This window comes from Parasteatoda tepidariorum, chromosome 9, assembly GCF_982258835.1.
Source record: "Parasteatoda tepidariorum strain Cologne lab strain chromosome 9, Ptep-v5.0, whole genome shotgun sequence".
Taxonomy (NCBI): domain Eukaryota; kingdom Metazoa; phylum Arthropoda; class Arachnida; order Araneae; family Theridiidae; genus Parasteatoda; species Parasteatoda tepidariorum.
Window position 1 is genome coordinate 93280038 of NC_141763.1, and position 144179 is coordinate 93424216.

A 144179-nucleotide genomic window follows, 5' to 3' on the forward strand; every position below is an offset into this window, starting at 1 on the left:
TAATAACTGTGTATCGGCTTAGTGATAGAAAATTTGCATAATGGTAAGACATTCGAGTCAGAGAATATTCATCGGAGAAGAAGGCTAGCTTCCATAAACATATTGTAAACCAGTCCTCCGGACGTATCCGTTTGGGTCCCCGTCCCGTCCGGAGGGTGCCTGAAGCTCCTAAACTCGTACCCCTCGAACATGGGCTGGGAGCTGAAGGTAGCAGAAAACGGAGTGCTCTTTGAAGAGTCACAGTGACGTTTCCAAGTGCTTCGAGTCATAGTGTGGTTCGGAACGCAGATATGGAACGGTCTCTTGTCGTCGAGCGAGACATCCATGCAGTGACTTCGCTCAAGGGCTAAGACAGTCGTTGGTTCTACAGATATTCTGAGCCAATGATTGCCGAAAAGGAAAGACTCTTCGTAGAAGCGTTCATAAGAACACTCTCGAAGGGGCGAGAAATTTCCCGGCCAACTGCTTGTTGGTCAAAGGATGGAGTCGCCTAGCACAGCGTTGGCGCGTTAAAGTCGTCCCCGACGTCAGTCCGTTGAGCATAGAAGTCAGACGTTAAAAAACTTTGCACTGCTCATCAGAACGGTGGGGCCAATTTTGGACTCGAAAAACCACCCTTTAGGGAGTTCCCTAGAAAACGAAGGTAGGGACCAGCTCAGGCAAGCCGTGTAGTGACACGCAAGGTCGAGTTAGCGTCCCCCCGACACAAGTGAGGCGGGCGGGCCCGTGGTCGTTAAAAGCGGGGCTGGTTTACGTCCGGGCTCGTTCCTCTGGTCGTGGTTTCGTCAGAGGAGTAACCAGAACGAAACCACTAAATGGGTTAGGGGTCTTATCGACCTAAGGTACCAAGGTTAGGTACTTGGAGGACTGTAAACCAGTCCCCAAGGTTTGGTGTGATCCCTGTGCATAAAGGTAAAAACAACATTTAGGGGTTAAGCCCGTCAAGAAATAATTCCCTTAAATGACACATTCTAGATTCTTTCACAAAGATTTCTTATTTAACACAAAGACAGGCACGAAGTCATGTGGAACATAAACAAACTAATTAAGCATCGAAGTTACACGAAACAAAAATAGATATCGGTAACAGTAAAATACGTAAAAAAAATAAGTTAAGATAAAGACGTCGGAAGAAAGAATTCCATTTCAACAAATTTAATGTGAGATACGGTGCTGTATTTATTCAACTTCACATTAGTTAACATTCTAACTTGTGCTGAAAAACTTAGTCCGACTTTAACACGCCATTTTGTTTATTAATGATATTTATAACGATTTGGCTCTGATGTCACAGATCAGATGTGTGGGTATCAGTGATTATCTTCTTCTTGAAGTGCAAGTACCCAATTAAAGTTAAAAAAAATATAGTTATGTATTTAGAGGCAAAATTAATGGAAAAAAGTACTGATTCGCTTAAGAGAAACGGAAAAAATCCCCATACTGGTATAGACGCCAATGATTCTTAATCAATTTAGATAATATATGCCTATTGAAATAAGCTACGCACTAAAAAGCAAAATTATTAGAATAAAATTACTTTGCCATTTAGAGGAACCTAAAAAAAATTGTTATACTATTATTGACAGCAATGGTGCTTAATTAATGACGTTGAATTGAAATAAAAAAATAACCTATCTACAAAAAAGCAAAGCTAATGGGAAAAAGATACTTATTCATTTTGAGGATATTATTATTCTCCATATTATCGATACCAATGCTTAATTATTACAGGTACTATGCATTAATTCAAATAAAAAATGAGCTATGTGCTAAAAAGTGAAGTTTATGGGTAAAAAGTTAATAATAAATTCCTTTAGGGAAACCATGAATACGTAGATGATGCTTAATTAATTTCGGTAATACGATCTTCTGATATTATAGTAATTGGTTCAGTTATGATAAGAATTCTAAAACGGGTTTACCGTTGTTTCAGAACATATTTTTTTCCGTGATAGCAAAGATAGTGTATTAATATTTTAATGAATTAAAATATTAATTAAAAGAACTTTTTCCACCACTACTTATAAATATTTCAAACAGTAAATGAAAGGTCGATAGAGAAATGCTACAAAATCCTTATTAAGGTTTTATAAGAATTCTATTTATTTTTAAATTTTCGGCATTAATTTGCTGCCACTGATAAGTGAATTTCGAACGAAATTCAAATGCTGAGGGTTTATACAATAAGTACTAAACATACTAATGTAGGCATAAAGTATTATATTGATTTATTTGGTAATTCACCAGTACTGAGCAATTTTAAATCCGATGCAATAGGAATATGTGTCTTCGTCCCCAGAGAAAATTTCTTGAGAGTGGTAAAGTTTGACTATCATGAGGTGGCCGCGAGCAATATCACCACTCTAAGTGACGCTAAATACAGTTAATCTCTATTCTGATGGGATGAATTACAATAGAAGCCACTGAAGCCATGAAAACCACTGGGAAGAGCAACATATAATACTAGAGCTTAGTGGAAAAACCAGGTAAGTAGCAGTTTCAGATAGGCTATGATTAAGGCGAGAATAAAAAAGGTGGTCTCTACTATTTTATTACTTATTTATTAGAAGGCAGGACTAATAATTCTTTATCTTATTTTATTTACCACTGCCTAATTTGAAAGTAAGATTATGCAAGCATACTAAAAATTAACGTTTATTGGTTATGTTAAGATTAAAGAGAAAACAAAAACAATTCTGTTACCTTTAATATACCCATATTGGAAGCAACAGCTTTGTTATTTTCACTTATTCATAAATATCCCTAAAATGTCACTTACCTGGTTCTTCCACTAAGCACTTTAATTGCGTTGGAATATGCCTTTCAGTTTTGTACAGGATTTTGCAGTGTTGTTCAGTAGGGGAGAGTGGTGTCAATTGTAACATTTTTTACTTAACTATTTTTAACTAACAAAAAATCCAATATATTATTAGTATTAATTGACAGACGAGTAAAGTAGACTATCCTCTACTAGAAGAAAAATTAAATACCTGATTTTAAATATTATTATATTAGTTATTAACAATTTTTGACAGTCGTGCACTTGTTACAATTGTCCCCACTTACGGGGTCAATTGTAACAGTTCATAAATTCAACTAAAACATAGTTAATTATACATATTATCATAGTTGTGATATATTTTTTTATTGATCAAAATAGTAGTGATATTTTAGGAGTAAAAATAATAATGAGCAGCGACCTAAAGGGTTAAACTTTTAACTTTAAGGGGTTAAAAATTTTAATTTATGCTGTGTAAGGTGACAAATAAAATGATGCACATGCAACATAATATAAATGCTATAGGAAACTATTGGTGGTTCTTAAAGAGTTAAGTAATGGTTTGTAAACATAAGATTATTTATTTTCAGCTGTTACAATCGTCCCTTTACTTATTGTTACAATTGTCCCCAAGACGCCATTTCAGCTTCATTTGTTAAAAACAATGCTAGTTAATTAGCAAAACTAATCTTTTTTTTATTGAAATGTTAATTAAGGTGTCCACTTACATATTCGGTTACTAATTTTTATTTGTTTAAACAAAATTACTTTGTTACAATAAAATATTCTAATACCAAAAAAAGTACTTGCGTGACGTGAAAATATCTTTTGTGATGTAACTCTTTCAAAAGTACATAAAAATGATTGCCATCAGGGGTGTACATGTAGATTTGTTAAATACACCTTGTGCACCACCTAGGAACCAAATCTAGAACCCGACACTCGAAATTTTTGCTCTGTTACAATCGTACCCTGTTACAATTGACCCCACTCTCTCCTACTGATTAATTATTTTTTTAATTCCTTCCACACAAAGAACTAGTTGCAAAATAACCAGCTGTAAACTAGTTATTCAACTAGTTGTAAATATTCAACTAGTTGTAAAATCAACTAGTTGTAAAAAGATTCAACTAGCTGTAATATAAATCGTTTTCGAGGGAGGCAATGGTAATAGCTTTCTCAGTAATGGCAACCTATTTTTTTCTCTTAAATTTTATACCTTATACAAGATGTATTCCCAGCAGTTATTTACATCGAAATTAAAAAAAGAAAAATGCAAAATCGTTAAAACGGGATAAATCCTGAAATAGGATTAGAGGGCTGCACACTCTGAGTGAGCGGGAACTTTTTTCGTTAAAGGATCCAATATAAGTGATACTCTAAAAATTATTTATTGCGTAGAATATAAAAAAAAATTCAAAAAATCTATTCTAGATATCTTCTGTTGCTGCTGTTGCAGAACTTTAAGTCAAGGGGATGCGATTGTTATTGTTTTCCAGTGGCGCCATCTATAACCAAGAATTTAATTTCTGCCACACCCATACGTCACACCCGTTTATAGTGCCGACCCATTCATATATCCTTTCATTCCTCCACAGATCGTAATTTTGACCTGAGCCAGAGAACAATATATCTCCAATCCAGTATCCGCAGAGGTATAATTAATTATGGGAAAATGGAGGATTTGTGACCCGACAGATTTAACGTGCACCAGTCACCATTTACTACTCGGGCAGTCTTTGGCCGGGTTGATTCGATTTCCCGTGCTCACGAACGTGGGACCAGCGTCCCTCCAACCAGGCAATCCCGGTCCTGGATATCTTCCAGATTAAAAAAATGGAAATTAGAAGCTTTATTTAGAAATATTTAAAATTTAAGGTTTTAGGGAGAAAGGGGCATATCATCCTCTGGCAAAAGATATTTTTTTATATAAGTGCTTTCTAAAAGTGGACTTATTCAACTTTCAAAGTAACGCTTTTCATTCATTACTCACCTTGGTGTAGTGCTGGTAAGAAAAGTCCAGTCTGGTGTAATGGCTGGTGTTGAATGCTTAGCACAAAAGTAAGGTACAGGCTTTGTTACATGTTGAATCAGAATCAGTGATTCATTTTTCACGAGCATGATTGCATTCCTTTCATCCCAGGCAAAAATCAAATTATATTTCCTCAAATAAGCTCGTTCTGTAAATCCCGCAATTCCTTCGTATACTTCTACCGGATACTTAGTAGCATAAAACAAACGATTCTCGTTTGTTATAAAACTCTCAAAATATACTTTGGTTTTTCCGGCTAAAAAATAAATAAAAGAATAGAGTCAGTTTACGTTATTACAAACGTACAGAGGTATCAAAAAAGAAAAATAGATCAATCATTAAAATTTAAAAATAATGCATACTTCCCATTTAGCACCAAATGTAGCAGTTATGCTACAAAAAACATTACTAGCATTACAAGCTACAAATTAAAGAATAGAGTCAGTTTACGTTATTGCAACGTATAGAGGTACCAAAAAAGAAAAATAGATCAATCATTAAAATTTACAAATAATGCATACTTCCCATTTAGCACCAAATATAGCAGTTATGCTACAAAAAAACATTAAAGCTACAAATAAAAGAATAGAGTCAGTTTACGTTATTGCAAACGTATAGAGGTAGCAAAGAAGAAAAATAGATCAATCATTAAAATTTACAAATAATGCATACTTCCCATTTAGCACCAAATGTAGCAGTTATGCTACAAAAAAAGCGTTACAAGCTACAAATAAAAGAATAGAGTCAGTTTACGTTATTGCAAACGTATAGAGGTAGCAAAGAAGAAAAATAGATCAATCATTAAAAATTACAAATAATGCATACTTCCCATTTAGCACCAAATGTAGCAGTTATGCTACAAAAAAATATTAAAGCTACAAATAAAAGAATAGAGTCAGTTTACGTTATTGCAACGTATAGAGGTAGCAAAAAAGAAAAATAGATCAATCATTAAAATTTAAATAATGCATACTTCCCATTTAGCACCAAATGTAGCAGTTATGCTACAAAAAAACATGAGATAATACTGTTTCCGTGGTTGTAAAAACGTAATTGAACGTTGGGAGTAACTTATCTGCTGATTACAAAAACGTCAAGAAAGATGTTTGCGTCAGAACCAAAATGAGGAACATAACAGAAACGTTTTAGACGTAATTTGAAATATAGTAAAAAGATAAAATGATAAATTTTCAAATGTTCGCTTACTGAAAGTTTTTTAAAATCAGACTGATATTACAGTTTGATTCTAGAACACTTACAATTAGGTAACAGCAAATATGTAACAGATGCTGCTGCGGCGAAGTAGAATGGTAATTTGCTTTTGTAATTAACTTATCCTATAAAATTTCTATCTGGTCATTTGAAAGGGACATAATATAAATTAATAACAATTGATACATGCGCATAAGTTATACTTTAGATTTAAGTTTATATCACGTCCGGGTCACCAATGTGGACGAGGAGCTTTCGACAATGTCAACTTTGACCTATCAATAGGTAACCTAGATTATTTGAGTTAGAATGTTTTATATACTAGTGAAATGATGTTTAATGATTGTAGTGGTAGTTACGCCACATAATGATAATTCTTAATACCTTTAAATTAGGGATACAAAAAAATTTTATAGGAAAGCAAAACCTTTATGACTTTCACTAAGTTTATGCTGATGACAACCAAAATGATATGGAAATCAATGTTGAAAAACTAGATCCCACCATGTGATTTTCCGGCCAATAAAAATACACCAACAACAATGGAAAATTGTGTTAGACCATTAGGTTTTTATGTTATATGGAGATTTTATTTTTTAATTCAATTTCCTTGAATAAAAAAGCGTTTTTTTTCTTGAAAGAGTCGAAGTCTTGGCACATGCGGTTTGGTGATTTCTTTTCCCTCCAATTGTCCCTCCATACGCACGTTTCTGTTACCTTATTGTAAGCTTTCTGGAATAATAGTGTCATATCAGTTTGATTTCAAAAACCATCTGAAGCAAAAATTTTAATAGTTATTTAATTATTATCATTTTGTGACGAATAAAACGTTTCGGTTATGTGTCTGTTTTTTTGTTGTGATACGGACATTTGCTTAGCACAAGAGAATTACTCATTATCTAAGTCATGTGCAGATTAACTAAGATGACCTGTTTAAAGAAACTAAAATTATTCATTTCTTAAATTACTTCAGCAATTTGCACATTAGACCCCTTCAGGTATCTGACTAGTGGCAAAAACATGATTACGGGCAAAATTTTTGAAATTGAGTTTATTACAAATTCAGAACTCCTGTAATTTTAGCTTTCTAAAAATTCTTTACTTTTGTTTTTACTCCGTTTATTTACAAAGTTTTTTTTTTCTTTTCCAATGAGCTGCACAATCGGTCTTGCCGAAGAGCAGACCTAGTGCGTTCTCCAGAGGTGGTATCGACTCTTTCAGGACCACCACAGTGGGTGAGATACCGTTGGTCATGTTAAATTGGTCGTCCAGTTTCTGCAACACTAGATGGCAGCACCGAGACTCTATTTGGATGCTAAAGTGCACTAGGAATTTAATTTTGCCGGTAATGCCAAGAGCCAATAAGGCACTCCAAGGATCTTTTACATGCCGCATAATCATGGCCTCTGAGGATTTTCAGCATTCCGAAAATCCGGTGTCTGGGCCAGGGATCGAACCCGCAGACTTGGGCTCAGAACGCCGACGACAAACCAACTGCGCCACCCAGCCACTAATTTACATAGTTATAGTAGTTTTTGTGCAAGGTAGTAACACAGGATAGACTAGTGATTTTAAGTCCTTAAATGCGTTTATCTCAAAATCATATTTTGTTCGCATTTTACACCACGTTAAATAGGATATCTCATGTTGTTTAAAAATAATTGTCTTCTATTTTTCAAGAGTGTTTTTGATTATAGCACACATGTTTTGAACTACAGACTAAGAGAAAAAAATAGAATATCCTTTTTTTTCAGATTTATTTTTTTTGCAAAGACAAATGCGATAAGTTTTAAAACTTTGCTCTTTTAACTACATTGATCCCTAACTCGGTAATATATATGCACTTGATTTTAAGATAATTGTTCAAAAAATAGTTGATAGCCTTCTAGATAAAATTGCCAAAGGATTTTTTGTTTTGGGCAATAGAATTATTTTACACTGTTTAGCTTATGGGAAAAAATGCCTTATTTTTACTTAAAGATGCCCATTTAAAATAATAATAACAATATTAATAATTTTTTACATATAATAAAACAAATAAACAAGTTTTTTAAAGTTTGAAATTAATATTTAAATAATAATTAATGACTAGCCTTTCATGGTAATTAGTAGCTTTCATACAGCTTAAGGGAAGAGTCAGTTTTAATTTAAAATCATATCTGAAAGCTTCCCATACCATTAAAGAGCCACCTCCAGCTGCTATTGGTTGGGGAAGAAAACATCTTTTTTTTCTAATGTGATTATAACTAAGAATTAAGGAAAAAAATGGAAAAAAATCAAAAATTTTATCAAATCACAAACATAATATGAAATATACATGTTGCTTACTTTTTTGCGCTTTACAAATTTCTTTCATTTGCTTTCCTTGTAATGTATTAGTGTCTTTCAAATATTTCGTGAGTTCTGAAAGAGGTTTGGCCTCGTATAAATACATATTTTTTGTCTGACAAATTTTTTGAGCCTCCTCTTTTGTCTTTACTAGGAAACGAGGATTATTATCCACGAGAGAATGAACAGGCATCCAATCTTTTTTAATGATGCAATATGATGAAATATCTGAAAAAAAAATAAGAATGAAACTGAATAGCATCTTGAATTCTTTTTAGTAAGCCAAGACAAAAAAAGAGTTTACAATTATGAGATTGTTTTCAACGGGGTCACACACACACATATATATATATATATATATATATATATATATATATATATATATATATATATATATATATATATATATATATATATATATATATATATATATATATATATATATATATATATATATATATATATATGTAATAAGCGAGATAACAGCCTCTATGTTATCCCGCCAGATGTCGCTCGCCGGAACAAGAATGTATTGGACCTTTCTCGATGCAAAGGAAGAGTTAGTCAGTTGATATTGTTTCTAAGTGAAACTGGTAACCTTAGTGGTTAAGACTCTAAGTGACTATGATATTAGTTAAGTGAAATATGTTTCTGTGTGAAACTGGAACCTGTGTGGTTCTATCTTAATTGTTTAAGAGTCTGTGTGACTCATGTTTTTATTAAAGAATAAGCATAATTATTTAATTGTGTTGCTGGACTTTATTGATGGTAACCAAGGCATTTACATATATATATATATATATATATATATATATATATATATATATATATATATATATTAATATATATAATATATAATATCAGGGCAACAACTCCGATATTTTTGGTTAATTATTAGTAAAAATTACAGGAATAATCAGCCCATGTTGTGCACAAGCTTTTATTTAGTAATCGATGGTGAAGCAGAAATCTCATCCCCGCTCTCCCAGATGGAGAGGGGGAGACAATGTTCCAGTCAGATCCGACGGAGTTTAGTTGGCAAATATGAAACACCAAAAACCATTGCTCCTCCGTTTTATACGATAATTAAAATGTGTGAAAAGGCCAGTCATATTGTCTTCCCTGTATTCTTACTCCTCATCAAAATTATTTATTACTCATAGAAAATCGTTTAATCCTTTCTTATATGGAAGTGAAAGATTTTAAAATAACTCCTCTTTTGAAATATAAATATAATTATTATTCATTGGTAAGTTTTCAACCTTGAAGTCACAAAATAGAATTTCTACCCTTATCCTTTACCAAAGATATTTTATGAAAACGAAAGAGTTTTAATGCTTTCATTAATACAAAAGTATTTATAATTTTTGTATTACATCCACACACGCACGCACACATATACATATACTCAAGTTTAGCACCGAAGATAAGAGAATCTTGTATGTAACGGTTCTTTTTTCTTTAGCAAATATGTGTCAGAATCAATGCGCGGTATGAGCGATAATTTTACGGAAATTTTAGCTACGTCAATTAATATTTATTTATTTAAGGGAAACATTTTGTTTTGAAAGCAGAGTAGTTTATAATTATTTTCGCATTGATATAAGCCCGATCGCTATATTATAATGAACGTTTCTAATGAGTGCTTAAATAAGGAATATGTCATTATAATATAAGGTTGTAAGGGGAGGTGGCATGTAAGAGTGTAGTGTGTATTTTAATTTTACAATGACCTTATAGGCTACAAAAGGATCATTTAACGGTAATGGATTAGCATTTATAGATGAAAAGTGGTATCATAACGATAAGCTGGTTTACAACTTATTTGGACAACCCTCGTATTTTACAATTTCTTCCTAATTGTATAAATTGCATACTCTGCAAAAACATTTAGTATGTTTTAACTTCAAAAATGGTGGCAACTACTTTTCATCGAAATTGGTTTTGTGAAACACCGCGGAGATTCTACATCTTATTTGGACAACCCTCGTATTTTACAATTTCTTCCTAATTATAAAAATTGCACACTCCGCAAAAAAATTTAGTATGTTCAAACTTCAAAAATGGTGGCAACTACTTTACATCGAAATTGGTTTTGTGAAATCCCTCTGAGATGATTTTAGGTTTAATCGAACTCTAAGGGTATTGTTTTTTTGTATTGAAATATCGGGATTTTTGGTATTAATCCGTTACACTAGTTTAAACGTAAACAAGTTGCCACCATTTTCGGTGTTAAGCAACACGGAAAATTTACAATAGCAGTATAATATTCAGCTCGAAAAAATTCAGAAATTTTATCCGTCCCCGAGGGCGGCTTGTCCAACAACGTATCCGTCCTCCTTTGAAACTAACCCGTAGCTTTTAAATAAATAAAAATATAATTTTCTCTTATTCATTACAAACATTTATATAAATTGCACAATGAATTAGTAGTTACTAGGATTACATTATACAGTAATAAAAGAAATGCTAGGTTACTAATAGTAATCTAGTATTTCTTTTATGAAATAATTTATTTCTTTTATGAAATAATTTAAATGACAAAGATCAAGTTTTCTAGAATGTCAATTTATCCGAGGTTACTGCGTTTTTTAAATGAATCAAATATGACGTTTGCCAGTTCCACAATCAAGCCAATAATTTGCCGAGGTTTCTGCACAGAAATCTGAAAGGGGTTTTCCATTTAGGTAAAATGTTCATAATTGCGTTTAACGCTTCTTGTTTAAGACCAGTACGTAATCTGTTTTTTTGTAAGTTCATTGCTGAAAAGCCGCTTTCAACCGCTGCAGTACTCCCAGACACAGAAAACATCAATTCCATTTCAGGGTCATTTTAGAAGTGAGGGGTTAGACTCCTGTAAGATAACAAAAATTGAAAATGTATCACGAACATTAACGGGGAAATGGCCGTACGCGCGGACGCCGGATTCGAGAAATTCGTTGTCCGCGGGGAATTTTCGACCGCCGAGGACGGGCGGACGGGCTGTTTTTCGAGCCCTGTTTTATTCATAAGAGGGGAATATATCAATGGCGTATTCTTTTTAATCCTCATGGTTCTAAGCTAGAAAAAAATCCATTATCTCTTTGAGCTATATCTTAATTTACGTATGAAGTTTTGTACTTCCCTATAACTTATAGTTTTGTCATTTTCGCAAGATTAGTAAACCGCATAGTGTATGAAAAGAAAATGCGAGTTTCGTTGTATTTCTCTTACAATATTTATGGTCTTTGGCGGAAGCAGTGAGTGATTATTTACCAAATAAATCTGTGACGCCTGTAGTATCCACAGTTGTACTGTAGTCTGTGCTGACTGTTGTATCTTGCTGAGTTTCCTTCCTGCATTTGAAAAAATTTCGAAAGTGTTAGCATTTTTCAGAAACTTTATAAATGTAATAAAACAAGCTAATTATACGTAAGTTTAATTTATATCATTATTTGTAGCTCAATGACTTTAAACTACTAATATATTTATACAAATATATCAACAATTATCCATCGTCAGAGTTAAATCTAAAGATCTTCATAAAAGATTAAATCTAATTTATTTGTTATGCTTACAACTAATTCTCAGTGTTCATTTTATGGAAAAAATCCGAATATTTATATATAATCTTTTTCATAAAAGTTTAAATCTAATTTATTATTTTAATATTTACATACCATAGAGGTACTAGAGGTGGTTTTATTTACGTCACTGTTCTATTGTCGACGGTCTTAGAAAAATCCCCGAGGATGATTCGAGTACATGCAATCTCAATTCGAGAGGCCACTTCACCTATTTCCTCCAGATCCATGTAGCCATGTTACTGCTCAACGACCGATTACAGGATTTTGAGATTCCACTGATTTCATGAGAGCGTACATCGCATGTACTCGGCGGGTCTTAGCGGAGTCGAGGATCGAACCCCGACCCCTTCGGACTGGACACGGCCTTTACATACAACAATCAGAGACACAACTTCTACGTTAAAAACTCACTGATTTCAAGCTGGCTTGCGGATTGGCAAGTGGCTTAAGTAACAACAACAATAAGAGTGTAAGAGTGCAAATTTAGTTAAATTTTTTTCCATTAAGTTATACACTCAAGTTTGAATCGATCACCAACAATGAGAAATATAGAAAAATTAAAATTAAATTTTTTTGTTTTTTCCTGTAATCAACCAGAGAATAATATCAATTACGAAATATGAAAATAATACACTGGTGGACAAAATTAAGAGATAGAAGACATTTCCCCAAATATCTCAAAAATACTGAATATAAATAAATGAAATTTGGTATGTATATAGCTTATTCCATGATAATAAAGCATGCAAAACAAAAATGAAAGTGCTATTGACTGGCAAGACCTATTGCCAATAAATCCAATGTAATCTGAACTTAAGGATAAAAGATGACAATAAAAGTGAGGCTTGCACAGTGTGTGTTGTTTCTAGTATGGAGTATGGTCACCCCTGACAGACAGACAGCGTGCACAACGAGTATGCATGCTGTTAATAAGGGAGTTAAGGAGGAATTTCAGAAGACCCTCCCATTCTTCCACCAGAGCAATTTTTAACTCCAGACTGGTTCTGGGGGAGGTTGGCGCATCGCAATAGTTCCCCCAAGAGCATCCCAAGAAAGTTCAATAGGATTCCGGTCAGGGGATTTTGCTGGCTAATCCATTCGTTGAATATCCTCGCCTTCCAGATACTCATCAACCATGAGAGCCCTATGTGGTCACGCATTGTCGTTCATAAAAATGAACTCAGGGCCAACAGCGCCCCTGAAAAGACGCCCATAGGGCTCTAGGACCTCCTGCCAGTACCTCTAGGTATTCACGGTACCATTGTGAAACATATGGAGCGGTGTGCGGGTATCTTGCATGATCCCTGCCCAAACCATGAGTCCTCCACCAGCATAATGGTCGCTATCGATAATGTTGCTGGGATGGTATCGGGTTCCAGGTTCCCTCCACATCAATAACCGTCCAGAATCAGGTTGTAGACTGAATCTGGACTCATCGGTGAAGAGAACATTAGCCCATTGAAGCCGTGTCCAATTCTGATGTTGTCTGCACCATTCTGCACGCTCTCTTTTGTGGGAGGGAATGAGTGCAATGCAAATAACGGGCTTCCTGGCATACAGCCTTCTTTCATGGAGTCTCCTGGAAACTGTCTTACACGAAATTGATGTTCCTGTAGCAGCCGCGAAGACAATAGCCTAGACAATTGAGTGGCTGCAGCCGTCCTCTGGCGCTTAGCTGAAAGGAACAAATACCGGTCTTCATTGGCCGTTGTAGCCCTCGGGTGACCTTGTCCTGGTCGTCTGCATACTGTCCTACTAGTTTTAAATTGACTCCACAAATTGGAAATGACGCTTGGTGTTATATCCAATTCCCTAGCAATCTGAGCTTGGGACTGGCCTGCCTCAAGTCTACCCACAATTCTCCACCTCATACCTTCGTCTAAACGATGATTTTCACTTAAAAACCAGAAAGAAACAACAAGGTTACTCAAAAAATGCACTAAAATCTTCAACTGTGTTGAAGAGTGGAATGAGATGAACAGCTCGATCCGGACTTTTATAACTCCTGCTGGCTTAGCAACGCCCACAAGAATACGTAAACTTATCTCAGGGTCAATAGCGCTACAGTGACCATATATGGCAATCAACTGTGCGGTATTTTTAGAGAAATGTGACGAAAATGCTTTCCATCTCTTAATTTTGTTCACCAGTGTATATCAAAGGAATGTATATCAATAACATATGTGTATAACAAATATAGGTTTTTACTATTTTTCTTGATTTTAAATTCTTATTTTTGTCTCAAATCTGTTCTGTACGCCGTGAAGTGTTAGTCATATTCGAATATACATAGACAACTTATAACTTACAAGGAGAGAGTGGGTCACTTAGTGAACTTATCGCAAAGGCACGGTTCCCAGTAGAACACTGAAGTCAAGCATCTCTGGCTGCGGTCAGTAAGTGGATGGGTGACCACTTTGATCAGCCTGTGTAGAGACCGAGGATGCGCGGTTAGGTCCTCGTTAAACTTTTCTACCGTAAGAAGCTCGACTTCGCGTGCAGTTCGTTGGGCTACCAAAGCAGGAAAGCCATCTCCTCTGCAGGGGATTAAAATTTCGATGGCATGTATTCGGATAAGCCTCAGGGATGTTTCCCGGACCGTGCGCTTAGAATAAAAAACGCACCACCCTGAATAACTTTTGATCTAATGATTCGCTGAAAAAACATGCCTTTTTTTCGACGGATTCGGATTTCTGACCTCCAAAATATAGGATAGCCGTAATCTGGGAAATATGGTCCCTCTAGTTTGGTCTGACGAGCGCTCTAAAATTTGAGCCCCTTAATGCAAATTGTTTTTTACTGTTTATTACCAAATATCTGACTTATTTGAAATTAAATTTCTCAAAAATTTTTTAACTAAAAAAAATACAATTTTGTCACATAAAATCGTATTCTTTAAAAAGATGCAAAAACTTGTATATCTTACACTTCAAAACTTTTTTGACCATCATTAAATAAAATAATAAAAATGACTAATATTTACAAAAAATTATTTTTTTTGCATGGATAAATGAATCTTTGGATAAATGAATTTTATAATTGTGTGCAAAAGTTTTTTTGATTCGATTAGAAAGTTCTCTGATATAGTAAAATACGCAAAGAGTAAAATCTGGAGAGCTTCCGTGACCAAATTATTGGGACCAATTTCTCAGATTGCGTCTACCCCCTATATTTTGGGAGTCAGAAATCCGAATCCGTTGAAGCAAAAGTTGGTTTATTCAGAGAAAGTACGTTTTTTGTGTCTGATTTCGTACGAAATGCGTTAATATTTTCGCGATTTAAAGATAGTTCGATATTAAAGTTTCGATAGTTTTGAGCGTGCTCAAGTGTTAAAGGAATTTTCCCTCTATCTGTTTATGTTATTATAAAATTCCCTACTTGCTTCGATTGTTAACAAATTGCCTTCTCTGCTAAGTAGGGAATTATATAATATCACAAACTGATCTCGGGAGAATCCCGTTTACACTTTTATCCGTTAGCATGCGTGAAGCATGCGAGAGGTCACATGTCTGGGTATCAATGATCTTTTTCTTGAAATGCAAGTACCCAATTGTTGCAGTTGAATAATATAATGTTGTGGATTAGAAAGATCAATTCAAGCAACAGAATATTCGAAAGTGAGGCATATTTGTATGATAAGTTTCATATTGCAAATATGTAGTTTTTTTTTCAAAAAAAATTAATATTAGCATTCATTGCATTAGCAATAGAAAAAAAAAGTTTCTAGCCACTTTTCTAGAACTCTATGAAGTACTTACGTTGCTGTTTCAATTGCACGGCAGTATTGAAACATAAGCCAAACAGCAGATCTTGCGAAAGAATACTAAGCGAAATCAGATAAATAATGACTTTGGAGCAAAACATAATTGGAGCAAAACATAGTAAATTAGCTAAGTGCTTGATCGAGTTGGTATTTATTGTTAGAAAGTGTTCTCTTACGAGTGAAAATTTCCATGGCATACAGTAATTTGAGAATGCAAATCGCAAGTTTTTTAAACGTCGACTCTTAGAAATGGACTTATTCTAAAAAGAATAGGGTATACTTTGCGCTGTGTAGGTGCTTTAAAAAATCATGACAAAATACAGATAAAAGTTCAGAAGTGGACACACTATAGTTCCGATTGTATAAACAAGAGCCTTTCCCAGGGTCTAAACACCAAATAATGGTAGAGAAATAAAGAGATAGACCTGCGCGAAGAGTGTTTTAACCAACAGGAAGTATTGATTTGAATTGAACATTTCGGTCAAATGATTATTTCTTCAATGAAGACATCCTTTACCTTAAAGTTATCGCTGAAGTATGCGTTATTATTCTTATATTATCAACATTAACGATAGAAAATTAAGTTTGCAATCCACCAAATTCTCTAATTCGAACTTCAGCAACTAAATTATTTTACCCTATTATACGCAAATTAATTCCCAAATTGTATAGATTTTGAATCAATTTTCATTTAAAGTCGCTTTATTATCCTGTTAATAAACTAAATATCATCGGCCTTAAAGACTCTATTACTGATATTAACAGCTGTGGTAATAATCATCGAATTCCATGCTAATGCGGTCTCGCATATTTTGGACAAACAAAACATACTCTTAACTTCGACTTGAACACGAAAGATTTGTCAAAAAGCAGTACATTCATCGATCTTCCATCACATAACAAAGTTGAAGTTCTAATCACAAGTGTGAGTTTTATACCGCTTCAATCATTAAACACTACTCTTTATCAAACAAACTTGATTTTTAGGAATCAGTTTATGATCTTTCCAGTATCCCTCTGTTATTCAACATTTGGAAGCATATTGTAATTCAATCTGTTGCAATCTAAGATTGCAGTCAAAGCCCCTCACACATGTTTTGTATCTCTCTTTTTTATTAATTTGCTCAAACTTGTTCCTCTGTCCTTATTGGTTAAACCTCTTTGCACATGCTTTTCTTTTTAGTTTTCTACCATCGTTTGGTGTTTAGACACCGAGGAAAGTTCTTGTTTACGAATTGTATAGTATTTCCATTTCTGTACTTACATCTGTGCTTTTTTTGCAGATTTGAGACTGATCACTCCTTCAAAAAAGTGTTTTTACGTTAAAATAATTAGCCAAAATTCTTTTGATCGTATGAATCGTACAACAATGCATGAATAATTAAAAATATAAAAATATAAAAATGCGATATATATACATTACTGAAAATACTGTTAACTATTTTCTAAAAGTGGACTTATTAAACTTTCAAAAATAACGCTTTTTATCGATTAAAAAACATTGAGCCGTGATGGCTAAGGGGATAGAACGTTCGCCTTTCAATGAGGTGAACCGGGTTCAAATCCCAGCGATGGCTGGTCGATACCAATTCCGCACCGACCACAGTGCCGATGTAAAATATCTTCAGTGGTTTAATGAGACTGATCATGGGTTAGAGTCCTCCAGTTATTAGGCTAACCGTGAGAGGTCTTCGAGTTTTCCTTTCCATGTAACGTAAATGCTGGTCAGTTCCATCAAAAAGGTCCTCCACGAAAGTAAATTTCTCCCAATACTTGATCCAGGAGTTCTCTTGTCTGCTGGATAGGATTCAAAATTACAGGACTACGGAGTTGAACATTGGTAGTCGTATACCCAAAATTAGATTGGTTGTAATAAAATAAATTACAATATAAAGTAGGAATTATTAGTTAAGAACGATTTTCGAATTTTTCAAAATAAAACTAGTTTATAAAACCAACAGACGAGGAGCACCCAGATAACATAAATAAAAGAAACGAAGGAATAAAAATATGACCACCGAAGCCGACGTCTTCAAGGGGTACCGGCCTCGGTAGCCATTTAAAACAAAACCATTTCTAATTGAGGGAGAAACAAATGCTTAAAATATCTCCCTCAGTACCCCGATGGTTTTGTATATAGGTCCAGGGAAAACAAGATACATTCAAAATAATTAACAAATTAAGAAAAGAAACTCAATCAAAATCATCAGAAAAATAAAAACTCACTAAGTCACATCAACTTCAAAAGCAAGTAGAAGAAAAAAAAACACTAAAAACTGAAAAAACAACGCCCCCTATTATAATGCGCAGAAGAAGTTTAAAATGAAATGGAAAAGGTCAGGAGAAAGAAATACGTAAACAAATTAATAGAATGCTTAACTGGGGCTGCTCAGTTAAGACCAGATAACATAAAGACAGACTCAAACAAGGCTTAACAGAATGAAAGCTGATAGAAATTATACATGTTACAGACTACTAATAAGATACAGGATACAGAGTTGAACATTAGTAGTCGTAAACTCAATTGAATCATCTGTTCAACGACGGTTATAAAAATGAAATAAAATTACTCACATTGGTGCAGTGTTAGTGAGAACAGTCCAGTCTGGTGTCTTGGTAGGCGCTGAATGCTTTATGCAAAAGTAAGGTACATGCTTTGCATGTTGAATTAGAAACATGGATTCATCTTTTACGAATAGGATTGCATTCCGTTCTCCCCAATCTATATCCAAATTAAATTCTTTTAAATAAAAATTTCCTAGAGGTCCCGCCATTCCTTCGTATACTTCTACCTGATAGTCAGTAGTGAAAATAAAATGTTTCTGGTCAATTCGTAAAGGCTCGAAGTATACTGTGTTTTTCCTACCTGGAATGTAAAAAAATAAATTAAATCCCCGTTATATGCAATATTTGGAAGCACGAAAAAATAAATTAATTAATTAGCATTACATATAATGCATATTCCCTATGCAGCACAAAATGTAGCCATGTATGTTTCAAATATATGAGGTAGAAATGTTTACAAAGTTGAAATTAATTTCCCAGCTCAATACAAAAACGCCAAAGCTGTGGTACCGACAATGTCAACTTTCATCTATGAAAAGGCACCTCAACATAGAATCGAGTTAACATGTCTTATATACTAGTGAATGAATTCGAATTGTATTTTTGTAGTGGTAGACGCACTACAAAGCGTTTGCATTGTAACTAAAGGCAGGAACGTAACTGAAACATTTTAATAGTAACTTGGAACATCGCAAAAAGATAACAATTATATTAATTTTCCAATGTTTTCTTACAGAAAGGTTTCAGAAATTAAATTGTATATATATAGTTATCTATAGTTCGAGGGTATGGAATTATAATTCAACGAAAACGGGTACGTTTATTTAGAGAAAGTATGTCTTTATGTAGGCCGGGGTAGCCTGGTTGGTAGCACGTTGACACTGTGTTCGTGAGGTCGCGAAATTTTGTCCCACCGGCCGAAGAATCACCATGTATTAAATGGTGACTGGTACAGGTCAATTCTTTCGAGGTCAAAAAAAATCGAAGTTTTCATAACAAATCAATACTTTTGGGGACCAGGTTTAAATCCCAGTGATGGCTGTTCGATATGAATTGCGATCCCGGTTCGCACCAACCACAAAGGTGATTTGAAATAACCTCAGTGGTAGACAGTCCTCAAACCGTCAGACTAACCGGGGGAAGTCTTCTTGGTTTTTCTTTCCATGCAACGCAAATGTTAGTCAGGTCAGAGTTATGATCAGTGGATGAATGAATGGGTCCTATCTGTAAACGGGCTGTGAAGCGTGTGTGGCAGAAGTCAAATTCTCGGTAATAGAAGAAAACAAGAGTAATCGCACCCATTACCTTAAATTCGCTTGGTTATCCATAGCAGGCTACATACGCTTCAAAAAATGTTTTTATGTCTGAACTTAAAATATCGTTCCAAATAACTAATTAGCATATTTAAAATCATTCCTTCGAACATTAGGATAGAGACCTGATGCTCGAACATCCGATGATTACGTCAAAAATTCTATGAGTTAAATAATCATGATTCTTACTTTCCGATGGTGTACACATTTTGAGCCCCTTCGCATCTACTATCAAGTGTTTCAGTAATTTAGGTTTGTACAAATCCATTTCCAACGAGTGACAGTAATCCTGAGCATCGTCAATGCTATGCGGTAAATGAGGATCGTCATAAAGATATGGATCAACGGGAATCCATTCTTTCGTGATGAAGCAGTTAGATAGGAACTCTATAAAATATAGATAATCTGTCATTTTATTTATCTAGAAATTAGAAAACAAATTATTTATAAAGTTAAGAATAGGAGAAAACGGAGAAGAACAGTGTACTTAGTTCAATATATATAAATTAAAAATAATTGAAGGTGGGTAGGTAAGTAGGTATTTTATTTACGTCGTACTAGAGATGCGCAATGAGCTATTGATATAGACTGACTATGAATATAGACTTAAAGGTGGGTGCCTTCCCATTCTGCCCAAGAGACGTGATCCAGGTTGAAGAGGTAAGTAGGTCACTCGAAAAATACCACATAAACGATTAAGTACACAAAATTAAGGATAATCAAACATAATATACTAACTGTAGTTTCAATCTCAACATGGGTTGGCAGTTTAACTTGATCAAATAATTATCAGAAGTTACAATGAAGAAGTAATAAATTGTGCAACGAAAACTGTGCACACCAGTGTAGTAGAAATCTAGTCGGATGTGATTGTTGTTCTAGTTTTATTCATTTTTGTTAAAAAATCACCTTTTCACTAAAAAAAAATCATTCCTCGTCGCGTTTTTTTATCTATATATATCCATAGATACCTGGTAGCTGAGTGGTAGCGCTTCGCGCTGTTATGCCACTGGTCCTTGGTTCGATTCTCGGGCCGGTCAAGGTTGACTCAGCTTTTCATGCTTTCAGTCTGTCAATAAAATGAGTACCAAGAATGCTTGGGAACTAGACACTAGGGTTTCCGCGTTGGGCTCAACCGGAACCCAACCGGAGCATCTGCTCTTGCAGGATATGGAGATATAATTACTCGGATACGGAGAACTAGGAAACTAGAATTAATACGATACGAGTATATTTATTATGATATGGAGATAGAATAACTCGGATACGGAGAACTAGAAAACTAGAATTACTAGGATATGGAGAAAGAATTGTTTGGATACGGAGAACTGGGAAACTAGAATACGGATATATTTATTATAGTATGGATATAGAAATACTCGGATACGGAGAACTAGGATACTAGAATTACTAGGATAATAGGAGGATAATGATATATATATATATATATATATATATATATATATATATATATATATATATATATATATATATATATATATATATATATATATATATATATATATATATATATATATATATATATATATATATATATATATATATATATATATATATATATATATATATATATATATATATATATATATATATATATATATATATTTGAAATACCGGGAAATGGCCCACACATCCCTCTCCTACTATCTTAGTCAACACTGCTATTAAGATATTTTTTTGAGTTTTTGAGGTGAAATTTGCAAAATTAAATAATTAAATGTTAAATGACTAAAGCAGGAATTACCATTGAAATCTGTGACGTTTGTCGTATCTGGCAGAGTTTTAATAAAGTCCGTGCTTTGTGTTGCATCTGGCGTGGTTTCACTGAAGTCTGTGCTGACTGTTTTATCTGGCATGGTTTCACTGAAGTCTGTGCTGACTGTTGTATTTGGCATGGTTTCACTGTAGTCTGTAGTGAGTGATGCATCTGGCATGGTTTCACTGACGTCTGTGCTGAGTGTTATGTCTGGCAACGTTTTGTCGCTATATTTTAAAGAAATGCAGTAGTGTTAGCACACTTAGAAATGTTTTGTAAGCATTGTAATAAAAAATGGAATTTATCAGTCTAATTCATTGTCGCCAATCACCCAATCTGTTAGAGTAATTAAAGAAAACTGTAAATTTAATTGTTTGTTATATTTATAACTAATTATTCATCTATTATCCCAAATACTGAGAAAATAGTAGGAGATTTAATTGAACGCAGGTAATATAAAGAAATTCAAATATTAAATCGATATATCATGAAATACCAATATATTTTATGTTATCAAAATAACAATATTAAAATAATATTCTTTTAATAAATCGTAAATATGATTAATTTTGAAAAATATCAAAGCGCAGTAATAGCAAAAAATATCAACATTTGATAAATACCAAAAATTATCGACGCTTGATAAATACCGATTATCGATAAATACTGAAAAATACCGATAGCGGATAAATACCGACTATGCCATGATCCAATGAGTCAAACCTTTTTTTCGCAAGCAAGTTTCTTTTTTCTGGTTTGAAGGACATTGGCGAGAGATGGCAACGCTGTTTGCTGCCATTTTTTTGATTGAGAGTGGCGGTATAATAAATGCATTGGAGTATTTTTTGTTTCAAAATATTTAGTCTTAAACAAAGAAATTAGTCGTTTTTGTATGCTTCTTTGAAAAAGGAGCTATCAAAAAAAAATATAACTCGTGCAGTTTAGCCGATCACTGGTCTAGTGGTTACTGTACTGGACTACAGAGTCAGTGGTTGTTGGTTTGAATCCCTCCTTAGGCGTAGATGTAAATTTTTTTTAAGAACATGTTCAATGTTTTGGAGTCTGAGATTTAAGAGTTCTCAATGAAACAAGAAAAATAGCCATTTTGTTTGCATTGCAAATATTGATAATTAAGAGACATCGTTGAAATTCTTTTTAAAATTTTAGATATTATAAATTATTTTTTTAATTACATAAAAAAGCTTGCTTCAATACATGCTTAAAATATGGTAAGGGATTTAACATCGGTAATCTTGAATGATGCCACTTATATGTACAATTTCAGACAAAATTATATCTCAGAACTAATATTTACAATGACATATAATTATTTAATTTTTCGATGCTGGGACCATAGATGTATTTTTTAAGTTGATTTGGAATAAAATAGCAAGATAATTAGATCGCAAGTTCAAAGACTATAATGTAACAATAAAAAAATTTACTCCGAGTTTCATACGGAATTCAGTTAAGAGTAATAAAGGCAGAATTAAATTCACAAGATTCATAATTTAATTCACAAGATTCATAATTTAATTCACAAAATTATTTTTAATTGTGGATTTAACATCATCTTTTCTTTTTTACTTGAATATCATTTTTCAAATAAGCATTTTTAAACTAATATATATGAAACAGTTTGAATTTATTGAATGTATTACCAGATTTAAGTTTCTTTTTTATTGTGGAAACCATATTCATACAAAATTTTGAACTATAGAAAAAATTGAAAAAAAAACAGACAAAAAGATAAACAAATTAATTAGAATAAATTCAAAATCTCACGTTTTTAAAATATTGTTATTTATTATTATGATTATTCATTCATATTGCATTCCTAATTTTCTCGATATATATTACCGAAAATATTGTTAACTATTTTCTAAAAATAGACTTATTCTACTTTCAAAAATAATGCTTTTTATTTTTATCCTTTACTCACATTTAGCCGTAGTGGCTCAGGGGATAGAGCGCTCACCTTTCAATGAGGTGGACCGGGTTCAAATCACAGAAGTGGCTGGTAGATAGGAATTCCGTACCCGGCTCGCACTGACTACAGTGTTGACGCAAAATAGTTGTGATAGACGGATCACGAGTTAGAGTTCCCTAGCCGTCTGGCTAACCGTGATAGGCTTCGAGGTTTTCCCATGTAACACAAATGCGGGTTAGTTAGATCAAAATTGCTCTCCGCAAAAGCAAATTTCTCCCAATACTTGATCAAGGAGTTTCCTTGTCTTCTGGGTAGAATTCAAAATTACAAGGCTACAGAGTTTAACATAAGTAGTCGTAAACTCAATTGGTTCAACGACGGTTGTAAAAATTAAATAAAATTACTCACACTGGTGTAGTGTTAGTAAGAAAAGTCCAGTCTGGTGTCCCGGTAGGTGTTGAATGCTTCACGCAAAAGTAAGGTACACTCTTTGCATGCTGAATTAGAAACAGGGATTCATTTTTTACGAGCATGATTGCATTCTGTTTTCCCCAAGCTAAATCCAAATTATATTCTTTCAAATAAATTTCTTCTTGTGATCCAGCAAATCCTTCGTATACTTCTACCTGATAATCAGTAGTGAAAATAAAATGTTTCAGGTCAATCCGTGTAGGCTCGAAATATACTGTGTTTTTCCTTTCTGAAATGTAAGGAAATAAATTCAGTTCACGTTATATGCAATATTTGAAAGCATGAAAAAATAAATAAATTAATTAAAATGTCATATAATGCATATAATCTACGTAGCAATATATGTTTTTAAAATATGAGATAGAAATGTTTACATGTTTGTAAAAGATGTAGCAATTAATTTCTCAGCTCATTAAAAAAACGTCAAAGCGTTTGCATCGTAACAAAAGGAAGGAACGTAACTGAAACATTTTTAATAACATTAATAATTTAGTAATTTATAATTATAATTTTGAACGATAATTAATGACATTCGATAATCAATAACATTCGGATAATTTATAACATTCCGATAAATTATAATATAGGTTATCCGCAGTTCACGTATCTTGCGTTATTAATTATCTGTATAATAAATTTCTGGATGATTAATTACGAATTTTGAATGAAGCCGGTCAAATAATTACTGAGAAATCTAATTTCAAATTTGATTTCACAGGAACTATTCAATATAATTGATGCGAAATTTTCATTTTACCACATAAAAATACTTTTTTTAAAGGATGTAAAGTGAAAAAATATGCATATCTTGCACTTTAAATATTTTTCGACTGTTATTTAATAAAGTAATAAGAAGTAATAAATGTTTACTAAAGTTATTCTTTTTTTTTTGCATGGAATTATCTTTGCTTTAACGAATTTTATAATTGTATGCAAAATTTCTTTTAATTCACTTAAAATAATGTTCTTGATATATGTAGAAGTGTGCATAAAGTATAATTAACAATAAAGGGTGCAAACGTTTGACCACTCTTGTGGGTCGATGTATCCCAGATTGCAGCTACTCTCTAAATTTCGAGGGTATGGAATCATAATTCAATTAAAAAGAATGGTACGTTTATTTAATGAAAGTATGTTTTTATGTAGGCCGGGTAGCCTGGTTGGTAGGACGTTGGCCCTGTGTTCATGAGAACGCAAAATCTTATCCCGCCGGCCGAAGAATCACCATGTAGAAAATGGTGACTGGTACAGATTAAATCTTTCAACGTTTTAATAACAAATCCATACTTCCGGGTTCAAATCCCTGCCCTGGCTGTTCGATATAAGTTCCGCACCCGGTTTGCACTAATCACAGTGCTGACTTAAAATAGTCTCAGTAGTAGACAATCCCCCATCCGTCAGACTAACCGGAAGTAGTCTTCTTGGTTTTCTTCTCCATGTAAGGCAAATGCTGATTAGTTCCCTCAAAAAGTCCTCAACAAAGGCAAATTTCTCCCAATACTTGCTCCAGGAGTTCCCCTGTTCTCTGCATTGGGTTCAAAATTACAAGGCTATGAAGTAGAACATTAGTAGTCCAAAATTGAGTTGGCTGTTCTACGATAGTTATAATATAAAATAATTATGAGGGTACATAATGGGAGTTATTTTATGGGAGTTATTAATGGGGAGAAATTTTATTCCGTCAGCAGAAGAATCACCATGTATTAAATGGTGACTGGTGCTGGTTGAATCGTTCGAGGTCAAAAAAGTCCTCGAAGCTCTCATAACAAATCAAGCTTCTGGCACCTGTTTCAAATCCCAGCTATGGCTGGTGGAAATGAATTCCACACCAGGTTCGCACCAACAACATTGCTGACGTAAAATAACCTCAATGGCAGACAGTCCCCTTACAGCCAGACTAGTCGGGGGAAGTCTTCTTGATTTTCCTCTCCAGGTAACGCAAATGCGGGTTAGTTCCATCAAAAAAAGTCCTCCACGAAGGCAAATTTCTCCCTATACTTGCACCAGGAGTTCCCATGTTCTCTGCATTGGATTCAAAACATTAGTAGTCGTAAACCAAAACTGAATTGGCTGTTCAACTGCAGTAATAAATTAAAATAAAATACTTATGAGGGTACTGAATTGAAGTTGGATCATTCTCTGGGTCAGGTCAGAATTATGATCAGAGGATGAATGAATGGGTCCTATCTATAAACGGGCTGTGACGCTTGTGTGGCAAAATCCAAATTTTGGGTCGTACATGGCACCACTGGAAAACAAGAACAATCTCACCCATTGCCTTAAATTCGCTTTGTTATCCATAGCAGGCTAGCTATTATTGTCAAGTAGTATAAACAACAAAATGTTTTTACGTCTGAACTTAAAATATTGTTCGCAATAACTAATTAGCATATTTAAAGTCATTTCCACGAACATTGAGATCTAATGCGTGAACTTCCGAAAATTACATCAAAAAATTATATAAATTAAATAATCATGATTCTTACTTTTTAATGTTGAACACATTTTGTGCCCCTTGATATCTACTATCAAGTGTTTCAGTAATTTAGGTCTGTACAAATCCTTTTCCAACGAGTGGCAGTAATCCTCAGCATCTTCAATGCTATGCGGGAAATGAGGATCGGCATAATAATATGGATTAACGGGAATCCATTCTTTCGTGATGAAGCAGTTAGATAGGAACTCTATAAAATATAGATAAACTGTCATTTTATTTATCTAGAAATTATAAAGTAAATTATTTATAAAATTAAAAATAGGAGAAGACGGAGCAGAGCAGTGTACTTAGTTCAAAATATATTTTAAAAAGTAATTAAAGATGGGTAGGTAAGTAGGTATTTTATTTACGTCGTACTAGAGATGCGCAATGAGCTATTGATATAGACTGAATATGAATATAGACTGAATGGGGTGCTTTCCCAATCCGCCCAAGAGATATGATTCAGGTTAAAGAGGTAAGGTCACTCGAAAAATACCACATAAACGATCAAATACACAAAACTAAGGACAATCAAACATACTATAAGCATACACTAACTGTAGTTGCAATGTCAGCAAGGGTTGGCACTTTAACTTGATCAAAAAATTATCAGAAGTTACAATAAAGACGTAATAAATTATGCAACGAAAACTGTGCAAACCAGTGTTATAGAATGTAATTATTGTCTGATGTGATTATTGGTATAGTTTTACTCATTTCTGTTAAAAAAATCACCTTGTCACTAAAAAACAAACAAACATCATTCCGTGTCGAGTTTTTTATCTTATATTCATAGATACCCGGTAGCTGAGTGGTAGCGCTTCGCGCAGTACTTGGTTCGATCCTCGGGCCGGGCAAGGTTGACTCAGCCTTTCAGCCTTTCATTCCTGTCTGTCGATAAAATGAGTACCAAGCATGCTTGGGAACTAAACACTAGGGTTTCGCGTTGGGCTCACCACACAATCGGAATATCTGCTCTTGCGGAATATTGCTTATGGAGATATAATTACTCGGATACGGACAACTAGGGAACTAGAATTAATACGATACGAGTATATTTATTATGATATGGAGATAGAATTATTCGGATACGGAGAACTAGAAAACTCGAATTACTAGGATATGGAGATAGAATTGTTTGGATACGGAGAACTAGGAAACTACAATTAATAGGATACAGATTTATTTACTAGGATAATAGGAGGATAATGGTATATATATATATATGAAATACCGGGAAATGGCCCACACATTCCTCTCCTACTATCTTAGTCAACACTGCCATTAAGATATTTTGTTGAGTTTTTGAGGAGATATTTGCATAATTAAAGAATTAAATGACTAAAGTAGGAATTACCATTTAAATCTGTGACGCTTGTCGTATCTGGCAGAGTTTTAATAAAGTCCGTGCTTTGTGTTGCATCTGGCATGGTTTCACTGAAGTCTGTGCTGAGTGTTGCATCTGGCATGGTTTCACTGAAGTCTGTGCTGAGTGTTATGTCTGGCAACGTTTTGTCGCTATATTTAAAACAAATGCAGTAGTGTTAGAATACTTAGAAATGTTTTGTAAGCATTATAATAAAAAATGGAATTTATCAGTCCAATTCATTGTCGCCAATCACCCACTCTGTTGGAGTAATTAAAGAAAACTGAAAAACTTAATTGTTTGTTATATTTATAACTACTAATTATTCATCCATTATCCCAATTCTGAGAAAATAGTACAAGATTTAATTGAACGAAGTCAATATAAAGAAATTCAAATATTAAATCGATATATCATGAAATACCAATATATATTATATTATCAAAATAACAATATTAAAACAATATTCTATTAATAAATCGTAAATATGATTAATTTTGAAAAATATCAAAGCGCAATAATAGCAAAAAATATCAACATTTGATAAATACCAAAAATTACCGACGCTTGATAAATACCGATTATCGATAAATGCTGAAAAATACCGATAATGGTTAAATACCGACTTTGCCATAATCCAATGAGTAAAACCTTTTTTCGCAAGCAACTTTCTTTTCTCGGATTGAAGGACATTGGCGAGAGTTGGCTACTTTGTTAGCTGCCATTTTTTTGGTTGAGAGTGGCGGTACAATAAATGCATTGGAGTATTTCTTGTTTCAAAATATTTAGTCCTAAGCAAAAAAATTAGTCGTTTTTGTATGCCTCTTTGAAAAAGGAGCTATCAAAAGAAAAATATAACTCGTGCAGTTTAGCCGATCACTGGTCTAGTGGTTACTGTACTGGACTACGGAGTTAGTGGTTGTAGGTTCGAATCCCTCCTTAGGCGTAGATGTAAATTTTTTTAAAGATCATGTTCAATGTTTTGGAGTCTGAGATTTAAATGTTCTCAATGAGAGAAGAAAAATAGCCATTTTGTTTGCATCGCAAATATTGATAATTAAGAGGCATCGTTAAAATTCTTTTTAAATTTTTAGATATTATAAATTATTTTTTATTATATAAAAAAGCTTGCTTCAATACATGCTTAAAATATTCTAAGGGATTTAACATCGTCCATCTTGAATGATGCTACTTATATGTACAATTTCAGTCAAAATTATATCTCAGAACTAATATTTACAATAACATATAATTATTTAATTTTTCGATGCTGGGACCATAGATCTATTTTCTAAATTGCTTTAGAATAAAATAGCAAGATAATTAGATCGCAAGTTCAAAGACTATAATGTAAAAATAAAAAAAATTAGTGCGTGGAGTCCCTCCGCGCGGAAGAAGTTAAACTTCGCAACCTGCGACGTTAATTGTAGAAGAATCAGCAGTCGTAGAAGGATCACTAGTTCTATTCAACGACTCTTTTTCCTGCTCAGCTCGCTTCCGTGCTCTGTAATCACGGTAATATTGTGCATTTTTCCCTCTTGAACCAGTGGAAGTGCTTGTGGTTGACTCATCGTCTCGCCCTGGAAAATGTATTTGTATTAATAATGTATGTGAATGCGTCATAATGTAATTTCAGAAGAGAAAACTTAACAATCAATTGATATTCACAAGAGACGTACCTTGACATAACCTTAAATCCGTCGCATTGTCCGTGGGATTGTTTTCACTCATTTTTTACAATTGTTATCCACTAAATTTGAAAATAAAAAATACTACCCTATTAAATTATATGTGTATCAAAACAAACTGAAAAAATATTTATAGAAAAACAATATTTTTATTATTTTTATGCTAGTGAGAACCAAAACAATATGGAAATGAATGAGGGAAAACTGGATCCTACCACGTGATTTCCCGGCCAATAAAAATGTAGCGTTAAACGTTTAACGCAACCTTGTTGGAAGTCGCATAAGAAGCATAACTTCAAAAAATTTACTCCGAGTTTCATATGGAATTCAGTTAAGAGTAATAAAGGCAGATTTAAATTCACAAGATTCATAATTTAATTCACAGAAAGATTTTTAATTGTGGATTTAACATCATCTTTTCTTTTTTATTTGAATATCATTTTTTAAATAAGCATTTTTAAAGTAATATATATGAAACGGTTTGAAATTATTGAATGTATTACCAGATTTCAGTTTCTTTTTTATTGTGGAAGCCATATTCATACAAAATTTTAAACTATAGAAAAAATTGGGGGAAAAAAAAAGACAAACAAATTAATTAGAATAAATTCAAAATCTCACGTTTTTAAAATATTGTTATTTATTATTATGATTATTCATTCCTATTGTATTCCAAATTTTCTCGATATATATTACCGAAAATATTGTTAACTATTTTCTAAAAATAGACTTATTCTACTTTCAAAAATAATGCTTTTTTTTATTTTTTTATTATCCTTTACTCACATTTAGCCGTAGTGGCTCAGGGGATAGAGTGTTCACCTTTCAATGAGGTGGACCGGGTTCAAATCACAGAAGTGGCTGGTAGATAGGAATTCCGCACCCGGCTCGCACTGACCACAGTGTTGACGTAAAATATCCTCAGTGATAGACGGATCACGAGTTAGAGTTCCCTAGCCGTCTGGCTAACAGTGAGAGGCTTCGAGGTTTTTCCATGTAACACAAATGCGGGTTAGTTAGATCAAAAAAGCTCTCCGCGAAATCAAATTTCTCCCGATACTTGATCCAGGAGTTTCCTTGTCTTCTGGGTAGATTCAAAATTACAAGGCTACAGAGTTTAACATAAATTGTCGTAAACTCAATTGGGTCGTCTGTGCAATTACGGTTATAAAAATAAAAATTACTCACAGTGGTGTAGTGTTAGTAAGAAAAGTCCAGTCTGGCGTCCTGGTAGGTGTTGAATGCTTCACGCAAAAGTAAGGTACACTCTTTGCATGTTGAATTAGAAACAGGGATTCATTTTTTATGAGCATGATCGCATTCTGTTTACCCCAAGCTATATCCAAATTAAATTCTTTCAAAAAAAGTTTTACTAATGATCCCGCATTTCCTTCATATATTTCTACCTGAGAATCAGTAGCGAAAATAAAATGTTCCTTGTTAATCCGCACAGGCTCGAAATATACTGTGTTTTTCCTATCTGAAATGTAAGGAAATAAATTCAGTTTACGTTATATGCAATATTTGAATTCATAAATTAATAAAAAATAAATAAATTAATTAATATTGCATATAATGCATATGCCCTACTCAACACAAAATGTAGTAATATATGTTTTAAAAATATGAGATAGAAATGTTTACATGTTTGTAAAAGATGTAGCAATTAATTTCCCAGCTCATTAACAAAACGTCAAAGCGTTTGCATCGTAACAAAAGGAAGAAACGTGACTGAAGCATTTTTAATTACATTAATAATTTAATAATTTATAACTATAATTTCGAACGATAATCAATGACATTCGATAATTAATAACATTCGGATAAATTATAACATTCCGATAAATTATAATATAGGTTATCCGCAGTTCACATACCTTGCGTTATTAATTATTAATTATCTGTATAAATAAATTTTGGATGATTAATTACGAATTTTGAATGAAATCGGTCAAATAATTCCTGAGAAATCTAATTTCAAATTTGACTTGCGAAATTTTCATTTTACTATATAAAATTACTTTTTTTAAAGGATGTAAAGTGAAAAAATATGTATATCTTGCATTTTAAACATTTTTCAACTGTTATTTAATAAAATAATAAGAAGTAATAAATGTTTACTAAAGTTTTTTTTGTATGGAATTATCTTTGCTTAAACTAATCTTATAATTGTATGCAATTTTTTTAAATTCACTTAAAATACTGTTCTTGATGTCGAAATGTACAAAAAGTAAAATTAACTATAAAGGGCCCGAACCTTTGACTTCACTATTGGGACGATATATCCGAGATTGCAGCTACTCTCTAAATTTCGAGGGTATGGAATCATAATTCAGCTAAAAAAAAGGTATGTTTATTTAAAGAAAGTATGTTTTTATGTTGGCCAGGGAAGCCTGGTTGGTAATACGTTGGCCCTGTGTTCGTGAGATCGCAAAATTTTATCCCGCCGGGCGAAGAATCACCATGTATTAAATGGCGACCGGTACAGATTAAGTCTTTCGAGTTTCTCATAACAAATCCATACTTCTGGGGACCGGGTTCAAATCCTAGTGATGACTGTTCGATATGAATTCCACACCCGGTTTGCACCAACCACAGTGCTGACTTAAAATAATCTCAGTGGTAGACAATCCCCCATCCGTCAGATTAACCGGAGGAAGTCGTCTTGGTTTTCCTCTCCATGTAACGCAAATGTTGATTAGTTCCATCAAAAAGTCCTCAACGAAGGCAAATTTCTCCCAATACTTGCTCCAGGAGTTTCCCAGTTCTCTGCATTGGGTTCAAAATTACAAGGCTATGAAGTAGGACATTAATAGCCCAAAATTGAGTTGGCTGTTCAACGATAGTTACAATATAAAATACTTGTGAGGGTACTTAATTGGAGTTAGATCAGTCTCTGGGTCAGGTCAGAATAATGATCAGTAGATGAATGAGTAGAATATGAATAGGTTCTACCTATAAACGGGCTGTGACGCTTGTGTGGCAAAATTCAAATTTTCGGTCACTGGAAAGCAAGAACAATCTCACCCATTGCCTTAAATTCGCTTGGTTATCCATAGCAGGCTAGCTATTATTGTCAAGTAGCATAAATAACAAAATGTTTTTATGTCTGATCTTAAAATATCGTTCACAATAACTAATTAGCATATTTAAAGTCCTTTCCACGAACATTAGGATTGAGATCTAATGCGTGAATATCCGAAGATTACATCAAAAATTCTATAAATTAAATAATCACGATTCTTACTTTCTGATGGTGTACACATTTTGCGCTCCTTGATATCTCCTATCAAGTATTTCAGCATTTTAGGTCTGTACAAATCCATTTTCAACGAGTGGCAGTAATCATCAGCATCTTCAATGCTATGCGGTAAATGAGGATCGGCATAAGGATATGGATTAACTGGAATCCATTCTTTCGTGATGAAGCAGTTAGACAGGAGCTCTATAAAATATAGATAAACTGTCATTTTACTTATCTAGTAATTATAAAATAAATTATTTATAAAGTTAAAAATAGGAGAAGACGGAGAAGAACAGTGTATTTAGTTCAATATATATTTTAAAAATAATTAAAGGTGGGTAGGTACGTAGGTATTTTATTTACGTCGTACAAGAGATGCGCAATGAGCTATTTATATATACTGAATATGAATATAGACTAAATGAGGGTGCTTTCCCACTCCGTCCTGGAGACGTGATCCAGGTTGAAGAGGTAAGTAGGTCACTCGAAAAATACGACATAAACAATTAAATACACAAAACTAAGGACAATCAAACATACTATAAGCATACACTAACTGTAGTTGCAATCTCAACAAGGGTTGGCACATTAACTTGATCAAAAAATTATCAGAAGTTACAATAAAGACGTAATAAATTATGCAACGAAAACTGTGCAAACCAGTGATATAGAATGTGATTATTGTCTGATGTAATTATTGGTATAGTTTTACTCATTTCTGTTAAAAAAATCACCTTGTCACTAAAAAACAAACAAACATCATTCCGTGTCGCGTTTTTTATCTATATATATCCATAGATACCCGGTAGCTGAGTGGTAGCGCTTCGCGCAGTACTTGGTTCGATCCTCGAGCCGGGCAAGGTTGACTCAGCCTTTCATGCCTTGAGTCTGTCGATAAAATGAGTACCAAGCATGCTTGGGCTCACCACCCAATCGGAATATCTGCTCTTGCGGAATATTGCTTATGGAGATATAATAAATCGGATACGGAGAACTAGAAAACTAGAATTACTAGGATATGGAGATAGAATTGTTTGGATACGGAGAACTAGGAAACTACAATTAATAGGATACAGATTTATTTACTAGGATAATAGGAGGATAATGGTATATATACGAAATACCGGGAAATGGCCCACACATTCCTCTCCTACTATCTTAGTCAACACTGCCATTAAGATATTTTGTTGAGTTTTTGAGGAGATATTTGCATAATTAAAGAATTAAATGACTAAAGTAGGAATTACCATTTAAATCTGTGACGCTTGTCGTATCTGGCAGACTTTTAATAAAGTCCGTGCTTTGTGTTGCATCTGGCATGGTTTCACTTAAGTCTGTGCTGAGTGTTGCATCTGGCATGGTTTCACTGAAGTCTGTGCTGAGTGTTATGTCTGGCAACGTTTTGTCGCTATATTTAAAACAAATGCAGTAGTGTTAGAATACTTAGAAATGTTTTGTAAGCATTATAATAAAAAATGGAATTTATCAGTCCAATTCATTGTCGCCAATCACCCAATCTGTTGGAGTAATTAAAGAAAGCTGAAAAACTTAATTGTTTGTTATATTTATAACTACTAATTATTCATCCATTATCCCAATTCTGAGAAAATAGTACAAGATTTAATTGAACGAAGTCAATATAAAGAAATTCAAATATTAAATCGATATATCATGAAATACCAATATATATTATATTATCAAAATAACAATATTAAAACAATATTCTATTAATAAATCGTAAATATGATTAATTTTGAAAAATATCAAAGCGTAATAATAGCAAAAAATATCAACATTTGATAAATACCAAAAATTACCGACGCTTGATAAATACCGATTATCGATAAATGCTGAAAAATACCGATAATGGTTAAATACCGACTATGCCATAATCCAATGAGTAAAACCTTTTTTCGCAAGCAACTTTCTTTTCTCGGATTGAAGGACATTGGCGAGAGTTGGCTACTTTGTTAGCTGCCATTTTTTTGGTTGAGAGTGGCGGTACAATAAATGCATTGGAGTATTTCTTGTTTCAAAATATTTAGTCCTAAGCAAAGAAATTAGTCGTTTTTGTATGCCTCTTTGAAAAAGGAGCTATCAAAAGAAAAATATAACTCGTGCAGTTTAGCCGATCACTGGTCTAGTGGTTACTGTACTGGACTACGGAGTTAGTGGTTGTAGGTTCGAATCCCTCCTTAGGAGTAGATGTAAATTTTTTTAAAGATCATGTTCAATGTTTTGGAGTCTGAGATTTAAATGTTCTCAATGAGAGAAGAAAAATAGCCATTTTGTTTGCATCGCAAATATTGATAATTAAGAGGCATCGTTAAAATTCTTTTTAAATTTTTAGATATTATAAATTATTTTTTATTATATAAAAAAGCTTGCTTCAATACATGCTTAAAATATTCTAAGGGATTTAACATCGTCCATCTTGAATGATGCTACTTATATGTACAATTTCAGTCAAAATTATATCTCAGAACTAATATTTACAATAACATATAATTATTTAATTTTTCGATGCTGGGACCATAGATCTATTTTCTAAATTGCTTTAGAATAAAATAGCAAGATAATTAGATCGCAAGTTCAAAGACTATAATGTAAAAATAAAAAAAAATAGTGCGTGGAGTCCCTCCGCGCGGAAGAAGTTAAACTTCGCAACCTGCGACGTTAATTGTAGAAGAATCAGCAGTCGTAGAAGGATCACTAGTTCTATTCAACGACTCTTTTTCCTGCTCAGCTCGCTTCCGTGCTCTGTAATCACGGTAATATTGTGCATTTTTCCCTCTTGAACCAGTGGAAGTGCTTGTGGTTGACTCATCGTCTCACCCTGGAAAATGTATTTGTATTAATAATGTATGTGAATGCGTCATAATGTAATTTCAGAAGAGAAAACTTAACAATCAATTGATATTCACAAGAGACGTACCTTGACATAACCTTAAATCCGTCGCATTGTCCGTGGGATTGTTTTCACTCATTTTTTACAATTGTTATCCACTAAATTTGAAAATAAAAAATACTACCCTATTAAATTATATGTGTATCAAAACAAACTGAAAAAATATTTATAGAAAAACAATATTTTTATTATTTTTATGCTAGTGAGAACCAAAACAATATGGAAATGAATGAGGGAAAACTGGATCCTACCACGTGATTTCCCGGCCAATAAAAATGTAGCGTTAAACGTTTAACGCAACCTTGTTGGAAGTCGCATAAGAAGCATAACTTCAAAAAATTTACTCCGAGTTTCATATGGAATTCAGTTAAGAGTAATAAAGGCAGATTTAAATTCACAAGATTCATAATTTAATTCACAGAAAGATTTTTAATTGTGGATTTAACATCATCTTTTCTTTTTTATTTGAATATCATTTTTTAAATAAGCATTTTTAAAGTAATATATATGAAACGGTTTGAAATTATTGAATGTATTACCAGATTTCAGTTTCTTTTTTATTGTGGAAGCCATATTCATACAAAATTTTAAACTATAGAAAAAATTGGGGGAAAAAAAAAGACAAACAAATTAATTAGAATAAATTCAAAATCTCACGTTTTTAAAATATTGTTATTTATTATTATGATTATTCATTCCTATTGTATTCCAAATTTTCTCGATATATATTACCGAAAATATTGTTAACTATTTTCTAAAAATAGACTTATTCTACTTTCAAAAATAATGCTTTTTTTTATTTTTTTATTATCCTTTACTCACATTTAGCCGTAGTGGCTCAGGGGATAGAGTGTTCACCTTTCAATGAGGTGGACCGGGTTCAAATCACAGAAGTGGCTGGTAGATAGGAATTCCGCACCCGGCTCGCACTGACCACAGTGTTGACGTAAAATATCCTCAGTGATAGACGGATCACGAGTTAGAGTTCCCTAGCCGTCTGGCTAACAGTGAGAGGCTTCGAGGTTTTTCCATGTAACACAAATGCGGGTTAGTTAGATCAAAAAAGCTCTCCGCGAAATCAAATTTCTCCCGATACTTGATCCAGGAGTTTCCTTGTCTTCTGGGTAGATTCAAAATTACAAGGCTACAGAGTTTAACATAAATTGTCGTAAACTCAATTGGGTCGTCTGTGCAATTACGGTTATAAAAATAAAAATTACTCACAGTGGTGTAGTGTTAGTAAGAAAAGTCCAGTCTGGCGTCCTGGTAGGTGTTGAATGCTTCACGCAAAAGTAAGGTACACTCTTTGCATGTTGAATTAGAAACAGGGATTCATTTTTTATGAGCATGATCGCATTCTGTTTACCCCAAGCTATATCCAAATTAAATTCTTTCAAAAAAAGTTTTACTAATGATCCCGCATTTCCTTCATATATTTCTACCTGAGAATCAGTAGCGAAAATAAAATGTTCCTTGTTAATCCGCACAGGCTCGAAATATACTGTGTTTTTCCTATCTGAAATGTAAGGAAATAAATTCAGTTTACGTTATATGCAATATTTGAATTCATAAATTAATAAAAAATAAATAAATTAATTAATATTGCATATAATGCATATGCCCTACTCAACACAAAATGTAGTAATATATGTTTTAAAAATATGAGATAGAAATGTTTACATGTTTGTAAAAGATGTAGCAATTAATTTCCCAGCTCATTAACAAAACGTCAAAGCGTTTGCATCGTAACAAAAGGAAGAAACGTGACTGAAGCATTTTTAATTACATTAATAATTTAATAATTTATAACTATAATTTCGAACGATAATCAATGACATTCGATAATTAATAACATTCGGATAAATTATAACATTCCGATAAATTATAATATAGGTTATCCGCAGTTCACATACCTTGCGTTATTAATTATTAATTATCTGTATAAATAAATTTTGGATGATTAATTACGAATTTTGAATGAAATCGGTCAAATAATTCCTGAGAAATCTAATTTCAAATTTGACTTGCGAAATTTTCATTTTACTATATAAAATTACTTTTTTTAAAGGATGTAAAGTGAAAAAATATGTATATCTTGCATTTTAAACATTTTTCAACTGTTATTTAATAAAATAATAAGAAGTAATAAATGTTTACTAAAGTTTTTTTTGTATGGAATTATCTTTGCTTAAACTAATCTTATAATTGTATGCAATTTTTTTAAATTCACTTAAAATACTGTTCTTGATGTCGAAATGTACAAAAAGTAAAATTAACTATAAAGGGCCCGAACCTTTGACTTCACTATTGGGACGATATATCCGAGATTGCAGCTACTCTCTAAATTTCGAGGGTATGGAATCATAATTCAGCTAAAAAAAAGGTATGTTTATTTAAAGAAAGTATGTTTTTATGTTGGCCAGGGAAGCCTGGTTGGTAATACGTTGGCCCTGTGTTCGTAAAATCGCAAAAATTTAACCCGCCGGGCGAAGAATCACCATGTATTAAATGGCGACCGGTACAGATTAAGTCTTTCGAGTTTCTCATAACAAATCCATACTTCTGGGGACCGGGTTCAAATCCTAGTGATGACTGTTCGATATGAATTCCACACCCGGTTTGCACCAACCACAGTGCTGACTTAAAATAATCTCAGTGGTAGACAATCCCCCATCCGTCAGATTAACCGGAGGAAGTCGTCTTGGTTTTCCTCTCCATGTAACGCAAATGTTGATTAGTTCCATCAAAAAGTCCTCAACGAAGGCAAATTTCTCCCAATACTTGCTCCAGGAGTTTCCCAGTTCTCTGCATTGGGTTCAAAATTACAAGGCTATGAAGTAGGACATTAATAGCCCAAAATTGAGTTGGCTGTTCAACGATAGTTACAATATAAAATACTTGTGAGGGTACTTAATTGGAGTTAGATCAGTCTCTGGGTCAGGTCAGAATAATGATCAGTAGATGAATGAGTAGAATATGAATAGGTTCTACCTATAAACGGGCTGTGACGCTTGTGTGGCAAAATTCAAATTTTCGGTCACTGGAAAGCAAGAACAATCTCACCCATTGCCTTAAATTCGCTTGGTTATCCATAGCAGGCTAGCTATTATTGTCAAGTAGCATAAATAACAAAATGTTTTTATGTCTGATCTTAAAATATCGTTCACAATAACTAATTAGCATATTTAAAGTCCTTTCCACGAACATTAGGATTGAGATCTAATGCGTGAATATCCGAAGATTACATCAAAAATTCTATAAATTAAATAATCACGATTCTTACTTTCTGATGGTGTACACATTTTGCGCTCCTTGATATCTCCTATCAAGTATTTCAGCATTTTAGGTCTGTACAAATCCATTTTCAACGAGTGGCAGTAATCATCAGCATCTTCAATGCTATGCGGTAAATGAGGATCGGCATAAGGATATGGATTAACTGGAATCCATTCTTTCGTGATGAAGCAGTTAGACAGGAGCTCTATAAAATATAGATAAACTGTCATTTTACTTATCTAGTAATTATAAAATAAATTATTTATAAAGTTAAAAATAGGAGAAGACGGAGAAGAACAGTGTATTTAGTTCAATATATATTTTAAAAATAATTAAAGGTGGGTAGGTACGTAGGTATTTTATTTACGTCGTACAAGAGATGCGCAATGAGCTATTTATATATACTGAATATGAATATAGACTAAATGAGGGTGCTTTCCCACTCCGTCCTGGAGACGTGATCCAGGTTGAAGAGGTAAGTAGGTCACTCGAAAAATACGACATAAACAATTAAATACACAAAACTAAGGACAATCAAACATACTATAAGCATACACTAACTGTAGTTGCAATCTCAACAAGGGTTGGCACATTAACTTGATCAAAAAATTATCAGAAGTTACAATAAAGACGTAATAAATTATGCAACGAAAACTGTGCAAACCAGTGATATAGAATGTGATTATTGTCTGATGTAATTATTGGTATAGTTTTACTCATTTCTGTTAAAAAAATCACCTTGTCACTAAAAAACAAACAAACATCATTCCGTGTCGCGTTTTTTATCTATATATATCCATAGATACCCGGTAGCTGAGTGGTAGCGCTTCGCGCAGTACTTGGTTCGATCCTCGAGCCGGGCAAGGTTGACTCAGCCTTTCATGCCTTGAGTCTGTCGATAAAATGAGTACCAAGCATGCTTGGGCTCACCACCCAATCGGAATATCTGCTCTTGCGGAATATTGCTTATGGAGATATAATAAATCGGATACGGAGAACTAGAAAACTAGAATTACTAGGATATGGAGATAGAATTGTTTGGATACGGAGAACTAGGAAACTACAATTAATAGGATACAGATTTATTTACTAGGATAATAGGAGGATAATGGTATATATACGAAATACCGGGAAATGGCCCACACATTCCTCTCCTACTATCTTAGTCAACACTGCCATTAAGATATTTTGTTGAGTTTTTGAGGAGATATTTGCATAATTAAAGAATTAAATGACTAAAGTAGGAATTACCATTTAAATCTGTGACGCTTGTCGTATCTGGCAGACTTTTAATAAAGTCCGTGCTTTGTGTTGCATCTGGCATGGTTTCACTTAAGTCTGTGCTGAGTGTTGCATCTGGCATGGTTTCACTGAAGTCTGTGCTGAGTGTTATGTCTGGCAACGTTTTGTCGCTATATTTAAAACAAATGCAGTAGTGTTAGAATACTTAGAAATGTTTTGTAAGCATTATAATAAAAAATGGAATTTATCAGTCCAATTCATTGTCGCCAATCACCCAATCTGTTGGAGTAATTAAAGAAAGCTGAAAAACTTAATTGTTTGTTATATTTATAACTACTAATTATTCATCCATTATCCCAATTCTGAGAAAATAGTACAAGATTTAATTGAACGAAGTCAATATAAAGAAATTCAAATATTAAATCGATATATCATGAAATACCAATATATATTATATTATCAAAATAACAATATTAAAACAATATTCTATTAATAAATCGTAAATATGATTAATTTTGAAAAATATCAAAGCGTAATAATAGCAAAAAATATCAACATTTGATAAATACCAAAAATTACCGACGCTTGATAAATACCGATTATCGATAAATGCTGAAAAATACCGATAATGGTTAAATACCGACTATGCCATAATCCAATGAGTAAAACCTTTTTTCGCAAGCAACTTTCTTTTCTCGGATTGAAGGACATTGGCGAGAGTTGGCTACTTTGTTAGCTGCCATTTTTTTGGTTGAGAGTGGCGGTACAATAAATGCATTGGAGTATTTCTTGTTTCAAAATATTTAGTCCTAAGCAAAGAAATTAGTCGTTTTTGTATGCCTCTTTGAAAAAGGAGCTATCAAAAGAAAAATATAACTCGTGCAGTTTAGCCGATCACTGGTCTAGTGGTTACTGTACTGGACTACGGAGTTAGTGGTTGTAGGTTCGAATCCCTCCTTAGGAGTAGATGTAAATTTTTTTAAAGATCATGTTCAATGTTTTGGAGTCTGAGATTTAAATGTTCTCAATGAGAGAAGAAAAATAGCCATTTTGTTTGCATCGCAAATATTGATAATTAAGAGGCATCGTTAAAATTCTTTTTAAATTTTTAGATATTATAAATTATTTTTTATTATATAAAAAAGCTTGCTTCAATACATGCTTAAAATATTCTAAGGGATTTAACATCGTCCATCTTGAATGATGCTACTTATATGTACAATTTCAGTCAAAATTATATCTCAGAACTAATATTTACAATAACATATAATTATTTAATTTTTCGATGCTGGGACCATAGATCTATTTTCTAAATTGCTTTAGAATAAAATAGCAAGATAATTAGATCGCAAGTTCAAAGACTATAATGTAAAAATAAAAAAAAATAGTGCGTGGAGTCCCTCCGCGCGGAAGAAGTTAAACTTCGCAACCTGCGACGTTAATTGTAGAAGAATCAGCAGTCGTAGAAGGATCACTAGTTCTATTCAACGACTCTTTTTCCTGCTCAGCTCGCTTCCGTGCTCTGTAATCACGGTAATATTGTGCATTTTTCCCTCTTGAACCAGTGGAAGTGCTTGTGGTTGACTCATCGTCTCACCCTGGAAAATGTATTTGTATTAATAATGTATGTGAATGCGTCATAATGTAATTTCAGAAGAGAAAACTTAACAATCAATTGATATTCACAAGAGACGTACCTTGACATAACCTTAAATCCGTCGCATTGTCCGTGGGATTGTTTTCACTCATTTTTTACAATTGTTATCCACTAAATTTGAAAATAAAAAATACTACCCTATTAAATTATATGTGTATCAAAACAAACTGAAAAAATATTTATAGAAAAACAATATTTTTATTATTTTTATGCTAGTGAGAACCAAAACAATATGGAAATGAATGAGGGAAAACTGGATCCTACCACGTGATTTCCCGGCCAATAAAAATGTAGCGTTAAACGTTTAACGCAACCTTGTTGGAAGTCGCATAAGAAGCATAACTTCAAAAAATTTACTCCGAGTTTCATATGGAATTCAGTTAAGAGTAATAAAGGCAGATTTAAATTCACAAGATTCATAATTTAATTCACAGAAAGATTTTTAATTGTGGATTTAACATCATCTTTTCTTTTTTATTTGAATATCATTTTTTAAATAAGCATTTTTAAAGTAATATATATGAAACGGTTTGAAATTATTGAATGTATTACCAGATTTCAGTTTCTTTTTTATTGTGGAAGCCATATTCATACAAAATTTTAAACTATAGAAAAAATTGGGGGAAAAAAAAAGACAAACAAATTAATTAGAATAAATTCAAAATCTCACGTTTTTAAAATATTGTTATTTATTATTATGATTATTCATTCCTATTGTATTCCAAATTTTCTCGATATATATTACCGAAAATATTGTTAACTATTTTCTAAAAATAGACTTATTCTACTTTCAAAAATAATGCTTTTTTTTATTTTTTTATTATCCTTTACTCACATTTAGCCGTAGTGGCTCAGGGGATAGAGTGTTCACCTTTCAATGAGGTGGACCGGGTTCAAATCACAGAAGTGGCTGGTAGATAGGAATTCCGCACCCGGCTCGCACTGACCACAGTGTTGACGTAAAATATCCTCAGTGATAGACGGATCACGAGTTAGAGTTCCCTAGCCGTCTGGCTAACAGTGAGAGGCTTCGAGGTTTTTCCATGTAACACAAATGCGGGTTAGTTAGATCAAAAAAGCTCTCCGCGAAATCAAATTTCTCCCGATACTTGATCCAGGAGTTTCCTTGTCTTCTGGGTAGATTCAAAATTACAAGGCTACAGAGTTTAACATAAATTGTCGTAAACTCAATTGGGTCGTCTGTGCAATTACGGTTATAAAAATAAAAATTACTCACAGTGGTGTAGTGTTAGTAAGAAAAGTCCAGTCTGGCGTCCTGGTAGGTGTTGAATGCTTCACGCAAAAGTAAGGTACACTCTTTGCATGTTGAATTAGAAACAGGGATTCATTTTTTATGAGCATGATCGCATTCTGTTTACCCCAAGCTATATCCAAATTAAATTCTTTCAAAAAAAGTTTTACTAATGATCCCGCATTTCCTTCATATATTTCTACCTGAGAATCAGTAGCGAAAATAAAATGTTCCTTGTTAATCCGCACAGGCTCGAAATATACTGTGTTTTTCCTATCTGAAATGTAAGGAAATAAATTCAGTTTACGTTATATGCAATATTTGAATTCATAAATTAATAAAAAATAAATAAATTAATTAATATTGCATATAATGCATATGCCCTACTCAACACAAAATGTAGTAATATATGTTTTAAAAATATGAGATAGAAATGTTTACATGTTTGTAAAAGATGTAGCAATTAATTTCCCAGCTCATTAACAAAACGTCAAAGCGTTTGCATCGTAACAAAAGGAAGAAACGTGACTGAAGCATTTTTAATTACATTAATAATTTAATAATTTATAACTATAATTTCGAACGATAATCAATGACATTCGATAATTAATAACATTCGGATAAATTATAACATTCCGATAAATTATAATATAGGTTATCCGCAGTTCACATACCTTGCGTTATTAATTATTAATTATCTGTATAAATAAATTTTGGATGATTAATTACGAATTTTGAATGAAATCGGTCAAATAATTCCTGAGAAATCTAATTTCAAATTTGACTTGCGAAATTTTCATTTTACTATATAAAATTACTTTTTTTAAAGGATGTAAAGTGAAAAAATATGTATATCTTGCATTTTAAACATTTTTCAACTGTTATTTAATAAAATAATAAGAAGTAATAAATGTTTACTAAAGTTTTTTTTGTATGGAATTATCTTTGCTTAAACTAATCTTATAATTGTATGCAATTTTTTTAAATTCACTTAAAATACTGTTCTTGATGTCGAAATGTACAAAAAGTAAAATTAACTATAAAGGGCCCGAACCTTTGACTTCACTATTGGGACGATATATCCGAGATTGCAGCTACTCTCTAAATTTCGAGGGTATGGAATCATAATTCAGCTAAAAAAAAGGTATGTTTATTTAAAGAAAGTATGTTTTTATGTTGGCCAGGGAAGCCTGGTTGGTAATACGTTGGCCCTGTGTTCGTAAAATCGCAAAAATTTAACCCGCCGGGCGAAGAATCACCATGTATTAAATGGCGACCGGTACAGATTAAGTCTTTCGAGTTTCTCATAACAAATCCATACTTCTGGGGACCGGGTTCAAATCCTAGTGATGACTGTTCGATATGAATTCCACACCCGGTTTGCACCAACCACAGTGCTGACTTAAAATAATCTCAGTGGTAGACAATCCCCCATCCGTCAGATTAACCGGAGGAAGTCGTCTTGGTTTTCCTCTCCATGTAACGCAAATGTTGATTAGTTCCATCAAAAAGTCCTCAACGAAGGCTAATTTCTCCCAATACTTGCTCCAGGAGTTTCCCAGTTCTCTGCATTGGGTTCAAAATTACAAGGCTATGAAGTAGGACATTAATAGCCCAAAATTGAGTTGGCTGTTCAACGATAGTTACAATATAAAATACTTGTGAGGGTACTTAATTGGAGTTAGATCAGTCTCTGGGTCAGGTCAGAATAATGATCAGTAGATGAATGAGTAGAATATGAATAGGTTCTACCTATAAACGGGCTGTGACGCTTGTGTGGCAAAATTCAAATTTTCGGTCACTGGAAAGCAAGAACAATCTCACCCATTGCCTTAAATTCGCTTGGTTATCCATAGCAGGCTAGCTATTATTGTCAAGTAGCATAAATAACAAAATGTTTTTATGTCTGATCTTAAAATATCGTTCACAATAACTAATTAGCATATTTAAAGTCCTTTCCACGAACATTAGGATTGAGATCTAATGCGTGAATATCCGAAGATTACATCAAAAATTCTATAAATTAAATAATCACGATTCTTACTTTCTGATGGTGTACACATTTTGCGCTCCTTGATATCTCCTATCAAGTATTTCAGCATTTTAGGTCTGTACAAATCCATTTTCAACGAGTGGCAGTAATCATCAGCATCTTCAATGCTATGCGGTAAATGAGGATCGGCATAAGGATATGGATTAACTGGAATCCATTCTTTCGTGATGAAGCAGTTAGACAGGAGCTCTATAAAATATAGATAAACTGTCATTTTACTTATCTAGTAATTAGAAAATAAATTATTTATAAAGTTAAAAATAGGAGAAGACGGAGAAGAACAGTGTATTTAGTTCAATATATATTTTAAAAATAATTAAAGGTGGGTAGGTACGTAGGTATTTTATTTACGTCGTACAAGAGATGCGCAATGAGCTATTTATATATACTGAATATGAATATAGACTAAATGAGGGTGCTTTCCCACTCCGTCCTGGAGACGTGATCCAGGTTGAAGAGGTAAGTAGGTCACTCGAAAAATACGACATGAACAATTAAATACACAAAACTAAGGACAATCAAACATACTATAAGCATACACTAACTGTAGTTGCAATCTCAACAAGGGTTGGCACATTAACTTGATCAAAAAATTATCAGAAGTTACAATAAAGACGTAATAAATTATGCAACGAAAACTGTGCAAACCAGTGATATAGAATGTGATTATTGTCTGATGTAATTATTGGTATAGTTTTACTCATTAATGTTAAAAAAATCCCCTTGTCACTAAAAAACAAACAAACATCATTCCGTGTCGAGTTTTTTATCTATATATATCCATAGATACCCGGTAGCTGAGTGGTAGCGCTTCGCGCAGTACTTGGTTCGATCCTCGAGCCGGGCAAGGTTGACTCAGCCTTTCATGCCTTGAGTCTGTCGATAAAATGAGTACCAAGCATGCTTGGGCTCACCACCCAATCGGAATATCTGCTCTTGCGGAATATTGCTTATGGAGATATAATAAATCGGATACGGAGAACTAGAAAACTAGAATTACTAGGATATGGAGATAGAATTGTTTGGATACGGAGAACTAGGAAACTACAATTAATAGGATACGGATGTATTTACTAGGATAATAGGAGGATAATGGTATATATATATGAAATACCGGGAAATGGCCCACACTATCCTACTATCTTAGTCAACACTGCCATTAAGATATTTTGTTGAGTTTTTGAGGAGATATTTGCATAATTAAAGAATTAAATGACTAAAGCAGGAATTACCATTGAAATCTGTGACGCTTGTCGTATCTGGCAGAGTCTTAATAAAGTCCGTGCTTTGTGTTGCATCTGGCATGGTTTCACTGAAGTCTGTGCTGAGTGTTGCATCTGGCTTGGTTTCACTGAAGTCTGTGCTGAGTGGTATGTCTGGCAACGTTTTGTCGCTATATTTTAAACAAATGCAGTAGTGTTAGCATACTTAGAAATGCTTTGTAAGCATTATAATAAACAATGGAATTTATCAGTCTAATTCATTGTCGCCAATCACCCAATCTGTTAGAGTAATTAAAGAAAACTGTAAATTTAATTATTTGTTATATTTGTAACTAATTATTCATTCATTATCCCAATTCTGAGAAAATAGTAGAAGATTTCATTGAACGCAGGCAATATAAGGAAATTCAAATATTAAATCGATATATCGTGAAATAGGGTAAACCAACCAGTGAAGGAACACTACCCAGTGAAGGAACATTTCATATATATTCATTAAAAATAAGAATTTGAAAGTTTTTCTTTAGATTGATTGGTAACAATAGCTTACTGCCAAACAATAGGAAGTCATCTAGCAATATTTTGGATTACCTGGTCAAATAGATTTCTCTGAAAAAATTTTTGAATTTGTTATTATCTCTGCAACACATTGTTTCGTTGAAAAAATTATAAGGTGAGTGTTTGTACTTATATGTTTGAAGTGGAATTAATTGCATGTAGTAGTCTTATTTTTCTCACTGTGAAAAAGAGAATTCAAAATATAGTTATTGAAGTTACGTTTTATTTTTTTTAAAGCACCATAGCATAATCAAGTACTGAGATAAGGGGGTGTTTATTCACTGGATCACCAAACGATGAAAAACCAGTGAAGGAACAAGTGTTCCTTTACTGGGTTTTTCTCCCAGTTAATGAAAATAAAAGAAATTTTTTAATTTTCTTGTACTTTTAGTCATATTATACATCAAAATTCTGTTTAAAAGACAAAAACCAGCTTCTAACCAGTGAAGAAACAGGCATATTCCTACAGTGGGAATACTTCCAGTGAATGAACAGTAATGTGTGATATATGATTTTACATGATTCTAGGATAAGTAATTCTGCTATATAGAGGACAACCGAAATTTTGTTAAAAATTGTATGAATAATTCCTGAAATAATTTCAGTTCAAAATGTTAATTTAATAGCTTAATTTATGAAAAAATTATAATTTATATTTATTAACGGGGTGTGTAGTTACATCAAATGTTAGGCAACTTAATAAACTATGTTTACAAATCGAAAACTAATTAAATATAATCATAAAAATAGAACATTTTTTCGCTGGCTTTTGCACCAAGAACTCCTAATAAGCTATCATTATAGGATAGCAACGTGATTATATAATTTATAGAAACTACTTTACAATGTTAGAATTTAGAAGTAAGTTCCTCAACAAAAAACAAAGTTAAACAGAAACGATACTCAATTTCTTCAGAAGCTTGAGAGGGAAATCCCTCAAGATATGTTGTAAATTTTTAACACAGCATTGACGGAAGAGTATAATATCGAAAATGTCCAAGAGCCTGTACTTTTTCCAATATGGAAGAAGCACGTATTAAAAGAAGACCACTTGCTAAAGTCAAACTTAGGAACTGAAGCTAGTATTGATAATGAATGCATATTAGATATCGAATTTGAAATGAGTCCTCATGCTGATTCTCTTAGTTGAAAAAAGAAATGATTCTGTAAGTAAAATCAGTACTTCTAAAGATCCTCTAGATATAAGTCAACAAGAGATGGATTTGCCTCAAACTTCAAGACACCTTTCCCCCGTCTATTTTCGAGAAAGGCATTCTAGAAATGTTGCTGAAAAATCAGAAGAAGTTTGGAAGAGCCATTTACATTGGCCAAATATTGATGATAAAAAGAAAGGTCAAATAAGAAGAAAAGCGAATAAATTACCTTTTGCACTAACTTCAGAGAAATGGCAAAAATTTCAAGAGGCTGAAAGATCTAAAAAACATTAAAACAAGAGAACATGGAAAAGAAAAAGAAAGAAAAAATACTTAAAAAAGAAAAAAAGCTTCAAGAAATAAGAGGAAAAAGAGTAAACAAAAAGGTGATAAAATAATAATGATAATAAACAGCATCGGATGACACAATGATTTAGATTTGACTGTCAAATTATAAGAAAGAACGATTTTTTAAAATTTATTTTGTATTTAACATCACTTTAATTTCTAGTTCATGATTACAGAAAAAAGTTAGCATTTTACAAGTACTTGTATCTCATAATTTCACAAATAGTCTTGTTTTTAGTCGGACCTCTATTTAACAAAATCACTTAATACCAATAATAAGCTCGTTATATGGAAAATTCGTTAAATAGAAAATCACCTCTTAAAATACTTAAACAACACAAAACAGGTTTTAAATTCTTAAACACTAGACATAATTAAAATAGCAATTGATACACTTTTATCTTGTAAACTAGTATCTACTATTTATCATATAAATCTCAACCATAAAAGAAATCTGCATGGAAGGCAAGAATAGAGCAAAACATTATCCAGTGTTACACTATCATGCTATATACATTTTCAACTAAAAAAAGTCTAAATTTATGTATAAAAATATTGTTGCATTTATTATAAAAGTAATTTTAAACATACATTACCACTTGCGTTAAGTTAAATTGCTACGGATGAAATCCGTTAATTTGAAGTGAGTTTTTCGTTTGAAGTGCAAACAAAAAGGGAAAGGGAATTTACTGATTTCTCTAAGATAATTTTTAGACAAAACAGTAATACATTTCATAAAGCAGTGGCTTCGAAAATTAATTTAATGTCATTTCCCCCATAAATTGCTTTAACAAGTTTAAAATGTTAAGAAATATTTTGGAAAATAGGGAAATTGGATCTCAATGAAAAGTTCGTTAAATAGAAAATTCACTTCGCTATATGGAAGTTATTTTACAAAAAAATTTCCAAAATGCTCTTGGTTCCTCGAAAAAATTCGTAAAATAGGGAAATTCGTAGAATGGAAGTTTGTTAAATAGATGTCCGACTGTATTTGTATGGCTAAAAAATTCATAAAGAGCATTAAAAAATAACCAAAATTAAGTGTTCCTTCACTGGGCAATTTTGTGTTCCTTCACTGGTAAGAGCTGTTCCTTCACTGGGTCTTCTTACTACTTGTTATTTGAACCTCCAAAACTTTAAAACAATATTATGTAAGTTCTCTGCAATTTTTTTTGCATAATTTGCAATTAGTAACAAATATGTTGACACTGTCATTTAACTAAAATTACGAATTTTGAAATTAATATGATTTTTTAAAAGGCAAGCGAAGCTTAAGTGTTCCTTCACTGGTTAGTTTACCCTACCAATATATTTTATATTATCAAAATAACAATATTAAAATAATATGATTAATTTTAAAAAATATCAAAGCGCAATAATAGCAAAAAATATTGACGCTTGATAAATACCGATTCTCGATAAATACTGAAAAATACAGATAGCGAATAAATACCGACTATGTCATGATTCAATGAGTAGGACTTTTTTTCGCAAGCAAGTTTCTCTTCTCGGTTTGAAGGACATTGGCGAGAGTTGGCTGCTTTGTTTCCTGCTATTTTTTTGGTTGAGAGTGGCTGTACTCTCCTTGCATTGGAGTATTTTTTGTTTCAAAATATTTTGCCCAAAGAAAAAAAATGAGCCGTTTTTGTATGCATCTTTGAAAATGGAGCTGTCGAAAAAAATGTAGCTCGTACAGTTTAGCCGATCACTGGTCTAGTGGTTACTGTACTGGACTACGGAGCCAGTGGTTGTAAGTTCGAATCCCCCGTAGGCATGGAAGTAATGTTCTCTTTTCTGCGTTCTATGTTCTTTCTTCTGTGTGATTGTGTGAATTTTTAGTTGCATGACTTGGGCGATGCTACTCCACCGCTTATATCTTAACCACTGGTGCCCACTTGGCAACGATAAGAGTAGCAATTCTGGCATTTTTGAGGCCAATGGGAACGCTTTTATTTAAATCGACACTCTATTAAAAGGATCATTTGTAGGAAAGTAATATTAAAACAATAATCTGTCTAAATAAGTTATACATAAACAGTCATTGGGTATTTTTTTTAAGATCATGTTCAATGTTTCGGAGTCTGAGATTTAAGAGTTCTCAATGTGAGAAGAAAAATAGCCATTTTGTTTGTATTGCAAATATTGATAATTAAGATACATCGTTAAAATTCTTTTTAAAATTTTAAATATTATAAATTATTTTTTTAATTATATAAAGAAGCTTGCTTCAATACATGCTTAAAATATGCTGAAGGATTTAGCATCGTACATCTTGAATGATGCTACTTATATGTAAAAATTTCAGTCAAAATTACCACAGAACTAATATTTACAATAAAATATAATTATTTAATTTTTCGATGCTGAGAAAATAGAAGTATTTATTAAGTTGCTTTAGAATAAAATAGCAAGATAATTAGATCGCAAGTTCATAGACTATACGGTAACAATAAAAAAATTAACTCCGACTTTTGGAATTCAGTTAAGAGTAATAAAGGCAGAATTAAATTCACAAAATTCATTATTTAATTCACAAAATTAGTTTAATTGAAAGTGCATTTAATATCATCTTTTCTTTTTTACTTGAATATTATTTTTCAAATAAGCACTTTTAAAGTAATATATATGAAATAGTTTGAAATTATTGAACCTATAGAGTTTGAAATTATCACATTTAGCCGTAGTGGCTCAGGGGATAGAGCTTTCACCTTTCAATGAGGTGGATCGGGTTCAAATCACAGAAATGGCTGGCAGATAGGAATTCCGCACCCGGCTCGCACTGACCACAGTGTTGACGTAAAATATCCTCAGTGATAGACGGATCATGAGTTAAAGTTCCCTAGCCGTCTGGCTAACCGTGAGAGGCTTCGAGGTTTTCCCATGTAACACAAATGCGGGTTAGTTTGATAAAAAAAAGCTCTCCGCAAAGGCAAATTTCTCCCAATACTTGATCCAGGAGTTTTCTTGTCTTCTGGGTAGAATTCAAAATTACAAGGCTACACAGTTTAACATAAGTAGTCGTAAACTCAATTGGGTCGTCTGTGTAATTAATGTTATAAAAACAAAATAAAATTACTCACACTGGTGTAGTGTTAGTAAGAAAAGTCCAGTCTGGTGTTCCGGTAGGTGTTGAATGCTTCACGCAAAAGTAAGGTACACTCTTTCCATGCTGAATAAGAATCAGGGATTCACTTTTTACGAGCATGATTGCATTATTTTCACCCCAAACTAAATCCAAATTATATCCTTCGAAATACACTTCTTCTGTCGTTCCCGCAAATCCTTCGTATACTTCGACCTGATAATCAGTAGCGAAAATAAAATGTTCCTTGTTAGTCTGTAAAGTCTTGAAATATACTGTGTTTTTCCCGTCTGAAATGTAAGGAAGTAAATTCAGTTTACATTCTATGCAATATTTGGAAGCACGAAAAGTAAATAAATAAATTATCATTTACACATAATGCGTATTCTCTACACCACAAAATGTAGCATTTCATTCATACTAACATTCGATAATTAATTACATTCTATAATTAATAATATTTGATTATTGATAACATACGATGATTAATGACATTCGATAACTAATAACATTTGGATAATTAATAATATAGGTTATCCACAGCTCACTTACGTTATTAATTATCTATGTAATAAATTTCTGGATGATTAATTGCGAATTTTAAATGAAGTCGGTCAAATAGTTAGTGAGAAATCGAATTTCAAATCTCATTCCTCAGGAACTATTCAATCGAATTTATTCAAAATTTTCATTTTACCACATAAAATTACACTTTTTTAAAGGATATAAAATGTAAAAATAAGTATATCTTGCATTTCAAACATTTTTCAATTGTTATTAAATAAAATAATAAGAAGTAATAAATATTTATTATAAAGGTTATTACTTGCATGAAATTATCTTTGCTTAAACGAATTTTATAATTGTTTGCAAATTTTTTTTCATTTGTTTAAAATGTTCTTGATATATGTCTAAATGTGCAAAAAGTACACTTTTGACCACACTCCTAATCAAACTATTAGGACGATATATCCTAGATTGCAGCTACTCTCTGTAGTTCGAGGGTATGGAATCATAATCCAACTAAAAAAAATAGTATGTTTATTTAAAGAAAGTATTTTTTTAAGTAGGCCGGGGTAGCCTGGTTGGTAGGACGTTGGACGTGAGTTCGTGAGATCGAGAAATTTTATCCCTCCAGCCGAAGAATCACCATGTATTAAATGGTGACTGGTGCAGGTTAAATCGTTTGAGGTCAAAAAAATCCTCGAATCCTCATAACAAATCAAGCTTCTGGCACCTGGTTCAAATCCCAGCTATGGCTGGTCGAAATGCGGGTTAGTTCCATCAAAAAAAGTCGTCCACGATGGCAAATTTCTCCCTATACTTGCTCCTGGAGTTCCCATGTTCTCTGCATTGGATTCAAAATTACAAGGCTATGGAGTTGAACATTAGTAGTCGTAAACCCAGGTCGTAAACCAAGTCGTCACACCAGGTTCGCTCCAACCACATTGCTGACGTAAAATAACCTCAATGGTAGACAGTCCCCTTGCAGCCAAACTAGCCGGGGGAAGTCTTCTAGGTTTTCCTCTCCATGTAACGCAAATGCGGGTTAGTTCCATCAAAAAAAAAGTCCTCCACGAAGGCAAATATCTCCCTATACTTGCTCCAGGAGTTCCCATGTTCTCTGCATTGGATTCAAAATTACAAGGCTATGTAGTTGAACATAGTAGTCGTAAACCCAAGTCGTAAACCAAGTCGTCACACCAGGTTCGCACCAACCACATTGCTGACGTAAAATAACCTCAATGGTAGACAGTCCCTTTGCAATCACACTAGCCGGGGGATGTCTTCTAGGTTTTCCTCTCCATGTAACGCAAATGCGGGTTAGTTCCATCAAAAAAAAAGTCCTCCACGAAGGCAAATATCTCCCTATACTTGCTCCAGGAGTTCCCATGTTCTCTGCATTGGATTCAAAATTACAAGGCTATGGAGTTGAACATAGTAGTCGTAAACCCAAGTCGTAAACCAAGTCGTCACACCAGGTTCGCACCAACCACATTGCTGACGTAAAATAACCTCAATGGTAGACAGTCCCTTTGCAGTCACACTAGCCGGGGGAAGTCTTCTAGGCTTTCCTCTCCATGTAACGCAAATGCGGGTTAGTTCCATCAAAAAAAGTCCTCCACGAAGGCAAATTTCTCCCTATACTTTGCTCCAGGAGTTCCCATGTTCTCTACATTGGATTCAAAACATTAGTAGTCGTAAACCAAAATTGAATCGGCTGTTCAACAGTAGTTGTAAATTAAAATAAAATACTTATGAGGATACTGAATTGAAGTTAGATCATTCTCTGAGTCAGGTCAAAATTATGATCAGTGGAATATGAATGGGTCCTATTTGTAAACGGTCTGTGACGCGCGTGTGTTGCAGAAGTCAAATTCTCGACCATGGATGGCACAACTGGAAAACAAGAACCATCTGTTTTATTATCTTAAATTCGCTTGGTTATCGGTGGCAGACTAGCTATTATTGGCAAGTAGCATAAATAACAAAATGTTTTTATGTCTGATTTTAAAATATCGTTCGCAGTAACCAATTAGCATATTTAAAGTCATTCTCACGGACATTAGGCTTGAGATCTATTGCCTGAACATCCCATGATTAGATCAAAAATTCTATGAATTAAATCATCATAATTCTTACTTTCTGATGGTGTACACATTCTGAGTCCTTCCAAATCTTCTCTCAAGTGTATCAGCATTTTAGGTCTGTACAAATCCATATCGTGGGAGTGGCAGTAATCCTGAGCTTCTAAAATGCTATGCGGTAAATGAGGATCGTCATAAGGATATGGATTAACTGGAATCCATTCTTTTGTCATGACGCAGTTAGATAGGAGATCTATAAAATATACATAAACTGTTATTTTATTTATCAAGAAATTATAAAATAAATTATTTATAAAGTTAAAAATAGGAGAAGGCGGAGCAGAACAGGGTACTTAGTTCAATATACATTTTAAAAGTAATTAAGGACTTGCAGGATATTGAAATCAGACATTTCTTATAAGTTGCCGAATAAAGAAAGGAAAAAAAGAAAAAGTTGGAAATTTAAGAAAAACAAATTTAAAATTTTTTCGCGCATAAGCAGCATAAAGGAACTACTTTAAATATTCTTATCTTGTTCAGTTTTATACGAATCTGTCCCAAGCTTAAAAGCAATAATTTTTAAATTGCTCTAAAATTTTGTTTGATTTGCAACAACAACAACAACAAAAAAAAAGATAGACAAAAAAATTAGTTTTTAATAAACATGTCCGTATCTCCAAAAATATTTAAGACAGGCTTACGATATTTTGCACAATTATTACGAATAATAATAAAAATAAATGCTATAAAGTACGAATTTGTTGCTACAATTCTCGGCATAGGGTGTTTAAAAACGTTAATTTTAGTTTGCAATTTATTGTCGGTCCCTTAAACCTCTAAACCCTTTGAACTTCATTCATAAGTATGAGAAATCGCATGATCTAAATAATTCTAAAGCTATAAAATAATTCTTTAATTATTTCTTGAGAAATAGAAAATTCCATTCTTTTGTCCACCCTTTGAAGTTTGCCAATTTTTTACGTTGTCTTTAACGAGTTATTACCTTTTCTTCATTAGTTTTGCTTTTCTGAAGATAGCTTATTATTTTACTTCAATTAGTAATTATTACCAAAATTAAATGATGGGCGGCAATAATAATATTTTTTCTGCATTTCTCCTAAGCGAATTAATGCCATTTCTCCATTAATTTTGCTTTTCAGCACTAAACTTATTATTTCTTTATTTCAATTACCGTTGATTTTAAATTATTTTGTTTGATAGTAACACGTTTTAAGGGCATAATTATAAACAAAAGAAATACGTGCTTTCAAATAACCTTAGGAATACTAATTTGGTTACGTTGTCAGCTATCACGAGATTCAGATATCTGGCATAATGAATGAAATGTATATAAGTAAATATATACATATATTTAGTCATATATTAGAAATTTATGACTAAAGCAGTAATTACCAAATAAATCTGCGATGTTAGTCGTATCTGGCTGAGTTTTGATCAAGTCCGTGGCATCTGGCATGGTTTCACTGAAGTCTGTGCTGAGCGTTGTATCTGGCAATGCTTTGTCGCTATATTTTGAACAAATGCAGTAGTGTTAGCATATTTAGAAATGCTTTGTAAGCATTAAAAAAATGGAATTTATCGGTCCAATCCATAGTCGCCAATCACAAAATCTTTTAAAGTAATTGAAGTAAACTGTAATTTTGTGGGAAAATGGTAGAAGATTTAATTGAACGCAGACAATATAAAAAATTCTAATATTATATCTAGATATCATCAAATACCAATGTTTTTTTAATTATCGAAATAACAATATTAAAATCATATTCTCGTATACTTTCAAAAATATCGAAATAGGATAATAATAAAACATATCGACATTTGATACATACCGAAAATTATCAACACTTGATAAATACCGATTCTCGATAAATACCGAAAAATGCTGATAACGGTTATATACCGACTATGTCATGATCCAATGAGTAAAACCTTTTATCGCAAGCATGTTTCCTTTCTTGGATCGAAGGACATTGGCGAGAGTTGGCTGCTTTGTTTGCTGCCATTTTTTTGGTTGAGAGTGGCGGTACAATAAATGCATTGGCGTATTTTTTTGTCTCAAAATATTTAGCCTAAAGCAAATGAATTAGTCGTTTTTGCATGAATCTTTGAAAATGGAGCTGTCGAAAAAAATATAGCTCGTACAGTTTAGCCTATCACTGGTCTAGTGGTTACGGTTCTGGACTACGGGGCCAATAGTTGTGGGTTCGAATCTCACCGTAGGCATGAATGTAACTTTTTCTCTTTCTGTGTTCTATGTCCTTTCCTCCGTGTGAATGATAAACGGGTATAACTGGTTTTTAGTTGCATGGCGTGGGCGACGCTAAGCCGCAAGTGCCCACTGGGTAACGATAAGAGAGTTACAATTCGGGCATTTCTGAGGCCAATGGGAAATAGACCCAAGTCCTCGCCTTTAAGAAGGGTTGTTTCACAGACTGTCACCAATAGCCCATTGTGCAGTTCTAGTTTGATCTAAATAAAGTACCTACCTACCTAACCAGTGTGGTGTCGTTGCCATATCAAAACCTGAATCCTTAAAACAGGAGACACGGCCTAATGATATCTGAACGACAAGCACCGAGTTCGCGAACGTAATTCTGATGTAACCGGGTGACAAAATAGCGAGCGTAGAGCACTAATCCTTTAATCTCAAGATACCTTCTTATGAAGAGTGGATCGAATTTCAGTTTGGTTAAAGATTTCAGAAAGTTGTGCTCATTGGTTTGAAATAGGAATATTTTTAACCAATGCTCTCCTTTTGTAATTAGTTTATGTATTTTACTTTTGTATTTTGTATTTCTTTTCTTACTTCCAGAACTTTTTACAAAACCTTTGGGGTACAGAGAGAGAGAGAGAGAGCAATTTTTAGACATTTGTCGTGCTCTTGCGATAGAAAAGGTTTTGTGTTTTTATGGAGCTGGTACTCTTGACAACGTGAGCTTCGGTTGTTATTTTTATATTTTTCATTATTTTCATTGTTTTCATTGTCCGCCGTAATTCTTCTTTTTGAAATTGTATCTGTTTTCATGGGTTTTGAGAAAATTCTGGTGCTTTTCATCATCACACTATGTTTGTTACCTTTTTTCAAATTTTTTTTTAAATTGATGCCTCGCCTGTTATGTTTGAACACTCAAACTCCTAAGTTCTAATTTCTGAGTAACTACTATTGTTAATTCTAATATTTCATTAAATTCTTTGAGGCCTTCTGGTGTTGCCATGGATCGCCATCAAGCCTACCTTTTTGAATCCTCTTTTTCTTTTGCTGAGAGGTCACGTACGCGCACTTAGAGCCTACAGTATTTTCCGGCTGTCCCCAGACTGGGTTAAGCTTTGATTATTTTCTTTTTTAGAATTTTCGATTGGTTTCAATTTTCTTATGGAATTTCTGCTGCATTGGGCAACTTTCCTTTGGAATTGTAGTATTTAACTGCTTTATACATGATTTTTGATTTCTCTTTTTTACTGTCTTTCTTTTGTAGGTTTAGATAGGTAGGAAATGATGTTCAGTCTTACCATTGGTTATTTTTAAAGATAAGAGCCATTGTCCGGCATACGATAGCTCTGTATTTTTAATCCTGACTTTTTTTTTGTCGTATGCCTGTTTAGGCAGAGGGGGTGCGATTGTTCTTGTTTTTCAGTGGCGCTATCTATGGTCAAGAATTCGACTTCTGCCGCACCATTCACACAACCACAAACCCGTTTATAGAGCGGGTCACATTCACACACACAAAGGAGAAAGGACATCCATGCCTTGCCCGGGATTCGAACCCAGAACCTTTCTGATGCAAGGACAGTTCCCTGCCCCCTACACAGACCGGTCGGCTTTTTAATCCTGATGCTTCAATTTTAAGGGCCATCGCCGGGTATGCTCTTGACTGCCATTGATGTTTTTTAAGGTAAAGTGCCATGGTTCGGAATAAACTTGCCCGATATTCCTCACACTAGTGTTTTTCTTTAAGTTTAAAAGCTATCCTCCGGTATTTCCTACAATGATAGTTTTTAAAAAAAAATCTAAATTGTGCAAAATTTGTTGCCACATTCGGGCAAAATAATCATTCAACCTTCTGAAGAAAAATGTACGAATGTGTAAACATAGAATAAAATACATTTGTTTTGAAAGGACATTTGCTATATTTGAAGGGAAATACTTTATTTTCAACTTCTGAATTTTGATATAAATTCTGTTTTTCTGTATTTGCTTTAGAAAAATGGCGTCGCACATCTTTCTCCATTTGCAAAAGATATGGACCACTCCAATCTTATAGGGAGGCAATTGGAATTGATGGTTTAGCATTGGAAATCTGTTGTTTTGTAATCTATCTCCTGAAACACTGTGCTTTGCTGCTTAATCAGGAATGTCTCTCAGAAATTCGTCACGCCAAATGACTTGAAAGTGTATTTCAAGTTTTGTGATTCCATGCTGAACCAGTACCGTAAACCGGGGCGAGTCTACCCATTTTTTCAATTTGTCAACTTTCAAGTGGTCAAACTTTTGTAAATATTAAAGAAAAAAGGCTTTTAATAGGTGTTTCAGAATTGCTATTTATCCCTCTTTAAAGCTGTGAAATCGATTTTAGAAAATATTAACAGTTACGCTGTTACTGTATATTTTTATAGAACTGCTGACAAATCTCTCGTATGGGGCGAGTCTACCCATTCTACTAAAATGAATGTTAACATTGTAAATAATCAAATTTTACTATTAAATTGTTATTTTAGTTACTATATAGGATATTTATGAAGTAAAAATTCATAACTTAATTATATATTCCATTTTTTTTATTCATAAAATAACACAAATTGAGTATTCCCTTAGGAAAATTTGCCATAGAGGAGCCTATGGTAATCTATGGCAACCTATGGCTACCATAGAAATTTGTATGGCAAGATACCATACGCCTATGGTTACCATAGAGATTTGTATGGCAAAACCCCATAAGCCTATGGCTACCATAGAAATTTGTATGGCAAGATACCATAGCCCAATGGTAACCATAGAGACCTGTATGGCATTTATATGGCACGTCACCATTCTCCTATGGCAACCATAGAAATTTGTATGGCAGTATACCATAGGGCAATGGTAACCATAAACATTTCTATGGCAGTATACCATACGCCAATGGAAGCCATAAGGATTTGTATGGCACATCACCATTGGCCTATGGCAACCATAGAAATTTGTATGGCAGTATACCATAGGAAAAAGCTGATCTAGATCCCCACCAACGAAACAACAACTCTTATGGAGTCCTCAAAAACATCTTCTAAAAGAAATAAATATCCATTTTTTTCATCCCGAAGTTAATTAAATTCAACTTGTAATCCCACAAGGCATTCCAGGTGAGTCTTTTCCTGCCTCCAGGTGGCTAATTTTCTCATTTTTGAGTGTTTGAAGTTCGATGTTCCATTGATTTAGGCTTAGAGTATCAGACCGCCATATTAACGTGTCATCCACTACAAGTGGAATCTTTCGCTAACTTTGGCTTCTTTAAAATTTTTTCGATCTCATTCTTGGTCAAAAACATTTTGCTGCAAACGTCTATGTGATTATCTATCTGAATTTATTAAGTTTCTAATTTCCGGTGGTCTGGTACTTTTATTATTTGTATCTTTTCAAAATATGTCGCGATTGGGTATAGGTTTTCGCTATGTTAAATTTTGCCGTTTGTTAACGCTGACTTTGTACACTTTATAAAAGGATGAAAATATAAGAAAAATAATTGGTTTGCAAAAGCATGAATAAAAGTAAAAATATTAAAAAAATAACGGGCTGGCAAAAGCATAAATAAAATAAAATAAGCATATAAAGAGATAAATTTAGAAAAATAAAAGCAGACGATAAAATTAGAACACCAGTTGATTTTTAGAATTAGTTTTGTGTGGAATTTAGGTTCTCATATATCCCGTTACAGGCACTTTATCTAGTTTGTTTTATAATATTTTATCTATCCCGCTACGGGTGAGTTTCCTTATATCCCGTTACGGGTTTTTCTTGTTGTTTATGATCTTTACCCTATTCCGTTACGGGTACTTCATATTTGTTACTGTATGTGTTGTGGTGTGAAATAAACGTTTTTTAATTAAACATAGAACTGTTTCTTAATATAGCTTGATACGTTACAACTTTAATTAATATCTTGCAGTTTATATTTTTATCTAACATTTTTATATTTCTTTTTCTCAACTGTTTCTGATTAAACGACATCTTGCTTTTTATTTTATCCCCTCCCTCTGATTTTATATAAATTTTTAAAGTCACATCACTTTTCCATTATTAATGGTGTTCTATTCCCCATAGCAATTTGTAAACAATCTCATGATGAAAAACGCAGTTAAGTGCTTATCATTAAGCCAGATCCATCATTTCTTTAATAATTAAAATTTTTTAATTCTTTTAACTTGTTCGGTGACAATTTCATTTTATTGCTGTCATATATCAATATCAAAGTCAGTGTTTACATTCTCATTAGTTTTTGATTTTAATTCCACTTGGGTTCTTGCAATGCTATTTAACATTATCTTACATATGTTAGGGCTTTATATTTCTATTTGGTGTTTAATTTTTGCTTGCCATTAAATTGTTTATTTATCATGTCTCTGTGTTTTACTATCTTACAGCTAATATTTCTTAAGTATCCACATAAATTTGTACAATGTTCTGTTGCATATTTATACATAACTTAGGGTCGTCACTTAACTAGATTTGCTGGATTACTGTTTGACAATTTTTTTGCTTCAATATCATCAACGGGACGCGTATTGACAAAACATACCGTAGATTGTAAACGTGGCGATTGCAGGTGGAGTTGGCGATGGATTACGCGTAAATGTGGTGGGAGAACGAAATTACATTAACCTAAGCAGTGTAATTCGATATTTTCTTCTTCTCCTCGACTAGCCATTATGAATAAAAATAACTCATTAATTCCCTTTTAGCAGAGAAAATAAAAAATAAAATAACACCTTTTTATTGTCAGGATCACTTTACAAATACACTGTATTCATATTTTATTAAGCGCTATCATTTATATTTTATAAAACGATCTAGTTTTTTGATAAAACAGATTCAATTTTTTAATTTTTTTTACAAGAATTGTGTTTGCGAAGAAATAAAAATAATTTATTAATGAACCAATCACAAAAAATAACGTAACATTTTAATACTATGTTTTATTGAAACGCTATTTTGAAGAATTAATTCTATTTAACTTTTATTGTAAGAAAACATAACCTGTTTTATTTTAGTGATATTTTCTATGAAATCAATATTCTCTATAAAAGAATAATGTAAGCTTTTTTATAAAGATTATTTTTTTTAGAAATTAACAAAGACATATTATTTACTAGAAAAAAAATAGAGTATTCAAAAATGTTATCACGCTTTAAAGTAATAGTTTCTTGTAAACGAAATAATCAATATTTTTAAAATAAAGTTTGAAAGAGTTTGTTTCATTACTAGAAGCATTCATTATAAAAAAAATATATATTAAATTACTTTTTTGCATAATTTTATGAAATAACTTTTTTTTGGAATGAGATGAGATTTTAAACTTTGTGAAAAATTGATTCAATTCCTTAATATATATAAAAGTCGGTAAATACTTCATTCATTATGGAGGTCATAGATAACTTGATACCTTTTCAATATAAGAATAATAAATGCAATTAATAGAAAATGCACAATTTTAAAAATATATTTTATTTACACGCATTGCGTACAGGTTATAATGCAACTATCATACGTAACATAAATTTACAGATTCCTAAATACTGTTATATGAGTTTGATAATTAAAAATATAATTAAAAAATAACATAATTAAAAAATAACATAATTAAAAAAAATTTCAACCTTCAATTAAAAACTTCCTGTTGTCATATATTAATAATAATTATAATTTTTAGCAACTTTTTTGGGCACAAATTTTTAATTCTCGAACTTAATACTATCCTTTATATGAAAATATCAGAAAATTTATAAAAGAAAAACTATATTTTAAAATTGAGACATTGGCGACAACAGAGGTTAGATGTATGTGCTGAGTTTAAATAAATTATATGTTTTTAAAACTCACATTTAAGATTTAGATCAATTTATTATCAGGTCATAAGAGTGTTTTTTAATAAATAAATGTAGTGATTGTTTGATTTACAATTGTAAGGCCCTGGGTGTTTAATGTTAAGTTATACATTTCTTTAGAAATAATATTTGAAATATGCAAAGCAGGGCGGCATTCATTTCAACTTAAAAATCATCAACTTAACTTTCAATAACTATAGATAAATAAAAAACAAAAGTTTGATAAAAACTTTAAAAGAAATACTTTTAGAAAAATTCTTTCTAAATAATATTTAAAAAAAACACAATCACTTCGTGTGAGTGATTCTGTAAGAAATTCTAAACTTTACAATTTTACAAGTTAGGTGAAAAGTAAATATCTACAATAGTGGTAGGGAATTAAGGAAATTCTAAATCTAAAGTTTGAGTCCTAGAATGTAAACATCTGATCATTAGATCAAAAGTTAGTTTTAGATTTTTCGTTTATTGCTCACTGTACACTAAAAGGTGAATTTTTTTCTTTTGAAATTTTGATTTTAATGCCTTTACTTCAACCTCCTTCGAGTTATGCTTACTTTATAAATTTAATCTCAACTTTATTTTTCTTTTCACTTTTAAACTGTAAAAGACTTTTTCTCCATTTGTAAATTATGAAAAAAGTTATTAATCTGATTGCGTAAACAGTTAATTTATTAAAATTGAACATTCTCAATTAATTCCTTTTAATAGTCATTTATATTATTAATAATAATTATTTGCACAAAATTATAATAGAGGAAAGTTTGATTAGAAATTTAAAAGTTCTTGCTAAAATAATTAGGGAATTTCTATTGACAAATTCAAGTAATTTTTTTTCCGGAACAAAATGCATTTTTATTTAAAATGGAACAGTACTGACTTAACATTTATACGATAAAACACTCTCTAATCGCTAACACCGATGACAGGAAAAAAAATTTCGTTTTTTTTCTTCTTTTCCACAAAAAGTTTAGAACTTAAAATGTTGTTCTTTCATTATAAAGCAATATCATAATATTCTTGTATCATGTAAAACTTGATAACGAAGTTACTTATCTACCGTTTTACAGTTATAAAATGAAATGATTATTGAATTCTACTTGCATTTTAAAATGTCAATGTATCCATCGTTCAATGAATTTTACGATTATTTTTATAAAACTGTGTATAATGAACATTTCAACTAAAAAAATTAGTACAAAATAGCTGCTAATAATTCTCTTAAACATTTATAAATATTATACATTTATAAATTTCAGCTTTTCGCATTATTGCTAAATAACCTCTACGTCGAAAAATATTTAAGGAATTCCATAATAACTGAAAATTAAATAAAATTTAAAAAAAATTGTAAATGGTTATCGAGCAGAACCATTAAGTTTAATTAATGAATATAGAATTAGTAGCAAAGTCACTGCTGAACAATAATTTTTTTTTAATCTTTTAAGTAAACAAACTTTATTGTAATAATCATTTCATTATTAAGGATTAGATGTTATTGTGAAATTATTAATTTTAATAAGTGGATGAGTAGGTAAAGAAGTTCACTACTCGAAATACGCGTATACATTTAATGAAGGTTATGAAAATACAGAAGGGGGCTATGGAGGTAATAATATATAATTTTTTTTATCTTAGTTTTATTACGATCTTCTAAAAAACGCTAATAAACACAATTATGTTAACAAATACAAACGATTATGTCGGAGCTATAACAAAAAAATACGCTTTATATTTCATTTAATGCAGAAGAATCTAATGAAGATCAGCTTATTTGAAACTCTGAAATGTGACACCCATATATAACTTGGTGAATGATAGATACGTGATACCGAAAATAAAACAAAAACATAAGCACACAGCTGTTTGGCGATTTGCGAGACGCTCCTTCAACGCCGATAGATATTTTCGCCAACCCCTTTACAATCTACGGTATGTTTTGTCAATACGCCAACGGGACAGTCCCTGGCCATATCATTTGTTGCTGTTACTAAAAATGCTTTTTAACAATTTAATCTTTCCTTAAGCTTACAACTTTTTCGTCATAGCGATTCCCTATACCTAATTAATTTTTATTTACTATCCCGACCAAGTGTCAATTTGTCAATAGCAATTACTAATTTTACCTATTTTAATCATGTCTTAAACAAGTTTTGTATTTACCAATGTTTCTATATTGCGTTCTCTTTTCTAACTGTGCTTAACGCAACTCAACATAAATTTTTTGAGTTTTATGCCCCTCTCTAATAGGGGATAAACTAATTTAACCTGTTTTCTATTCTTAGCTTTTCATAGCCTAATACCATCTTTTTTATAGATAAAATTTTGTTCACTTGCCACCACTGGTTGCACAGTTACATGTTACGTTTGATCTATTTTAAACTAATTTCACTTCGACTACCGGCCCCACTCTTTATCTTTTGAGTTTTCATAGTATTTTATTGTTTAAGTAGTCTGTTTAATTTTTAGCTTAGTATCACATATCAAAATTTAAAAAATTTTCATACTCGCTCCGACCATCGGACCATTATTTTACTTCGCTTTCTCTTAGGTTCCTCTAATATCTGACGCTTATCTAACTAATTATGATACCAATCAATCAAATTAGCGTTTTTTATATTCGCTCCGACCTCCGGACCCACGTTCTACTTTCTTGTTTTTTACAGCTTTAACAAATATTGGTTGTCTGTACTCAATATATTTTGTTCCTAATCAACATAACCAATATTTTCCCCACTCGCTCCGACCACCGGACCCATTTTCTAACGGTTAGTACTAACCGTTTGAAATTTATTTGAATAAGAACCTGGATATTTATTTATACTACAATTATTAAGTTTTGCATTTTTAATATCCATTGCGAAAGATTCTTGTAAGTAATTATTTTTTGACGTATGGTAAAATATCAACGAGAAATGTTGCCATAGCTGTATGGCAAAGGTGTACCTTAACCTATGGAAAAATATTTCTTCATAAACTGTAGCACATCTTCGTTTATGGCAAAAATTTGCCATATAAAAAAATGCCATAGGATATCCCTATGGGGTTTTGCCTATGGCAAAATTTTGCCATACAAAAATATGCCATAGGATATTCCTATGGGGTTTTGCTTATGGCAAAATTTTGCCATACAAATAAATGCCATAGAATATTCTTATGGGGTTTTGCCTATGGCAAAATTTTGCCATACAAAAAAATGCCATAGGATATTCCTATGGGGTTTTGCCTATGGCAAAAATTTGCCATACACTTTTGCCATACATGTATGGCAAAATTTTGCCATTCGTATATGGCAAAAGTGTATGGCAAAACTTTTGCCATAGGCAAAACCCCATAGGAATATCCTATGGCATTTTTTTATGGCAAACCTATGGCAAATTTTCCTAAGGGTTTGATCGATTATCACATTTTGATCAAAGTTTTGTTTTTATAATCATTAACATTATAAAATAAAATTTTTTCTGATTATTGTTGATAAAAATAAATTTAAATTAATATAAATTTACAATTAAATAATTAATAAATAATAATAATTGAGGATTATTAACAAAATCGAAATTCAAACATTGGGAATCATGAAAAATCCTTTTCCCATTCTTTTGGGAGGTAATAATAATTTATAAATAATAATTTATTTAACTTGCATTAAATAAAAAAAGTTAATTTTGTAATATAAAAATTGAAAAATTAGGTAAAATGAATTTATATTTACATTTATATTTAACCTATAAATTTTCTTATTAATGATAAATTTATCAATGTAGAATTAAAATAATATACTCAAATTCATTTAAAATGACTTAATTTTAATATAAACAAAGTTCTAAATTATAATATTATGCTTTATTAAAGCTAAATACGAATGGGTAGACTCGCCCCGCAAATTCTGGCTTTTTGTTTACAACAGCAAAACTTAGATTCTTTTTGTTTTTTTTTCATATAAAATTAATGTAATCTCAGTCTTAGATAAGTTTATCACTTAACCAAAGTGAAAATAGTAATAATAATAATATATTTACGGAGCACCAGCTAAAAGTTTGCTGATTTTCAATACGAATCTCTCAAAAGACGTTTGAACAGGTCGGTTAAAAAGACACCAAATAAATAAAAACGGATCAAACTACTACAGCGCCATCTTCCTTAGAGTCTGAACTAAGTCCTCAGTCGGTAAAAATTTTTTTATTTGCAATTTAAAGTAGTGAAAATTAAATAAAACTAAAATGGGTAGACTCGCCCCTGGATGGGTAGACTCGCCCCGGTTTACGGTAATATTAAAAATTTTGAAGAAAGTGAGGTAAGTAGGTACTTTAATTTAAGTCGCACTGGAGTTGCACAATAGGGCTATTGGCGACAGTCTGGGAAACATCCCTGAGGATGACCCGGTGACAACATACGTACGTCACATCCCGTTTCACAGGGAGGACACATTCATATATCATCCATCTATCACAGATCGTAATTTGGGTGGTACAAAACAGACCGGAGGTGCAAAAATTCGTTTTAAAATTAACTCTTCTTCCCTTTATTCTTCCTGCTGCATTTTTTTAAATGTCTAAACCGAGCCGTGATCGCTCAGGGAATAGAGCGTTCGCCTTCGAATGAGGTGAACCGGGTTTGAATCTCGGCGATGGCTGATCGATATGGCTTGCACCGACCTTAGTGCTGACGTACAATATCCTGACTGGTAGACGGATCATGGGTTAGAGTCCCATTTACGTCAGGCAATCTGTGGGAGGTTTTAGTGTGTTTTCCTCTGCCTGTAACACAAATTCGGGTTAGTTCCAACAAGAAGTCCCACACGAAAACGAATTTCTACTGTAAGGTCGTCGATAGCTTTGGACTGTATAAAAGGATTATAAGTAATGCTATGTGACTTAATTTAAAAACAAAAAATTTTATTAAAGAATGTGGCGATGATTGGTTCATCACGCTGCAGTTACATACAACTACTAAATCTACAAATGCACATACCCCCTCTGGCGTCACTTACCATGATTGGATTTAACATCTTGATCTAGGAGTTCCATTGTTTTCTAGATTGGGTTCAAAATTACAAGGCTACGGAGCTGAACATTAGTAGTCGTAAACTCCCAAAAAATTAAGTCGGCTGTTCAACAACGGTTATAAAATAGAAAATGAATAAATAAAATGTCTAGATCATATTTGATTTACCTTCAAATTTTTGTCACTCACCTTGGCGTAGAAAGAAACACCCAATCTGGTGTCGAGGTAGGTCTTGAATCTTTCACGCAAAAGTAGGGAATTCTCTCGAATGTATTCTTAGCTAGAAACAAGGATTCATTTTTCACGAACAAGATTATGATGTAGCTCAACCAATCTGAGTCTAAACTGTATTTCCTCAAATCGTTCTCTTCTAGGTCTGCAATAGTCCCTTCGTATACTTCAACAGGATAGCCAGTAGCGAGCATATAATACGGCGATTCTTCAACTGTTCTCCGGAACATGTATGTACTTGCTTTCGTTGTTTTGCCTGTGCATTGAAGAAAAAAAATATTTAGTTGAAGTGAAATGCAAGATTTTGAATCTGGGTAAAGTATTGATTTCACTCCATATCTGCCAACTCTTACGATTTTTACGAGGAATATTTTCAGGAGGTAACCGACTTCTTAATGGGTTTTAAAAGAACCAATTCAAAAATTGGTTCTTTAAGGAATTTTTAAAAACTCAGTCAGAACCCTGAACTTTATGTCTCATCTAAAAGCCTGACAAATTTTTAAAAATTCCTAATAACTTTAATACATGTACTCCGTTTTTCACGACCAGGATGGACTTGTTGGCAGGGTGCTGGACTCACGTTTGTGATAACGAGAGTACGCATCCAGTCAGACGAAGACTGCCCGTGTTGTAAATGGTGACTGGAGAACGTTAAATCTGTCGGGCCACAAAGTTCTCCATATTCCCATAACAAATCAATACCTCTGGGGGTATTGAATTGAAGATTGATCGTTGTCTGGTTCAGGACAAAATTATGATCTGTGGATGAATGAATTAATGCATTCTTGAAGTCGATTAATGATGAATTCTTGGTCAGAGATGGCGACACTGGAAAGCAAGAACAATCGCACCCCCTTTGCCTCAATGTTTGACGACAACAGCAACTCCGTTTTTCAACTATCAGTATGAAAAGTCTCAAGCAAAAATTGTAAAATTGGCAGCTATGTCATTCCAGCGGTTCCAAAATGATATTTCTTGGAACCATAGGGTTCCACGGAAGTGTGAAAAGGGTTCGTCGAGTTTGGAATTAATAACCAATGATAAGTTTTGAAACCTCCGATTATATTTAGATGTAATCGATAATTCATAATTTATATAATCTCTTTGTCTCCTTTATGAAATTATTTGAAGTAAATTTTAAATGAAATCGAACTGGTATTTTTTTAAAAAAAAATGTATTTCTAATAGCAATATAATAAACAAATTATGCAAAAGGCAAGTATTAATAAAATACTACATTAATATTTCCCATTGCACATTTCAAATCAAAATATAATAATTCTTTAATAAAGAAATATTTTTCCCTTATAAACCATTTTTAACAGCAGTTTTCACACCATTTCAAAAATTGAGCGACGATTTTAAACTGCTCTTTGTTGATTTGGAAAACATTGACATCCCTGATTGGATTATTGTGCCATTTTCTGCTCAAATCGAAAACGTGGACATCAACCTGCAAGATGAGCTTGCTGAATTATTATCGCATCTTGAAGCAAAGACGCTTTTTCAAAATTTAACAATAAGCAAATTTTGGGCGAATATAAATATAATGCAAAAATATGTAAAACTTTACGAAATAGCTCAACTATTTATGCTGGCATTTCCAAATTCCTATATGGTTGAAGCCGGGTTCAGTCACGTAAATTCAATCTTAACTAAGTACAGAAATGAATTAAATGTGGAGTTTCGAGGGGATTTAAGATAAAAAATTTTCAATTTTGAACCCAATGTAGCGAACCTTGCATAAAAACACTAGGTATACACCCATCTCATTGATTAAGAAGCTATAAATCTGTAGTTACTTTACTTACTATTTCTACTTATTTATAATTACTTATTATTTAATAAATATTAAGGCATTTAAATTTCAACATTAATATATTTTTCATGAAACTATTGTTACACAATGTACTATTACTTTAATAAATGTTTAAAATCATAAAATAAATGTCCGAACAGAGTATCTAATAGAGTTTAATATTAATTAACAGAAAATTACTTTTATGGGGGTCGATGCAGATTTCGAAAAATTATATAGGGGTCGACGATCAAAAAAGTTTGGCGACCCATGGGCTAGGCTAGAGTGTACACAAATGTCTTTTTTTTCTCTTCATTTTTGGAAAAAAAGATTACTAGAAAAGCATACTTTCCAATCAGTTTATGTTTATTGAAAATTATGATAACCGTTCAAGTTTTATTATAAAAATCTATTGCACTGATTTTCGGTAAAATACCTCCACCGCTATTCAGCCGACGTTTGACAACAGCGCCATTTCGCACGAACTAATCCGAACAATTAACGATCTTATTATTTTCAAGAAAACGTCATAAAAGGGCTGATTTCTTTCATTCAAGAAATTTATATAAAAAAGGTATATGAACAGTCCTAAAAAAAATGAAAAAAAAAAGATATTACCCTGAATAACTTTTGTTCTAATGATCGGATTTTCATGTACTAAGTGCCAATCTTAATGGTTTCTGGGGGTGACCTCAAATATGCTATATGTTTAGTGCTAACTATTAATTAATTTACAAAATCGGACACAAAAATGACTTTCTCTGAATAAACATATATATTTTTTTACATATTTGGGGTAGCCACAATCTGGGAATTGTGGTCCCCATGGTTTGGTCAGGAGAGCGATTCAAAGTTTGGACTCCTTAATGTTAATTTCACTTTTTGCGTTTTTAGTCATATTTTAAAAACTAATTAAGCACTTAAAAAAAATTACACCCACTCATAAAACTCATTTACCCAAAGATAATTTTATGACAAAATTTTTTTAAATTAAATTAAGGATGAAAAAATGTTGAATTATAAGGTATGAATTTTTTTATACCACATTAATCTACGTATTTTTCAATTGAAAAATCTAAAGTTTCAACTGTTTTTATTTAATAGAAACTGAGAAAAATTAAATTAATTATTTAAAAAAAAATAATTTGGCGAAAATGAAGAAATAATTAAATTGGCGATTAATATTAAAATGTGATAAACTTACGAGAAACTTGACTTCGCGCGCACAGCGTAGAATTTCACTCATATTTTCTTTTCGCTAATGAACGATTGCTAATCTTTTTATTTTTATTTCTTTTAAACTATAAAATACTTCTTTTTTTTTAGTCGTGTAATAATTTATTTGCAATTTGAATTAAACATTTGAATTAAAGTTAGAAGAAATTTGAATCAAGAAATTTGAATTAAACATTTTGAATAAAAATCTACATGAAAAAATTTTATTCAACCAATGTCGAGTTTTTTAAAAGCATGTTTGTAATAGAATATGATTATAGACCAGATTTTGCTTATTTAATGTGATTATTTTTTATTTTTTAGTTTTTTTTCTCAATAACTGATACAATTTCAATAATATATATACCTATGCCATAGATTTGGAATAATATATTTATCAATTTCTTGAATATATATTTTATAAATATTAATAATCAAATGTAGTCAACATTTTTAAGCATCTTTCACATCATCGCAAATTTCTCAACCTCTTATATATCGTCTTGATCTTAAAAGACATTTTTGAATCAAGTGTCCAGGTGTGTTTCGCAGAACTATTTTACCAACAATTTGATTAAATTTTAACATTTTTAAAAATTTTATTCTTTACCCTACTACGTATATTATTTCTTCATTAATATACTAATCAATTTTTTAGTACTTTAATTTAGGTTTTCTTTAAAGTAAAGTTCCTTTTAAAATTATTGTCAAGCTTTTTTTAAAAAGAATCATTGTCTGCTAGCTAAGAATAAAACTTGTTAAGAAATTAAAAATATTCTGCTGTTTAAAATTATTTGATGCAAATCGGCTAATTATTTACTAAACATACTATGTTTTTCGAAAAAGGAATATTGATTGTTTTTTTCGTTGTTTTTTTTCGTTTCTTGGGACTTTAACATTGATTATCTAAAATAGTGTTGATGTTTTATAAGTCACTACAAAGAGTATGAAGATACCGAACATAAAAAGCTGTCGAATATGTAGCCAAAATTTTTTAGCTTCTTAAAATATTTCAGTATCATAAATGTCGTCCTAACATCTTAGTTGCGAAATTAAATTTTTAGTTATCTGACCACGTGTGATTCACAGAACTATCCAACTAATTATTTCATTATATCTTTTACTCTTTCTTTATGATACCAGGTAGATTTTTCTCCGGATAATATGATAAACTATTTTGCCTGATTTTTGGCTTTAGCTCGATTCCCAAGATATTATTGTAGTATAATTTGTTATCAGGAAAATGCCTTATTTTCTTAAGCAGGAAATACTAAAAATTGAAATTCGTAAGAAGATTCCGAAGCCGTGCCAATTTTAGAATCATCTGATTTAAAAAAAATGAAATAAAAAATACTCAATTTCCAAACTTATTTTGATAAAGAAAAAAAAAAAGCGCCAAGAAGGCTAACATACTTTTTTCAGAAACTGTGAAAACCAATTTCTCCTATATTTCGTCAAAAGAAGATAAGAATGATATTGCCCCAAGGAACCTTCTCAATAATTTCTTTATTTCCAGAATGAAATCTATTTGATCGAAACATATTATTCCTTTAAAATAAAAACGAGAAAAAATTAACTTCTATTATTTATCTAAGCTTATTAGATTTATTTAATGATAGCGGTATCAAGGTTAAGGATATGCGATGGAAGCCCCGTTTACAATTATACTATAAATGCATTAAATCATGTAGCTTGAATAACTTATTTTAAGCCAATTATTTAATAATTTTAAGAAAATAAGGATTTTAAAGTAAACTCGATCGAAATACTTCGAAAGTAAACCCTAAAATATATGTAGAATAAACTTTGGAATCGATATATAAAAAATACTTTTTCAAACAACTTCGAGAGGCACGGAAACGCTAACTTGTTTGAAATAGCTGTCCTTGTAGCTATTTAATTTTGATTCCTGGTGCTAAGGGACATTCCATTTTCACATTCGACTTTTGAAATTTCAATTGTAAACGGTCTTTTTTATGACTTTAAAAATGTCTTTAAGGCTGCAGCAGAAAAAGAAAAATTTTTTTTTACTGCATTGATTTTTTATAACGTAGTGAATTATTATTTTTTTCAATCTAAGAACCTGTGCCTACAATTTATGTAAAACTTATTTTAATATCGAGTGAAATAATTTAATATGTTGTGTTATTGCATGGATAATCCCAAGAAACTGAATCGAAATTTTAAAAACTTCATTGATTTAAAAAATAATAGATGATAATAAAAATAGACATGTTTTGAGCGTCCAATAATTAAAGTCACTAGTTATTCAAGCCTGACAAGTCTTGAGAATGGGCGACTATGTTTGAACGCTCGAAACATTTCGACTTTTACTTCCCTCTTCATATTTTTTGAAGCCAGTTGAGTTTTCATCTTCAATTATACTGTTTTACATTTGGGTCCTGATCATTATTTTGATAAGGATTTTACACTCGTTAAAGTTTTTTTAATTTTTTTTAATGGTGGGCACTTGGGGGTTGTCCCATTGGCTACAGAAATGCCAGAACTGCTACTCTCTTCTCGTTACCCTAGGGCACCTTCGTCGAAGTCACGACTGTGGAGCAGCGTCACCCACGTCACACAACCACAAACCCGTTTATAGGGCGGGTCACATTCACACACAAAGGAAAAAGGACATAGAACACAGAGAGAACGAAACACCCATGCCCTGAGCAGGATTCGAACCCGCGACCAGCGGCTCCGCAGTCATGCACGCTAAACGCTAGGCCACCAGGTCGGCTCATCAAAAACTATAATCTACCAAATTTCTTTGCTTACAGAACTGCAGTTTTACGTAGAGCAAAGTATCTTGAATCGTATGCATAGCTTTAAAGAGATAGTCTACGCTCATACTCATCTACGTTCATATTCATTACGTTCATTTGTTTTGATTTTGCGGTCTAAGTTAGAAGGATTTTCCACTACGTTAGCGTTTTAAACTTCCCGATGTTTGCAAAATCTCTCATTTTCACTTAAGAAGGTTTGATATTTTTTCATGGACGCATGTGCAATTCGAAGTGACGCATGCGCACAAGAAGTGTTTCAGAAAATGGCGTATGTCCTTGTGCAAACCCACTTGAACAAATATAAGGGGTTTTGCAAAAAACCCGCAAGTTAAAAATGCAAATGAATTGAGCTAACAAATTGATTTTATAAAATTCGAGCAATATTAATTGATTCTAAAAAATAGCACTAATCGTTACAAAAAAGTCATAAATTATTGTAAGAATAAATTATTATTTTAATAAATATATAATTTTTCCAAATGCTGAACGATTTGTTTAATGTTCCCCCTAAGATCAAGTTCGTTCAATTACTTGGGAGAATAATAAAATATCGTTCTAATGTTATTTTCAATTATATGCATAGAAATAGCGAAATATTTATGAATTAAAAAGGTTCTTAGAATAGATGTTCGACTGAGTTACTACAAGTAGTAGAGTTATAATATGCTATATTTGTCTATATTATTAAAACTTTTATGTTACTATTTACATTTTATTAAAAATGGAACTGAATTTTTACCATAAAAATGAAAACATCAATGTAATATAATGCAAATATTTTACAGAAAAAGTGATTTTCTTTATAAAATTCGCGCAATATTAATTGATTCTAAAAAATAGCACTAATCCTTACAAAAAAGTCATAAATTGCTGTAAGAATAAATTATTATTTTAATAAATATATAATTAAATTAATATGCATATAATTATACTTTTAGTTTTATTTTAACAAGTGTCTTAAAATGAAAAAGTTAAAGTTAAAGTTAAAAAGTTAAGTGTCGTAGTCGTATACTGCGAGCTCAAAAGTATTTTGTAAAATGTTTTCTTTTTCGTAGTAATTGTCTTGCCAGTGTAAAAAGTTTATTATTATTTTTTCCTGATTTCTTTAACAGCTATATAAGCACAAGCGTGGTTGTAGTTTCATGGCTCAACTCAACTTCATCAAATGTAAGGACACACAGGATCGAAAAAACGGTGATTGGTGCACGTTAAAGTCTGTCGGGTCACAAAATCCTCCATGTTCCCATAACAAATCAGTACCTCTGGGGGTACTGAATTGGAGATTGTTGGTGCTCTGGTTCAGTTCAAAATTACCATCTGTGGATGAATGTATGGATTCATGAATGCGTCCTCTCTATGAACAAGTATGAGGGTGATAAAAGTCGAATTCTTGGCAATAGATGGTGCCACTGTAAAGGAAGATCAATCGCACGACGATCCTTAATGCCGTACGACAATAACAACAACAACATCAGCCCTTAAAAAATTATTCATAACTAAAACAAAGATCAAATTAGTTGAAACTTGCCATTTATAGCAATTAAAGTATAAAAAAAAATATGTTGCTTACTTTCGGAATGTGTGCATGTTTTAAGAGCTTGCAAATCTTCCTTAAGATCTTTAAAAGATTTTGTGCCGTACAAATACATATTATTATCAGTTTGACAAAACGGTTCAGCCTTTCTTTCATCTTTCAAGAGTTGCTTCGTCTTTGGATCAGGAGGAAACCAGTCTTTTCTGAAGACGCAGTTAGAGAGTATCTCTAAAATTGTGAACAAAATTATTTAATTAACTCATTTTTACTGACATTGTTTTTGTACAACCATATAAAAAGGATATTTTTGAGAATAATCTCTAAATTATCTCTATCAAAACTATCTCACAATTATCTCTAAAACTGTGAACAAAATTATTTAATTAACTCATTTTTTTTCTGACATTTTGTTTTGCTCAACACTTAATGCATAATAATATAAAACGGATTTTTTTGAGAAAATGGTGGGAAATAAACGCTAGGCTCAGTTCATAAATTTTAATGTAAGTACTACTTTCATTTAAAAAAATATTTTTTTCAGTTTTGAAATTGGAAGATTCTATTTTAAATTTAAAATAATAGTTTTAATACGCATACTTTAAATAAAATTGTTATTTTATTATAAACAAAAAATTAAAAAAAAAAAAAACAGTTTTCATTAGGAGTAGAACCTGCGCCATACTAGGGGTAAGAGTTAAAGGTTTTTTTTATCACAATTTCTTTTCAATAATAGTCACGAAAAATGGCGAAGTTTGGGTAAAAAATACCATTCCGAGTCTATTTTAGGTTTTCAACCAATAAGAATTAAGTTCCGAGCCAAAAAAATGAGTTTTTTTTTGTCTGAAAATTTCGAAATTTCGTACCCGTAAAGATACTAAATCGTTTTAGCATCATTTTTGGGGTCATAGATCATAATATCTATGGCAATTTTTTTATTCCATTTATCGAAACGGTAAGCTCTCTAGAGGGACAAAGTAAGGGTTAAAGAAGGTTGGAAAAGTTATATCCTATTCATGCTATACAATTTACGATTGTTTTCACATTTAAATATATATATTATGTTAAAAGTTCAATTCTATTTGTCTTGCTGTACAAAAACTATAAAATTCAAAAATTTGAGAACAGGATGGTGGGTTGTACAAAAATGTACAGGCATTACGACGGCATATATATATATATATATATATATATATATATATATATATATATATATATATATATATATATATATATATATATATATATATATATATATATATATATATATATATATATATATATAATCTTTTATGATATTTATATAAAAAAACATTTATATATAACCAACCTGTATACCACTCAGAGGAGTTGAGATTGTTTTTTAATTTGTGAGCTTAACGTGAGTTTTTTTACGAAATTCCTATTTGATCAAAATAAAAATTTAAATGTTTTTTGTGATTTTTAGATTTAGATATCGACTATTTATTTTTTGTTGTAGAAAAATTTATTTTTTCTTCTCGAGATATTTATTTTATAAGCTAGGGTTCGAGTTGATTGTCAATTAAATGCCGAAAAAAAGAGTTGCCGCACGTAAGTCTGAACATTCATATTGACATTTTTAACTATAAAGAAATTTAACGTAAGAAAGATATAAACCGTTCCCAATTTAAATCGTTAAAAATTTCGTCATCTAATAAAATTACTTTTGGCTTATTTTTTCGTATTTTGTTACACAATCTGCATTCCATAGGTAAAGATTTTTTTCTAGATCAAATGATTATTTTTCTAATTGTGATAATCGACTATTTGGTTACGATTTACATATTGACAAAATGTTCTTACATTCCTTCATTACAGGCAACAATAATTATTTGTTTTGAACACAAAATGTTTTTCTTTTGTGGAAAACATTGAACTTTAAGGAGAGCTCCCTAGTAACAGGGGGAGAGCTCCCTAGATACTTATAAAATATACTTCCAGATATAGACATAAATCATCATGCAATTTTCTCATCAGCTGCTTTAGAATTGGCTTTAAACAAAAAAATGAAGAGCGGTGCGCAAAAACTGTTAGGATTTAAGTCAATTAGCTAAAAAAAAGGATAAACTTTTGGAAAAAAAATTATAATATTTTAAAACTTTTGTCCCAGAATTAATGACGAGAGTGACAACTGATTAGTTACCATCCAAATCCATCACGATAGTCGAATCAGGATCAGTGCCACCAATGTCTGTGCTAAGTGTTTCATCTGGCAAAGTTTCAGGGGATTCTGTGCTGAGTGTTGCATCTGGCAGAGTTTCGTCCCTACATTTAAAATAAATGGAAAAATATCACTTTATTCAGAAACATTTCAGACATTCTAATAAAGCTAAGGATATGGATGTAATAGATCTACTGCATCATTTCCAATTACAGGTTAGCAATGTCTTGCAATCTAATGCTGTAGTTAAAAAAAAACATAAATCATTATATATATATATATATATATATATATATATATATATATATATATATATATATATATATATATATATATATATATATATATATATATATATATATATATATATATATATATATATATATATTATGGCTTTCCGAAATGCGCATCAAAATTGCTTATTGCCACTCGTACTCATGGTGTTCCAAAGAATGAATAATAGACGAAAGACTATTATGCTGAGAGATTCAAAACATAAGAAGAGAGAGGGGATCTGGAGCGGGTAATTTCCCAAAAATCGCACAAGAATCGAAAACTTGAATCAGCCGTATCAACAACATAGTATTAATGTTTCTGAAGAAGAAAAATAACTTTTCAAGACTCTCTAAAAAACCTTTAAACTTATTTCGGTGATTACGTTTATGAAGATCAGAATACTATACACCTGCATTATTTTATATTCTGTAAGTTGTACTGGATTACTCACTGGTTTATTAAGTGTTGAGTAAATCAGTACTCACTCTCGATTGCTAATCTTTTTAAGTGCTACTATTACGACAATGAATATCATCGAATACTATACATTTGTGCACGTCATGAGAACACAAACAAAACGCACATTAAAAGTACATATACACTATGCGATCATAGTGCAACGTAAAGCACGGTTCGCCTAGATCACTGAAGTTAAGCCTTTTTTTTCAGTATTCAGAAAGTGGAGGGGATGGAAGATTACTTTGATCAGTCTACCATAAAGTGCTCGGCAGGTCATCAGAGCCAAATAGGGGCAGATATCTCCTCTGCAGTGTCTCAAAATAATAGCACGTATTTTGATGGTTCCACGGATCGTAAAATAGTAGATCACTAAAGTCAAGCATCACTGGCAACGGTCAGTGAACGGGTGAGTGATCACTTTGATCTGTTCTTTGATCTGTTCACTTTGATCAGATTATTCTAGCCTTTTTGAATTTAGCTCATTTAACAAAAGCTTTTGAGATGTTGCACAGAATTGGAATATTAAGTAAATGGTTATAAAAACAACGCACAAAATTAAATTTAAAATGGGGGGGGGGGTGTCATTTTTTTAGCATAAGAAATGTCAGCTCCTGAATTGATGTCTGCAAAAAAGAGAATTGTTAACGCAAACATTTAACGTAAATATATTTTTATAGCAGTAATAGAGTGCAAGTCTTGCTAACGGGTAAATGGATATAAGAAATGAAATAGATTCCGTATCATTAGTTTTATTGTAATATTTAAAAAGTTTATAAACATGTTAACACTTCTGCATGTGTTTCAAATATAGATATGGAACTTTGCAAGATACAACCCACAGCACAGACTTTACTGAAAATCTGCCTGATACTACTACTGACTTTGATGGTAATTCAAAAGTTGCTAATCTGAGCACTAATTTTAAATATGTGCCAAAGGTCCTAGTCATATATATTGTGATCAAATTTATTTACGATCAAATTAAAGAAATTATACACTGGTTATCATGTTAATAAATTAGGTGCTCGCAACTCCAGAAGAAGATTACTGATACACAGACGCGTGACGTATGACTTAAGTGCCAGCTGAAGGCCGATTGTTTATAACAAGATGGCGTGTTAAAATCGACATACGTTTCTGCACATAAGTTCGAATCTCATAACTACAACGCCGTATCGCATATAGAATTTGTTAAAATGTAATTCTTTCTCGCTAACGTCTTTTACTTAACTTAGATTTATTATTTTATTATAACCGAGATATATTTCTGTTTTGGGTACCTGGAAACTTCGATGCATAATTAGTTTGTTTATGTTCTACATGCCTTCGCATCTGTCTTTGTGCTAAGTCAGAAATATGTAGCGAAAGAATTTAAATCCTTGTGAAAGAACACGCCATTTTTCTTATAAGCGATAAGCTGGAGCTGACGTCATATGTCACATGTTTGGATATCTGTGATCTTCTTCTTCTTGAAGTGCAAGTACCCAATTGAAATCTTTGGGTCAGAATCCTTGCAAAAGAATATAGTATGTGCCACTAAGGAAAATTGTTGACAGCTTTGCTTACTTAAAATAGAAAGGAAAGATCTTTGGAACAGAAATTTCCTTTTCTAATTTATGCTTTCGGATAAAAAATTTTTCCATTTGCGTGATCCTCCGAGCTAGCATTTTAACGCGTGCTGTATTTTTCCGCTGTGCACAGATCCTACAGTCCAGACCTTGCCAATCAGTTTGCTTTACTGAGCCAGAATACTCTAAAATCTCTTTAGTCATATTAATAACTTTTATTTTAAATCTATTCCACCTTTCACCAATAATGAGATCTTTATCATTTCAAAACATTTTCCAGTTTTTCAAAACTATTCTTTCTGATTTAGTCATATTTCAATTCATAGATTGCGTACCTCGAAGCTTCCTTTGATAACTTTACATTCACTTTAAGGCGCTGTTTATATTTAGTTCACACCAAATAGTGATGCAGATCGTAGTAAGTCACTCTAAAATTGGGCACATCAGCTATGTCTGAATTAAGTCGATTATTGATTATAACGGACATCGAAGATTTAAATGGTAATTTAATAGATGCTCCTTACTGTCGTCATGGGCATCAATGATTATTTGTATAATATATATTTGGAAACAAACTGAAACCAGTTTAAGCCTTACAATTTAAAAAATGCGTTATGATACGTATACCATTTAAATTCAATATTCCTCTTTGCAAACTGACTGTACTAAAATCATAACTTGCCATGCGTCTCACTCGTCTTGTTTTTTTTTTTATCCCTAACTCTAACTTTGGTGGGAGAAGGTAAATTATTGAATCGATGTGACTCTATATTCTTATTTAAAGACATATTGTGCTACGATAAAATAAATAAATAAAGTAATGAATTAAAAGAATCACTTTCATTATAAATCACGAATTTCATATCCATGGCAAAAATGATCTCATCATTTTAAAAAGATTACTATAAATAAATTTGCAAAGAGGTCTTAAGTTTCGTTGATATTTTTGACGGTGGTAAATTAGTTTCATTGATAAAATGTTGTGAAAACCAATGGGATACCCGCAAAAGATGTAATGTGGGTCCTGATTGGTGGTTGAAACGAGATATTTGCTTACATTAGCATCTGTTCGAAGGACCCTTTCATTCTATTTTGATTAAGCTAAGTCCGCCAAGATCAATTCTCTTTAGTGACACGTTCTATATTCTTTTACAAAGATTATTTCACAAAGATTTCGATTGGGTACTTTTAACTCAAGAAGACAATCAAGGTTTTACAAACATGGGACCTATGCCCTTAGAGTCAACTGATCATTTATAAACAAGATGGCGTGGTTAAGTCCAGCTGGGTTTCTTCACATAAGTTGGAATGATAATTAATGTGAAGTAACTTAGAAAAATGTCGTATCACACATCGAAATTATTAAAACATAAATTTTTCTCGTCTACGACTTTCACTTAATTTATATTTAATATTTGCTTGTGTGTGTTAAGTAAACGTGATATATTTTTGTTTCGTGCACCTAGCAACTTCGATGCATGATTATGTTTGCAATCTACAAGACTTCATGCCTGCCTTTGTGTTAAGTAAGAAATATATACAAGGAGTGATCAAATGAAAAGGTACGAAACGAATTAAAAAGGTAACAGTTAAATATTTGCATAGTTCCGCCATGGGAGAACGTAGCGAGACATCTCGGGATGCGATTGGAGTCTCTGACTGGGATCGGAGCATGTGCAGGCGCCCGCATGCGCAAGAGAGAGCAGAGACTCTTATCAAAAGGGGCGTCCAAATGATGCGGAAGCCCGTATGAGGAACAGAGACTCGAGCACAGGAAAACCATTAACTACTATGTATACTGTGAGACACTCCGACGCCTACGCAGGTTCATCAAGAACAAAAGACCGAGGCTGCTCACGGAGGGTGTGATAATGTTCCATGTTAACGCGCGTCCACACGTCTCCAGAGTCACACACATGGAACTAGCCAAGTTCGAATGGGAAACGTTGGACCATCCACCCTACAGTCCGGACATGACGCCTTGCGATTTCCATGTGTTTGGTCCACTGAAGAAACACCTAAAAGGGAAGGGCTTCAACTCGGGCGACGTGCTCAAAGACATTGTGAAAGACTGGGTCTAGTCACGGCCACAGGAATTCTGGAACAAGGAATCCTGCGGCTTGTTCATCAGTGGGATCGTTGTGAACAGGCCTATGGTGTATATTTCGAATAAAGTCTACATTTGTACCCACCGTGTCGCTCCGTACCTTTTCATTTGATCACCCCTTGTAGTAAGAGACATGAAATCTTCGTGAAAGAATATAGAATGTATCGCTTCAGAGAATTGATTCTTCACTGGCTTAGATTACTCTAAATAGAATTGAAAAAGCAGATGTTAATGTAAACAAATCCGACGTTCCAACAACCAATCAGGATCGAGATACCCACTCCACGCCACATGCAGGCATTCTTTTACATGCACACAGAATGACGTCACTCACACTATCTGTAAAATAATAATATATATGTTGCCAATGCACGACCGAATTCTATTATTAAATATGCTCATATGAGTAACATACCACTTCAACAATTTTTACCTACTAAGTGCAGAGCAGATGCAGAGCAGCAGTATCTGAGAAAAATGTTAATTAAATAATTTATTCGTATTTTTAGGCAGTCTATCTAACTGTATCTTCAAGGAACAATAGATTCCTCCTGGCGATCTTTCAAAGCAACAACTGAGAGGTGAAGGAGACGCCGAGTTGTTTTGCAAAACTTATAATATGTATTTGTACAACGTAAAGTCTTTTAAAGAGCTTAAGGAAGATTTGCAAGCTCTTAAAATGTGTACACCATCAAAAAGTAAGCAACACTCTATGATTTGTATAAAAAGCAAGATTTAGTAAATTTGATCTTTGTTTGAGTTTTAAATCCGTTATAAAATCTAACTTGGCCCTTGTTTTTTTTACCTTTTGTAAGGGGCGACTAAACAACTACAGGAAATTTTACAATTTGTGCTTAAATTCAGAAAAGAGAAATGTCATTGCCAATTAAGTTGAAATAATAGGGAATTTTAAGGGATATATATATATATATATATATATATATATATATATATATATATATATATATATATATAAGCTCAAAGCTCAGAATAACAAATCACTTCAGCAGTGCAGTAAGAACGACACTTTAAAACCCTCTTGTTACACTCAATTTGTGCTTTTGTTTTCATCTTTTGCTTTAATATTTTGTAATTTGGCAATCTTTCTGCGAAAACATTTTTAAATCATTCTTGAAAAATTTTCTGTCCATGTAAGTTGATCTGATTTTGCTACTCGCTTTATAGTCCCTTTTCAATGTTTTTTCTTTTTCTTTTATTTTATTTTCTGTTTTTACATGTTATTTTTACTTTTTATTTGTTGTTATTTTTTTAAAATTTTTGAGTGCTCTTCACACTATTGTATTAATATATTTTGCTTTGGCTTTATTGATACAATATCAGAAAGCACTCTGTTTTGCGGATATAATCGTGTGGGCTGAAGAAAAGATGATATATTTTTTTTCCGGTTTTTTAAATAAAATTTCATCCTTTTTTTTTGTTTAAATATAAACTGTTGTTTGTTATTTTTTACTTATTATCCCCCCCCTTTTTTTTTTCATATGTCTATAATTTTTCTTTGTTTTATTCTTCATTTTGAACTTATCTAATGAGTTCTGTTTACTTGCAGCTTAAGCGCAATAAATGAAACTTATTGTTTTTCTTAACTTTCTTCGTGTTTTCTTGTATTTACTTATTTATTATATATATATATATATTATCCTACAATATAATGGAAGAGACACTTTCATTTTTTAATATTTTTTTGGACTTTCTTAAGAAATATCTTGCGGGGGGAAATATTTAAAATTCTCTTGGTTTCAAGCTGGCTTGCTGGTATTAGTAAGTGGCATAAAGAACAACAACAACTCATCCTCTAGAGTATTTTTTTTTTAAAAATTTCTTGTCCATAGTTAATAAATCTTCAGATTTCCATCACTCACCTTGGCGTAGTGGTAGTAACAAAAACCCAGTTAGGCGTCAGGGCAGGCCTTGAGTCTTTTACGCAAAAGTAAGGCATTTTTGCAAATGAATTCTGAGAAAAAATCAACGATTCATTTTTCACGAACAGGATTAATATGGAATTGTAAAAATCTAAGCTCAAATTGTATTTCTGCAAATCATATCTTCGTAGATCTTTACTAGTCCCTTCGTATGCTTCAACCGGATAATCTGTAGCATATATGTAATTCCATCTTTCTTTAATAAGGTACATATATGAATTCGCTGGTTTAGTTTTGCCTGCTGAATAAAAAAATTTAGTTTAAGTGGAATGTAATATTTTGAATTTACTTAAAATATTCATTATACTGTATAGATGGGGTAAAAATGGATTCCATTAAGTGAAAGTAAGAAATCTTTGGGTTTATCAAATCAAAAATCATACCATTTGCAATAACTATTGAAGACAAATATGGATTTATTAAGTTTTAAATTTAAACAAAATAAAAAGTTTTAACGATTACTTATTTAATTTAATATTTTGTCCTCATGACGTGTCTACAGTAAAGCCCTACATTACCTTGTTTAAGTAGCGTCGTTCTTTTCCTAGCGACTTTTGTGCCGCTTTCGATTTTGATTGGCTGTCACCGATCACATGGGTAAACAGTTACCATTTTGTTGACTAGTTTGAACGGTGACTGGATCTGTTATTTCTATTATTGCTTTCCTTTGTTCTTTATTTGTTTCGAACTTTTAAAATAATGATGCATTTTGTTGAGTATTTGGAAGCTCTAATAAGTCATAGTTAAGCTTTAAATTAGACTACTTGCCTGTTGGAGATTACAATGGAAAGTATGGCTGCATAGAATTGGCAGAGATAAAAGGACTCCAAACGATGCTAAGTACGGTAAAATTTTATAATAAGAAGTTAAAATTAATAAATAACCCATTATATTTTAAATCATTCCTTATTTTGTTTGGTTTTGTTGATTTTTTTTTTTAGTTTTAAGGAAATGTATCTAGAAATGCCTAGATTGAAAATTTGAATTTCTTTATTTAATTTTATTAAATAATAATGTGTCTATTTCAATAAGCAAACCATTATGACAAGTAATTTCCGCTTTAAAGAAATGTTATTAACGATATTACTCATTAATATAATATAAAACTATTAAATAATCAAATTGAATACAATTTAAGCCTCTTTACACTGACTCAATAAATCATGTATAAATTTTTTTATTTTATATACCTGACAGGTTGATTGTTTTACTTTATCCAATTGATGAAATAAATTTTCTTTTGAAATATCACGAATTATTTATTAAAATAAAATATTTACCACACGATATTATAAATACTCAAATAGTATATCTCATTCATAGTGAATCTAGTATACCAAACAAATATCAGTATATCAGAGAAACAAATATCAAATAAAAAATAAGAGTTAAATAGCTTTAACTATTATTTTTGTGATACCGATACTATGATAATACAATTTAAGACAAATTATTGTGTTTCGAAAAAATGTGAAATTTTTTCAAAAATGTTAATTTATTTATATGAGTTTATTGGTTTAATGTTTTTAATATGTTTTATATTTTAATTGACAAACACACATTTTATTTAATTTAGTTTTTTGGAAATTATACAGCGATTCCAAAAATTTTTCAATTTTGTTATTTGCATGTAAAATTTTATTTGAGATTTCCTTTTAAATTAAATTAATTGTACTTAAATTCTTAGCAAATTTTTATTATTAAAAAAACATAGTAACAATTGTTATTGATTCAGTAAAAAAAGATTTGAACTATTGGGGAAAAAAACTTTTTCTTTGAAAATCTATTATAATGTCCGTAATGATTTATCTGAAACCCGATGAAAAACCCGATTTCAAAATATTTCAAAGCGTTTAGAAAAAAAAGGTTACGAAGCAGATTATGAAAGAAGAAATGAGAGAGATTTTATTCACAGATAAGGTTTTATCTTCACTGAATAGAATAAAAATAAAACATGTAATTTCAGAGAGAAAAAAATAATTGAAAGAATAAATCGTAAATATTTAAGTTATTTTCAAGAATATGAAAATAAGAATCAATAAAAAGTGGCCTTTAAGAATAGAAACTCCGAACATTGAAAGTTGAGGTCAGAAGCAGGGCTCGAAAAAACTCAGAAGCTTTACCCGTCCCCGAAGACGGTTTGTCCAACAATGTACCCGTCCTCCTTTGAAACTAACCCGTAACTTCTAAATAAATAAAAATATAATTTTCTCTTATTTATTACAAACATTTATATAAATTGCGATTCCTCTACCAAAATAATTGCTAATGCTTTGCTGTTGGGCCGGGATAGCCTGGTCGGTAGGACGCTGGGCCCATGTCCAAGAGGTCGGGGGTTCGATCCTCGCCAGCCGAAGACTCCCCGTGTAGTAAATGGTGACTGATGCACGTTAAATCTGTCGAGTCTCAAAGTCCTCCATGTTCACATAACAAATCAAGATCTCTGGGGGTACTGATCCAGGAGTTTCCTTGTCTTCTGGATTGACTCAAAATTACAAGGATACGGAGTTGAACATTAGTAGTCGTAAGCCCATGAAATTGGGTCGGCTGTTCAACGACGGTTAAAAAATAAAATAATGCTTTGCTGCCATTCCATCTTTTTGCCGTAAATATGCCGAGAACGGTAACGCAAGCAGAATCGGGCCGCATTCGTTTTCGCTTTTTCAGAAGTAGGGAAAGGAGACAAGAACATTCGAGTGGACGAGTGACAGTAACTCAGAGGAGTAAGGTGAGGAACAGCACCCCAGGATTTGAGGGCCCTGATTGGAGGCAGCAAGGAGAAGTCAACAGTGATGTCACGAGCTGGGCGGTACGTGATCAGAGGAATTGTTAATTCCTTCGTTAGAAGTCAAATGCACAGAGCAACTTCTCTTTTGTTTACCGATTACGTGAGCATGCGCATTTGGTCTAACAAAGGAATTAACGGGATTTCTAGATTAGAGGGTCATTTTAGAAGTGAGGCGCAAGACTCTTGTAGGATAACAAAAAATGAAAATGTATCACGAACAGAAAAATGGCCGGCCGCTCGGACGTCGGATTCGAGAAATTCGTTGCCCACGGGTAATTTTTGACCGTCGAGATGGCGGGTGGACGGTCAGTTTTTCGATCCCTGGTCACAAAAGAGTTGCAGTCACAAAAATGGCGGCGTGTTGCTATTTTATTTACGTTTTTAGTCTACAGTAGTCACGTGCCATAGCCTAGCAAGGACAGAAACATGTTTGTTTTTCTTAAAATAAAGTTTACCAAATAAGATATGTTTCTAAATTAGCTTTTTCATTCAAAATAAAGATCGCCGTTCAAATTTTTAACAAAACAAATACTAAATGTGCTCAAAATAATGATTATTGTACTTTTTTGGAAAATGTATAAAAAGTGTACTTAATAGCCCTTTCTTCCCTATATTTTATCGTATTTTATAACCGTCGTTGAACAGCCGACCCAGTTTTTGGGTTTACGACTGCTAATTTTCAACTACGTAACCTTGTAATTTCGAACCCAATCCAGATTTGTTGTTGTTCATTTACGTCGCACTAGAGCTGCACAATGGGCTATTGGCGACGGTCTGGGAAAAATTCCTGAGGATGATCCGAAGACATGCCATCACAATTTTGATCCTCTGCAGATGGGATGGCACCCCCGCTTCGGTAGCCCAACGACCTGCACGTCAAGTCGAGCGCTGAACCCAATCCAGAAGAAATGGGAACTCCTGGATCAAGTACTGGGAGAAATTTACCTTCGTGCAGGACTTTGCAAAATCTCTCTTAAAATTCTCTATTATTTCAATTCAATTGACAATGACATTTCTCTTTTCTGAATTTAAGCACAGATTGTAAAGTTTTTTTTTAGTTGTTTAATCACCCCTCCCAAAAAAGGTAAATAAACAAGGATCAAGTTAAATTTTAAAAAGTATTTAAAACTCAAAATCACTGAATCTTCCTATTTATAGAAATCAAAGTGCTTACTTTTTGATATAGTGCACATTTTAAGTGCTTGCAAATCTTCCTTAAGCTCTTTAAAAGATTTTAGGTTGTACAAATACATATTATGAGTTTTGCAAAAAGTCTCGGCATCTCCTTCACCTCTCATTTGTTGTTTTGAAAGATCGCCAGGTGGAATCCATGGTTTCTTGAAGATACAGTTAGAGAGACTCCCTAATAATAGGAATAAATTATTTAATTAACTCATTTTTCTCAGATACATAGCATTTGCTCTGAGCTTAGTATGTAAAAAGTGTTGAAGTGGTATGTTACTCATATGAGCAAATTTAATTAACAGAATTCGGTCGTGTGTTGGCAACATATATATTTTTATTTTACAGATAGTGTGAGTGACGTCATTCTGTGTGCATGTAAAAGAATGCCTGTATGTGACGTGGAGTGGGTATCTCGATCCTGATTGGTTGGTTGGAACGTCAGATTTGTTTATATTTCCATCTGCTTTTTCAATTCTATTTAGAGTAATCTAAGCCAGTGAAGAATCAATTCTCTGAAGCGACACATTCTATATTCTTTCTCGAAAATTTCCTGTCTCTTACTATATATTTCTTACTAAACACAAAGGCAGGCTTGAAGTCTTGTAGAATACAAACCTAATCATGCATCGAAGTTGCCAGGCACACAAAACAAAAATGCATCACAGTTATTGTAAAATAAACAAGCAAATAAAGTTAAATGACGTATACAAAAGGAATTACATTTCAGCAAATTTGATGCGTTGTACGGAGTTGTATTTAATTAACTTCACGTTAATTAACATTCCAACTTATGTGGAGAAACTTAGTTCGATTTAAACGCACCATCTTGTTTATAAATGATATACTGGCTCTGATGTCATAAATAGCGTGTCTGTGTATCAGTGATCGTTTTCTTCCGTAGTTGCAAGTACCCAATTAAAATCTATGTGAAACAATCTTTGTAAAAGTATATAGAATGTGTCACTAAGGAGAATTGATACTTAATGGTCTCAGCGTACTCGAAATAAAATGAAAAGGTCTTTCGAACAGTTGCTAACGTAAACAAATATCACGTTTCAACCACCAATCAGAACCCACATTACATCTTTTGCGGGTATCCCATTGGTTTTCACAACATTTTATCAATGAAAATAATTTACCACCGTCAAAAATATCAACGAAACTTAAGACCTCTTTGCCGATTTATTTATAGTAATCTTTTTAAAATGATGCGATCATTTTCGCCATGGATTTGAAATTCGTGATTTATAATGAAAGCGATTCTTTTAATTCACTACTTTATTTATTTATTTTATCGTAGCACAATGTGTCTTTAAACAAGAATATAGAGTCACATCGATTCAGTAATTTACCTTTTCCCACCAAAGTTGGAATTAATGATAAAAAAAAAACAACAAGACGAGTGAGACGCATGGCAAATTATGATTTCGGTATAGTCAGTTTGCAAAGAGGAATATTGAATTTAAATGGTATACGTATCATAACGCATTTTTTAAATTGTAAGGCTTAAACTGGTTTCAGAATGTTTCCAAACGTATATTATACAAATAATTATCGAAGCCCATGTCTACAGTAAGGAGCATTTGGTAAATTACCATTTAAAGCTTCGATGTCTGTTATAATCAATAATCGACATAATTCAGAAATAGCTGGCGCGCAGTTTTAAAAGGACTGACTACGATCTGGATCATTATTTGGTGAGAATTAAGTATAAACAGCTCATTAAAGTGAATGTAAAGTTATCAAAAGTTGAAAACGTCGAGGTATGCAATCCAAAAAATGAAATACGATCGAATAAGAAATTTTTTTTTTGAAAAATTGGAAAAAGTTTTGAAATGATAAAGATCTCAGTATCGGTGAAAGGTGGAATAGATTTGAAATAAAAGTCATTAATATGACTGAAGAGATTTTAGGGTATTCTGACTCATTAAAGCTAACTGATTGGTAAGGTCTGAACTGTAGAGTCTGTGCAAAGGGGAAAAATATAGCTACTATTCCAAAGATCTTTCCATTCCATTTCCAGTAAGCAAAGCTGTCAACAATTTTCCTTAGTGGCACATACTATATTCTTTTACAAAGATTCTTTCCCAATGATTTTAATTGGGTACTTGCATTTCAAAAAGAAGAAGATCATAGATGTCCACACATGTGATCTATGGCGTCAGCTCCAGCTTATCTCTTATGATTGAAATGGCGTGTTCTTTCACAAAGATTTAAATTCTTTCACTATACATTTTTTTACTTAACACAAAGACAGATACGAAGGCATGCAGAACGTAAACAAACTAATTATACATCGAAGTTTCCAGGTACACAAAACAAAAATATATCTCGGTTGCAATAAAATACATAAATATTAAATCTAAGTTAAATGAAAGGCGTTAGCGAGAAAGAATTACATTTTAACAAATTTGATATGCGATACGGCGTTGTATTTAATCAACTTCACGTTAATTTAGATTCGAACTTATGTGGAGAAACGTAGTTCGACTTCAAGACTCCATCTTGTTTATAAAAAATCAGATGGCGTCGCGATGGCTCAGGGGATAGAGCGTTCGCCTTCCAATGAGGTGAACCGGGGTTCGATCCCGGCGATCGCTGGATGATACGGATGCGGCATCCGGCTTGTACCGATCACAGTGCTGACGCGAAATATGCTCAGTGGTAGACGGATCATGGGTTAGAGTTCCATTGCCGTCAGGCTAACCGTGGGAGGTTCTCGTGGTCTACCTCTCCATGTAACGCAAATGCGAGTTAGTTCCATCAAAGAGTCCTCCACGATAGCAACTTTCTCCCAATACTTGATACAGGAGTGTCCTTGTCTTCTGGATTGGGTTCAAAATTACAAGGCTATGGAGTTGGACATTGGCAGTCATAAACCCAAAAATTGGGTCAGCTGTTCAACGACGGTTACATAAAAAAACCAATTAGATGGCACTAAAGTCATACGTCACGTGTCTGTGTATCAGTGATCGTCTTCTTCTGCAGTTGCGAGTACCCAATTGTGTATTGACATAATAACCAGTGTATAATTTCTTTAATTTGATCGTAAATAATTTTGATCACAAAATTTATGACTAGGACCTTTGGCACACATTCAAAATTTGTGCTGAGATATGCAACTTTTGAATTACCATCAAAGTCAGTAGCAGTATCGACAGTAGTAGTATCAGGCAGAGTTTCAGTAAAGTCTGTGCTGAGTGTTGTATCTTGCACAGTTCCATCTCTATATTTAAAACACATACAAAAGTGTTAACATATCTATAACTTTTTTTAAATACAACAATAAAACTAATGGTACGGTATCTATTTCAATTTTTTTATGTCTAATTGCCCGTTAGCAAGACTTGCACTCTGTTACTGTTATAAAAATAAATTTACGTTAAATGTTGCGTTAACAATTCTCTTTTTTACAGACATCAATTCAGGTGTTCGTATTTCTTATGCTAAAAAATGGCATCCCCTTTAAATTTAATTTCCGTGCTGTATTTATAACCAATTATTTAATATTCCAATTTTGTGCAACATCTCAAAAGCTTTTGTTAAATTCTTAAAATTTAAAAAGGCTAGACAAATCTGTGTATTCGTCTGTAAAATAACCTTAATACCGAAAACATTTTCTTTTGATGATCCTAAGACAGTTTTTAAACTCTGTAGAAGAGCTGGCTCCCCCGCTTTAGTAGCCTGATCTGGGCGCGAAGTCGAGAACCTTACGGTAGAACAGTTTAACGAGGACCGATACCGTGACCCCTCGGTCCCTCCTGATGCTGATCTTAGCGATCACTCACCCGTTCACTGACCGCTGCCAGTGATGCTTGACTTCAGTGATCTAGTACTTATTTAAGATTAGTCCTCTGTGGAACGATCCAAATACGTGGCATCATTTTGAGATTGCAGATGACCTTCGCGTGAAGTCGATCACTTTATGGTAGTGATCCACTTATGGTAGTGATCACTTTATGGTATAGATGGATGATCAAAGTAATGAATATTGAAAAAAAATGCTTAACTTCAGTGATCTAGGGGAACCGTGCCTTGTGATGTACTATGATCGCTGTATATGCACTACGATCGCATAATGTATATATACTTTTGATAATTAATATGTATTTTGGTCGCTGATGCTCATGACGTTCACAAATGTATAGTGTTCGATAATATTTATGGTTTTAACAAGTTGAATGCCACGCTAATTTTACATGGCTTTCCCGTCTGGCCAAAAGGATTTTCTCAGTATGTATTGCATTATTTTCTTCAAACCATTTTAGTAACGATAATAATATAAAAAAATCAAAAGCATTAAAAATTTACATGAATTATGTGTTTCTAATATTCTTGGTCCCCCTCCGGTGACCCCCATGGCACTACGAGCAAGCTCAGTACTGGTCACTAGTGACCCTCATGGCGCTACGAACAAATTCAGCCCCGGTCACCGGTAACCCTCATGATATTCATTTTTTTAAAAGTAACTCTTAAAAAGATTAACCGTCGAGAGTAAGTACTGGATTACTCAACGCTTTAGTAAGCAGTGAGTAATCCAGTACAACTTGCAGAATATAAGATAAAACAGGTGTATAGTATTCTGATCTTCATAAACGTAATCTCTCAAATGAGTTTAAAGGTTGTTTAGAAAGTCTTGAAAAGTTTTTTTTTCCTTCAGAAACATAAATGCCATGTTGTTGATACGGCTGATTAAAGTTTTCGATTCTTGAGCGATTTTTTGGAAATTACCCGCTCCAGATCCCCTCTCTCTTCTTATGTTTTGAATCTCTTAGCATAATAGTCTTTCGTCTATTATTCATTCTTTGGAACATCATGAGTACGAGTGGCAATAAGCAATTTTGATGCGTATTTTGGAAAGCCATCAACGAGTACAACTGACAAAAATATGACTGAACTCTTGAAATCAGACCGATATTTGAGTGCTTGTTTAAAAGCAATAATATTAACACTAGAAGCTCCATTGGGGGTCATTTTGATTGTTTTTTGCTATTAATTATGCATAGGCGGGGGGAACAGGGTGAATATTATTTTATGAAATAATCATGTTACAAGTAATTAGTTATTGTAAATTATTAGTATAATCACGGTTACAATAGTAATCAAAATTATGCGAAGTTGCAACTATGTTACAAGTAATTAGTTATTGCAAGTTATTAGCGTTATCTCTATTACAGTTGTAATCAAAATTGTTTTAAGTTGCATTCATGATTTCGAGGGCATTTATTACTGTAATCAATTAACATAAATTATTACTTAAACAACTCTGTTTTCAGGATCATAGTCCTTTAAAATCCTATTATTATATCAAAAGTACTTACGGTATCCTGTTTCTTTTTATTTTTTATACTGTTTAATAAAGATAAATTATTTTAAATTACTCAATATTTATGTTTATAAGTAATAGTAGTCTAATATTATAAAGATTTAGTATTTAAATCTTAGTTGACAATTTATTCATACTCAAACTTAAAATTTAAAAACCTCACCCACAAAATTTTGCTGTGTCCATTTTTTAAACACACATTTTGAACTTCGTCCAGTTTCGTAAACACACATTTTGGGCTATGTCCATTTTCAAAAACACATATTTCGAGCAATGTCCAGATTTAAAAGCTCACCGACGATTTATAATTGTGAATTTTAGTGACCACTCTAAATTGTTTGATTTATTATTTATAATTTCTTTACTTAACTTGATACTAATGTTCTGCCACATGGTCAAATTCATTAAATGGTAGTGTTTTATAATAGATGAATTAATCAACATCAAAATTATACAAAACAAATTAACTTCTTATTTCTAGACACACTTTATATTTCTATTCTTGCTGAATGTGTATGTGTTGCTGGGGATTTGGGAGTATTGTTAAATATTTTAAATTTAATTGCAACCAATTTTTACTTGGTACATACTGTGATGCCACAATTGGCATCACATATTTATTTGCAATCCTTTAAAATATCTCTTATTACTTAAGCTTATTTTTATTAATAGAATTACTTTTAAAATAAATCAAAGACTTAATCTTTTAAAATGAACACAAAATATTTATTTCTTCTCTTCTAGATCAATGTAACGGATACTTTTTTTATTTCATTAATAATGCACTCTTATAAATTCACTGTCGCCTCTAATCGAAAACAAAAATCTATTTATAACTTTTTATTCTAAAATTTCCAACTGCTAAATGTTTCGGTTGCATGGTTGTAATAATTCTCATAAATTTGTTGGCGACTCGTGATCGCCAAGGTATTATTTTAACTCTATATTGATAATGCTGGTTGGCTTTGTTTTGACTATGTTATATTTTAATAAATCGCCAATTTTGGATCTCCTACCCATGCTTCTGTGTCCGTTGGGAACAAATTACTTACTTTTTAATTTGGCTCTTGAATAGGTAGGTCATGGGGATTTGTCTCCCATGGCCTGTCCTTATAAATATATTATTATGCAAAACTTATTCAACTGAAATTCTTATGAATGGTATTTATATTTTGTAACTCGAGCTCTGCAAATATACTACTAGATAAAAGCTTTTTTATTAATTCTGATCCGGTTCGAGTATTCTATTCATCATCTTCTGTTTATCATCACAATCTTCAATTTATCAGTATTCTTCAACTGGCCCACTATACCCTAACACCTCCATCCACACTGGAAATAATATCCTTCACCATAAAATGGCACACTGAAAATACTTTCACCATACATACCATACTTTTGATGAATACCCAACGTATTTCTCAATTTAATATTTCACTATACCCGAATTGACTCCACAATTCGCTTTAAAATCAACCCTACCTCGCCCTTCAGATTTTTTTAAAAATATCTCGTCCACATTTGATTTACCTACAAATTTCCATGACTCACCTTGGTGTGGTGGTAGTAGCAAAAACCCAGTCTGGTGTTAAGGCAGGTCTTGAATTTTTCACGCAGAAGTAAGGTGCTCTCACAGCTGAATCATGGACCAGAAACAAAGATTCACTTTTCACGAACAGGATTAGGATGAAATTGAATCGATTTGAAGACAAATTGTATTTCTTCAAATCATATTTCTCTAAATCTTTCTGGGTCCCTTCGTATACTTCTACCGGATAGGCAGTAGAAAGCATATAATACATCCAATTATCCCTTGTAATTTGGTACATATATGAACTTGCTTTAATATTTTTGCCTGTACAATAAAAAAAAATCTAGTTTAAATGAAGGGAAACATTTTGATTTAAAGCAAAATATTGAATTAATTTTAAATCAGTCAATTTTTTTTTATAACTTTTAAGAATGATACTTTCTAGAGGTAGTCGATTTTGTGCTTTAATATATTATTTCGAGTTTTGAAGAATCTTATTTAGAATTATTTTTGCCACAAACAAAATGTGAAAAATATATATCAGAACCATGAACATCCCTTATACGTTTAACACGTTGATTGCCACGTCACCCATATTCGGGTGACAGCAAAGTTTCTGATCGGGCCTCGTCACCCTTATTCGGGTGATGCTTATTCGACTACTTGCGAAGGATATTCGCATGTATTTGAAAAGATATTTCACAGGAAATAATAAAACTATTGAATTATTATAAAAGTAATATAAAAAGTAATACTCTTTCACTCTGTTAAAAGTTTCTCCGCAAAAATGGATATATATAGCAATTAATTTAATTGTTATTTTACAATATTCAACCAAAACATTTTAATAAACATAAAAAAAAATGATATTTAAACTATTAACTGTGGGAAAAGCCGTTCATCAACTGCTTTAATTTAATACGGTTGAATAACCAAAAATCTATCCGAGCCAACCATTTGTATCCATTTTGTGCCCTGCATCTGGGTACATACAGTAGCAGAGATGGCTAATTGGTCAATATTTTGAATGAATATGGGTTCGAATCCCAACATTGATACTACAATGTTTCTTATATTCCTCTGATGTATCACGAGTTTCATGCGTATTTAAGTTTGATTTTTATGGATTAGAAACTATGCTAGTCGTAAATGGTTACAAAACCGTAAAAATTTAACATTCACAGTTTTTTTACCGTACCAAAGGTAAAAGTTTTCAAAACTGTAAAGATAAAATAATGTTCTAAGCCTTATGGTTAATCAGATGGGCAGACGAATTCCCGTAATTTCAGAATGAAAATTCTAACAGTGCTTATAATGAAATCGTTGCAAATTACTGTCAACTATAATGTTAACCTACACTGGCGCAAGCGTTTCTCAGGTGTGCATACGCAGTTACTTCAAAACTTACGTACTGAAGTGTGCGGATGCGAAATTTCTCTAAAATATTTCGTTGCTTTACTTATCATTCCAATTTGCATCTCGTATGTAAGATTTTTGAATTTCAAGTAACTGCGCATGTGCTAGTGCATGTGTTAACAAAAAAAACCTTAAGTAAAAAACGCTAAAATAATGAGCTTGAAAAAAAATCACAGAATGAATGGTAGGTAATTTACTATGATTATACTATACGAAAGAGAATATTAAAAAACTAATTATTCCTAAAGATGAACGATTTTATGAAAGATTCGTCCTGAGATCAAGTTTGTCCAATTACTTGGGAGGATTACGCAACATCGTTATAACGTTATTTTTAATAATATGCATTAAAATATTGAATAATGAACGACGGAGAGAAAATTTAGTATTACTATAGAACAAATCAAAATGTAGTGGTGGTCGAATGACGCAAAGTGGGATTCCAGTTTTGGTTTGCAATCCTTTTTGCTGCAGCTGTTGCAAGCTTTTAACTTACTTTAATCAATATAGTTGACTTAGGTAATCTTGGTACCAGATGCGATCTCAAGTTTAATCCAGTTTCAAGAGTGCATAAGTGGAAACGCTCGGATTTGGTATGATCTAGATTGTTGGAAATCTACAGATTATCTTCCCCTAGTGGAAACAGGTCATAAGGTGTTAAGGGATCAGCTGTTACAAAACAGAACAAGAAACTGAATCAAGTTAGCATGTCCTATATACTAGTGAATTGATGTTTAATAATCATAGTGGTAGTTACGCCATAATACTCCCCCACCAGAATTTTATCAGAGATAGAATTCGATGAAAGGATACCACAAGTAGCTGTATTTGTGAAAAACCAGGAGAGCTGGATTAAGGTCATCGGGTTTTGAGCTTTAGATGAGAGTTGTATTAAGTTTATGGCTGTGTGTGTAGTCACTCCTGTGTTGCTATTAGCAGTCGAGTGTGTGCACGATCCCGTTGTGTATAAATGAGACAGAGAAGCTACAGCACAAGGAGGGCGATGGGGCAGTCACAAATATCAAGTGAGATGCCATCGACAATGCCAACCTTCATCTATCAAAAGGTACCTCTAGATTGAATCAAGTTAGCATGTCTTACATACTAGGGAACTGATGCTTAATAATCGAAGTGGTAGTTACGCCACAGTTAAGTTATATTTTTAAAAGAGAATTTAAAACTAAAACAAATATCAAATTAACTACAATTCACCATTTATTTTAATCAAAAAATGAAACTTTCATATTGTTTACTTTTTGATGGTGCACACTTTTTAAGAGCTTTCAAATCTTGCTTAAACTTCTTAAAAGATTTTACGTTGTACAAATGCATATCATTAGTTTTGCAAAACGCTTCAGCTTCTTTTCTATCTACTACGAGTCGTTTCTTCTCTGAACCAGCAGAAAACCATTTTTTCTTGATGAAGCAGTTAGAGAGCATCTCTGAAAGAAAATTTTAAATGAAATTATTATTACAAAATTATGTATTAATAAATTTATTAATCAACTCATTTTTCTCAGACATGGAATTTGCGTTACACTAAGGATGTTTTTTTTTCAAACGGCGGGCATTGAACTTTCGTTCTTTACCTCGGAAGATGCCGTAAGTGCTGCTCCGAGTACGTTCGTGCGTTCCGAGTACGTTACCCGGTGGGCATCTGTAAATATAAGTCACGGGGACGAGAAGCACTATTCACGCCATACTGCCACAGATACCCGTTCATAGGGTGGGCCACACTCACACATCACACAACAGAGAACAACACAGAGAGATGCATCCATGCCTTGAGCGGGATTCGAACCCGCAACCATTGGGTTCACTGTCAGGCACATTGACTACTCTGCTACCTGGCGGTACACTTAGGAACTCAAAAGTACCTTTTTTGAAAAAGTGGTATGAAATAATCACACTACAAAAATAATTACTTCTGAAATGATTACCAGTTTAGTTTTTTTTAAAAAAAAATAACCAAAGGCATTATTTCAGATCAGAGGATGCCATTTAAAGCCACTAATAACAAATTAATGGAGAAATATCTGAAAATTGAATACTTGAACGAACACATTACCAAACTAAGTTCAAATTTCCTCAACGATGCTCAAAAATGTCTAGATGTGAATTTTTCAGGGATATTTGCAACATTGATATACTTGCAGAAAATATCAAATTCAGTCCAGTGATTGTATTCTTACTCTCGGATGTCTGTCCAAATTGTTCACGAAGTAATAATAACTTTTACGATTTTCAATCAATTTACAGCGTCATCATCACGATATTTTCCTCGATATTTCGACCTGTGTACACCGAGGAGAACCTTTCCAATGAAGCTAATGAATGAATTTAATACAAGATCACTTACATAGTACTTTTTTCCTCCAACACTCGGTTAAGCCCAACAGTTTTTCCACCAATCGGATAGACTGGTTGGTAGGGCGCTGGACTCATATTCGTGAGAACGGGAGTTCAAATCCAGCCTGTCGAATACTCCCCGTGTAATAAATGGTGACTGGTGTATGTTAAATCGGTTGGGTTTCAAAGTCATCCATGTTACCATTACAAATTACACCTCTAGGGGTACTGAATTGGAGATTGATCGTTCTCTGGTTCAGGTCAAAATTACGATCTGTGGATAAATGAATGGATGTATGAATGGGTCCGCCCTATAAACGGGTATGACGCATGGGTGTTGCAGAAGTCATATTCTTGTCCATAGATGGTGCACTGGAAAACAAGAACAATTGCATCCCTTTCCTTATTGTCCTCCGACAATATTATTAAGTTGTAAGAAATATATTACAACCTTTTTTAAGAATATTTTGCGATCCATGACACGAAATTTCTGAACGTTAATGACAAATCTGACAACAGGTGTGTTACAATCGAAATCTGTGATGAACATTGCACTCTTTTTACTATCCAATGCACGGTCCAATCGTTTTAACATCCACGTTGAATTTTATTTTTAAAATTGAATCCAACTTACACTTGCAGTTTTTTGTTGCTGATAATTTTCTTCTTTTCGCTAAGATTAGTAATCCAAATATCGAGAGAAAATAATATATTCGAGTTTTGTTCAAATTTCACGATATTTGATAAAAGCAGTAAGTGATAACTTACCGTCTAAATCTGTGACGTCAGTAGTATCAGGTTGGGTTTCAGTAAATTCTGTGCTGAGTGTTGCATCTGGCAAAGTTTCAATAGATTCTGTGGTGAGTTTTACATCTAACAGAGTTTCAATCCTATATTTATAACAAAAACTAAAGTGTTACTCTATTCAGAAACTTTTTAAATATTCTAATGAAAGTAAGAATCCAGACCTTTTTTTATTCAATTCATTATATCTAACAACTGGTTTGGAACAATCTGCTGATGTTGTTAAAAAATACGTTAACAATTCCCTTTTTCCCACACTTCAACCCAGAGTTTTACATTTTATACACTATAACTTCAGATCGATTTTTTTTTGTTTTAAATTTATTGCAGATTCGGGTACCCAGATGGGTTTTGAAACATTTATAGAAAACAATATAAAAATCGTAAAATTTTCTGTCAAAGATTATTTTATACTAGCGCATTTCTATAGACAAGTACTATTTTTCTTCAAATTTTCATTCCATGGTACACCTTGTGCATTTTTCTACACAATTTCGCAATTTCAAGTAACTAAGTACAGCGAAACTTCTTGAGATCGACCACTCTCAGTTCCACAGTAAATGGGCCTTACATTTGAAACAATGCGATGATTTTAAACTATGTAATAATTTTTCCCTGAAGAATTATCTGTGCTTTAGAATAGACAAATAACTTAAATATTTTAAAAGTTATTAAACTTTTTTTAAAAATCACGCCAATTTGGCGACATTTTTTTCACCTGCATGAAAGTGATCAAAATCATTGCCTTATTCTCAGTTTTTGCAAATTTTTTATAGGCCCAAGTAATGCAGCATCGGAGTAAGTTTTTAAATATTAAAAAATTTGACCACAAATGTTCTTCATTTTCATAAATCTGTGGCTTTTCTCCATATCAATATTTTCCGCCATTTTCAAAATGAGCTTAGACGCCGCTGGCTTTAGATAGGCTAAACTTGACCTAACAGTCATAAGTAACAGTTGTGAACTGACAGAAGTTGTAAAAGTAGCATATTATTCGCAAAAAAAGTATCATTTCATATTATGACGTATCATTCGAAAAACAGCCTTATAGGAAGATGTAAGAATACGCTTGACAAGCGTGAAAATAACACGACTTTCACTATAAGATCAAAAGTGCTGCCAGCTGTTTGACATCATGAATATCAGGTAACTATCTCAAACTTTTTCAGTGGTCACATTAAGTCCCTTACCATTCAATAGGGTACTCTTTCCGGAGTTTTATTGGTGCAAGGCTGATCAGGTCTCCCCCAACCATAATCTCAAATGTTTAGGTTTTACTGTTTCCTAAATTTCATATTTGTTTTTAGGGTTTTTCTTAGAGATTTTTGGTTTTACGGAGATGGTCTATTTAAGCTGCACCATCTGGGATTAGAAACAACAACAGGGGAGGTTACACAGGTAACAGGAGAGGAGAACAACGGGAGAATAGGAGTGAGTTGAAGAGGAAAAGTGTAAAAAAACCAAATACAGTGAAACTTCTCCGGAGCGACCAACAACCGTTCCACAGTAAAATGGTCGTTGATGGGGTTGGTCGCTCTTAGAGGTTACCGCCATTGACTTCAAAATTTTTATCGAATGTACATGATGTTTTGCAAAATGATTTTAATTTTAGTCTATATCATTTTCTTGGTGCGGAAATGCCACTTATTTTGGTGTCATGAAAAGATGGTTTCATGAATGAAATTTAGCGTCGATAAAAATTATTCTAACTGATATAATTTAGTTTAAAAAAAACAAATTTACCAATTATGAATGATAAAGATATTTTAAATAAATAAACAATTCTGTTTTTTGTTTAAGTTTACATTTTTATTACATCATAATTTTATATAATAAAAATGAGTTAACTTTAAAAAAGGAAAAGAGTCTTGTTTGAGATGCTTAGCTATTTCTGAAGTAACTTTTTTTTCTAATTTAACTTTCAACTCTAAAAATAAATCATTGATAACATCGTATTTAGAGCACTCTGGTTGCAACCTGAGGTTGTATCGTCAAAAATAGCTCTCTAAATAAGAGCCTCACAGGGATATTTTGAATATGTTTTTATCTACTTATTTGCTTTGTTCAATTTTTTGTTTAGATATTTTTTCATATTTCCTTTTTCGTGTTTCCTTATTTCCGGATTTGGTGCAGATGTTTACCCGGTCACTAGGAATGATTTTAATGGTCTCTCCTAAAGGTTTTCTTCAACATAACGTCTATGAAAAAAATTCTGTGCCTCCCATAGACGTGATCTTTCCTAGAGGTTTCTACATAGAGGTGGTCTCTCCTAGAAGAGAGTTTCACTGTACAAATAAAAAAGTATCGTTACCTTTTTATATCCATTACTCACCTTGGTGTAGTGCTGTCCCATTGTGAAGTCGATGTTGATTCCTTCACGCAGAAGAAGGGTACGAATTGTGGTGATTTCTGAATGACAAACAAAGACTCCTTTTTCACGAACATGATTGCTATGTGATCAGTTTTGTTTGATTCCAGATTATACTTCTTCAAGTCGTATTTTTCTAGGTCATCCATAGTTCCTTGGTACACTTCAATTGGATAATCAGTAGTGAATATGTAATGAGCATAATCCGCTAAAATGTTGAAGTGTACTGTGGTTTCTTTTTCTGCGGAATAAAGAAATATACAGTAAAGCATCGCTTATGCGTTTCTCATTCATAATTTATTTTCATTAATACATTAAGTATACGACGTTTCATTGCAGTTTTAGTTCAGTCATGCAACAATAAAATAGTTCATTTATACGACGGGAAAAAATTAAAGTTTTGGTTATGCTTCTTTTTGTTTCTTTCTTCTCTATTCATTTTGTTCAATAAAATTTGGCATGGCTTGAAAAAAAACAACACAAGTGAAGCTTTGAAAAAGAATTTCTTCCCACAAATCGTCATGCAGGTTGAGGCTAAGAATATATAAAAAAGTCCAGATCTTCAACTACGTAAGTGATAGGAAGAATTACTAGGTGCGGTATGTAATATCATAAAAACAATTTATAAAGTGAGCAACATACTAGGTTATAGCAGAGCATCATATAATCTAAGATGCAGCGCATGCGCATAAGAAGTAAATTGACAGTCAGGGGTTGCGTCACCTGTGTACAAGTTATTGTACAACTCTACATGTATGGTTGGGTAAGCTGTCTACCGTCAACGGCCATTTTATTCTTTCTTTCTGTCTCAAATTATGTTAGCAGATTTAATTAACATGGATTATAAAAATGTACAATCAAAAAAATATCTTGATTAATAGTACAGTACTACTCATAAATAGTGCAAAAATTCAGAAAAAAACCAATAAAAAAGAAAAAAAATATAACAATTAAAAACTTTTGATCGCTTTATTACGATCACTGGTTAGCCATTGGTCAAATGATTTTTTTTTCTTGATTAGCTCCGAAAAACGCCACATTTCAAATCATGGGTCCCATAAACTGTCTCAAATGATGCCTGTCATCGGATTGGTTTTCAAATCCTGCCTATATACGTGTTTCAAGACGTCACCTTCCTTCTTCAGTATTCATATTTATATTAAAATCACCGTCATTAAAGTTAATAATAAAAAGAATATAAAAATGACAGAAATTATTATGTAATTACATTAAAAATGCCTGCTGGTGGAAATAAAAAGAAAAAACTCACCAACTTAATGCATAACAAAATTAAAAGTGAAAAAAAGAGTTCTAAAAGAATTATCAAACAGCAGCTGTCGCCAGGGCAACGCATGCCGTGACGACGCATGCGCACTGTTTACTATTACTTTTGAAGACAGTTGAAAAGTGTGATGACGTCCAAATAAGGTGAACACGCCATCAAACCCAAAACAACACCCATTTTGCTAATGGCTGAAAATAAATGAAATGAAATAAATGAAAGTGAAATAAATAGTAGTGGTTAAGTAGAGACCAGAGTGAAAACCCGTTTCAAAAACCTGTGCTGTTGTGCACCAAAGGGTTGCTTTTTGCCTTTATACAAGTTATCGTACCAAACCTTTGAGGAACGGTTTACATTATGTGTATATCTTTAAAAATTTTTTGCTTGAGGCACTACAATTTCATGCTTGATTGTGGCAATGTGGTCAGTATTGCGCACAGACTGCTTTTATTTCCAAGAAAAGATGGTCAATTTGAAGGCTGATGGGAATCACTGAGAATTACAATATTTTAATCGAAATCACGATGCAAAAAAAAGAAGAAAAAGAAAAAAAAAAGAAAATGAAAAAAAAAGAGAAAAAAGAAGAAGAAAGAAATCATACTACTTACTTTCCAACGGGGTACATTTTTCAAGTGCTTGCACATCATCCTTGAAATCTTTCAGAGTTTTGATGCTGTACAAATACATATTATGCGAGTGACAAAGACCTTTAGCTCCTGAAATGTCGCGTATGTAGTTCTGATGGACATTATCATATAATGAAATTGTGGGAATCCATTTTTCCTCGAGGAAACAGTTAGAGATCTTTTCTAAAAAATGAGAATACATTACTGGAGAATTTACCTTGGATTTATAAAAATAATTTAAAAAATAACATTTTTAAAGTAATTTAATCCTTATAATAAGTGACGAAACAAGCATAAAAAAGTTGTAATCGCTTTATTACTATCACTGGTTACCCACTGGTTAAATACTTTTTTTTTCTCTTATGGATATACTCCGATAAACGCTTAAACATTTCAAATCATGGGTTGCAGATACTGTTTCAATTGATGCTTGTCCTGTTGTCGTCGGATTGGTTTTCAAATACTGATTATGTACGCGTTTCTAAACGTCACAAAATACTTTTCCTTCGTCAGTATTAATATTTTTTTTAAAAAAAATCTCCGCCAAGACAGTAATTATAAGTTAATAAAAAAAGAATAGGTATAAACATACTTTAAATTATTATTACGTAAATACATTAAAAATGTCTGCTGGGGAAAAGAAAAAGAAAAAAAGAGAATTCGAAAAAAAAATATCAAACAGCAGCGGTCGCCATAGTAACGCATGCAATGACGACGCATGCGCACTGTTTACTATTGCTCTTGAACACAGTTGAAAAGTGTGATGACGTCCAAATATGGTGCATCCACCATTAAACCCAAAACAGCACCCAATTTACCAATGGGTAAAAATAACACTATCACGAAACATACCCACACGAAACATATAAGGGTGATTCTTACGAAATACAACAATTGACAGTCTTTTGCCTCAAGATCTAATACTATATTACTAAAAGAACTTCTTTTCAAAAAAATTAATGAATAGCATTGCTGTTAGCACTTTAAAATTACTTTGCATTAGCATTGACTGTTTTGTATATTTAAAAACTTTAATTGCTAAAACTTTTATTCCCTATAATAACTAGCTTTTTCAATATCTAATTTTTTTTTATCTCAACCGTTGTAAGCATTTCTAGAATTTATGCAGAGGGTATTATTTCCAAAAACTTTGTTGAAAATAATTTTTTCTGTCATTAATTTGTTTGTCTCATGAAAATCAGTCATTTTCCTGGCCACTTTTTTTACTAATTTATAACCAAAATAGGTAGCGCCGGCAATAAATATCTTAGGTTAAGAGATTGATTAGAATACCATCCTATCAGAACATGTCTTATTTCATAAATAAAGAACCAACTTTCGGGTTCAAAATCTATTTCAACAAATTTTACAAGGTGAGTAGGTTTTTATGTTGTCCTTTTCCTGTCTTCTTGAAATCATTAATAACATAAACTACATAGATTTACCTGAGTTATTTCAAAAAATCCTGTTGTTTTCTGCTGAAAGTAAACGTCTTAGGCCGAAATGTTAAAGCAAAGTAAAATTAAATGCTGCAAAACGGCAAATTGTCATTATCCTGTCTTATGAATGCCAATCACCAGAAAATCTTTTGAACAGTCTAATGTAAAGAGGGAAAGGATTAAAATAAAGAGGGATATATTAACCTAATATCCAGTTTATGTAAGATTGTAATATGCTTGAATGTTTTTTATTTGTTTAATGATTGATTATTATAAACAATTTTATTTTGTACATATCAACAACAAAAACATTTTTGATTCTTTCTACAATGGATAAAAGAATTAATTTAAACAATTCATGTTCCATCTAACGCAAAGGTTTTAGTTTTTTTTCCTTCAAAACACAGATTGTTAAAATATTAAGGATAAGCTAAGAGTATCACTGTACAATTTAATTCTGTCATAGTCCTTAAACTCTACTTGGATGTATAAATTAAAAAATGTAATAAAGTTGTCAAATAAAATGATTTGAAATATTTTAAATTTAAATAATATAGTAAAAAATTTTCCGATGTAAATTATTATAAAATTAATTTTACTAGGCTATTTTAGAACATGGGGCCTAAAAACAATCAAGGAAATATAAACTGAGACAAAAACGTGAAACCGAGAAGAAACGATATGTTCAAATTGTTCACAATAATTATTTTTGGAATTTTTTATATAAAAAGTTAAAATTAACTTTTCAACTTTGTCTTTTTGAGTTTCTTAAGTTGAGTTACTTAATATTAGCTTAGAATGACTGTCTATGCTAATGTCATTTTCCTGGCATTCAAAATTTGGTGGATTTCTATTTTTTTTTCTTGAACAAACGTCAATAGACTACATTGCTGTCTGTAACATATTAATAGATGTAACTACAAATAAATATAGAATTTTTTTTTTAGATTGTTTTGAATACTTTAAATTTGAAGAAATTTTTTTTTCCGAATTGTCGTTCCCAAATTATCACTCATAAAATAACGTATGCAGATTTTGGTTTTAATGACTTCAGTAGCAGTTGCTCTTGTAGTATTAACCCATTTCGGAATATTGTTAAAAAACGATAAATTTTTTTTATAGCAAATAGCAGTTGGAAAAGAATACAGTCGCTTAAATTACTTTGATAATTTCCATCTTTAATTAACTGCTTTCAAATATATCAGTTGCAGAATTTCAAATAAAAATACGCAGTGTTTGGAAGTAGCGAAACTACTGCAGTCGCTACTTCTTGTCGTAGTTTGTAGTGTAGTGTGCTACTTTTTTTTTTTAAAAAGAAGTAGTGCAGCGAGTAGTGCGATATAAAATGCAATAGTTTGTAGTGATTCCTGGCAACTACTTTTAACGTATAGTTTAGTAAAGAAACAGGGTTCTAGCACAACGAATTTTTCAAATTTAATGGGTACAAATCTTCGCGGGTTCGTAAAAGGATGCAATTTAAAATGCTCCTGTGATTCTGAGTTCGCAAGAATTACGTATTTAGAATCAAGTAAAACTGATAATTAAGTTAGCAACTAAGAATAATGGATAATTTATCCCTTTGGTCGCAGTTTTACATGCGAATGAATATTGAAATATGGAATGTTGATGTTTTTTCAAAGGAAGGAAACATATTTTCGATGTACTTAATTTCTTAGAGGAAATAAAAGAGCATTAAAAACTTGCAAGGATTTGATAATTTCCTAGTATTTTAAAAATTAAATATACGCTTTCGAGAAGGGCATAAGAAGTTGAAGATCAAATGAATAAATCGAAAAAAAAAATGTTTTAGAATAACAAACTGTCTCATGTAAACATGAATAAATAATTCTTCATGTTTAAATATAAACCATTTTTTTTATTCAAAACCGTTTTGAACATAATGTGTAAACTAATTTCTCCCGCAAAGTTCGGTTCCTTGAAATAAAGAATTAGTCACTACATTTCGGAAGTAGTTTGCGGTCACTATATTTATAAAAAAGTAGTTGTTGTAGTTAACTGCACTTGTAACAAAGTAGTTGTAGTAAGCAACAAAAATAATGTAGTTTTTCCGACCACTGAAAATACCGATATTTTTAGTATCAATGCATTCTGGTGAACATGAAATACAGTAAAACCTTTTTTTGTGCGGTGGATAGGGACCGCATAAAAGAAATCGCACAAAAAAAAAATTCGAAAATTTTATAAATTCTGACATGTAATAAACAAGTTTGTACCATATACCACCTAAAACTTTTTTTATGCGGTTGATAGGGACCGCATAAAAAAAGTCGGACTCAGAAAATACATCAATGATTTATGAAATAGATAAGAGAATGCTTTCAATAGAATTAAATAATTAAATTAGACCTAAAGAAATTTTAAAAATATTTAATTCTTCATTGTACATATACATGTAGAAGTTTTCAAATTATACATTAAATAGTTAGCTGCTACTCGTCGTAATCCAAAACGCGCATCTTCTTGGAATGAATTGGTTGAAAGTCGCTTGAAGATAGGATTTCAATTGATTTGTTTTTTGGTACCATAAAGTGAGTGATCAGATAAAATAAAATAAAAATCATAAAAACTACATATAAATAGAAACAAAAGTAATTAATTTTTTTACCTTTAATCTCACTATAAAATGAATCCTTAATCTAATGAATCGTGTATAAAACTCTGAATACGAAGCGTATAGTATTTGAGATACACGCAGACGAGAATTTAAACGGTTTAATTTTAAAATACTAAATATTTTAACACAGCAAACGATTTTTTACTGATTTACTTCAACTTGTTAAGCGCAGAATAAATTTTAAACAGAAGAGAAAATGGAGTTGACGATAATAAATGAACTAATGAAAGTAAATAAACAGAGCATCGCGAAGTTCAGATACATCGTTGTCAAGGAGACCACGTAATCAGAGTTCGTCCACAACATGCATATGCACATTGATAGGAAACATTAAACTGGTGCTAACGCCGTTAAGATTCATATACCGCATAAAAATAATTCGCACAAAAAAAAATCGCACGAAAATAAAATCGCATAAAACCAATCGCACAAAAACAGAATCGCATAAAAAAGGACCGCACAAAAACAGGTCTCACTGTACTTGTCCCCACAAGATAAATTTCAGGAATGAAATGGTTGAGTTAGTGGCTTCTACCAAAGCCTCAAAGCATTTTTCGAAGTACAAAAGGTTCGAAACAAACGACGCGCGATGAAATTTTCTACGCTAATAAACTCAATGGAAAAATAATATATGCAGCAGTTGAATTCAGCAGCTGAATGGAGATGTACAGTGCGCAAACTGAATAACTTTTGATCTAATCTATAGATGGTTTTGAAAATCAGTATAAGTATTTATCTTGAAGTAGACATTTCAAAATTATTTTTAAAAAAAATGAAGAAAAAAAGTCATTCGAAGACAGAAAAAAGTTCATAATATCCAATTTCCTCACTTTTTTAGTTCACTATATCCGCAAAAAATAGCATTATACTTGTATAGCAAGGCACGGGACCGGACATTTCGTTCCCTATATCCGGGAGTTTACTATAAATAGTGTTCACTATAGCAGGGTTTTACAATATTTGCGAATCTTGTCATACAAAGTTGAAAAGCATTAAAGCGAGGTTGTATATCAAAATGGAAGAAAGTAAAAACTGGTACGAAAATTATTTCATTATAGTTTGTTTCAGGAAAAAATAAAATATCTATGAAGAAAAATAATTCTGTAACAGTTATAACATTTATGGTGGTTTTTTTTTGTCTAAGATAATGCAAATTGTGATAAACAGTTTAAAAGTACGAATTGTAAAAGCTCATTTTGCTCTTCACATGAGCCAGCTATAGATACAATGGTTTTCCTACTAGTTTTTCCTTCTTACTTTCAGCACTCCTATCAGGGGTTTAAAGATATTTCACAGCAAGAGATATTTGATTAAAATAATAACTTCAATATCCGATTCGGTAAATCGGATTGATCACAAATTTAATAAGCTGAAATAAATAAATTACAATTTCATCAAAAACATTTATATTTAGACTCTCGGCACAAATTTTAAATCTGTGCTGAAATCAGTAACAGCTGTATTACCTTTTAAGTCTACTGTAGTACTAGTATCAGTTTCTGTGAAGACCGTGCTGAGTGTTGTATCTTCCGAAGTTTCATTCCTAAATTTGAAACGCATATAAATGTGTTAACATATTTATAAACTATTCAAGTATCACAATAAATCTAATGATATGAAATCTTTTTCAAATTTTCTTATCTCGAATTACCCGTTAGCAAGGCTTGCAATCTGTTACTGTAACAAAAATAAATTTTCATTGGATGTTACATTAGCAATTGTCTTTTTGACCGACATCAACCCAGGTATTTACATTTATTATGCAAAGAAAATGGCACCACTATTTGTGTATTCGTCTATTGTGTTGTTGTTTCTAATGACACTTGCCAATACCAGCAAGTCTGCTTGGTGAAACCAAGCGAATTTAAGGCAGAGGTTGCGTTTCGTATTTTCAGTGTCGCCACTATGGCCAAGAATACAATATCAGTCACACACACATCACAGCCCGTTTATAGGGCGGACCCATTCATGCATCTATTCATTCATCTACAGATCGTAATTTTAACCTGAACCATAGAACAATCAATCTCCTATATTCCCCAAAGATGCACCTCCAGAGGTGTGATTTGTTATGGGAGCATGGAGGACTTTGCGACCCGACAGATTTAACGTGCACTGTTCCCTATTTACTACACGGTGCGTTTTCGGTAGGCGGAGATCGAACTCGTTACCTTTAGGACATGGATCCGATGCCCTACCAACCAGGCTATTCCGGCCCTGCACCAGAACTTTTCTTATTAAATCTTTTACAGGTACAGTTAGAAATAAATTCTATTTATACGTCGCACCAGAGCTGCACAATGGGATATTGACGACGGATGTGGGTTAGGGAAGAATCGAGGGTGAGTACTGGAGCCCAATACAACATACAGAAAATAAAATGAAACAGGTGTGTAAAAGTTATTCGGTCTTTATAAGCGAAATCTCCAAAATAAGTTCAAAATTTGTTTAGAAAGTTTTGAGAAGTTATTTTTTTCCTTCATGAACATAAATGCTTTGCAGTTTATACGGCTGATTCAAATTTTCGATTGTAGCACCATTTCCGAAAATTACACGCACCAGATACTACGTGGAGTCTTTAATCTTATGTTTTGAATCCAGCCCTTTGTGATTATTCTATAGTCTTTTGCGGTAATTCTTTCTGGGAACGTCAAGTGTACGAGTGGTAATTAAAATTTTTGATGACCATACTAGAAGGCCTATGACATTGCGCCTTACCACTGCGCTTTCATTGTGCCCAGATTCTAGGATATTTCGAAGGTTTCAATGGTCCCGTCCTCCAAACGTACAGTTTGATTCACTGTATCCATGTTTAAGAACTTGTTGTTGTTGTTCATTTACGTCGCACTAGAGCTGCACAATGGGCTATTGGCGACGGTCTGGGAAACATCCCTGAGGATGATCCGAAGACATGCCATCACAATTTTGATCCTTTGCAGAGGGAATGGCACCCCCGCTTCGGTAGCCCGACGACCTGCACGCGAAGTCGAGCACTTTACGGTAGCACAGTTTAACGAGGACCAATACCGCACACCCTCGGTCCCTACGCAGACTGATCCAAGTGGTCACCCACCCGCACACTGACCGCAGCCAGTGATGCTTGACTTCGGTGATCTGATGGGAACCGTGTCTTAACGATCAGTCCACTGCGGGACTTTAGAACTTGTATGTTAGAACATAATTTCAAGTTGGTTGTCTATATCTTAGAGGTTTGCATCAAAGCTCTAAAGTACATAACGGAACTAACTTGACTATTTCGATACCAAATCTCGCACATTTCGGAACTTTTCAATACTTCGTACCAGGGCCATATTGGCTCAGGGGATTGAGCATTTGCCTTCAAATGGGGTAAATACGGTTTAATATCAACCCCTTAAGAAAAAAATCAGTCTAGATTATATTTGATTCACCTTCGTAATTCCGTTACTCACCTTGGTGTAGTGTTGTCCCGTTGTGGTGTTAATGTCGTGTCGAGTCTTGAATCTTTCACGCAGAAAACCGAGACACGCTTTAATGCATGCTGAACAATAAAAACTGATTCGTTCTTCACGAACAGGATCGCAATGTAACCGTAACTGGCTGGGACCAAATCATATTTCTCCAGGTCGTATTCTTCTAGCTGTTCCACAGTTCCCTCGTACACCTCAACCGGATAGTCAGTTGTGAATATGTAATGACGATCTTCAACAAATTTTTTAAAGATTTTCGTTGGAGTTTCCTCTGTAGAATAAGAAAGTATAATTACTTTAAATAAAATGTAAAATTCTAGTTAAAGTAAAAAAAAACTCATTTCATTTACATTTATAAGTTAGTTATGGTTATTTTTATACGATGGTTATACCATCGCATAAAAAGCAATAACTTTTCAACTACCACTGAAATTAATTAATTATAATATTTTTTATTCTGAAAATGATTGTTTTTCATGCAAATTAAAAAAAATTTGGAAGTTAACCCATTTGGTAAGAAAATTCGAACTTTGATAAGATAACTTTGAACTTAACTCAGAAAATAGTGAATCAAATTAAGAGAATTTTTATATGAAAATAAAGGGTTTTTACGATATTTAAGCGAGATTTGAATTAAATAGAAAATTAATTGTTTCCTGCTGGCAACCAATTAAACAGAAAGACAGCTGAAAGTTTAGGGTTACTAAAAATGCCGCACTGCAATTAAGGACAACGTGAAATCTCTTGAAACAATCCAATTCAGGCTCGAGTTATTTCCTGCTCATGTAAACACGCGTTTCGGTGATCAGGATTGACCTTCTAGGTCATGTGATTCAACACCATTTGATCTCTTTCTATGGGGTTAATTAAAGTCAAAGGTGTTCGTCAACAAGTCTAAATCCACTTGTGTATTGAAGGGGGAGATGTAGTCATCCACAAACGAAATCTATTCACATTATAAAACACTGATATGGAAAATTTCAACAAATTGTGCAAGCGCATGCAAAGCTTGGAGGTCGTTGAATCAACGTGCTACCGAAAAAGAAAACATAACCCTCTATGTACTTATGTTTCAATAACAAAATATATAATTGGAAAGAACTGTGCTTATTATTTAACATTAAACATACCAGCACTTTACAATACAATACAACATATAATAGCAGATTTTTTGACGGGTAATGGTATGTTCAGTGTTAATTCAAATCTTACGTAAATGTTGATCAAATTTTGCATCAAAATATGGCAAAACCGAAGATAATAAAAAGTTTACAGCACCAACTCAATATTTTAAATTAATGGGTATTTAGAGCAAAAGATAGTCCCTAAAAGATGTAACAAAACAGCACTTGTGGAAGGTATAAAGTATGGTAAGACCCTCTCTTATGGGAATAAAGGTATCATAAGTTGGGCGATATTCATTCAACTATTCTGTGTGATTCAACTTAATTGATTATCTTGATTGGCTAGAATTATCTCGAGAATTCTCAGGTATATTCGCAAAAAAACTTCAAGTAGCATTATATTTAATATAGTTCAACTACAAAAACTTAACGAACATTAAGATATTTTTCTTTTTTTTATACAACCCTGCATTGAGTTATAATGCACATACAATACACCATTTTTATTTTTCATAAGAAAATGCACATTTTATTTTAGTTTTGAGTCCTTTTTTTATTTGTGGAGGAAACAGTATTTTATAGTCTGAGGTGGCGAAATGCAATCTTTTTTCTTGAAATTTGTCTTGTTTTTTCCAGTCTCGTTCAAACTAACAGTGACATTATGTTAATTTCCTTAGTTGCAATATTATTATAAACTGTTTTACTCGTTGTTGTTTTCAAAGTGATTGATTCCATCATCTAATGTTAAATTCGTTAGATTGTAGCAATTTGTCTTTAAAATAGCGAAAAATAAATAAATAACACCAAGTTAATTTGAGCATACAGAAACATTTGCTGTTGTCCAAGTAAATATCTTATATTTTCACTTTAACGAGTACATACTAGATAATGCTCTAATTATTAAAATAGCCTGCAGATTACCAAGGTAATTTGAGAAATGATAAAAGTTTTGCCTTAACTTATTAGCTTACTGGCCTGCAGATTATCAAGGTAATGTGAAAAAAATACAGTTTTCGTCGAAACGAATAGCCTTACTTTATTTACTTAATAACCATCAGATTGTCAAGGTAGTTTGAAAAATGATAAAATTTTCGCCTTAACGGATCGCCTTAGTTAATTTGCTTAATAGCCTGCAGATTACAAAGGTAATTTGAGAAATAATAGAATTTTTACCTTAGAGGATCGCCTTAGCTAATTTACTTAATTAATGGCTGTATTATATCATATATAATTAATAACTGCATATAATTAAGCTATATAATTAATAGCTGCATAATTAAGCTAGATAATACATAGATTAAATGATTGATAAACTCCAACGGTAACCATATAAAATGAATGAAAACAGGACAGATACAAAATAAAACACTTAACAACACAGAACTTAATCAAAAAAGAGCAGATAAAATTTTAGAGACATAAAATTAAGAAACATAACCCAACGGAAGTTATCGATAAATCATTTGTGTTGCAACTCATATCGTTATATAGTTGCCAGTAGATGGATGGCTGACCGGGTAAAGCTAAGCACAGTAGGCACTAGGGCAGGGATGGCGAACCAATGGCACGCGTGCCACTTATGGCACGTCACACAATATTTTGGGCCCACCACCTATCACAATTGTTATTGCACTATGAATTGTTATCACACATTAAATTAAAATTCACAAAAAACAAGCAAAATAACAAACCATTATTAATAATAAAACTAACAATTCATGCTAAAAAACAATTAATAACCATAAAAAACAAGCTAACAATAACTATTAAAAAAAATTAACAGTCCTGCTTAAACTAATATCTTACAACCTAATATAAGTTATTTGTCATCTTATCTGCATCAACAGAAGTCACACTGATTTTACTTTACGTTGAATTACGCGTATCACTGAGACATTGCAAAATGTTTTTTCTTTCAATGTAAATAAAGAGTTTTGAGTTGATAGCGTTTAGTATTATTTTCCCGATAATCACGAAGTCAAAATTATTTGACGGCACGTCTATGACCTCATTAAACAATTTTTTAGAAAAAATGGCACGTTGGTGTATAAAGGTTCGCCACCCCTGCACTAGGGGTTAAAATTAGTTGTAAGTCTTCAATTTATACGCCTAATTTTGAAATGTGAATGACATCCAATATTATTGTGTTAAAACTATTTATAATATAAAGCATTCTTTCTATTTAAATTTCAACGAAACAAACAATAAGTGAACACGGAAGACTTCATAAGCATGCTATGATGCAACCCAAAAAATATCAAATTGTAATATTTTACACAAGTATGGCTAAATAAGGGATAACTCTCAAAACATGGCAAACCTTACGCTTTAAGTTGGGATATTATCTTTCTGAGATTTATTTTAGTCTCACAACCAGTTAGAATTGGGTCTGGTTCATTTCATCGACAATCACTTCATCGACAGGCCATTTCATCGACTAGGTCATTTCGTCGACAGGCCGTTTCCTCGACAGGGTTGTTTCGCCGACAGGGTCATTTCGTCGACAAGTCATTTCGTCGACAGGGTCATTTCGTCGACAAGGTCATTTCGTCGACAGGGTCATTTCGTCGACAGGGTCAGTTCGTCGACAGGGTCATTTCGTCGACAGGATCATTTCGTCGACAGGGTCATTTCGTCGACAAGGTCATTTCATCGACAGAGTCATTTCGTCGACAAGTGATTTCGTCGACAAGTGATTTCGTCGACAGGGTCATTTCGTCGACAAGTCATTTCGTCGACAGGGTCATTTCGTCGACAAGTCGTATCGTCGACAGGGTCATTTCGTCGACAAGTCATTTCGTTGACAGGATCTTTTCATTTACAGAGTCATTTCGTCGACAGGGTCATTTCGTCGACAAGTCATTTCATTGACAGGGTCTTTTCACTGACAGGGTCATTTCGTCGACAGGGTCATTTCGTTGATAGTGTCATGCGTAATTCTGAAACTATTTTAGAGATTTAATGTAAATATTTCTATTATTAATTAGAAAATGCACTTATTTAATTTTATACTAAAGTAAAATTCTTTCTGGCGGTTTATTGTTCCAATTGCACTAAAAGAAGTTCGCTTTTTAAATTAATTAATAGGTAGTTGAGAAGCGTTTAAACGGTTGATGTATCGAAATCTACTTTTCTATATCTAAATCGTAATAGCTCGGCACTTATTTTTAGGATAGGTAAGGATTGTCTTCAGAACATTACCAAGCATGATATCCAGACCGTGGTTACAGTTAATATAGTGTGACGTTAACAATCAAATTGTTTTTAATATCAAATCAAATTAATAAAATATATTTTCAGAATTAAAAGTAATAAAAATATATTACAATGAAAATTTAGACACTAATTCAAGGAGATGAAAGCTAAATTTATTGCTGTAAAAAGTTTCAACATTTTTACATAAATTTTTACAAAAACATAGACATCAGTCGAATTCTCACAGAAATGAAAATAATCATAGACCTGCGTAAGTAGAAAAAAAATTCTAGGTTTTTTATGATGGAAAAGTAATTTCTTAATGTTCACTTTAATTGCAATTTTAAACTTTTTGTTCAGCATCTTTAACATTAGGACAGGAATATGCGTATTCGAACATTCGAATTGAGTCTTAGTTTCGTTACTACTATTAGAGATTTCGAAGAGCAATAGGAACACAAACTTGATGTTTAGGTATTTACCGAGGCGGTTGTAGATTCCCACAATATTTAAAGTGCTACTCACCTTACCAAAATTGTTTAGAAGCACGGGCGTAACGTTGCAAGCCTGTTAGTGTTTGGTCTTCACAAAATATTTTTTTTCTATGAATAGTGAATTTAATAATAGTATTAATTATTCAATTCTAATCTAATACTATCAAATTATACTATTTTTGAATTATACTATTATTATAATTAAATAATAATAGTATAGTTTAATAAGAATAATAATAGTAGTAAGTAAATGATGAATTAATTCATTTTTAATTTGCAGGATTTAAATTAGACATTTTTTGCTTAAAATAAAATTAACAAAAAGTCAAGCTTGGAATTTAAACGTAAGAATAAATAACTCCTACTCTACAAAAAAGAAAAAAAAAATCTTGCAATTAAAATTTGACCAATTTTTTACTAGTATAATTGCTGAAATTTTTAACTGATTTTCTACACAGGATGAAAACACAATTTTCAAACGCTTACTGACCACTATTAGCACGACTTATCGCCAATCAAAATTTTAATTATTTTCTTCCTGAACAAGGCAGGAGACTCAAAACTAAAATGCAGAAAAAATGAAAATAAAAAATGCATATGTATTTAAAATATCAAGTTTGTTCAATAAACTACAAATGAGAAAAACAATTTATAAAAATTTTCACGCATAGCAAAAACCACAAGGGCAAAATTTCACAAAATATTCTATCAACATTCAAAATTCCACTTTTTTCGTTTTGGTAACAAAAATTCACATTTCTTTATCAGGACACATATCAAACATGATATTTAAAAACATTTCCATTTACACTTTTTAAAGGACTTATTGCTCGCCTTTAAAATATATACTCTCACTGCAAATTTTATTAATTTAAATAAATTTTTATTCTCTTGCAAATCGAAAAGAAAAACATTTTAATATTTCAGTAAAAAAACAAGTTTGCTAAACTTATTTTAATAAAACATTAATGAGAATAAAATCAGATGCATATACACTGGTTATCATAAATTAAGGAAAATTCACAAAAATCGCGATAACTCAAGAAATTACACATGGAATTTTATGAAACTTACCCACAATATACAACACATAGTAAGGTATTAAACAACATAAAAAGAAATTATCAGACATTAATAGTAGTATAGAAATTAGCACATGTATAAAATAAACAAATTGGAAGTATCGGTTTGCAATAGAAAAAGTACCTTTAATATGGAATATGATTGCCTCTAGAAGCAATACAGCACAAACAGCGATGTGTGATGCTTTCAATTATGCGGTCTATCAGTTCAATAGGAAGTGAGAGCCATTGCTCTTGTAAAGCAGTTGCAAGCGTGGCAAGGGTCTGAGGGGGCGGATTGATGGCAGATACACGCCTCCCTAGAGCATCCCAAACGTGCTCGATAGGATTCAAGTCCGGGGATCGAGCTGGCCACTCCATGCGAGTAATTGTTTCCTGTTGAAGATAATCATCAACAATGCGAGCTCTGTGTGGTCTTGCATTATCGTCCTGTAACAGGAAGCAATCACCAATTGCCCCGGCATATGGGCGCACATAAGCATCAAGGATGTTGTCTCGATAAACCTGAGCATTCACGGTTCCCCTTGGAAAGACATGGAGGTATGTGCGCCCTCCTAAGGATATGCCTCCCCAAACACAGACACTGCCTCTTCCGTATGCATCTCTTTCACGGATGTTTGATGGATGATAACGGGTCCCAGGTTCTCTCCATATCAAATAACGTCTACTGTCACTTTCTAGACTAAACCTGGACTCATCCGTAAAGAGAACAGGCCTCCATTGATCTGACGTCCAGTGGACATGTTGTCGGGCCCACTGCAAACGGTCTCTCCTATGGCGTGATGTGAGCGGCACGCAAATGGCTGGTCGTCTCGCATACAGACCACCTTCGTGGAGCCTTCTGCGCACAGTTGACGTTGACACCAACCTTCCGGTGGCTGCAGCAAGAGAGGATCTAAGATGTGTCGGAGTAGCGGTTCTATTCCTGCGTGCACTTAATGTCAAATATCGGTCATCGGCACTGGTCGTAACAGTTGGCCGTCCTTGACTGAACCTCCTAGATGCCGAATCTGTGGTTTGAAATTGCCTCCAAAGTCTATGAACCACAGATGGACTCACATTTAGCCATCTGGCCACTTCTGATTGACTCTGCCCTGCCTCTAGTCTCCCGATGGCTCTCCATCGTAGTTCTTCAGGCAAATGATGCCTAGAGGTCATTATTACGAATTGGCTATCTCAGATTTTCAATGTCGCAATCACAGTAAAATTTGTGTGCTTTCTCTCAAACTTGGACTTTTATGCTCCAGGCAGATGACGTAAGCCGAGTGCAGCGCCACTAATTTGCATATTGCAATTTTACTCAGCTACTCTTAGTGGACAACATATGCAAATTTTGCACGGTTTGGCTTACTTTTGAAAGAGTTATCGCTATTTTTGTGATTTTTCCTTAATTTATGATAACCAGTGTAGATAACTCTCCTCAGTTATAAACTCATAAGTCAACTTATTTGTTATATCGTAGTAAATTGCGTTTTTTCCCCAAATGTTTTAGATCATAAAAACCAATTAGACAGGTTTCCTCCCTTCCTCTGATTTAGAACCATTTTTTATATCATTTCGATTGCATCGCATACCGAGGATGTGGAGTCATTGTGAGTTTTTTCTTCTTTTTTTTTTACATTAACGAAGTTTATTTTATAAGGTAAAAAACTTATAAATGTTTAGGGAACATATAGGATAAAATACAAATTAAACTATTAAACGCCAAAACGTTATAAATAATTAATTAAATAAGAAATAAAATAAACTGGAAATGCGAGAACAAGATTTTTGTTTCAAATAATATTTCATTTAAATTTCACAAAAATTGTCAGAAACTTCCCTCTTTTGCAGAATAGCTGACAAAGACATGAGGAAGAGGATTAGAACAAAACTTTTTATCAATATTATTTCCCAATATGTTTTCCAAGTTGGATTTTCATTTTATTTTTCCCCTCATGCATTTTTTTCCCAAGATTTTTATAATACTAGGAAGTTCAGCCCGTTGCTCACTTCGCTCGCCAACCTTCGTAATAGCCACTCATACAACTTAGTTTGTTTTTTTCCTATATCGATCTTTCTTTTAAAGAGAAAATATATAAATATTGAAATTTCACGTAAGAAAATTTTATTAATATGTCAATAGTAACAAAATTAACGATTAACTTGCATATGAAAAAAAATCAACTGAGCTTGAAAAAAATAAATATCTAAACACAGGGAATATATACATTTTTGATAAAACAAGAAGTAATCTTACTAGCTAACTATCTAAAAGGTTTGTGTTTTTCGGATTAAATTCTTTGTAAACATCACCATTGTTATCATTGCAAAAGTTAGTTCCTTTTCCTTCTCTTTTTTTTTGGACAAGATTTTAAACTGTATTAATGCGTTTTACTCATTGCGGGGGAACGTTATATAAGTATAATTTTCTTTTTTATCGACAGAAAATTTTTGCAGCTGAAATGGCCTGTTGACGAAAAAACCTTGTCATTGAAATTATCTATCCACCACATGGTTTCATTATCTCCCAGATTCATTTTATACCGTCTTTTTTTCCTACCTAATTTCACCCGTCATTCACTCCCTGCATCAAGAATCTTTCACAATAGTTGTTGCAATTGCTTTTGCGATGATAATCTACAATAATGTACATTAAAAATTAATCTTAGAAACAAATGTGTTAAATATGATTAGAAAAAAAATTGTGTAATATACAACTTAAATGTGTAAAATACAATTAATGTTTCGTTTTTGCAACGTGATATGAATAGAGGAGTAGGCAATTTTCAAATGAAATGCTTTTTTCCGGCAACTTCAACATACTATTAAGATTTTGCTTCAGGCTAGGCTTAAAAAATTTCATCAGAAATATACTAAATTACAAAAAAGTGCAAGGGGCATAACGTCTATTGTAAAAAAATCATAAGACTAGTTTCAAAATTACGCATGACTTTGCCTTCAAAATAATCTTCTCTTAATATTGTCGACGAAATGACCCCTGTTGACAAAATGACCCTGTCGACAAAATGACCCTGTCGATGAAATGACCCTGATTACAAAATGACCCTGTCGACAAAATAACCATGTCGATGAAATGATCCCGTCGAAGAAACGATCATGTCGACGAAATGACTTGTCGACGAAATGGCCTGTCGACGAAATGACCCTGTCGACAAAACTACCCTGTCGACGAAAAGACTTGTCAATGACATGATCCTGTCGACAAAATAACCCTGTCGACGAAATGATCACGTCGATGAAATGACCCTGTCGACAAAACTACCCTGTCGACGAAATGATTTGTCGACGAAATGACCCTGTCGACGAAATGATTAGTCGATGAAATGACCCTGCTGATGAAACGATCATGTCGATGTAATAACCTAGGTGAAGATACGACCCTGTCGATGAAATGACCTGTCGACGAAATGACCCTGTCGATGAAATGAACCTGTCGACGAAATGACTTGTCGACGAAATGACACTGTTAACGAAATGACCCTGTCGATGAAATGACCCTGTCGACGAAATGACCCTGTTAATGAAAAGACCCTGTCGACGAAATGATATGTCGATTAAATGACCCTGTCAATAAAAGACCCTGTCGACGAAATGACCCTGTCTACGAAATGATCCTGTCAATGAAAAGACCCTGTCGACGAAATGACCCTGTCGACGAAACGACTTGTCGACGAAATGACCCTGTCGACGAAATGACTTGTCGACGAAATGACCATGTCGACGAAATGACTTGTCGACGAAATGACCCTGTCGACGAAACGACTTGTCGACGAAATGACCCTGTCGACGAAATGACCCTGTCGATGAAATGACTTGTCGACGAAATGACCCTGTCGACGAAATGGCCTGTCGACGAAACAACCTTGTCGAGGAAACGGCCTGTCGACGAAATGACCTAGTCGATGAAACGGCCTGTCGATGAAGTGGTGTCGATGAAATGGTGTGTCGATGAAGTGATTGTCGATGAAATGAATGCGACCCGTTAGAATTATATAAATTACAGGAAACTCTTATGAATGGTAAAATTACGCGCAAGTTTAAACACAAATCACATTAATAAAACTTTCTAGAGTATAAGGCCTGTTCACACATCGCCTCGTAGACATGACATGAGCGAAGGGATACACCGGAAGTTTTTTTTTAGTTTCTTCCGGTTATAGGAAGCTTGTTACTGTTTACGTTCAGTCAACCATCCATAGCGTTTGATAAAAGTTGCAGTTGGACTTCAAAATGGTAATTCATAAAGAAACAAAAATAACAAAAACTGATGATTAATCTGAATCATAATGCAAAATGATCACACACGATGCTTACTTTCTGATGGTGAACACGTGTCTAATGCTTTCAAATCATCTTTGAACTCTTTGAGGGATTTAATTTTGTACAAATGCATTTGATTCTTTAGACACAAATCCTCAACTTCTGGACTGCCGTGTACGAAGTGATGGTCAAATGTTTCTCTAGCTGGACCAACAGGAACCCAACTTCCTTTCATGACACAGTTAGAGATTATTTCTAAAAATTATAAATAACTTCATTAATTTTTGGGATACTTATAGTTCTTTTTTCTAAACGGTTACAAAAAAACAATACAGTTACATTAAACAAAATACTAAAAACGAAAAATAGAGCAAGTTTCGATTTACGTAATATATATTTAACACTAAATGACAGCAGCACTTCAAAAAGTTTTTGTAACAATGGCATAGCAGCAAGTGACGTAATGTGGGTATCTCGATCCTGATTGGTTGTTGAAGCGTGTCATTTGATTACGTTAGCAACTGCTCTTTCCATTCTATTTCGTTAAAGCCAAGCCCGCCGAGCTTCATTTCTCTTAAGTGGCACATTCTAAACTCTTTCACAAAGATTCCTTCTCAATTTTTCTTCTTTCACTATATATTTACAAAGAGACTTAACATAAAGAAAGACAGGGAGCCATATGAAACATAAAAAAGTTAATTATTCATCAAAGTTGCTAGGTTCACAAAACAAAAATAAACCCAGAGATGCCAACTTGCTCCGTTTTGTAAAATAGTATTTTCTAATGGTAGCGAAATTTAAGTTACTTTTAGTGCAGTATTTTTCCCTTTAAGTAATTTTTTCACCCCTAACTATTAAAAACTATAAGTATCACATAAAATGCAACGTTAAAGCATCAATCTACTGGTTACTCTATTAAAAAGTAGGCGGCGTAACTATTCTTCTTCAACGAATTTAACTATATAATATGAAACCATTAAAACTATTCCAGAAAGCGGAGCAGTTGTCATCCCTGTAAATCACGGTTACAATAAAATAGCTAAACAAGTAATAAATCTAGTTCATAGTTTACCCAATATAGAGTCATAGTTAGTGCATTAAAAATCCATGTCCTCGTTACCTAGTACAGAATACTTTGTGTAGTGAAATATAAGTTCAGTTCGAAAACATGCCATAACCTAGAGATGATCTGTTCTCGGCATAAACATGGAAATAGACCATGATATATGGCTGCAGTAGTTAGTTGGCTATGAGATTTTACGCATGATATAACAATCAATTATTTAGTTTAGCCTTGCTATTTTGCTGCTGCTTTTTACCACACAATAAGTGATTCAGAGGGTGTTTCTTTATACACAAGAAAAGAAAGATAAAAGTTGCCATGAGATACATAAAACTAAAATGGTAAAAGTTAAAGTACGGAATTCATTAAAAAAAGAAAAATTATTTTTAAGAGATGTTGTGCAAGCGAAAGTAATTGTAGAATAATAAATTAAATTATATAATATAATACAAGGGTCACTCTGAAATTTTTGAGATACACTAGAAGAAGCAAAGAAAAAAAAAAAAAAATTAGCGGTTCAAATTGAAAATACATATTAGCATAGTAGACAATTTTTATAAAGACTTAATTTACAGCTGTTTAACAAGTATAAACTTTATACAGTCAGAAGAGGAAATACAGCTGACGCGAGAACGTTATCAAGCTATGATTTTAAAATGGGATTTAATCAAGAAGAAGGCTTTCAACGGCTACAATTAGCATTTTGAATCCGCCTCGTGCTCCTGTTTTCAGATGGTTTGCAGAATTTCGCTGAAGTCGCAATTTTCTTCGGGATGAATTACACACCGGAAGGCCGTCATCAGTTATAAACAATTGGATCACGTATCTGCCATGTGAAAAATGTTAATGGTTGATAATCGCTGTACCTATCAAACGATACAGAATGCACTTAACATCGGATCAGCAACCATACATTAAAGAAGAATTATTATAGAAAAAAAAACTGTTTTGTTTTCCGAATTGTTTCCCAGAATCTAGCTAAGTACTAAGGAGGCAGGGCTAAAGAGAATCGAAGGGCTAGTTCACTCCTTTGAAGAAACTCTCGCCGTGCCAAACCTCCGACTTTAGTCTGTGACGTCACGGTGGCGCAAAGCTTGAACTTTTACTTCGAGAACGGAGCGTTCGGTCTAACTATTTCCAACTAATATTGGAGCATTCTTTTTTGTGACATATTCCAAAACATTCGTTGTTTTCTATAATGATTTTCCTCAGTTTTTTGATGCGAAATACAAAAATTTAAAATCATTAACGAAATGCCAATTTGTGCAATTGCAACTTGCAAAATGTCTGATAGAAACACAAAAGGAAAAAATATAATTTTCCACTTGTTCCCTAAAGTAAATGAACAACTATGCAAAAAACGTTGCAAACGAAACGACCCAGTTAATATAAAATATGCACGAATTTGCAGTAAGAATTTCTTGAAAGTAGATTATGAAGATTGATATGAAAAATCGTTTGCTTGGATTGCCAATTAGAATGATTTTAAAATTATCCTACCTCTACCAAGTGCTCTCTTATCTAAGGGAGGATTAATTGTTCCGTCAGCAGCATGGATGGAAGTGTTTCAGGAATTTGAGAACATTTTTCAAAGTATGCATGGGACATCTTACAGAAAATCAAAAAGTGTCATCAAAGAACTTATAAATGAATTAGAGGAACCATATCCTGCTGTTAATAAAACAGCAATACGCTTATTTTGTCTTTCAGAACTTTTATAAGAATTCGTCATCTAAACTGAAACCACCTAGTTATTTAAAAAAAAGGCAGACGAAATAAGTAAAAAATGGATAAAGTCAAAGAAAATGAAAACTTCTCCGAATTTCATAACGTAGTTTTTAATGTAGTTATTCTAAATATTTATGATTTTTTTAATTATATTCTTTTAAATTTAAACATCTATAAACAATTGTAAAATTTCTAATATTATTATGAATCTAAATTACTATTTTGTTAAAGTAATTAACTTTTACGGTTGTTGTTTCCTAATGACTAAGTATAAGCAAATTGCCATTCAGAGCATATTTTAAAATCAGGATTCTAAATTTAACCCAACTTTACAAATTATTGTTATCGAACAATATGTAACTAAAAAAGTTTCGACCTATGCATTAAACTTTTTTTTATAGTAAAATAACAGATTATAAAAATAAAAGTTTGTAGAAATAAAAGTTTAATAATAAAAGTTAAAGCTGAAAATTTTAAAATAAAGTATTTATAGCTTCATTTACGACAGCTAGTAAAATATTTTTAGTAGTTTCAAATGGTATTTAATTAAATATTTTGCCAAGAAAATTTTTTAAAACAATGTTTTTCGATGGAAATAATGTTTTAATTGCATAAAGTTTGAAATCTAATATCAAGAAATGGTCGAATTTATTTTTACAGAGAGAATGATGCAAAGTTTGCGTAATATCTTTGCTTGCAATCTCCGAGTTCTGTGTGCAGCATGACGTCATGAGGAGGAAAATCGTAGCTTCAGTTCTAAGAGAGGAATGAACTAGCCCTTCTATTCTCTTCAGCCCTGCTAAAGAGAGGCGCGTGTCAGAAAGAGCGAAAAAAAAAACCGGGTAATGAAACGTATATATCGTTTTTCTGACGTTCCAACATGTAAAGAAAGCAAGGTATGGTTTTCTGAAGATGATTCCAAACGCCGACAATGATGAAAAGATAACGTGCAATGAAAAAAGCATCGTATACCGTTTTATTCAGAAGTACAGAATAGGCAAAAGCAGAAGTACATGACAGCAGAATCAGAAGTTCAACACACACCTAGGACACAAAGCAGAAGTTTAGAAGTACAGGACAGGTCAGAATACGAATAGTGACTCTGACTTGGGCATTTCTATTGACTAATATTTGAACTATGACATTAATGATGATAGAGAAATGAAAGTTATTTTTCGGAAGACAGAAAAAAAAAACAGGATGAATGGTTCACAAATTATTTTATGATTCTCATGCGGAAGGTGTAAGATATATGGCATTAAAAAGGTAGTAACTGTCACACAAGTTTATAATGAAAGAAAAATTTAGCAACTTACCACTTAAATCTGTGACGTCAGTAGCATCTGATGTACTTTCATTCCTATATTTGTAAAACGATTGAAAACATTTTTTAGACGATTTAAAAATAAAAGCGATTGGAGCAAAGATTAAGTAAATGTTATTATAGAGGTAAAGTGTGTAAAATAAAAAATTCAACACCCAGAACAAGTTTTGATCCAATGCATGTGAAAGTGTGTAAAGCCTTTTCGATTTGGATAATTAATTCCGGAGAAATGGAGAGTTACAATGAAAGTGAAATTGACATTAAAGGATTCAAACTTTTAAAAACTCTCCTGTTCAAAGCCAGATTTTTAGGGTCGAGAATCCAAATCTGTCGGGGAAAAATGTATGTTGTTCCAAAGAAGAATGATTTTGCATCTGATTTCGTAACTTAAAATATCATATCTAGAACTTAAAGTTGGAAAATCGAAGTCTTAAGATTGAGTCCTAGTAAGTGAAAATCGAGTTCGAGAAATCTAATTTTAAATGTTCGATTATTTTTAATTTGATAACTCAGAAACTATTTAGATCAATTGAGCTCAACTTTCAGATTTAAAAAAATGGTATAAAAATCGTATACCTTAATATTCAAAACTTTTTTGATCATTGTTGAGTAAATTGTTTCAAAAAAGTACTTATTAAAAGTTAATATTTTCTTGGAAATATCTTTGGATAAACAAACTTTAAAGTTGTTAGTAAAAACTAAAGGGTTGAATAATAAATATTAACTCAAAGTAATATATTGCATGGAATTATCTTTGTATAAATGAATTTTATAGATGTATGAAAAAGTTTTTCAATTCGCTTAAAAAGTTCACGAGATAAGGTGAAATACGTAAAAAATACAATTAACTTTTATACTTTTGTCGGAAGCGGCTCAATCTTTGGACCACTTCCCTCACATAACTATTGGATCATATTTCCTTATTTGGGGCTGCTCCTTTTATTATCATTAATTAATTAGCATATTTGAGGTCAGGCACTGGAAACGTTAAGATTGAGAACAAGTACGTGAAAATCCGCTCCTTACCCAATAAATACCCTTAGGGTGTTCCACTTTTCATTTTGTTCACTGTATACGATATTAAATTTTCAAAAACTCTACTTTTTTAAAATATTTAATTGCACTTTTTTATGTAAGTGAATAAAACATTCGGGAAAAATTGATAATGCCTGTGTAGGGGTTAGGGAACTGCCCTTGCATCAGAAAGGTTCTGGGTTCGAATCCCGGGCAAGACATGGATGTTCTTTCCTTCTCTGTACTATCTGTTCTTACTGTGGGAGCGACGTTGGCCCACCTAACATGGTGCCCTGAAAGAGAGGTCAACAATTCTGCCCTCTAAATGATTGACTGGACGAAATTGTTAACACAGGTAGGCATTGGAAAAAAATATTTTAAAAATTATTTGTAAGATTTAAAAATTATTTGCAATTTAAAAACTATTTGTATTATTGAAAAAAAATATTTGTAAGTTATAAATTTTTTAAATAATTTAATCATTGTAATTTAAAACGACAACTTTAAAGGGAATGATGATTATGGATTTGAGATGCATAAATTGAGGCTATATTTAGAATGTTTGGTGTGTTCATTCAGAGAAAGTACGTTTTTGTGCGCAGTTTTTTACTTAAAATATTGTCGGCATGAATTAATTTGCATATTTAAGGTTAAGCTAACGAATTAATAAGCTTGGATCCTAATTTGCGAAAATCTGATCATTGGATCAAAAGTTATTCTAAGTGTTTTTTTTTCCGAACTTGTTTTTTTGTCATAATTTATTTAACGATCACTTGGCATATGGTTGAAGAATCTTTAAGAAATATCTCGCTGAAAAAGTTAGAAGCTAATATTGTGAGATAAAACACTTTATTGATCTGGAATAAGTAATCAGTGATTAGATCAGTGATTGGAATCAAAACCCATCAGAAATGAGCCTAAGTTTTTATTTGTCAGGTACACATAGTAATGCTTGCACAGAGCTGGCAGATATATTTGTTTATTCATTTTTAATATCTATTCAACGTATTCAGCGAAACATAATCAGCGCCTTAAGACAAATATTGAAAAATACTCGAATATGATGTAATAGACCGGTAGCAAGATTACATTATGCACTCAGCATTTGTCATTCAAACCTAAGTCACCTCCCCGTTAGCAATGGACTGCTCCCAGAGCCGGATTATACCTTTCGTAGGCCCTAGGCACAGCCGTTTTGGGGCCCTCCCCTCCTTCCCCCACTCCTCCCCTCTTTTCAAAATATATGCTAAAATTTTCTTGCAAATTTTTTAAACATTTTTATTAATATGGATTTTAATTTACAAATTTGTTTATCGAACTTTATCTGCAATACCGACATACTGCCGATATTGCAGTTGATATCGATAATACCATTATGATTAGTTCGATCGATAACTATGTAAAGGTAAGCACTTCACGTCAACAATACAACAAACCAGCAAAGAAAACAGTGAAATTGATAGTGAGATTAATTACCAGAAATATTTATACTACAAATAGCTTCATAGTTTTCATGATACTACTATGATAACTAAGTGAAGGAAATTAACATTATCGAAAGTAAATCTTTTGAAATTATTTATAAATAAATTTGCAAGGTAGGTTAAATGTTTACTAATAGAAAAAAAATGATTTAATACTATTTTAATAAAATGTTAGTCACGTTTTTCAAATGAGTCATTTTAGCAAATGATCAAAGTTTTTTATATATATTTTTCATATTATTCATATTTTTAAAGCTAAATTATTTTTGTCAACAAATTTTTTTTCTCCCAAGTTTTTCGTAGGCCCCTGAATTTCGAGGCCCTAAGCACGTGCCTAGTGTGCCTATAGGTTAATCCGGCCCTGACTGCTCCACATATTTTGCAAGTGGAGAAATGTAGACGATTTTTTTGGGGCTCTGATACAGCAGACAAGAATTTATCTTAGAAATCGAAAATGAAATACTACTTTTCTAATAGCATTTAAAAGAACTTGGACGCTTTGAGTTTGCTAAACATTGTATTAATTTTCATTTCATGTTCTTACATTTACTTATATTTCGTCAGTAGTTAGGATAATTTTTCTCGTCCAGATGTAGTTGCAAATTTCACTCCATTTAGATTAGAAAATATGCCAGTATAGAAGATACCGGACAATGACCCTTACATTGAAACGAAACTCAGCGTAGAGAAAACCGGGCGATGGCATTGCATTATAAAAAACACCAATGTAGGGAATATCGGGCAAGTGTATACCGGGAGATGATAATTTACCTTAAATATTAGTACTGTAATGATTAGAACCCGGATTTTGATGACCTAAAAAATCTGAATTAATGCCCTTAAAAAGTGCAAAAAATGCCCTTAAAATGCGAAAATTGCGCTAAAAATGCCTTATGACATGACTTAAATAGAAGTAAAAATATTGAACTAAAACAATGTTTTACTCTTTAAAATTATTATGAATCGTTTCAAAAAATATAAAGCAATGCAATACTTGTTCTACGTTCATTAAAGTTTGACAAATATGTTTTATATCCTAAAATAACAAAAAAAGGAAAATATATTGACTCCAAAACATTTTCATTTTGTATAGAAACTTAAATGAATATAACAACTTCCATCTCATAATATTACTAAATATCAGAATTACAGTGGATTATTAAATTTTTATTTTAAAATTTTGAAATGTAAACGAGCGTCTCTTGTCTGAAAGCAAATTTTTATACCAGGAGAAGCTTCTTTCAACGTCTACTGATGTTATTGGTGCGTACTTGAAAAGGACGGTCACACTTACTGACAATTCTTCCTCCATTTGAAAAGATGTTGCTTTACCTTTTAATATCCTAGAGATTTTCTTCATTGTTTAGAAGCCAGTGTAATAATAAAAAATAATAAAAATTGGAAAAAAATTAAGAAAAAATGTAAAAAATGCTTTAAAATGCAAAATACGCCCCAAAATTTAAGGAAAATGCCCTATAAATCTCAAGAAATGCTCTAAAGGGCAAAAAATGTCCAAAAATGCAAATGTCATCAAAATCCGGGCCTTAGTAATGATAATGCGAAACATTTCCAAACTTTCTCACGTTAAAAATCCACTACTAACTGGCTCGCAATGGATAGACTAACACTACACGTTTGTTGTTTTGTAATCTCGTTGCCCGGAAAAGAAGAAAAGAGAGATGGTTCGAGTCCAAAAACTTAAATACCTGGGTCACATAAAGTCCCGATACCTTTTCTGAGCCTATATGCTCAACGATTTCGAGACTTACCATGTGAGAAAAAGGTCGAAATTTTCAAACACATTGTTTGATATCAACTATTTTCAGATCGTGTCATTTAGCTCAGTGGATACTTAGTGGATACTTGACATATAATGTTGACTTCACTTATGACGTTGAGCGTTATATCGGATCCCCAAGTGGCCAATTAAAGTGGTTTCCTTTTTTATGAAAGTATATGAAAAATTCATATATTTTCATAACGCCAGGAATGAGGAGACTGTGTGCTGTCAGGCACCCAAAATATTTTACTGCTAACGTGCATATATGGCAACGTTACTTTTAAAAAGTAACGAGTAAAAGTACAAGTATTTTTAAAAAAAGTAACGAGTAAAAAGTAAAAAGTTCTTATTTTGAAAAGTAACGAGTAAAAAGTACAAGTAAAAGTACAAGTACTAAACAAAAAAAGTAATGATTTAAAAGTACATTTCTAGGAAATCGAAAATTCAAAGTTACCTGAAATTTCATTGAATAATATTCTTATGTTCTTTAATGTTTTTGCAAAATTGTTGTTATTTATTTAATTATTTTTAATTTTGAAAGTTATGGATATTAATTTATTTTTAAATTCGCAAGAATATTATTATATAATTTTATAATGTAATCGTATAATATAATTTTAAAATCAAATATAATTTTAATATCAAACTTTTTATGGATTTGCACGAAAAAGAAATTTTATCTATTGACTTTAATTTTTAGTTTATTATTTTTATTTAATTAAATTACCATTGATTTAAAATTGTTTTACTCTTTAGAAACGCGTTTTAAAAACACAAACATAAACAAAGCAAACAGATAGCTTTGTGATCTTTGAGCTAGTAAAAAATAATTGAATGTGTAGTATAAGTTGAAACAGAAGGTATTTAAACACGAAGTAAGCTGAGTTGCATATATATTGCATTCACAGTTTTTTTATTTTTTATTTTTTTTTATTTTAAAGAAAGCTTACCGAGTTTTAGAAAAAAGTAACGATTTCATTCGATATTTCCGTTACAAATACTTTTACTTTTTCCCTAAAAAAGTAACGAAAGTACAAGGAAAAGTACTAAATTTAAAAAGTAACGAAGTACAAGTAAAAGTACGTACTTTTTACTTGTACCGGCGGTACAAGTAACGAAAGTAAAAGTACTGCCATGTATGCTAACGTGCCTTGCAATGGTATGCAGAGGAGGGGTGAAGGAGGAAGCCTCTTCTGGCACTTCTCTGGGGTGAACACAACCCACAACTAAGAAACATTAAAACTTTTAAATTTATGACTGTTTTTGATTTGAAATTAGATTTTTAACGGGTAAATATTTGCCCCAAGCAAAATATTTATTTGAAGAAAATTGTTTGATCTCTTTATTCTAAAATTGTAAATATTTAATAATAATCATTTCGATTATTACATTTTAAATATTTTTCCGTTTAAGGAAAAAAAGGAGATTATCTTTTTGGAAATATTTAAACAGGGTGCGTAGCCAAATCTTTGAATCAAAAATAAGCACTTTTTAAAAATTTTTAAAGCACTTTACAAAAATTTTCAAGCACTCAAAAAATTCATATTCAATCAATGATATTATTGAAAAACAAAAACTTTTTATAAACAGTTTTAGCGTTAAAAAAACCCGAAAAGAAACGGGCGTAAATCGAAACAATCAGTACTTTCCCACATCATTGAGTGAATTCACCCTTACCCCCTACGTCAAAAAAAAGTGTTAGAAGTAAAATGAAATAAACAAGAACAAAACTAAAATAAATTAAAAAGAAAAACATTTCATAAGGATCTGATATTCTCTATCTGAATTGGAGCACTCGGGTTTCGGTTTCAAGTGTGCGCGCATGCGCAAGTCATAACGTGGGTACGACATGAAGTCCGCGTGAATGATTGCGTAGTAAACTCCCCATTTATCGTGAAATGCATGGGATCCACCAGATAGCACTGAAGTGGAAAAAAATTAATAGGAAAAAAAAGCACTTTTTAAAAACGCCAGCTGAAAAAAGCACCTTTAAAAGCTTTTAAAAATGAAATCCCCAAAAAAGCACCTTTAAGTACTTTTTGCAAATGCTACGCACCCTGTTAAATCTTACTTTTGAACACAATTAATACCTAATAATAAAGACAAATTTAAAATATTTATTTGGATTTTTTTTCCTGATTTAAAAAAAAAAAAGTAAATTCCGTCGTTTACAACGATTACATATACTTTGTTTCAGGAAAATCCAACATAAACCTCTAATCTATGACTTTACCCGCGACATCAAAACCCTACACGCGTTTGAGCCTGCCTCATTTCCGATGGCAACGCCCCCTGTTGCAGAAAACATGCTTCATAAAATTGAAAAGTAATTAAATTTTTTATACTGACCTTGGCGTCATTTCAGTTGATGTCGTGTGAAATGATTTGGCTTCCTTGTGACAGAAAAACGGCATCAATGAGAATACATTCTGAATAACTAACTTGAAATGATTTTCATCATACAAAACCGTGATGTAACCTTCTCTGTCCGATTCGTCGTGTGCAATATTTTCCACGACCCATTTAAAATCTTCATCTGAAAAACGCCTTCCGTGGATAAAGCCCCATGGCCAATGACAATCAGTCCAATAGTGAACGTCCGTTCTTCCCCCTGTGAATTCAGAAAATATACAGTTAATTCATCTTAGCCTGATTGATGGAGACATTTTTGGGAGCTACATTCTAACTTTGGTACCAGGTTTTGTACCTAAGCATTGCAATTGAAGGTTGTATTGAAATTATTAATCTACTCCTATTCAGCTATTATTCGTAATCAGAGATGCCAACTTGCTCTGGACAGCAAATAAATATTTTGGAGTGGTAGTTTATTAATGTGTGATTTCTGGCTTTATAAATACAATTTATTAGGTTTTTGTCCACCACTATTTCTGAATAATTTGAAAGCTTATATGATTCGCCACTTTGTTAAAGTTAAGTCATACACCATATTGTAGCATAACTCAAAATGTTTTAACTCATTGTAAATATTTCATGATGTATGGGTTAGGGGCCGCTGAGCGGCCCAGGCACCCAATTTGTTTTAAATAAAGAAAAAAAAAGATAAGTCACGCTACACCAATCAAAAAGTAACCACAATGAGTCTAATATTTGCAAATTTTAGTTAGAAGTTGTTTACCGTTTTTTGAATTATTATAGCGCGTCCGGAGCAGTTGGCATCACTGCATAATGATAGTGGGTTGATCATTTCTGCCCTTCCGCATCATTTAAAGGTAAAGTTTAAACTGATTTTCTATAAAATCAAAAATGAATACGATAATGGAATATTTTATTTCATAACCATTGTTGAACTGCCGACCCAATTTTTTTTGGGTTTACTACTGCTAATGTTCATCTCTGTAGCCTTGTAATTTTAAACCCAATTCGGAAGACAAAGGGAACTCCTGGATCAAATATTGGGAGAAATTTGCTTTCGTGTGGATTACTTTTTGATGGAGCTAACCCGCATTTGCGTTACATGATGAGGAAAACCACGAAAAAATCTCATGGTTAGCCCGACGGCAAGGGAACTCCTACCCATATCCATCTACCATTGAGGATATTTAACGCCAGCTCTGTGGTCGGAGTGAGCCGGGTGTGGAATTCATATCGACTAGCCGTCTCTGGGATTCGAACCCAGTTCACCTCATTAGAAGGCGAACGCTCTATCCCCTGGGCCACCACGGCTCAAGTTGTTAATAGAGAAACAAACAATCATTACGTGAAGGAATTTACCGCATTTGATTAATATGGAATATTAATAGTAAGAACTGCGCAAATATAGTCTCTAAAATCTTTATACGGGGATGTGGCATTTAACTTAAACATCAGTGCAGGTCATGAGGCCGGGTAAAGGTATATCGGGTAGGGGCAATTTACCTTGACATCAGTTTAGTGTATACTTAGCAGTGGAACTTAGCCTTAAAAAAATAGTGTAGATATACCGGGCAAATATCTTAAATAATCAGTGCTCAGTAAACAGTTGGGTATACAGGGTAAATGTATGCAGGTCAGTTGCAGTTAACCATTAAAAACGTCAGTGTTTTGGGGAAAGTATATTGTTGTGGCTCATCCTCTAAATCCAGACGAAGTCAGACAAGATCGTTAGACAAGATCCATCAGACCGTTGACCCTAAGAAAATAGAGGACCAGAAGGGAGGATACGTATATGTCCTCGCTGGAAAGTCTCAAAGAGTCTAGGATGTGTTCGGGAGAAGCCTGCTCAACTTGGGAAAGTATCTATAATTCGTTCAGGACCATTTGAATTATTTCGAGAAATTATACGCCTGTCCAAATCGAAAAAAAATCAGTAATCAAATTCTATTTCATTTCGTTAGCAATTCAGCATATTATTTGCCAGGAATATTAATGTAAGTTATTCCTGAAAAAAGAAGTTTAAAAAAAACCCGGTGATTAATAAATACAAGACGAATGACAATAATAAAAACAAGAAGAGAGATAGCAAGTATAAAGTGGGAATAAAAACATTTGAAAAATCCTTTTCGCAGTTAAGAGACTGCGCTTTTCAATTTTACCCAAAGCCATCTTCATATTATTCTGTCTTTTCCTAAGTAGTACCAAAGTCAGAAAGAAGACCCTAGACATTTCAGCTAGACGGTAGCCTTTCAATGATTTTTGAACGCAGGCAGAATAGACTCCTGATGTCACCTCTAAGGTTCGAAAACATTGGCCAATCATTTGAGTTCAGACGCTGTATTTGGGCACGCGCATAAGAAATGATGTCGCGGTTACCGTTATCCACATTTATCTATCCGCATTTGGTGACGTCCTCTAAAGCTGAACATATGATTTTATTTTATTTTATAACCGTCGTTGAACAGCCGACCCAATTTAATGGGTTTACGACTACTAATGATCGACTCCATAGCCTTGTAATTTTGAACCCAATCTAGAAGACAAGTGAACTCCTGGATCGAGTATTGGGAGAAACCTTCCTTCGTGAAGGACTCTGTGATGGAGCTAATCCGCAATTGCGCTACATGGAGAGGAAGACCACGAGAACATCTCACGGTTAGCCTGACGGCAAGTAGACTCTATCCATGATCCTACTAGTCCATGATCCGTCTACCACTGAAGATATTTCACGTCAGCACTGTGGTTGGTGTAAACCGAATGCGGAATTCGTATCGACCAGTCATTGGTGGGATTCAAACCCGGTTCGCCTCATTGGAAGGCGAACGTTCTATCCCCTGATCCATCGCGGCTCGAACATATGATTGAACGTGGCTCTTTGGTGACGGAATGAGTGGGACAGACCTACGTGGTAAATCTGGGGAAAACGAAATAAATTTTATTCTCATCCCACTGATGGTAATATTCTTTTGTGATCGCCAATCTCTTTTTCTTGGATTGCTAGCATGTTCTTGAGTCTAGTTGTAGTGAAGCTCTAATTGTGAAGATAAGAGGGAAAAATATCTCTCAGTCCGGTAGAAAAGCAGTACATTTTAGTGACGAGATTTAAAAGAAAATGTAAGCGATTCAAGTACTTAATAAATGCGAATGATCATAAAAAGCTATTGATTAAAACAAATGCCCATAAAATATATTTTGCAGCAGATATACTTACATTTTTTTATATACTTGCTTCAGTGATTTGGTTTTAAAATTTATTATAATTGCTTTATCCAGCTTTGCTAGTTACTAGGAATTTTGGTAGTAAAAATAATAGTACGTTATTTACGTCGTGTTGCAGCTGCGAACCCGACTTTTGGTGATGGTCTGCCGTGACTCATGATCTGAAAATGACTCAAAGACATTCCATCACAATTTTCATCTTCTGCCCAAGAGGAGATTTCCAAAGTCGACTTTTTTTGTAGAATGAGAGTCGACTTACAGTAGTTGACTTACTGTAGAAAGAGAAACGATACCGACAACTCTAGGTCCATTCGCAGACTAACTAAGTTGATCACCCACCGACTCACAGCCATGGAAGCCTGACTTCGGTGATCTATTGAGAAACGTATCTTACGTCGTGAGAAAGGGCCTCTTGAGTTAAACTTTGACCAAACCTTAATTCAAGTTCACAATTTAATAAAAATCGCTTAAAACAGTGATCTATATTTAAAACAGCTTACTTTTTAATGGTTTACACTTTCTAAGCATTTCCAATTGTTTTCGTGTTCGCTCAATAGTGGTAGAAGGTTCGAACTTAAGCTTGTAATCTTTACAGACTGCGTATGCATCCCTCAATTTGTGGGCTGGACACAATCCTATTTCTTTTGTTATTGGGCAATAAGGAATCCATCTCTCGTCTAGGAGGCAGTCCTGCATTGGATCAAACCCTGAAAAGCATGAGAACAAATTTTAACGGAGAAGAATTGCTTATTTCAGATGCATGTTATGCATTACATACCTGCTAACTTTTGCGTTCACCAAAGAAACTTTTACCTAGTGCTAGTAAGAGGAAATTTTAATTGACATTGTAAGTTGACTTTTCTTTTAGATTTAGCTAACTCATCGGGAAACGTAACGATGATCATCACTAAGTACGCTTAAATTACTTAAGCTAATGTGTCCCAAAGTGTGGTAAGCGTACCCCCAGGGGTGCGAGAACAGTTTAGCGGGGGTACGTGTTCTTATACGAAATATTTTGCAAAAAACAAAAATTTCAAAAAATTTTATTTAAAAACAAAGCTAGCAATGAAAATTTACTATTACATATTTTTCTATTGGCTATGTTTTGCAGAGTTGAAAGTTAATAATGAGTGGTATCAACAGCCAGTTGTGATTTTTAACTTTTGAGGCGATTTTTGTTTTAGTAAAAAATTCATTCACTTTTTTTTATTAGTGGTACTCAGCACTACGAAAAATTTCTCTTCATCAACGAAACCCCGATTTTTGCTCCGTCTTTCGAAGCGAACTAATTGCAATCGACAGGGGACTAGAGAAAATCTTGAGTGAAGGGCACCTTGGAAATACTTGGATACTATCTGACAGCCGTAGTTCAATTCAACACCTCAAAAATTGGGCCCTCATTGGAGATAAAACCAGTTTTTCGATCTTACAAAAAGTAAAGCTCATTTCCCAACAGCATGAGGTCCACTTTCAATGGATCCCGTCCCACGTCGATATCCACGGCAACGAGTTGGCTGACACTCTTGCAAAGAAGGGACTAGACCATCCAGTCCCCTCCACCTCAGAGCTTACATACCTTGAACTTTTTGCAAGGCAAAAGGCCCAGAATAAACAAAAGTGGCTGCTTCCACCTATTCACTACTGGTATAAAGCAAAAAGACCAGGACTCTCTCTTTCTCTCCCTGGTGACAGGCAAACCAACACCTGCCTATCCCGACTGGCCAGTGGACACCTAAAAAGTCTCACATTTTCTGCAAATCAAAAGATCTTTCCTCTTTGCCCTAAATGCCAACAAAACCAGGCATCACCTGAGCACATCTTGATCTGTTTAGGGCTGGACTGGAACGATATTCATTCCTCTCCCATTCTGGTTTCGGATTTTCTCAATGTTAACGGATTCATTGATCTGGTCTGACCCCGTCAGACCAGATGGGAATTAGCAACAACAACAACAACAACACGAAAAATTTAGAAAGGGTACACAAAAGTCATAAGTTTGGGAAACATTGGCTTAAGAGTAACGGAAGTTAAAATGATTTTAAATCAAATTTAATTAAAACAAGAATCAGAATAACTTTATATTATGTTTTAGCAGGCGATGAACAGCCGATCGAATATCGGGATTATGGCTACTAATGTTCAACTCCGTAGCCTTTTAATTTTAAACCCAACTCAGAAGACAGGGGAACTCCTGGATCAAGTATAGGGAGAAAGTTTCCTACGTAGGGGACTATTTTGATGGAACTAACCCTTATTTCGTTACATGGAGAGGGAAACCCCGGAAACCTCTCAAAGTTAGCCTGATTTCAAATGGACTTTTACCCATGTTAAGTCTTCCACTGAGGATATTTCACGTCAGCACGTGTGGTCCGTGTGAGCCGGGTGTAGAATTCGTATCGACCAGCCATCGGTGTGATTCGAACCTGGTTCACCTCATTGGGAGGCGAACGCTTTATCCCTGAGCCATCACGTCTCAAATCCTTACTATTTATAAACTTTTATTTCTCCAGTATAACTTTATTATCTTGCTCACATCTAGCTTCGGGCAAATTCCAGGTAACTAACAAATCAAAAGCGCTTCTGTACTTCAGTAAAACGCGTCATAAAAGGAATCCACTATGCATTATATTTACGCTTCTATTTTTATATTTTGTTATGTGGCAAACGAGTTACAAAAATATCTTACATTTTTGAAGAATGCCGGTAAGTGCAATTACATTTGAATTCGCTACTCTTTTTATATTTTGTGTTTTATTCTGTATTTTATTCATTATTTATTTTCTACTTTTTCTGCTCGAGATGATATTTTTGCATTTTTTGCTTAGTAAGTCCCATTTTCATTTCAATTGTTTTTGGTGCTTCTCACAGTATTGCATTGATATATTTTCCTTTTTCTATATTTGTGACATTAGGTCACAGCCTAATTTTCTAAATATCCTGTTTTTTAATCAAAATACTAATTCTTTCGACTTAATTTATAATTTTATAATACAATTTTTATTCTCTTCATCTTTTTTCTTCTCACCCCTTAACGCGTTAGCGCAATTTGGACATTCTCCCCCTAAAATTCCTTACCAGCTCCTTGCAGAACCCCTTTTTTCTAGAACATTCCACCCTTTTCGTTTCTGAGAATTCGCACTGGTTGTCGGCATCTTTCATCTCCGCGTGTATGTTGTGTTTCTCAACCGTAACTTTTAACGTATAATCAATTTTTCGTCTCAACTCGTAATTTTTGGATAATTTAATTTTAACTTGCACAACATGTACTACAACTTCAACTTTAAGTTTTTGTCTCTTATAAAAAGAGCGCGCGAAAAATGACCGGTGCATTCGAAATCTTTCATCACCCCAACGTCACGCTGCTTCCTGGCAGGACGTTTTTTTTCCCCCTTCCTCTTTTTTTTTGAGGAAGAGAACATCTTTTGGGATGGCGTCACGTCTACCGCCATGTTGGCAAGTCAATATGCTGTGCTTTTCTTTGTCTCTGATTTAATGACTACCAAGTAAATTTCTAATTTGGGATATCTCCTGCCTTAAAAATGATCCGCGACCCAGACACCGCCATTGATGGGCTCCGTCACAGCCATTTCTAGCTTTATGGAATTCCTTTTGATTGAATACTCTTCTTTATGACGCACCAATTTTTGGATTGTGTGGTCTCCTGCTCCAGCCTCCATTAGTACCCACATTTACAAGAGGTTGTGCATCGCTGTGGTAATTTTGATGTTGTGCATCGCTGTGGTAATTTTGATGTTGTGCATCGCTGTGTTAATTTTTGATGTTGTGCCTCACTATGATGATTTTTAACATGTTTTCTCCAATAAAACAACAAAGATCTTCAAAAAAAGAACTGGACTACTTCATTTTCACTAGCCATGGTTTTTTTTGTTTTCATCCTAGATCCGGATAGCTTCTATGGAGAGGAGGTATGTCTTTTGTAGAATATATTTGTTATCTTCTGGAACTTTTTTTAAAAAATTAATATTCCTTCTGGGTTGTAAAAGTTTTGCGACACCACTTCAAAAATGTACTAACTATATGTTTCACCCGGCCATTAATTTTTAGTTTTTTCTTTCTAAATTGTTATCACTTGCTTATTAGCAGCTTTTCATTCATTTTTTATTCTATACCCAACCGTAACAGGGCATGTGGTGCCGTTCCGCTTTTCGGTTGGTGATATAGTTTTTAACTATATTTATTTTGACCAGTGAACGAGTATTCTTTCAAATTAAATTTTTAATATGAGTAAAGTAACATGTTATTATTCAATGTTTAATACAATTAATTTCAATAAATTTCGTTAAGTTTGGTGTAGGAAATGAACTGTTTATTTCAATAGTTTTTGATATAATAGCCAAATAAACAATAATAAATTATGCAATGTAATCAAATTTTTTTAGTAGACTTTATGTTTTGATTAGTTAATTAATATCTTGTTTTGGTTATTTACTAATTTGTTTCATACAATAACCAAATAGATAATTTTTTTAAGTTGAGTAAATAATAATTATTTGTCATAATTTCTGTAATTGAATATTACAATTGTTTTATAATAGTGATTAAAAATAACGATTTTGATTAGGATGATTAATATAAATATTTTTGATTAAATAATAAGTAGCAATTGGATAAGATTTGGTAAATAATTTTTCATATAATAATTTAAAAAAAAAAAAATAAGATTCCTTTTATTCTATAAAATTGATGTTTACATAAATAGTTTAGATACAAATTTTCACAGCAATTGGTTAAAATAATAATCATTATGTAATATTTGGTAAATTTTGTGTGAGCTAAAAGTTTGCTTCTTATGCTTTTGAAATAGGTCATGTTTGATAATTTAATTGATAAATTTTGTTGAAAGGTTATTGATTTTTAATATGAATTGCCAATGTCTTACTCTCCTATATTGATAAATTATCAGTGTTCTAATCTATTATACTACAATTACATATTTTGTTGGTTTGTTTATGAGAATTTTTGGGTGTTTATTTGCACTTTGAAATAATTAATGACAATATTGTTTTTTTCTAATGGTTGATATTTCTTGTTTATGCAAGTATATCGTTATATGATTCACAGTAATTTGAAGGGTAAAATAATTTTTAATTGTGTTTTTCTTGATACTTAAATTTATTATGTTTCAATGTTTACATCATTTTCATGAGGTTATCAAAAGGTTACGATTAGTAATAATACTTGTGTAATTGATACTATCATTACTTAATATTTTCATTAGATGACCCCAATTCAAACCCGTAATAGAACGTATTCTAATTCAATAATTATGCCTGACAACGTAAATAACATAGAGGCCAATAGGCAAACCCCTAAATTCAATTTCAATAGTCCAGAATTTTCTGGAAATTCTCAGAACGTAGAGTGGTTTCTGAACCAAATTAAAGATCTAGTAAAATTAAATCAGTTTGATAATGAGGCTGCATTATATTTGTTAAAATCAAAATTGTCTGGGGCTGCTCTCACTTTTTTTCAGAATTCACCTGAATGTAGGGTGGTCACAAAGTTCGAGGATGCATGTCAGCTGCTTCAAAATTTTTTCAAACAAGAAGATTCTTCCTCGGCTGACTTGGCAAAATTTCAGGCAATCAGCCTTTTGCCCTCTGAAACTATCAAAAATCTAGAATATAGGATAGATTCTCTTGCCCATAAGGCATATAACTTTATAAATGACCAATCAGCTTTGTCTCGGATAAAAGCCATGCAGTTCTTATCTGCAATCCCTTTGCACCTTAAGGAGACTATTCTCATTGAGGGAATACAAGACTACCGCGAGATGGTCAAAAGGGCCAATCATATCGTGACAATACAGCAATCTTTAGCTGGCTCGGCTACTCCTTTAGTCGCAGCTCATGCGGTGACTCAGTGTGCTTCTGCTGCACCTGATCAGCTCACCTTAATTTCAAAACAACTCGAAATGCTGACAACAAGAATTGAGACTATGCAGTCTAATTGTAATATATGTCAGAAACCCCACAGCACTAAATTATGTCCCCTTTTAGTTCACCCTGTACAGAACCAGGATCGGGTTGGACATGAACAACCTCGCCCAACTCCAAACCTTCACTGTGCTTTCTGTAATAGGTCTGGGCATATCATGAGTGTGTGTCGAACGTATCTCAGACATTTAAGACAAAATTCAATTGGGCCATTGGCGATGCATTCTTTTCCGCCACAGTTCCCCATGGTTTCTCCCAGGTTCACTGCACCGCAGTATCCACCGCCACCGATTCCTAGTCAAAATGAACAATTTAGACCGAGGGTTAATAGTACTAATTATAGAGGTAACAATCCTTTAAACTCTCGCAGGAGGCAGTAGGGGATGGCCCTGTCTTCTCATCCACCAAACCATCCAAAATTTTTGATATAAATGAGTTTATGTCAAAATCGATGCATAATTCAAATGTTACCATTAGGGAGTTTTTGACTAACTGTGACTATAAAGAGAATACTGAGCACATAAATATTGTTTCACATGAAAGTAATCTTCCTACAATTGCATCTAGCTTTAAAAATGTTAATGTAAATTTTCTACTGGATAGTGGGTCGTCAGTCTCATTATTGACATTAGATACTTTCAATGCAATCAGGGCTCATAATAAAGTAAAATTCTTATCAAGAAAAGTCCAAATAAGAACAGTTAATTCTCATCTACAATTCTCGGCTTGTGCTGAAATTTCCTTTAAAATCCATAATAATTTTTTTCGTCATCAATTTTTTATTGCAGATATTAAGAGTGATACTTTTCAGGGAATTCTAGGTTTTGATTTTCTAAGAACACATAATGTTCTTATAAACTTCAAAGAGGAGTCTGCGCAATTTAGTAATTTTTGTATTCCTTTAAATAATTTTGATAAGTTAGCTTCTAATCATACCAATAATGAACAGATTGATGTAGTTTTAAAAAATAAAATCACAATTGAGCCAGGCGAGACTGCCATTGCCCATTTAAGAATTAATTCTTTTGTTAAACAAACAAATCAAGAGGTGTATTTCACACCTACTTATAATTCAAATATTATAATTCATCCTTCTATTAATGTTGTTGACAATAATGTGCTTAATACAATAATCCAAAATAATTCTGATAACACTGTTCATTTAAATAAAGGCTTGAATATAGGTAATATTATTTGTAATTTTGTTGTCCAAAATAGTAATGATGGTAATAATGTAGATTTAAATGATTGTACTCATCTAGAACAGTGTAATTTAATTACTGCTTCTCAGGATATTTTAAATTTAAGAAAAGATGAACTAAAATCTACTGATTTTGATTTAGCACATTTAGACACTGATCAAAAATTAATCCTTCAAAACATTTTTTTGGAGAATTTTGCTGCATTTTCCAAAACCATAAAAACTTTAGGATGTACTGATCGTGTGGTTCCCTCTTTGACATTGAAAAATGACAATGCAATAAAAACCTTACCATTTGAAATTCCATATGCTTTAAGGGATGACATTAAACAAGAATTAGATGAATTAGTGGAAGCCGGTATTATTCATAGGCATGTTAGCCATTGGGCTGCTCCACTAGTCTTAGTCAAAAAGAAAAACTCAGAAAATAGTCAGGGAAAACCTAAGTATCGTTTAGCTTTGGACTTAAGATTACTTAATGCAGTGGTAGAAAGCTCCACTTACCCTTTGCCTAAAATAAGCACTATAATTAATGATATTTCTTCTTATAAATTTTTCACAAAGTGTGATATACGAGAAGCCTATAGGCAGGTTATGCTTCCTGAACACCTACAGGACATACTAACTTTTACTACTCCTTTTGGATCCTTCGCTAATAGACGACTCGTTTTTGGCCTCAAAACGGCAGCGAGTACTTTCCAGGCTTTAGTAGACCTAATTATTGAGGAATTAAATACTGAGGGTATTAAAGGTATCCATGCCTATCAAGATGATTTTCTCATCGGAACAAATTCCTTTGAGGAAATGACTAATAGAATATCAGCGTTACTTAAAATTTTAACTAAATACAACTTAACTTTAGCTCCTAATAAATGTTCTTTCTTTAAAGATTCTGTTGAATATCTCGGTTTTGTAATTTCCCATAAGTGTATAACCCCTACTTCATCCAATATAGCCAAAATTACTTCATTTGCTACCCCTCGTAATGCCAAACAGGTTAAGAAGTTTATAGGTGTGTGTGGCTTTTATCGCCATTTAATTCCAAATTTCGCCCAATTAATTGCTGTGTTGACTAAAGTTGCTACAAAGCAATCTAAATTTAAATGGAATGACGAACAACAGCGGGCATTTGATGCATAACAGAATGCATTTTTTTCGAAACCTTTTGTTCAGTTACCAGACTTCAGTAAACCGTTTTTCCTAAATACTGATGCGAGCAAATTAGGCATTTCAGCAGTTTTGATGCAGGAGCATGAAGGATCTCTTCGCCCTGTCTCTTTTTTTAGTAAGGCTTTGTCCAAGTCTGAAAAAAACTATCCCGCCATCAAATTGGAGCTATATGCAATTTTTAAGGGTGTTACAGCATTTAAATCTTACCTCTATAATAGAAATTTTACAATTCTGAGTGATAGTAAACCCCTAAAACACTATCGCAAGGTTACATCACCTGCTGATATTATCACACGTTGGTTGCTTGCTTTAAGTGAATATACTTTTGAGTTTATACATATACCTGGTCATGAGAATGTGTTAGCCGACTGGTTTAGTCGTTCTCCTGATCCAAATTTTTGTCAACCTGCTTTAAATAGTAATGATTCTGAACTAATTTTACCTTTCACTGATATAAACGAAGACCATGCAATTCATGCTTTAACTAATAATGACTCCCCTCTTGAAATTTCTTTGGACACATTTAAATCGGAACAATGTAAAGATCAAAATATTCAGGAAATTATTTCTCTTTTAAACAATCCCACGTTAATTAATCAATCTAAGACTGAACATTTCTTTTTAAATGATGGTATATTAATGTATGCCACTGAGGTTTTTCCTCATAAACACAGAATTGTAGTTCCAAATTCATTAAAATCTAAAGTGTTAAATATTTGTCATGTTTCCCATTCTGGTATTCAAAAGACGTATGAGCTTGTGTTTAAAAGATATTTTTGGAAAAGTTGTTACAGTGATACCTGTAATTATGTTAAGTCTTGTGAATTATGTATTAAACATAAACAGTCTGCGAGCAAGCCTGCTCCTTTAAAATCAATGTGGCTACCTCAGAGGCCTGGACAATTTGTCTCAATGGACATTGTAGGACCCATTAAGAATTGTGGATATATTTTAACTTTCATAGATCATTTCTCTAGACATTTAATTTTAAACCAACTAGTCAATTTAACCACTGAGACTGTTTCTAAACATTTAATGAATTATATTGCTCATTATGGTAGAATGTTATACCTATTAACAGATCTAGGCACTCAGTTTAAAGCTGAGATTTTTGAATTAATCAATAAAAAGTTAGGCATAAAATTAGCCCATAGCAGTGCAGCTCATCTTCAAAGTAATGGAATGAGTGAACGCATTAATCAAGCTATTAAGTCTTCTGTTTTAACTTTACATGAGAAAGGTGTGTCATTTGCAACCAGCTTATTAATTCACCAAAATATATACAATGGTTCAATTCACTCTTCAACCAAATTCACCCCTAACTTACTTCATTTTGGTCGTAATTTGGCCTTAATTTTTGATTGTTTTGAAACTAGTGTTGAACCAATACATTTGGATAAATCTCACTATTTATTGGAGACCTTAAATGAGCTCAATATTGCATATGAAAATGCTTACCATA

At 32.7% G+C, this 144179-nt stretch overlaps 1 protein-coding gene across 1 annotated transcript; it reads right to left on the bottom strand.

Moving 5' to 3' along the window:
* Window positions 1–13308: 13308 nt before the first annotated feature.
* On the bottom strand, window positions 13309–94140 carry LOC147804340 (uncharacterized). The gene is made up of 26 exons (XM_087151535.1): window positions 93899–94140; window positions 90156–90247; window positions 87011–87199; window positions 82989–83286; window positions 76681–76802; window positions 74556–74747; window positions 67145–67442; window positions 55268–55380; window positions 53910–54107; window positions 51265–51556; window positions 46134–46294; window positions 44893–45090; window positions 42834–43125; window positions 39949–40109; window positions 38705–38902; window positions 36646–36937; window positions 33761–33921; window positions 32517–32714; window positions 30458–30749; window positions 27573–27733; window positions 26223–26420; window positions 23674–23965; window positions 21324–21562; window positions 19748–19945; window positions 18255–18546; window positions 13309–13813 (listed from the first exon to the last, which is right to left on the bottom strand). Exons 1-26 carry the CDS (start codon window positions 94138–94140, stop codon window positions 13309–13311), a joined length of 5874 nt encoding a protein of 1957 aa, XP_087007661.1.
* Window positions 94141–144179: the final 50039 nt, after the last annotated feature.

What these genes read in the sequence shown, in the direction of transcription:
- LOC147804340 (XM_087151535.1), bottom strand. Translation starts at nt 94,140, where the DNA reads ATGCTTTCTACTGCCTATCCGGTAGAAGTATACGAAGGGACCCAGAAA. An exon ending in AATGTGCACTATATCAAAAA is followed by an intron (nt 83,287 to 87,010) that starts GTAAGCACTTTG and finishes TTTATTCAGCAG; the next exon opens with GCAAAACTAAACCAGCGAAT. An exon ending in AAGCGTCACAGATTTAAATG is followed by an intron (nt 38,903 to 39,948) that starts GTAATTCCTACT and finishes TATATTTTATAG; the next exon opens with AGCTCCTGTCTAACTGCTTC.